Below are 111,523 nucleotides of genomic sequence, written 5' to 3' on the forward strand. Positions count from 1 at the left end.
CATAGATTTTGGTCACGTCGCATTGTCAAGCATATTTTGATCTGTCCAAGGCGTGAGCAGTCACAGAGAAAATACACTTTTTATTTTTCCAAGCAAATTTTTAATTTTTTTGCAGCTGAAAGGGGAGATAATACATTTTTGGCAATAGGTAGGACATATTGTCTACCTCAAAAAATAGCAGTTATTAATTTGCAGACATAAGCACCACATTCATGATCGTGGTTCAGACCATCATGAATCTTGTTCCCACAGCACCTGACTCCGCCTCAGTTTCTGTTTCTACTTTCACTAGCAATAAAAAAGATATATTTTTTTTTCTTACACGTGGTAATATAACATTCACGTTCCGTTGTCGTGTCTCAGGTCCTCATGAGACCTTGAGAGACATCTGCTCCGCTTCTGACAGCAAAGTCTCCAGCAGTGACTGCTATCTTTACAGCTTCATGACACCTCATTCCCTTGTTTACACGGGGAGCTGCAAAATTTCTTCCTCCTTTGACCCAGCGAGGATTTGGTTGGGAACATGGTCATCGCGATGACTATTGTGGCTGTAACTCAAACTAACAAAGAAGTGTAAAAAAACACCAAGATGCAGTTTCAGACCACGGTCCTTCTCTCTTCAGTGCTTCGCACCTGGCCCAAAAAGTGCTATTTTGGCCCATTTTTAAATACACAGACGGGTGAAGGTCTGTCCAGGTATCAGCAGACCGAGTTGACGCCACGTCTACAATGTGTTGGATCTCCTACAGGTACTTTGAAAATGAATTTTAAACTGAAAATGAATTTTAAACACGTTTGTTGCTTTCCCATGGGAGTGCAATCATGTGGCTGAAATGATTTCAAGACCTAGCTAGCAAACAAAATAAAAATTTCTTGGTGTAAGTTGTTCTAGAATGAAAACTCCTGATTTTTGAGACCGAGCTCACTGTGGGATAAGCCTTCTTCAGGTTGACTGCTGCCAGACCCATTGGCTGGGATTCTGCCAAGCCTGGTGAGCTTCCATTTACTCACGTGGCAAATGAATAAACCGAAGTAAAAACAAAGGGAGAAAGGGATCACCTGTAGTTTTCCTCTGTGTCAGCAGGATAATTTAGTAATTCAGTAATTAAGCACGTGGTAGCTTCTGCTTGCAGGTCAACATGCTCTTTGCACAAGGAGGAGGCCGGTCTCCAACCTCTGCATCAGGACTCTGTGGCACATTCTCCGCTTTTAACGTAAAAAATGCAAAAATAACCCTGAAAGCGCCTGCCCTGCCCCCCAGGTGAGCACCGTAAGGGCGGAGGTGCAGGAATAGTTTCTCTTTTCCTTCCTTTGTTTTTTGGTGGAGTTTCTGAATGAATCTTTTCAATATGAATTGGGTTTTGTAATGTGATTTTTAAATTTTTTAATTTTTTTTTTTTTCCTTTTTCCCCTTGAATGCCCGGGGTAGGTGTTTCGTCATTTTGGTGTGAAAGAGGCAGATTTTGGGGGTAGGCACCTCGTTCCTAGTGGCTGATTTTTGTTTGAGGGTGGAGCTTGATCTGGGGAGGTCCCAGGTACCTTTGCTGAGTTGGAAGCAAATTTTCTTACTTTCATGGATTTGCCAGAATTCCCTTGTCTTCAACTCACTGATTTTCAGGACGTAATTGGCTCTTAATTCCTGCAAATCTAACTGGGACACAAGAAAATACCCTTGATATGATAGCGTTTTTACTAATTTTTGCAGTCCCTGACTTTTTCATTCCTGCACTCGGATATTGCGTCGCAGCTTGCAGAAAACTTGTGATAAACCCGCCATAGCAGAAACATGAATTCGGGGAAATGCCTATTTCTCGTGACAGAGGGCTCTGCAGAATCAGCAAAATGAAGCCGTAAAGCCTTAAAAAAAAAAAAAAAAAAAAAAAAAAAAGGCCCGGCGACACTGGAGGCGTGCAGCTGCCGTTGGCGGACTTTGTTAGCAAACGATGCACCCAGCTGATAACAGGACGGAATAAAACGTGGATTTACAGCCGACCGCAACAGCTGAAAAAGGAAGGCAAAAGGGCTGTAAGGTACGTAGTTTAATTTACCGGGTCCCTGTTTTTCTAGAAATTTTTGCCCGGCTGCTGCCTATTTGCCTGGTGGTCAAATAGACATTTATAAATCAAACGTCCTTATTTTTAACATCTAAATACTCGGGAATGAAAGAACGGAAAATTGAATGTTATGGGTTTTTGGGATGGGTGCTTAGGGCAATAAAAAATTCAGTAATAACGGCAACAACAATAATAATGCTGCAGTTTTAACATTTATTATTTATTATTATTAATTATAATTATCATTATTATCATTATTATTTCAGTTTTTCCCCCAAATGAATGTTAGTTCGTAGGGCTCCTGGTCAATATTCAGTCAATACGCAAGGGAATTGCAGCGCGGCAGAGCACCGGTATTGTTTAGTGGTTAAAGTGAATGTTTTTCAGTGTAGTTTTTTGGGGCTGCTTGGGCACGAGAGGTGAAGAGGTGCAACAGGCTTAAGCTGTTCCTTTTAGGCACACACTTTCCTTCTCTTTTACAAATAACGATCTTACCCGGTTAATATTTTTTTTTTTTTAGGGCAAATTAGTATCCTCCTTTACATAACTGGAGTTTTTGTTTGTTTGAAAAAATAAAACTTGCAAAACCAAAATGTGGAGATCCGTTCAGTTTTGGTTCTGGAGTTTCAGTAAAATGGAAAAAAAAAAAATCATCTACATAATTAGAGTTGGATGAAAATTCTGCTTTGTGTATATTTGAAAGGAGTTTGCAGTTTGAAAGGAAAAGAAATCCCTCAGTGATGACTAATGACATCATCAATGTTACCTGAGTTATTCTGAATATGAGAATTACTGTACTTGGCCCTTATGGTAACGTATGCATGAGGGGATATGACTTAAGACTGGAATAGAATCGCAGAATCATAGAATCATTTAGGTTGGAAAAGACCCTTAAGATCAGCACGTAGAAACGTTAACCCAGCACTGCCAAGTCCAGCACCAAACCATGTCCCTCAGCGCCTCATCTACACGTCTTTTCAATACCTCCAGGGATGGGGACTCAACCACGTCCCCGGGCAGCCTGTTCCAATGCTTGACAAGCCTTTCGGTGAAGAAGTTTTTCCCAATATCCCATGTAAACCTCCCCTGGCACAACTTGAGGCCGTTTCCTCTCATCCTATGGCTTGTTACTTGGGAGAAGAGACCGACCCCCCCCTCGCTACAACCTCCTTGCAGGTGGTTGTAGAGAGCGACGAGGTCTCCCCTGAGCCTCCTTCTCTCCAGGCTAAACAACCCCAGTTCCCTCAGCCGCTCCTCAGCAGGCTTGTTCCCCAGACCCTTCCCCAGCTCCGTTGCCCTTCTCTGGACACGCTCCAGCACCTCGACGTCCTTCTTGTAGTGAGGGGCCCAAAACTGAACACAGTGTTCGAGGTGCGGCCTCACCAGGGCCGAGTACAGGGGCACGATCGCTTCCCTACTCCTGCTGGCCACGCTATAAGTAGTTTTCCAAAATTGTTAATTTTGGTTTCCTCATACAACAGCGTTCTTCTGAGCATAGATGGAAAAGAAGAAATTCAGCAAATTGGAAATTCTATTAATCGTCCTCTTCTGTTTGGTGGTGGCCGTGGCCTGTGTCCTCATCGGGATTTTAGCAACGAGGGAAACCGTACCCAAAAGCACCCGTAAGTGCTGATTTTATCTGGAGCAGTTGCACAGAATTTTGTAAAACGAGCGAGTTAGCCGTGGTTGAGGCTTGTTGGAAGTGACGTTCATGGTTGGAGAGTTTCGAGACGATGAGAAACGACTTGGGAAAATCGTTAAAAGGACATTTAATAATAATCATAGTAGTAGCAATAGTAGTAGCAATAGTAGGAGCAACAGTAGTAGCAATACTTTTAATTTAAATTATTGAAATTAACCCCTTCGTTTCTCTGCCTCACAGAATTTTTCCCAAACTGCCCGAGCGTGGGAACAGCCGAGCGGATCGACTGCATCCCGGACCAAGTCGCCACCAAGGTCCGAAAACATCAAAAAAAGAAGCAAAAAAATAGGTTTTATAGCTTAACACCTATGGGATAAATTACTCCCATTTAGTAACAAAAGAAATGACCTTGTTTCTACCAGAGCAGGTTTTTTTTAACCATTTTTCAACTGGCAAATGCCTGAATATTTTTTGGTGACGTGCAGCCACTGATAGTAACCAATTTAACCAATTTCAGCCCGTTACCGAGTTGGATTTTTCTCCGTGTGGGAGCACTTGGAGCAGTGACAAAGTCCATCCTGTTGATTTAAATTTAAGTCGGGAACAAAACTGGGCCAACACCAACCAATCTGGAAATTTTTCCACTTTGCTGAAACCGCCTTTTTTTTGGCGTGATATGAACGTTTCTAATGGCATATTAAAATAAAAATTAGCTCATCACGATGCATAAGATTTTTAGGCTGTAATGTTGCAATAGTTTCCGAAGCAAATCGAGTCTCCATCGCTCTCTTACGTTGGTGCCATCTCGATAACGGAACGCAGAATTTAGAAAACGGGGTGAATTATTTCAGTTTTCCAGCAAAAACCACTATCATAATGTCATAAAATAGCATTTAATACAATTTGGCTGCTAAAACCGTAATTAAAGGTCAAACTGATGGCAGAGCCCTCTTTTCCATGGGAGGTGGCATGTAGCGTCGGAGCAGCCTTGCGGATCATTTTAATCTTTAATTAATACATTGGAGCCGGCTGTGCCGTACCAAGTGACTAACGTTAAATATTAACTTATAATTTAATGTTAGTATTAAAGTTACAATTTAATATTAGTATTAAATATTGCTGAATTTGAGAATAAAAGCGGAGAAGCAACGCAGACATCGCATATTGCGGGAAATAGTCTCGCCACAGTCGTGCCACAAGTTCTATTTATGTCTTCCTTTAAGTCCCACATTTTGCATCACCCCTAAGATTTAATTGGGTTTTTTTTATAAGGTTCGGTGCGGAACGGAGCAGGGCCGCAAAGCGAACGAGCTGAAAATCCTATTTCCTTCATGAAGAGTTGATTTCACAAAATTATTTTATTTATTTCAATAATAATAATAATAATAATAATAATAATAATAATAATAATAATAATAATAATAATAATAAATTATAAAGGCAATTTGCCGCTGCCTTTTTTACCATTAAGTGGATTTCAGGCTAAAGGCCGCTGGGAAAATGACAATTAATTTAAATTACATGTAAGCTTGTTTAGCTGGTAGAAAGCCTTGCTTTCCTCATACATGCAAAATATAAATAAAAAGCCAGCAAATGGGCATGTATAACCAGAAATACTGAAAATACTTATTTATTAACCATGCATAGGACGGAGGAGAGTTGGTATTCATTAACCACTCGCTGCAAACGAGAGCAAAGTTTGACGAGGCAAGAAAAACGCCCTGAAAAATGACCCCTCACGGCTGGGACGTGCTCGTAGGGATTTTCTGATAAATTGGTTGATTTCTGTGGGTTTATGTAAAATAATGGTGCAGTTATGTGCGCGGTCACGCCATCGCCTTCGCCCCCGGGGCAGAGCTCAGGAGTTAGCGCTTACGCCGCTGTTAAACCTCTGCTGGCGTCCGCCTTATCTCTAGATAAGCCTGGATTCGGTCCCCGGTATTTCGTATCGGTCTCTCTCGGGTGGTTTTTGTGGCCCGGAGAGTGGGGTGAGCGTTAATGTTTATTTACACAAAGCAGTGGCTTTTATAATAGCGCAAATAATTTTTCAGGTGGACTCTGCTCCTTTCTCGGTGCTGGGCATGAAAGATATAGACTATAAAATATATATACTATAAAAGTTTTTAAAATGTATATATATAAATTATTTACACATATATGAGTAAATATATAAAATATATAAAAATAAATACTAGATATAATATATGATATAACATAACATAATATATATAATTTAGGTATATACATTTTATATATATATAAAAGTATATATAAATAAATAATTTTTCGGGTGGACTCTGCTTTTTTCTTGGTGCTGGTCGTTAAAGGTATAGACTATAATATATATATATAGTATAAAAGTTATATATATATAAAAAGATATATATATATATAGGCACACTTGATACTTGATGCTACCTGAAAATACAAAGTCATTAATAGTCATGAAGACTATTTAAAGTCTTATTTAAATATTCTTATTTTAAGAGTTTTATTTAAATAGTCCATGGTCTAGAAAGAAGAAAGAACAATTGGAAGATGGAAAAGCAGCCTTATAAAACTGGAGAAAGGGAATATTAGCCAACCAGGCTTTGGGGTCGCCTCTGATATTAAACAATAATTTTTTAATATTTAGCCTTAACAGTCATTAAGACAGTTCAAATGGTGGAGCTGGGTTTATAGGGCGTCCGTGCTTGGTCCTGGAGATCTGGATGTCGGGCGGAGGTCGTTTATGGACGCAGCCCTTTACTCCCCATGAAGTTCCCTCCGTATCACTGCGACACTTTGACCCCAGGAATGACTTATTTCATAAAGAACGACAACAAAAATGTTTAAAGTGATACATGACCCAAATCTTACCTTCAGAGGTAAAACCCATTTGAAAAGTGGGTGAATAACTTAATTTCTAATAGCGAAGTGAAGGTGCCCTAGTTTATTGGGCTGGGGAGGTTGGTGTCACCCCACCAAGATACATTTTAGACGATGGATTGAGTTGCTTGGGTTTGTTTTTTTTGTTGTTGCTTGTTTTAAAAAAGGTGTTTTTTTCTCCATTTGAGCCTGTGCAGAACTCGCCCGGACATTTCTGGTGTGGAGGTTGACGTGCCCGATGCTGGGTTGGTGACGCATTCGATGAGGCAAATGGAGATGGCCATAAAACGTAGAGGAAAGGCTTTGTCACTATGCTCAAATTATTGTTTTTTTCCACTATTTTAAAAGCAAAAACAACCTTCACTTTTACACAGTCTTCAGTGCATTACTTTTTTTCACCCTTTTTGTGGCTGTCGCAGCTCAAATGATTCAATGATTTCTGTAAGTCACTTGTGGCTTTAACAGATGTCCAGAATCTTCATTTTTTTTCAGAACTAATGAGCAATTTTCCACCTTGAATCCCCAAAACAACTTGTCGACGCTCTTTGCCACCAAAAGGACCTGAGAGGTCGTTCAGAGATGGAGTCAAACTGGTTGCAAATATTGTATAGGGTTTTCTGGCGGGTGCACCATGGGTGCACTTTATTATGGGATTTATTTATATTAAAATCTCCTCTTTTGGACCAGAGCCTCTGCACCCTCCGCGGCTGCTGCTGGAGCCCCCAGAGCGACACCAATGTGCCGTGGTGCTTTTTCTCTTCAAACCATGGGTACAAAGTGGATGGAGGGCTGCGAACAACTCAAGAGGGTAAGTTGGCACCAAAGCTCCCAGAATTAGGTGCATGCAGATTTCCATTTCAATATAATTATTTCATTATACTTCCCTTCCCTTCCCTTCCCTTCCCTTCCCTTCCCTTCCCTTCCCTTCCCTTCCCTTCCCTTCCCTTCCCTTCCCTTCCCTTCCCTTCCCTTCCCTTCCCTTCCCTTCCCTTCCCTTCCCTTCCCTTCCCTTCCCTTCCCTTCCCTTCCCTTCCCTTCCCTTCCCTTCCCTTCCCTTCCCTTCCCTTCCCTTCCCTTCCCTTCCCTTCCCTTCCCTTCCCTTCCCTTCCCTTCCCTTCCCTTCCCTCCCCTCCCCTCCCCTCCCCTCCCCTCCCCTCCCCTCCCCTCCCCTCCCCTCCCCTTCCCTCCCCTCCCCTCCCCTTCCCTTCCCTTCCCTTCCCTTCCCTTCCCTTCCCTTCCCTTCCCTTCCCTTCCCTTCCCTTCCCTTCCCTTCCCTTCCCTTCCCTTCCCTTCCCTTCCCTTCCCATTTTACTTACTTTTATTTATTTTTATTTTACTTACTTTTATTTATATTTTTATTTTACTTACTTTTATTTATATTTTTATTTTACTTACTTTTATTTATATTTTTTTTTACTTACTTCTATTTATATTTTTATTTTATTTTAATTTCATTTCATTTCATTTCCCCATCCAAGGGTTTCAAGCTACGTTGACACGGCTCTCCTCACCTTCACTTTTCAAGAATGATATCCACACCGTCCTCCTCACGGCGCAGTATCAGACACAAAATCGCTTTCGGTTCAAGGTGAGTTTTTCACCCTGTTAGTGGCAAGATTTTGGCCTGGCTGGCGCAGGAGGGAGATGCTGTGGGGTTATAAAGGCGGATTAATTCCCTTTCTCGCCCCATGACTCCCACCAAAATACACCCTTGTACTTCCAAAGAAAAATTTTGACCAGGAGAGGCTTTTTTGTACCCAGAGGAGCCCAGGCTGAACCCAGCAGGATTTGTGTGTGGAAAATCGCAAATACCTTTAAAAAGATCAGATTTTAACTTACGTCCATTTTTTTTACTCCCCTCGTCATTAGAAAACAGTTTTTGGCCAAATACATTCATTTACGTCTCTCTCACGATTGGTTTGGCAGAAAGCTTTAGCACTTCCAAAGCGTTTTGTGTTTTATGGAAAATTCAGCGCTCAGTGTGTAGTAAATATGCCAAAATCCATGGATTTTTGGGGCTGGACAGGACTTCTGTTCTTGTTTGTTTTGTTTTATTGGGTTTTGTTTTCTTTTTTTTCTTTTTTTTTCTTTTTTCTTTTTTTTTCTTGTTTCTTTTTTCCTTTTTTCTTTTTTTTTCCTTTTTATTCTTTTTTTTCTTTCTTTTTTTTTTCCTTTTTTTTCTTTTTTTAATTCGCTTGGGGCTGGAGGGTGCCACATGTTTTCCTGCCAAAAATCCGGGAGTCAGGCTGAGTTTGGTTCCACCCAGCCAAGGTAGGACACGTAGAAAGACTGAAAATGAGATGCTGAAGAAGGGCTGGGCCATGCCTACGAACATGGTCATGCAGAATTCTGCCTCCTGCATATTTTCCATGGGAAAAATACCCTCAGATCCAGCAATAATGGGAAATGCCCTCATATCTACCCAAATAAAGAGGCTGGGTAGGTTTGCAGTCTTAATTTTGCCGTTTATTGATGTTGACCACTTCTTGTTGTGATGCTGTTTTGACAATGGGTGGTTGGGGTTTTTTTTTGCCAAGTCAAATTTGTCTGGTCATGCTGGAAAGTGTTAAAATGAGGCATTAATTTCTAAATCACTTATTTTGTTCTTTAAATGCATTTTGTCCTTTAAACATGCATAGATCACCGATCCTAAAACACAAAGATTTGAAGTCCCCCATGAGCACGTGGGACCTTTCAGTGGACCGGCAGCCTCCAACTTGAAATATAAAGTTGATGTCCAGCAAAATCCCTTTGGCATCAAGGTGACCAGAGCAAGCAACGGAAAAGTTTTGTGAGTAAATTTTGGGCTTTTTATCCATGAAATCGTGATGCCATCTGTTTTCTCTGAAGGTCTGCGTTGCTTTAGGTGCCCTCTTGGGCACGTGAACTGCTGCTTCTCTTCTTTTGATGGATAAGCAGGAGGGAAAGGCTTTTTCCACATACAATTTGGGAGACGGGGAGGTCTGTCTCGTGGGGTTTTGGTTTTGCCATCTTGGCTCTGTGCCCTCTTCTTCCCTTAATCCACAAATTGTGCCACCCATTCATCAGTTACGATGAGAAATCCTTCCCAGCATCACCTTTTACTGCATCTTTCCTTTCTTATTTATGATGCTCCTCCCGAAGGTCTCAGCCCCCAAAATCAGGTTGCGCTCCAAGTGTGTGGTAGGAGACTATTTGGTACCAACTGGTGCTAAGCTGGACTTAGAATATTGTAAGTAAAAATATTCAAAGTGCTTCTATACTGAAGGATTTTAATATCTTTGTTTTCTTAACACTCCCCCCCCCCCCCAAACCTGACGAAAGCAAAGCTGGGCTAACAGCCCTGCACTGAGACCCGCGGAAGGCAGAAGCCTCAGGAGTAAATATTTATTAAATAAATTAAAAAGTGATTGCTTAGCTGACTGCTAGCAGGAGTCGGATTGCTATCATCTCTTCAAGTTTAATTAATTAGGATTTACTTTTTTTCCTGTTCTTAGCCTTGTTTGCTTTCTTAAAAGCCTCTCTAAAGACTGATTTACCATTAGCAAGCGCATGAAAGACGGAGTGGGTGCTCAGGACTGATTTAGTTGGCACGTGGAGGGGAGAATAATTTAATTCAGTGGGACCTGTTTGAAATGGCACTCTAGAAGATTGCTTAAATTTTCCTTAGACTTTCATGTAATTTGGAAAAAAAAATAACGTTGTGTTTTATGGTTTCAATTAAAAAAAAATTCACAATTAATAAATTATTATTAAAAACACCCAGTATTTTTACTGCGATGTGTAACATGACTGGTTTTGGCCAAATTATGAGATGCATATGAGAAAATTAGTAGTGGCACATGATGCAAATGCTTTCTTAAATAATGGCTTGGGGTTTTTTTTGGGGGGGGTTCAGCGACACTAATGGATCCAGCCTTCAGCATAAAAATTTTTTATGCACCGTTTCATCGTCTTGCCAGGTTCAATACCACCATCGGCCCGCTGCTGTATGCCGAGCAGTTTTTACAGCTCTCCATCAAACTCCCCAGCAGCAACATCTACGGGGTGGGCGAGCACGTGCATAAGCAATACCAACACGATGTCAACTGGAAAACCTGGCCCATATTCAGCAGGGACACGGCCCCTTCCGGAGTAAGCACTTATTTTATTACATTTTCCTTCTTTTCAGGTAAATTCTGGAATCCAGCCATAGTTGGCACATTAACGATATCCGCTGATTTTTTTTTTTTTTGCCTTAAAGAGTTGCCAAGTGTTGCAAAATGTGAGATACCACTGAAAAAAATTCCTGTTGGAATAGCTTTTCCTAAATATTTGGGTTGAATTGGTTGGGTTTTGCTGCAGATCAGCTGATGAACATTGATATCTGACAGACGTGGTTTTGTGCTGTTTTTTCCTGCCCGTGCACTGCTGTGTGCAAAATTTGGTAGATGGAGCACTTCTCCTTCCGTGGCGTCGTATCTTAGGAAATAATGCAAAGTTGCCCTTAGTGGCTGTTGCTTTATAAAGCAAAATAGATCTGCCAGCAATTATTTTGTTTCTACATTTTCTGCCTTTTTTTCCCCAAGGTGCTTTCTAGGGCATCTGGCTTTCAGAAAGTATAAAAGCTTATTCTTCCATCTGCAATGAGATGTTTTATCCTGAATCCGCGAGGTTTTGACACTATATTGCTCTGTCACTGCATCAACTTGCAAAATTTGTGATTTAAAATCAGTCATTGCTATTTATACTCATTTTTTGCTTATTGCTTTTTCTGACTTGGATTCCCACACACGACGTTTTTTTGGGGGGTACTTTGGGGGAAATGGCCGACCAAATGTTATTGCTGTGCTTATTCATAGATTTCAGGCTTGATGAGAAAACGGAAATATTTGGTAGTGTGTGTGTAAGCACTTGAGAAGGTAATGTTATAAAAAACCACCCAATAGAAAACATTAAATTTCTGGTGTATAATCAGTGCTAGGGAGCAAGAAAAGTAATGTAGGTCATGAAAGAAGGAATAATAAGAACATTTTTACACTTGATTTTATGTGAGTCCCTAAACCAGCTTATTTATAACTATAGAATCTCAACCTCCGTTCAACATCGTTTCTCGTTATTGGAGATAAGAAGGAGACTAAACGAGTGTTAAACTGAGGCTGTTTAATGCAGCACCGATCCTTGTGCTGCATTTGGAGTAAGTCCTGAAGCCTTTTGCTGAAATAGGAGCGATGTGAACGGGATTTGGGGAGCAGCTCGATGTTTGCAGTTAATTAACGTTCTAGAAGAAGGATCTTTCAAAGCTTTGAGACATGGTCTATGGGCTGCTACGTCTGTTTTGGTTTTTGAACCAAAACCCGGAATTTGCCTCATTATCGGCAACGCATGAAATTGTCACCTTTATTTTCTTTCCATCCCTACTAGAGATGCAACTTATAACCTTCATCGTTTAAATAATGGATATGTGGAGGTTTGAAGATAGTTCTTATCCAAACAGCTCCACTGAAGGTTGGTTTCCCTAAATTTCTGCTTTCAACAGATTTTAAGCAACTTAAAGGCATTCCATAAAAGAGAGAAATAAGAAAAATGAGGTTAGTGTTGGCGATTTTAGTTTTGCTGTTTGTTTCCTTGTGACAAGTTTAACCTCACGTGATATATTTTTGAGATACCGCAGGGTGCATATAGCTATTGGAGTTTTTTTAATCAGCTTTTCTGATTTCCTTTAAGAACATGGATAACTTATACGGTGTTCAGACTTTCTTCTTGTGTTTGGAAGACAACACTGGAGCCTCTTTTGGTGTTTTCTTGATGAATAGCAATGCCATGGGTAAGGCATTCTCCATTCTCCCTGACTTCTCCATAAGTATTGCAAAAAAATTCGGGGTATTATTTAAATGATCTGCAATGCCATGGGTAAGAATGCCTTCTTCATAGCTCTAAGTATTGCAAAATATATATATATATATATTTTAAATGATCCGCAGGGCTATTGCACTGCGATCCTGCTGAGCTGATGTAGATTTTTTAAAAAATAATCACGTGTCAAATTTTGAATGAAGTTGTCGTAAAATCTGTGACTGCAGCCATTTTTTCAGGCATTTACTCGTGTTTCCTATACAAGCAGCATTAAGGTTGTATTGCAAGACCAGTGTCATACACCTTGTGCGCATTTTTGTCACGTTTAGGGATGTTTCAGCACAAGATATTAGAATCTGAGCCTAAATTTGTACTGAGCAGCACTTGTAAATACATGCCCTTAATTTCCCTTAGATAAGCGTGTACATATTTGGGTGCTTAGTAAATATTCAAGCGTCTTGAGACTGAAAATTTTATGAGAAGAAGTTGTGCCATTGGATTTCTCTTCTCTTTCTGGACTGTAATTGAATGTAAATACGGATATTTTTAGGAAAAAAAAAAAAAGAGCTGAAAACATTCCACTTGCGTTGCAAGCTCCAATGGTTTTGGGTTTCCTTGACTATTTTTTGTTCGCTATTTTCTCCTAGACAATTTTTATACCTTTTGTATCGGCATCAAAGTTATTTGAGATTTAGGTAACATCCCAAATTGATTTGTGCATTTTTTGCTCGCAGAGTTCGCCCTGCAGCCGGCGCCGGCTGTCACTTACAGAACAATTGGGGGAATTCTTGATTTTTATGTCTTCTTGGGAGACACCCCCGAGCAAGTGGTGCAGGAGTACGTGAAGGTACGTTGGTGAACCCCAGCCCAAAGGTGGTGGATCCTCCATCCTTGGAGACACTCAAAGCATGACCACAGACAGTCCTGGGCAAATGGCTCTTGCTCATTTTTTTGACCAAGGGTGGTCTTTGAGTAGATGATCTCCAACCTCCATCGTCTTGTGGTTTATGTTGAGAAATTATGCATTCAACAGATTTTTTTTCCTAAGTTTTCTCCCCCTCTATTTCCATGTCTCTTCGCTATTTTATTAATCCAAAATTAGAACTCAAGATTTGCCCCTCACCTGTTTACTGTCATCAGGCACTGCTCTCTGGGGTTAGTTGGGCTTAAGGGTGAAACTTAAGCACTGATTTTGCTCAGATTGCTAAATCCATCCGTACACGTGAGCTAAAAGTTTGCCAGCACGGCCGTCTGCTACTGGAGCCTGCAATGGTCTGCGTGCAACAACGCACCGGCGGTCATTCTTTACTTATATGCTAAAATTATAGGGTAGATAACGTGCTTAGCAATTCGTCATGATTTTATGGTAGCAAAGTATCTACACTTCTACATATCTATTGAAGTCTCTGTGGCAACTAATTCCCATATGTACTTTTGGGGCCAAATACATGTTTCAATGTATTAAACTTCTTAAAGAACGGATACGTAAATTTAAAACAGCACTAAATTTAGTTCTTTAGTAACTTAAATCTTTAAATTTAGACTAAAACCTTTCCATTCCATTCCATTCCATTCCATTCCATTCCATTCCATTATTTTTATGCAGTTTCCCTTATTTCTATGCAGTTTCCCCGTACTTAGATCATCACAATTTTTTCAGGTTCATTCTGCAGCTTTTCTTTACCTCGCCTCTCCTTGGTAATTCCGCTCCTCAGTTCAGGGGTATTGGTGTTGTGATATTACCTAAAGTCATCATTCAAGTATAACAGCTGCTGTATAAATACATGATAAAATAATGTTATTAAAACTAAGAGCTTACGCTTTTTTGGTAAGGCAGCAAATAAATGGGTGCAATGCCAGAAAACAGAATGAGGTGGCAATTTTATATAACAATAATAATAATAATAATAAGCTTTATGGGTAGCAATGGATACATCATTCTTTGCATCATTCACATTTGGGGTTTTTTTGGGGGAAAAAATAGCATAGAAAAATATAGCAGCTGTGGGCGATTGTGTAAAACACACTTTATCATACTCGAGTTGAATCTCTGGTTTGAGAGAGAATCAGAGAATTTAGGGAATCAGACCCAAAGAGAGGAGGTCAATGATGCTCGTTATTTTTGGTTTTAATTTCCAGTTCATAGGGTTGCCGGCGTTGCCCTCCTATTGGACTCTGGGATTTCACCTCAGCCACTACGGTTACGGGTCTCTCGACGAGGTGAAGGCTGTTGTGGAGCGAAACAGAGAAATTGGACTCCCTTACGTGAGTAAAAATGTGATTTTTTTTTTTCCTCTTTAGCTACGGCCATTTTCCTTGGCTGCACAGTTTTCTATATAAAATGCTGAATGATTTTAAATGCCATTTGCTCCCTTTTTTTGTGGAAACAATTTTTTGGTTTAAAGTTTCCAGCTCAATATATTTATTTCCACGTTATGCGCGTTTCTTTGGCTTAATCTGTGAACCAATGAGATCATCCCCAGTATGCAAATTCACTTTACACTCTCAGAAACCCTGGAAAACTAAAGAGCGTCAGAAGCTAATTTTTTCCCCAATTTAGCGATGGATAGCAGTTAAAAAAATACCTCAGGTGCTCACATCCAGCTGCTTTTCTGGGAATTTTTAATCAAAATGCAGCACGTTGAGAAGATGCGCCGTGGTCGGGACCCTTCGGCATCGCATCTAACGTCCCATCTTCTCCCAGGATGTTCAGCACACGGGTATCAACTACATGGAAGCGAGGAAAGATTTTACTTACGACAAAGTGAACTTCAAAGACCTCCCCAGTTTTCAAACTTATATGCATGACTATGGGCAAAAATACATTATCATACTGGTAAGCATTTAGCTATTAATTTTTCCATTTTAAATAGTATCATTATCAGTATATATGTTTTTTATATATATATATATATATTGGTTTTTTTAATATATATGTTGTTACATGAGGCATCTTTCTGTGTAGTTGCTGGCCTCTACATAATTGGCGCAGAGAACCAATAATTGGCGGAGAGAACTGTTTTCTTTTGTCTTGTTTTCCACTTTTTTAGGATGCTGCTATTAGCACAGAGGCTCTCGCTGACGGTTCTCCCTACCAAGCCTATGAGAGGGGACAAAGCAAGAAAGTTTGGGTTAATGAGTCGGATGGAGTAACGCCGTTAGTTGGAGAGGTAATAGAACCCTTACGAAGTCGGAGCCCAAATCCCATTTAGTTTGGGCCCAGGGTAATCTTCCATGTTTCTGTTATTCTCAATATTTTGCAACATTTCTGTTTTTTTTATCAATTTTCTTTACATTTTGATTTTTCAAAAGGAAAAGTGAGCTAATTTGAAGGTTTGGGAGACATGGGCAGCCAATGTCTGATTACTTTCAATAGTTATCAGAGAGCAATTCCTGCTTTACTGCTTTGGAAATCTGTTTATAATAGATTCACAAATGCAGCTGCTTATTATAAAATTTGCATAACTTAAAAATAATTTTGACTTTAAAAGTGACTGGCATTTAGAACTCGGAAGTTAACAAAGACACTTTCTGCCTTCTTTCTGCGTGTGAATTTAAGAATAATAAAATTCGTATCAATTAATAATGATAACTCATATTATTCAATAATGATAATATTAATTCACTCTTGCAATGATAATTCACTCTTGCAATTTACAGCTCAAAAACCTTCTCCCAATCACTATATCAACGCTGTCCTGCAAAACTAATAATCATGAGGTTTTATACCCAAACGTTTCTCCAGGAGAGCAATTCACATAAACCTGAAGGAAATCTGAGGATTTTAATCTTTCTGCGAGGTCATCAACGGTTTAATTTAATTATTTCCCTTTTTTTATTGTAGGTGTGGCCAGGAAGAACCGTCTTCCCAGACTTCACCAACCCTGACTGCACCAGCTGGTGGGTGGAGGAATGCAAAATATTTTATAACCAAGTGCCCTACGATGGGATCTGGATTGTGAGTAACTCCTGAAATTTTCACATTTTGCAAAAATAGGCTAATAGCAAGTCAAGTTTTAGTCTGCACTGATTCGAAGGAAGATTTACTGAGAACAGCCTGAAATCTGTGTGGGATTTGTATCTTTTCTGTAGCGTTCAATGCGATTGGGTGAAATCCTTGTTTTTCTGGTGTCGGAGGGATTTTGTTAGAAATTGCATTTATCCAATGCGCTGGATGCTTGCTTCTTTCAGTAGAGGTGTATTTAATGTAATTTAATTTATCCAAGAACTGACTGTGACCAGGATCATAATTACCACACTAACTTTTAGTTTTAATAAACGGTATTTTTGGGGAGAAATTATTTTCCCTCTAGAGAAAAGATGAACACCCTCTGCAGGATTTTGGGTTTTAGCTCAGTAAAGTCATTTTTCTCAGGCCAGAACAAATAACCTTTATTATATAAATAATAATCTGCAGGATTGGGGAAGCGTTATAGAACTTAATTTCTCCAGTTTGAGTGGAATACCACCATCTCCACTTAAAATCATCTTTTGGACATTAAGAAAGATTTTCTTCTTTTTTTTTCTTGGATTACTTTGTAAATCAGTGTCCTTGGTTGCTGGACAAGGAATTCAGAGGCTTATGAATATTATACCTTATATGCTTTTTGTGCCCTCAAGTCATAGTCACGGCAAGTGGGTTTGTGACTGTATATTTGGCTGAAAGCCGCGGAAGTATTGCTGTTACAAATGAACGTTATAGCCGCCATTTGAAATTCAAATTTGCGATTTTTCAGGATATGAATGAAGTAGCCAACTTTGTTCAAGGCTCAAGTAATGGCTGTGAGCAGAATGACTTGAACTATCCTCCTTTCACGCCCCGTAAGTCCATCGTCTTTAGCTGTGGAGCAAAAAAAAAAAAAATTCAAAATGTTTGTGAATTACTGTCCTATCAGCTAAAAGGTTTGCATTCTTTATCAAGTCAGAAATTCGATCATTGCCAGTACAACGGTCAGATCAAATTATTCAGAAATTTGGGGTGTAGTTTCTGGGTGAGTCCTTCCTTACATGCGAAATCCATCTGGAAGCTGGATTTAAGCTTATTCAATTGAAAAATTGAAATAGCATCACGCTACTAAATCCCACCCTGTTAAAGCTGCATTTGCGCACGTTTTAGCAGCGGTCGGGGAATTATTTTGCTATTTCTAAATTGATTGCTGTGAGATATGGGAATTTTGAAGACAGAAATAGTCTTTGTTAAAGCAAAGATGAATAAACCTGGAAACCCGTAGTAATGTTGTATGACACAGGTGAGCACTTACCGCTTTGGCCTTGGAGTGCCGGGGTTAATGCAAATGCCAGACTCAGAAAAGGGCCAAAATTTCATGAATGTTCATGAAGGAAAAGAATAGAAATACGGGGTTTTTTTCCCCTTAATTAAATTGATTAAATTTAATTTTTCAAAAACTAATTTAATTAAATCAATTTAAATGCTCTTCCGAACGTTTTTCCTGTAGATATTGTTGATAGACTCTTGTATTCCAAGACGCTCTGTATGGATGCAGTGCAGAAGTGGGGACGACAATATGATGTTCACAACCTTTTTGGATACTCTATGACCCTCTCAACACAACGGTGAGGAATCCTTCTTAATATCTTTGTAAAAAAGGGCAGAGTAGGGCATGTGGCCTCTATTTAGAGAAACTGAGCAATTTCGTTCCCCAGGGGATCTGATCTGGGGATCAATATCAGTCTTCCCACAATGGGCTGAACCTGGGCGTTCAAAACTGTGGTTTTTTAAAATTGGAATTGAATCCTGAATCAAGTCGTAGTGTTGGATTTCAGCGCCGCCGCTATGGGCAGAGAGAGCTGAAGGAGGCCTGAGCTTTATTATTTGGAGTACAAATATGACGAAGGTTGGCAAGCAAACACTTAGAGAGAGATTCTTTAAGGTGAATATGTATATAATTAATTTAGTTAACAGGCATCTTGTTAAACTCAAGGGAGTCTGTGTCCTCAGCTTATTTATCATTGTGACGGAATAAACGAAAGGGAATAGAAACTTGCCTTATACAAATCTATTTCTCTCCACAATTTTTTTTTTTTAATCTTTTTGCCTAATTCCAAACTTTTTTTACTTTCAGAGCCATTGAAACTTTGTTTCCTGGAAAACGAAGCTTCCTTCTTTCGAGGTCTACTTTTGCGGGATCGGGAAAGTATGCTGGACACTGGCTGGGAGATAACGCAGCAACGTGGGACCACATAAAATGGGCGATACCTGGAATGCTGGAATTTGGCCTCTTTGGAATCCCTTATGTATGAAACCAGTCGTTATGGTACTTTTTCAAAACAAACCTGTATCCGTAATACCTGATCAAGCCTGATATGTATAAGACCATCTGGAGAAAAAAAAAAGGCATATATAAATAATTATATTAAAAATATTTCTAAATAAATGTATGAATAAATTATATCAATTACTATAATAAAAATATAATATAATAAATTAATCATATAATATAATAAATTAATAACCTATAATAAATTTTAATCCCCCTATAGATTAATCCCTTTAGGAGTTTGGTTTAAACTTTTTTCCCCCAGGAATAACTGATCTTAGCTTTAGGCCATTTCCCTTGATTGCTTATTGAATTTAGCGGGTATACGGTTATAAAATACCTTATTTTATAAGTTTCCAGCCCCCTGGTGCCTCTACTATTTGTCATTCATTAGTGATTGCCAAAGTGATCGATTTTAGTGATTGCTCTTTAAATGCGACAGGAACACCCACTTCTTAATGAAATGACCACTTCCCTTTTCAGGATTTGAATTTCTGTGACTTTTGGACTACTGCGCTAATGCATGCGTATTAGCACCGAACAGGAAGAAAAATCTCTGGGAGAAAGAGACCAATGAGCAGCGTTAGCTTGTACTCAGTTTAATTTTCTGTACTACCTGTATTTGAATTATTCTAGCTCTGTGTGGGTAGATGGTGGGCTGTAAAATTAATAGCAGAACTCTGATGTTACTGAGAAATCTGTATTTACCTGGCTACTTCTGCCGCGAAAAACATCTTAGAAACTTCAGAAATTCTGTGGTTCAACCAGAGGAAAATACAACGGGCAAATTTAGGTACGGATGAGAGCTTTGGAAGACTCTATGTAGAAATGAGTTCTATGTTGAGAGACTCTATTACCCTGGTTAGCAACTAGGGATGAATTGAAAAAAAAAAATCTCTGCAACTCAGTCCTGGGAGGTTTTTTGGTAGAGATTTGAAGTGTAATGCACCATACAACAACGCATTCTGTTTTTATTTTAAGATCGGAGCAGATATTTGTGGTTTCTTCGAAGATGTCACAGAAGAACTTTGCAGACGATGGATGCAAGTGGGAGCATTTTACCCATTTTCCAGGAATCACAATACTGAAAAACGCATGGTAAGTGGTACATCCTGCTATGAAAACTTGTTTTGTGGTACACCATCGCATTTCTATTCTGATAATTAAATAAAATTCTGATAGTTAAATTTCTGTCACTGATCATTACATAGTTGACTGGTTTGAAACTGGTACAACCTTACGCTTTGGGAAATCCTCACTCCAAAAGGTTTAGCTTTGTAGGGATTGATTGTAGGCACCGGAGAATGCATTTGGCATCATATCATTTTCTGAAATCATCATCTGACATCAAATTTGGTCCCTGTCGGTGGTGTCCACAATGAGGATCAAGCACTTGCTCTCTGACCTACTTTCCTGATTTTTGGCTGTACCCCTCAGTCGTACCCTGAATGCTCTGTGCAACAGCAATAATAATAATAATAATATTTATTTTCAGCTCCAGGATCCTGCTGCTTTTGGAGCTGATTCAGTTTTGGTGAAATCCTCAAAGCACTACTTGAATATCCGCTATACGTTGCTGCCCTACCTGTATACGCTCTTTTACAAAGCTCATACCCAAGGAGACACGGTGGCACGGCCGGTTCTCCACGAGTAAGTTGACCTTCACAATACTGGAACAAAATAATTCAGACAGGTCAAACACTGTTGGGGGTTTGCTAAAGCCATCCATAGTTTGTCAAGGATGCTGCCCGCCACCGTGTGTACAGATGTCTACATTCACGAAACACCATTTTGGACTAATGGGGAGAGTCATCAAAACCCATCTGTAATTTCCGCACGCACGCTGGTTTTATTGTTGGTTACAAAACGTCATTGGCAGCTGATGGAAATTATTCTCCATTGGGTTATATATTTTAAAATTTTTATTTTCTCACCTTTATTTTCTTTATTTTCTTGAAACTCTTGAATAGAACTATATTAGGACTAGATGCCCCCAGAAACACTTATGCATATGCATAATTAATACATGCAAAATTAATAAGCCATGAATTTACTTTCTTAACTTCAGATTACCTCCACCAAAAATAGTCTTGGGGCATCACCGTTTGACGCTTCTCAATAGTTATTCTAGACAACTGAGACCTTGAAACATTAGGATTGCTCATGATAATATTAATTAATATGTTATTAATCAGTAAGTGCAATTAATGCTGCTGCTTTCCTATTTGCTTAGGTTTTATTCTGATGAAGCAACGTGGAGTGTGGATAAGCAGTTCTTGTGGGGTCCTGGGCTTCTCATTACCCCTGTGCTTGATCCAGTAGGTCTCATTTTCTTGATGCCTTGTAATGAATTCACAGGGGCTCCTCGAGTCACCAGTGACACTTTTTCTACAGGAAATTGCAGTAAAACCCCAACAAGTTAAATTTCTCAACTCTCTATTCCCCTCATTCATTTATTCCCTCGATTTGAAACTGCTTTTGAATTTTCTCTCTTATTCAGTCTTGGGATTGTTATTCAGCTGAAAAGTAGGAGCTCCCCTATTTAGGGCATGTGTATTTCCCCTGAAATCATGCTCCTTCTCCATTTTCTAAGCTAAAAAAAGAAGAAAAACAGGGTCTTCCATTTCCCTGATGAACCTAATAAATTTGCTCTGGTCCCGTTTTAGCCTAAATTGTCTTGGTGGGAACTGGAAGGAGTGTTCCCAAAGAGGCCCTTGTTCATTACCTCTAATACATCTCCAGTGGAAACACGTGTCTTAATATATAAACTTTTATTATAACCTTCTTTCATGCATATTAAATACATTTTCTCTAATTTAATTTTCTCCTTAAATTCTTTTTTTCCCCTAAATTTAATTTTCTACTTAAATTCCTTTTTCTCTTTAAATTTACATTTTTAGCATATTAATTAGATGCTTGTCTTTGGACTCCTCATAAACCTAGTTGGTTGGTTGGGGTGTTTTTTCTTCATTTGTTGCTCTCAGTGAAAGAGCCCACAACATAATTTTATCACTAAGTAGAAAATCTTGCCCATTTGTGCCACTATTCTTATATTGCTTTATTACTTCTCTTTTCCCATCCTTTGGGAATCTGATTCTTCCGTTGCAAAATTCTGCTTCACCTCCTCCCTGCATCACCTCTGCATTTCATTCAGACTCAGCTTCTTATTTGTCACTTGATTTCACTTTACCTGTGATTCATCAAGACATGATAAAAAACCCACGGATCGTTGCTTTTCCTGTTGCAAAATCTTGTACATAATGCTCATGAATTCTTGTACCGCATACACTATTTAGAAGAACAAAGCATTTGTTAAATGTAGCAAATATCTGAAACAAGCCAATGTGGCAAAAGGAAAATTAAGAAGAGTTAATGATGCTTGTGAATACCCTCTGAGACGGTGTGTTTGCAGCATTTTAATTTTGGGTTACAAACAGTGAGTTTCTCTCTTATGGCTTTGCTGAAATGTTACCTGGATTATTATCTTCCTTTTTGGGCATTGTCATAGAAAACTGTGAAAGAAAACCAAAAACTGAGGGGAAATATTGATAGTTTTCTCATTGTCAACTTTATTATGTTGGCTTATTTTCGTCGTATTTTTCTTCCCCCCCGTCCAGTTGAGGAAGGGGAGTGATAGAGCAGCTGGGTGGGCACCTGGCCGCCACCCAAGGTCAACCCTCCACATTGGATTAATGTAGGTTCAAATGTGAAAGTAATTTCTGTGTTCCCACTCCAGGGGGTGGACATCATCCGAGTGTATATCCCTGATGCAGTCTGGTACGATTATGATTCGGTGAGTAGGATAATTGAGTGACTGTTTCTAAATGTCCAAGTGAGAAGGTCACATAGCTGTGGGTTGAGTTCAGGATTTAGGAAGACAAGGCTAAACGAAACCTTAAGCAAAGGGGGTGTGTGTGTGTGTATAAAAAAGAGAAATATAATATTACTAATAATGCACTAAGGGGTTTGCCATTAACTCTTCCTAATGTCATTTCTGGAAATAAATTTCCCACTGTGGTCGTGGCTTTAGTTGGTGGAAAAGGGACACAGTTTGCTTCAGACATCCCAGCAGGACCTGCTCTCACTGGGTTGATTATTAAATAAATAATCTGATATAATAAGCTGAAATTAAATAATGAGAGTTACTGATTTATATATAGCATTGTATAGCATTCTGGTCTATGGTGGTTTGACTTTCGTGACCATCGGCAGCAATACGGGTATTCACAGAGCTGAAACCTTTGACTAAAAGGAAGAATTGAGATAAAACTCAGGATTTAAGGCAGCGGTGAGTAATGCAACCTACTCCTCCTTTTTCATCCCTGTTAATTAGGGTGCAAAAATCTGGTTGAGAAAACAGTGGACAGATATGTACCTTCCCGCAGACAAAATGGGGCTTCACTTGAGAGGAGGCTACATCTTCCCGTTCCAACAGCCGGCCACCACAACAGTGGCGAGGTAAATCTCCAGACTGAACGTTTTCTCCACTAAATTGTTATGACACGTGGTTTCAAGAATGGACTCGAGGCCACCCGGTTGCAGGAAAAAAAAAAGTAGCATTATTATCATCATCATTGTAATTATTACTTTTTATTAGTAGTATTAGTATTACATTATTACATTACAATATTGCATTATGACTATTAGTATTTGTAGTAGTATTTGTAGTAGTAGTATTATTTAGTGATATTTAACATTTGCACCTTGAAATTTGGGAATAACTGTCAGTCACCACTCACTGCCACAACTAACGACAAAACATGTTTAATGATTAACCAGAGGTGGGTTTTTTCGTGTAGCATTTTAATCTCGCTATGGATTTTATTCTGTTGCATGAAAAATCATTGAACATGAAAACCTTGGACAGCCAGGGACTAATGCCAGACAATTCTCAAAGTTTTGAAACCCTGTTGAACGCTATAGTCTTAATATGAACATTAATGACTGCCTAGATATTTATTATACATGTAAAATTGTGTTTGTTTTTTTTTTCCCCCCAGCCGTAAGAATCCTATGGGGCTTATCGTTGCACTGGATGACAATAACGAAGCAGTTGGAGAGTTATTCTGGGATGATGGAGAATCAACAGGTGGGCCTTTATTGACTGTCGTAGTGAAGCAACAATAACAACCGAAATATTAATACTTGCAGATTTGAATTGTTGAACTGATTTCATGGAAGGAGGATAATTTTTTTAAATTTAAAACATTTTTGAAATTTAAATATTTTAATGTAAAAAACTTAAAAATTTAAATATGTAAGAAGCTATTACTACTTTTTCACCATCAAGTGGAAAAATGCAATCTTAAATTTTTTTTTTTTTTGCTTCTTCAGATTTCACAATAGTCTTACATACAGAAAATGTTCCTAACTGTTAAACCGCACTGTCACAACTCATATATTTTCTGTTATGCACCCAAACGAGTTTTAATGGGTACAAGAACACACATAATCCATGTTTCACAAGAAGATTCAGCTGAAGATGAAAAACTCGTACAGTTACTGAACGGTTTGGAATTAGTTAAATCCCTTGGGAAATCAGCAGCAATGTTGTTAACTCAAAAGGTGTGGTATTGAACCCAAAATTTGTTTAGGCATTTGGTTCCCACAGCATATCCGTGAATTTGAGTAAGTTGAACAGGCTACACGTATTGTTTCCAACCTCATTTTTTGTTAATAGCTGCCTGAAAACTTATTTTTCCGATACAATAATCAGGCCAAAGCCCCTCAACCTCTTGTGATGGACTGGGATCGATACTACTCAACTGCCAAGTGTTTTTCTATCAAACAATTTACATCCTTTTAAGAAAAAAGTTTAGTGTAATACCTTAATTCAACCCAAGTAAAAAAACTTGAATTTTAGGCTAAATGCATTTTTCTTAGTGTGAAAATACCTTCAGAATACAGGTGTGTCTAAGAAAAGCAGAGGTGATTCCAGAGCAATGGAAAACCCTTGCCAAGAAAAATACTGTGATTTTTTAATTTCAATCTTAAGGTGAAGGTATTTTTGGAAAATGAAGAACCTTGAATTTTCTAAGGTATTTCTGAGGCTTCAGTTAGGCATCTAGTTTTCATTAGATTCAAATAACTTTGGATACTTAAATCCTTCAGGTGCTTTCGAAGCCTTTGTCCTTCAATATACTTTTTCTATAAAAGACAGCAAGCAGTTTAAACATTTATTCTGAAATGATTTTTGGAAGACGTTTTATAAAACACTCAAGCTTGTATTAAAAGTAGATTATTTTTTATTATTATTAATATATTATTACTATATTGTTACTATATTATTACATGATGATGATGATCACTTTTATTTGACAGATTTTATTGCTTTATTTGCAACCAACTGTAATATTAAGAGCAAAGGGCTTTGTTTTATGGCATATTCCTGTTAATGCTACTGCCTTTCAGGTGGACCTGATCTCTAATTCATATTCTATTATTTCCATAGGCTGCTGTGAATGGGAAACTTAATGGGGTTTTCCAAAAAATGGGAAAAATATTTGAGCTTTATTTAGCTATACTGAAATTGTAGATTAGAAACTAGGAGAAGTTCCTTAACCTTAGAAAGCAGACCAAGACAAATTACTAAAATACACCAAAAGTATACAGTAAAATGGCACATATTTGGCATTAATATATATTGGAGTCTATAGTCCTTCATCTAAGAGAAAAATAATTGGAAAAAGCCCAGTGGATTACGACAGACAGCTAGGAAAGGCTATCAAAAGTAACAAGAAATAGTTTTCTGAGGCCAGGAATAATACAAAAAAAGAAATACGCACAATGAAAGGGACAAAAATGGGCAGGTTAGGTGGCTTTCTGGCACCCCCAGCAGCATATAACATCATGACTCGGTAGGTAACTTCTGAACTTGAAAAAGACTACCAAAAAAATCAGGATTTCAGGAAAATATTGACACCCTGGATCCATTTGACAAAAGATTTGAATTGGCAGGATGCTAAGTATCAACACTTATTGTTCCCTCTTCAAAAATAATTAGGATTTCATAGATTGTTGCTGTTTGTCCCGCAGCTGCTCAGTGGGTCAGCTTTTGAAGGCAACTGTAATGATGATAATTGGCATTTTTTTGGCCTTCTAGCTTTCCTTTTCTAATGCCGTCTCATTCTGCACTGCAACTGTAATTTCTTTCTCCGCATTTTAGGTACTGTTAACAGCAAATCCTACATTTCCTATGACTTTAAAGTTTCCAATGTAAGTATATATTTTTTAAAGGCTCTAATTTTAATTTCCAGTTTTAAACAATAATACTTTCTATGGTTATTCCTTTTTCCCCTCCCTATTTTCCTAAAACATTTACTAAAAAAATGAAGTATTTGACAAAGTCTAAGAGTCAAAGTATTGTCACTTGACCAAGACGGAAATCTGATACTTGTCTTTTCTTGCACTAATTATTTTTAATATCTGAAGATTCCCCAGTTCCTGCTACTTTGTAGAACACACACAAAAAAGTATGTAGAGTTTATGACAATTTATAGAGCAGAAAAACTGTAAAGCATCAGTAGCAGTTAGGATAAGAAAGGAGATGAACGGATTGTTTGTGAGTCTCAAAAATTGGAAAAGTTGACAAAAATCTGTGTATATCGGAAAAAAAATGTAGCTGAATGTCTACGGTGAGAAAATGTCAGAACCCAGAGCATCTATATCATGATTTTTTATGGTAGTAAGAAAGTTTTATATTGGTGTACGTGACAGCCATGGCACAGTTCGAGAGGCTGGACTCATCTAATATTATTAAATATAATTGAACAGAGCCTGGCTTTTCTATGTCAAGAAAAGTGAATATGCATACGTATATTGTGCATATAATACAGACACACATGTAATATACGTAACAATCATCTATATAGAACATAGAAAAAAATTGTCGCTTGTCAATTTAAATCGGGAGAAATTTTGGCAACTGAATGCAATTATTTCACTATTCCTCAGAACGTTCTACAAATGAATGTCACAAACAACAACTACGCTGATCCAAGCAACCTGACGTTTGAAGAAATCAAAATATTGGGATTGCTCCAAGAACCAGTGTCGGTTACTGTGTTGCAGAACAATGACGTGCAAAATTCTTCTCATAATATCACCTATAATCCTGTAGATAAGGTAAATAATAATAGGAAAACTGGAATGAAACATCTCTGGAGTTGTACCGCCTGTATTTTATATATTGAAAAGGAGAGTAGTCAATACTATGGTAAATGCCACAGTATATGCAATGTATTTTATTAAAAAGTATGATTACATTATTTACCTTAATAATAACAACGTTAATTATGTTAATAATGTTAATTACGCTAAAGAGGGTGGATTTTTATTTTGCCGTCAGACATCACATGCGACACAAGGTTTTTTTTTGCATTTATTTATGCAGGTGCATTCAATTTCTAAGGGGAGGAACAGCTTTAGGATTTTAATTGATATTGTAGGAGGGTAAATAATATTTACATTTTTTTTAAACACTTACATTTTAATTTAAAAAGGCTAAAGAGCCGTGCACTTATCTTCACCCCGGTGTGCTTCCACGGGACTTGCGGGATCAGATCTTTTTCAGATCTTCTTTGCAGGAATTTCAGATGCGTGAATTTGTAAAAATAAGGGTGTCTCAGGAGAGATGCTAAGTTTGGCGCAAGTTGCCGCGTAGGGCAATTTCTTGTTTTTAAGGATCTGAAAAAAACATTGATGGGAGGTAGAACTTAATAGTGCTTTATTGTTTAATATTTATAGGTTGCTCTCATAGAAGGACTCCAGCTCGAGCTGGGAAAATCGTACTCATTAAGATGGACGCTAGGAACCAGCGTCAACGAAAAATACAATTGTCATCCCGGTCTGAACGCTTCCAAGGAAAAATGTGAACAGCTCGGCTGTGTCTGGACTGTAAGCAAAAATTTGTGAAAACCAAATTGGGAAGAAGCATGTTAAGAACTGTAACTTTATTTTTTGTATTTTTTTTTTCCACAAAAGAAACACTCATTTATCATTCTCTCTGAGAGAGAAGGACTTAAAAAAATAGGTGGTTTATTGAAACTAATGTCATTTTCAACAACTTCTGGTCTTCTGAAGTATGTGAAAAATAGACAAAAAAGCTGGTATATTTTGAAAGATGGTAACAAATAATATTAGGGTTAGAAAAAGTAGAATAAACCTGAGATCACCATCTTCACGCAACTCTCTGCCCCTGCAGCTGGGACCTGCAAGGCTTTTTTTGTTTTTTGGGGGTGCTTTTCTGCTTTATCCTATTCTTATACTAATTGAAAAATAAGTAAATTTAAGTAAATAACAAAGAATAAATAAATAAATTTAAATAAACCTGATTCCTCTGGAATTGAGCATAAGAAGAAATCCTTGAACGTCAGGGAAAGTTTCATCCTTCCATGAACTTAACTGGTTGTGTCCCTGTCTATCAGATATGCCCAAATCATAATTCCTGATATTGAAGCTTTTTACCGGATAGTTTTTATTTCTGGATATCACATGGCTGTAAATAGATGTTTTGTGCCCTGATGGGAATGCTCTTTTGAGTCTTCCTTCAAATGACATTAGTCCATCATTCCCAAAATCTTCATTTTAAAACTTGGACGTGTCGTCTCAGGATGAAGTTCTGGTAGCCACTCCTAAAGGAACAACAGGCTGAAATGGTTGATAAATTTCCCTGAATTTGTCATGTTATTAGAAACACTTTTATAATTTAAGATATTTGGAAATGGCTCGTCAGCACATTCTGGTCAGGTGTGAACTGGATATATTTAAAACCCCTTCTTAAGTCAAAAGAGGCTTTGAATTTGGTGATGAAAGATGAAAGAATATTCACTAGGAATAAAGACGAGGTGAGCAGGCGTAGTTTCTTTTTTACAAATAAGCAGGAAAAATCCTAAATATTCAGAGGTCGGAAGATAATGCATTAACCAACATCAGCACATCTAACTTCAGAATAACTTGAGTGTTTATATTCAATTACAGAAGAAAAGGAAAGTTACTTTGACCTTGCTATCAGGAGATATTCAATAGATAAACCACAACTCCCACTGGGTATTTTAAAGATAATTTGTATGAGTAAAAAAATGTAAAAGCTGATGGAGAGCTCACATCTGACAGCGCTAATAAACATCCTCTTGAAGGTGTCCAACACAGCCGGAGACCATAGAGACTTAAAGGTCTTTTTTTGTGGGATTGAGGTGAAGGTCATAGACGGAGGGAATACTAGATCATTGTCACTTTATAATGATACAGACAGGACTGAACAGCCTTGAATTAATTAATTATAGCTAAAATAGTATAGAGATCAGTGGGTTCAGCACTGCTTCTTTATTGTTCAGTAACAGCATGAAGTTTGGGGCAAAATTCTACATTAACTAGTTAGCTGGTAAAAACAAGAATTTTGGAATTCCTGCTGCTAAATCAAAAAAAAGTCAGCAATCAAACAGTTCCCTCATCAGCCACATGTTTCCATCCGCAGGAAGATCCCTCCAGTTTAAGAGTTCCATGCTGCTATTACAACGGCCCTGACAACGCTTATTCTGTTGCTGATGTAAAATACACGTCATCAGGTGTGACGGCCAATCTCACCTTCAACAAGAGCAGTCTCAAAGCCTACGGGAAATCAATGTTGCCCATCAGTACCCTTCGCCTGGAGGTGAAATATCACAACAACCATATGCTGCAATTTAAGGTAATGCATAATTTCTCTGAGCCTGTATTGTTCCACTGGTCAAAATAGTGTTATTTCAGGGAATAATGTTTCTAGTCAATTTTGCGTTATATGGATAATGCTTTGTCATCAAATAAGTTTCTCCTTTTAACCAAATAGCTTCTATTGCTCTGAGTCTTGAATCAACTCATGCCAACTTCTATGATACAGAAAACCTGAAGAAAAATCTCTTAAGGCTGGCTAAAAATTCAATCAAAAAGGTGAAATTTATTTATCGTACATAAAAATACACTTGAATCAATATATTTAAATAATTAAATGAGTCATTCCTGGCCCAAAAGAAAACCTTAAGGTTCGTTATTTCCCAACCCAAATATTTTGAAGGAATTTGAGAAAGAATACATATTGAAAGAAAACACTTATCTCAGCAAATTTATGCAACCATTTCAAGTAATTCAGATTTCTTACTGTTACTGGAAAGAAACAATCGAACAATTCTCTGTGTCCGACTCAGAGTCTTCCACTCTGTAGATTAATTTCTATCACTTAATAGTAATACAAGAAGGTGCTTTCACTATTTTTATCCTGATTTCTTGAAAATGTAACTTGCTAATTTATGCATATTCCATGTACATTGAAATGAATTAATTTTCCATGGATAGATTTATGATTATGCAAATGAACGCTATGAGGTGCCGGTACCGCTAAATGTCCCCAAGTCCCCAGAGAGCACAGTCAAGAATCGACTTTATGACGTAACGGTTCAGAACAAACCATTCGGCATCCAGGTTCGACGCAGAAGCACAGGGACAGTGATGTAAGCCATGCTTATTTAATTTCTTTTTTTCATTTCATTTTGCTAATTTAATTTTTTCATGTAAATTTTTCATTTAATTTTTTTATTTCATTTTTCATTTCATTCTGTTAATTCCATTTTTTTATTTATACATTTAATTTAATTTAATTATTTTTCTTTCCTTTTTCATTTCATTATTTCTTCCCCTCCCCTTTTCTTTCTTCTCTTCTCCTTTTTCCTTTTCCTTTCTTCCTGCCAAAACATTTTATTGTCCGGTCTGTTCTAAATGCCATGAGAGAAGTTTTTGTGTCCTTCCCATAAAATCGTCGCATCTGTCAAATACTAAACTCTGCTCCAGCGGTGGTTGCTTGACCTTTGCGTAAGTATGAGAATATTAACCCAGAGGAAGGATGGAGAAGGTGACCTGAACAAGACCCTATTTTTTGCCCACGTTGGCGAAGGTGTTTTCCTGCCACCTCATACTTTGATACTGGCTAAAAGTCCTCTGCATCATCTTCAAGTACAAAGCATAGACGTTTCCAAACACTGGTTTTTGTGCCGTTCCCAAGTACCTGGGCGATACAACAATTTTCTACTTCCCTTAGTTGACCACAGCATTGTTTAAGAAGGGGTTTTGTTTGTCTGTTTGCTTGTTTTTTTGTCTTATGCTTTTTGATTAAAAATATTCTTTTTGCCATTCTGTAAAGTAATCAAAAATTAATTGCAAGTTGAGTTCCTTTTTTGCCAACCAGAGTAAATTATTCCTTCCATAATTCAGCCTCCCATGTCTATGGCAGTCATTGGAAGAACACTGTCAGATTGTGACTCAGTTTTTAACAGAAAAAAGCTGATTTACACCTAATATTTTAACATACTCTGCACAAAAAAAACCCCACCTCTAAAAAAAAATACATTAAACAGTAAAAAAAAAAAATTAAAGTCTAAAAAAAGTCTTAATGTTGCTTAAGTTTTCTTGATAACCGTAAGAGTTTTATTCCAACTCCTGTGAATAATGAGATTTTTAGAGGAAAAAGGGTTGGCCTTGTAAGGGGGACCACCAGCTACGGCCAGTGCTGAAATTGCTGTTGTCTTGTTCTATTCTCCTTTTCAGCTGGGATTCTCAGCTACCGACTTTCACCTTCAGTGACATGTTCATTCAGATTTCTACCCGTTTGGCATCCCAATATCTGTATGGGTTCGGCGAAACTGAACACACCATGTTTCGACGTGACATGAACTGGCACACTTGGGGAATGTTCAGCAGGGACCAACCTCCTGGAGTAAGTGGGGGAAAAAAAAAAAAATCCCCATTTTGCTTTCTTTTCTGGAATTTCTGCTTTTTTGCTTTGTATCAACCAGTGTTGATTGGTTATGGAGATAGCCAATCCTGCATGTGGGTCGGGGCAACCCCCGGTATCAATCCAGGCTGGGGGATGAAGGGATTGAGGGCAGCCCTGCCGAGAAGGACTTGGGGGTACTGGGGGATGAAAAGCTGGACATGAGCCAGCAATGTGCGCTCGCAGCCCAGAAGGCCAATCGTATCCTGGGCTGCATTAAAAAGCAGCGTGGCCAGCAGGTCGAGGGAGGTGACTCTGCCCCTCTGCTCTGCTCTGGTGAGACCCCACCTGGAGCACTGCCTCCAGCTCTGGAGCCCTCGGCATAAGAAAGACACGGACCTGTTGGAGGGGGTCCAGAGGAGGGCCACGAAAATGATCAGGGGGATGGAACATCTCTCCTGTGAAGAAAGGCTGAGAGAGTTGGGGTTGTTCAGCCTGGAGAAGAGAAGGCTTCGGGGAAACCTTATTGCAGCCTGTCAGTACTTCAAGGGGGCTTATAAAAAAGATGGTGGCAGACTTTTCAGCAGGGCCTGTTGCGACAGGACAAGGGGGAACGGCTTGAAACTAAAGGGGGGGAGATACAGACTAGATAGAAGGAAGACATTTTTTACGCTGAGGGTGGTGAAACACCGGCACAGGTTGCCCAGAGAGGGGGTGGATGCCCCATCCCTGGAAACATTCCAGGCCAGGTTGGACGGGGCTCTGAGCAACCTGATCTAGTTGAAGATGTCCCTGCCCGCGGCAGGGGGGGTTGGACTAGATGACCTTCAGAGGTCCCTTCCAACCCAAACCATTCTGTGATTCTGTGATCTGTCCTCCTGGGTCAGACCTGGGCAAAGTCCTACAACTTTGGGACTGAATTAGGACTTACAGAGTCAAACACAAACATTCTATGTTTCGGCATACCCATGTGTTGTTTTTTGCTTAACACAAATATTGGCAATTTGCAAGGGATTAATCATGGGATAGCGGTGCCTTATTATAGCTATAATTTGAAACATTCTGAGTAAATGAAAAATAAGAGAAAGTCACCAGCTTGTTTCGATGATAAAGGCTACCTGGAAATATTTCAAAAGAAGATAAAGTTTTCTCCTAGGGAAGTGATTTCATATTAACAATTTTTAAAGCTAGAAATAAATTTTCTTCCCTCCACACCTTGAGCACTCAGAAACAGATTGACCTCAAAATTTGAAGCTGAAAATGATTGCTCCTGGTCAACATTTCCTGTTGCATGTTCAACATGCAAGATTTTTTGTTGCACGCTCGACCATTGTGTATCTGATCATTTATTAACCTCGTTATTTATAATGGATAATTTATTGGTAGATGCAAATAACTGAATGCTTACTATGTCTTTCCAATAGAAAATACTTTATTTATTTTGCAGTACAAGATGAATTCGTATGGTTTCCAGCCATTCTACATGGGTCTTGAAGAAGACAGCAACGCCCATGGAGTTCTCTTGCTTAACAGCAATGCAATGGGTAAAAAAAAAAGAAAAAATCACTCTATTTTCTCAACGTATTTTACTTCAGTGTTCAGTTTTTGCCTTACCCAGGCATTTGTTGCCTTCTTGCACTTCCTTCATTTTCCAGATGTGACCTTCCAGCCCACACCTGCTCTGACGTATCGCACAACTGGGGGAATTCTGGACTTTTACATGGTTTTGGGCCCAACACCAGAGCTCGTCGTTCAGGAATACACTGCAGTACGATTCTCCTATTGCAAATTCAAAGTGTTTTGGGGTTTTTTTTGTTTGTTGGTTTGGTTTGCTTTTTTTTGGGGGGGGGGCAGTATTTTGGATTTTTGGTGGGGTTTTTTTTGTTTTGGTTTTGTTTTCTTCTGTTTTCACCTATTTGCAGTAAGTATTCTTTCTTTTTCATTTTTAGCTGGTTGGGCGACCAGTCATGCCACCCTACTGGGCACTGGGATTCCAGTTATGCCGCTACGGATATGAAAATGACACTGAAATCGCCAAGTTGGTGGAAGATATGAAAGCAGCCAGGATCCCCTATGTACGTTGAAAGCCATTAAAGCTTGCAATGGCACTTGAATTTCTGGCTTTGGGGTATTGTCTAATTTAAAACAGTAAAAGAAACGCTGTGATTAATGTCATAGTTCAACTTTTCCGTGCATGTTACAGGGAAACACGAGGGAAGCAAAAGCAACTTCATTTGCATTATACGTTGTCCTGTACTGGGAAAGCTACTTTTTGGCATGGGTTGTTTTTGGAAAAGTTGCGAAAGCTTTAGACCTAATGAAATAGGTATATTTAGGTATGATCTAAATTAAGCATGGCTTTCATTTTACAGGTAGTTAACATGAAATTATTTCAGTATGGCGCAACCGATTCCCTTGTTTCTGGACAGTGTGTAGTAAAACGTATTGTAGGCAATGTGTATATCGACATATATTTATACATATGCACAAACGCAGGGGTAGGGTTTTTTTGCTTGCGTGTATGAATTTCTGCCTTCACAATAAATATGGTGGTGAAAGCTGAATTTCAGACTGGATAGGTTGTGGAAGTGTGTTCATCTGATAACCTGAGCTTTAAACTGCAGCAGATTCCAGTTTTACATTAAAAAAAAAAAAGTCAGTGGTTTGCCTAATTTTGCAAATGGATGATGAATTTGCTGATGGATGATGTCATTCAGGAACTGAACAAAAAAAGCCCTTTATTTTAATTTTTTTTGTGTGAACTGCAGGATGTCCAGTATGCAGATATTGATTATATGGAACGGCAACTGGACTTCACCCTTAGCCCACGCTTCACTGGATTACCAGCTCTAATTAATAAAATACAAGAAGAAGGAATGAGGTTTATCCTAATCCTGGTGAGTGTTGAATTCTCGTTCTAAATTACAGTATGTCGTTGCAGAATACATTTAACAGCATTCCTGCGTTTGTCTTTTGAGCATAGAAGTAAAATTGTATTACCTTTAATTTTAGGATCCAGCCATATCTGGTAATGAAACCGATTACCCCGCCTTCACCAGAGGTTTGGAGAAGGATGTCTTCATAAAATGGCCCAATACCAATGACATCATCTACGCAAAGGTGCTATTCTTAAAAAGCTGATTATTTTATCCAAATAAGCATCACGCCAGGTTAGATGTTGGGGAGAAGACTTCTAATATCACGTACATTCTGAAATTTAGTTGACACATTGAGTGCTACAAATGGAAATGTCTCCAGTTTGTGTCACCATTGGACTATGTAGCAGCAAAGCTTTATTGCTGTTGATATTAATTTTTTATAAATTTGATTATTTTAACATCTCCTTCCTCCTACTAGGTCTGGCCAGATCTTCCCAACGTAGAAGTTAATAACACACTGGATTGGGAAACGCAAGTGGAGGTAAATGTTGTTATCTTTTGGTGACTGACACAAATAGAGAGGGAGCAGCAAATTCATTAAGGTTTGCAGGAGTGAACTGGCTGATAAAATTTTATCTAAGACGACAGATGCGGAAAGTGACCAGCTTTTCTACCAGAACATCAAAAAAACCTAAATAACATCAGAGTGAGTTGCAGAAACTGTCCAGCCTTTCTGCCAGAACATCTAAAAACTGTAACGAAACTATGAATTTTTTAAGAACAAATTCCAACATTTTAGTAGTGGGTTGCTTTCAGTCCTGTCTCTAAGCTTTATTTTTTTATTGCTACTATTTTTACAGCTCTACCGAGCGTATGTAGCTTTTCCAGATTTCTTCCGCAATTCCACAACTGAATGGTGGATGAGAGAAATCACTGAAGTCTACACAAACCCACACAATGCATCGAAAAGCTTGAAGTTTGATGGCCTATGGATTGTGAGTGTAAAAAATTATTCTGTTTCTGACATTTTTCTGCATCCTTTTATCCTAAGGTTGGTTCTCAACACCTCAAAACCCAGCAATGTTCTGGGCCTCCAGACGTTTAATGCTAAATATCATGAATGGTTGACTAAAGTTTAAAAATCCTTCTTCTTGTTAACAGCGTCATTATTTGTTCTTTTTTTTGCCGGTTGAAAAATTTTACTTTCTCAACTCTTCATTATTTACTTTTGACCTGCCTAATGGCTCTTTTGCAGTGCTGTTTTTCTTCTGTAAGTTCCTAAAGTTTGGAGGGTTTTTCTGGCAATGAGAGACTTATTTTTCACCGTTACTACTTCTGTGAGGCAAAATGAGATAAATAACAGGTTTAGCTTGCTTCTTAAATGAAGTGAACTTGCAATACCTGTAGAATCTATTAAATATTAGCGTATTCCTAGAGGAAATCCCCAAATGTCTAGAAATGCAGTAAAATATTTGGTATTTTCCCGTACCCCAGCTCTGGTGTACTGTTGCAACCAGAGGACCACAGGCACCGAGGACAAGAGCCATCGTTACGAAGTTCAGAGATTTTAGTAATTTACATATCTGTAGCTATATTTTCTGTATTGATTGCAATTTTACACAGAGGAAAACCTGCCTTTTTCAGGAAATATGACTGATAAATAAGTACTTAAAACTGAAGCCTCTGCCTTCAATTAATCTCTATGAATTCGATGCGTCACTCTCTGGGAGATGAGATGTTCAGAACCTGTCTGTGAAGGGAATTGCTCGTCAGAAAAATTTATCTGTTGAACCATTGTTTTATATTGATTAAAAAAGAAATGCACTGGGCGGTCCTGAAAATCTGAATTTTCCTGTTCATTTCATTTACTCAGTCAGCCCGCTGACAAAGAGAATTAAATATTAGGGGCACAAACTAAAATAGCTGAAAGGAACTAATTGCCCAAATTTCAGAGAAATTTGTTCATCTGGCATTTTGCTTTATGTTTTCAGGACATGAACGAACCTGCAAGCTTCGTTAACGGTGCCGTTGGTGGCTGTAGAAATCAACAGCTAAACTTTCCACCGTATGTACCCCGTAAGTCTGATCACTGTTGTACGCAATGTAAATGTTTTGGGTCACTCTGGTTTGTATAGAACTTCTTACATGCTAGTTTTGGCATAAATGCCTAAAATTAGGTAGCCAAATCCGTAACTGAACCCGTAACAGAAAGTTGACCAATTTTTGGGGAAGAACAACACTCTTAAATGCAGTCTTTGTTGGTGAGGATAGTGACCACATGGCAGCTCTGAAAATTAAGATTTTTTTTTTTTTTTTTTTTTTTTTTTTGCTAGACTTTGGTATCTATTTTCTATTGAGGTAATTTGCTTTGGACATGGTCAAGGCTATGGCTTTCAGGGTTTTGCATAGTTTTCCCAGATGAAAAAGGCAATTAATGACTAAAACTTTTAAAAATATCCTTGTGCCTCCTCTGATTATTAGTTACTTATATGTAAAATTATAAGGCCTAATTTGAGGCACGGTCTTGCAATCTTTGGTCTTCTTAGCAGGGTGTAGAGTAGGACTAATTGGCAATAACTCACTAATGCTTTATTAGAATACTTCTGTTGCTTTCTGATGTGTTTAAATATCATTTCTCAGAGTTTTCAGAAACAGACTTTCCCCCCCCCAAGTTTTCTGGGTATATGGCTGACACGGTCATATTTAGAAAGATTTGCAATATTTTCTGAGTTCGGATATATTCTGTTTACTCTTTGATCCTCTTCAGTAAGAGCATCTATAACTGAGCTACTATTTCTCTTGCAGACCCAGATACTTACGCAGGAGTATCAGGAACTTCAGCATTTCAAAAATTTCTGAAATTGAATTTCAGCATTTCCTAGATTTCTGAAATCCAACCTCAGAAAATCTAAAATGTTGTTTTCTAAAGAAATAAATAAAATAAATGACCACGTAAATACATAAAAGGAAGTGAACACCAATCAAGATCACAGAATCATAGAATAATAGAACAGTTTGGGTTGGAAGGGACCTCTAAAGGTCATCTAGTCCAACCGCCCTACCATGGGCAGGGACATCTTCAACTAAATCGGGTTGCTCAGATGATGCAAACTAAAAGAAAAAGTAACTTGTTAAAATTCTTACAGGATGTAAATTGTTAAAATACAAGTGTCTTCCTTCCCTTTCCAACAGAGTTAGGATCTAGATCCGAGGGATTGATTTTCAAAACGCTCTGCATGGAAGGTCAGCAGTATCTCCCAGACGGTTCCCCAGTCAGTCACTACAATGTCCACAACCTTTATGGATGGGCACAAACAAAACCCACCCTCGAGTAAGCTGCATTTTTTTTTTGTTCTTTCCAAAATATGCTGCAAATTAATATTCGTGTCTATATTCTCATGATGAAAAATTCACCAGTTTATTTACCAGAAATAATTTTTTCTCATAATTTTTCTTTTCGTCTGAACACCTTCAGTTCTTCAATTCAGTTAAAAGTGAATAATTTCACTCAAAAAACCCCACCCCCAAACCACTCTTCTGTCTCCCTGAACTGAGAACAATTCTGAACACTTTGATTCATCAATCAAAAACAATTAGTCAATGACCGTCTCAAGTGCTTCGAGCAATTCAAGTACACAAAAACTCTTGTTTCCACCTGTTTCTATGATAATGTGGTTTATTTATAGTGTTGATCTTCTTTTGGCCTTACAACAAGGGAGGGAAAATGAATATAGATTTTTAAAATACAAGCTACAATACAGCCATTAAGTGAATATCATTAAAATAAATGAAATGATACTGAAAAGGGAAAACTGATGGCTGAAATTTAAATCGTGTGCCTGGGTTTTCCTTCTAAGAAATTGTTTTCTCAGTTCCAAGACAAATTTTATGATATATTTCACACTGAATCATATTGTAGCCTGTTTTTGATAACTTCTGCTGTAACGATAATAAACCAACGTTTAATTTCCAGTTTAATGAGCAAGCAAGGAACGGTGTTTCTTTATAGATCTCCATGACCTCAACCCCCTTGGTAACATTAATACTAGCGTAAATACAGAAAAAATCAAGTCTACTTGAATTTTTTTTTGACTGAGGGGATGTTACATTTAGCAGCTGACAAGACAGGAAGAACATAACAATAGTTATTATTATTATTGTATTATCAGCCAAATCTAAAGGAATTTGGTTCTTGTTTGTAGACAGCAATTGAACATGAAAGGGAATAGTATCATTGGCTCTGACTATGAAGTCTGTGAAGAAATATTTTCTTCTGTTTTAAGAAGCACTATAATATATTATGTTAGATAATATTGTATATCATAACATTATTTATCATCATAGATTATATCATTATAATACATTATCATATAGTATCAAATAATATATTATCATATAGCATATTCTTACATTGTATTGTATTATATTATACGGTATTATACTATATTATATATTGTATTATATATATTGTATTATATATTCTATATGCTAATGTATTGCAAAGAAATAAAAGAGAGCAGAAGACTTACTGTGTACCTTGGAAGAAGTTATCACGCCACGTTAGTCTCGTCTCATTACTGAGGGAATTTAAGTGAACAGGATGTTTCTGCAGGAATTCGAGTGTCCCAAAAGCTGCAAATCCTGTGGAAAAATAGCGAGTACCTTATTTGAAGCAGTTATTTAGGCTGTTGTGGTGGAGGTACCGAGAGAACAAAGCGATTTCATCAGTGCAGGGCTTTAACTAGTATTTTTTGTGAATTTTTACAGATTGCAGAGGAATTCTCCTAAGAAATCAGACAGTTAATGCACACAACATAGATCAACAATATATGTTTTAGCAAAAAGTGCCAGAATCATCATCAGAGAAATTAAGCAGCATAAATTCTGCCTCAGTTAATTTTTTTTTTACTTTGTTTTTTTACTTTTCTTGACTTTTCTTTTTTACTTTGACTTTAAACTTTTTTTTTTTTACTTCGTTACCTTTACAAGTCTCTTGCCGTGGTGGTCCAAGACTTCTCTGAGGAACTGAAATATGTTATTTAGTTTTTGAGGAATAGGGGAGAAAAGAAAAAAAGAAAATTAAATTCCCTTCAGCACCTCCTTGAACAGTTATTAACCCCTGGCCTAAACCACGCCACTCTTGTGCTTATGGAAAAGCCAAATAAAATAAAACCAGAAGGTTGGCTCATGCCATATCCCATCAACCGGCTCTTCGCTGTGAGGCCCATTCCTACCCTGAGACAAAAACCTCAACTTCAATATGATCATTTGTAGACACATCTGTGCTGGCTATTTCAAATAATCTTATTTCCTTTGCAACAATGACAGCTCAAAGGCTTATTTTTTTTGTTCCAATACCCTTTTGGCAACAAACGCTATACTGCCAGGGCTAATATTCCCAGGACTTCTGTTGTTCTCCCTTACTATTTCCTTGGTCTGAATTTTGTTAGGATCATTTTTAATCGTTGCCGCAAATTTTCTGGTATTGCAGTAACGGACTAATGTGCCCTGCACCAGCTCATGTAACCCTTAAAAAAAAAAAAAAGTCTAAATTGGGCTACCCTTCTGTTTTTCCATAAAGTCATTAGCCTTAACTGGAAATCCTTAATTTAGCGCCTTCTCCCTTTGCCAGTAACTACGAGTTGGTTGACAATTAATTCTTAGTTTCTGCCGATATGTGGGTCATAGTGAATTCCAATAAAAACCACATCTCAGTTAGGTTTATGGCTGCTCATACTCACAAGGACAGCACAGCAGTGCTTTCCTACAGAAATATAAGCCGCCAATTTTATTTTCAGAGGCGTGCATAAGACCTTTTACAATTACCTTAGTTCTCATCCCGTCCATTTCTTCTCCCACGTCCGACCCCAGTGCCTTGCGGAATATCACAAAGGAGCGAGGCATCGTCATCACCCGTTCAACCTACCCCAGCAGCGGAAAGTGGTCAGGACATTGGCTGGGGGACAACACAGCAGCCTGGAATCAGCTCGATAAATCCATCATCGGTACGTCAACACAACCTATAAGCAATTTTATGCCATGTTTCTTCTTGGTTTCCTTCCTAATAATTGCATGTTTTTAGCCAAAAAGGGCTACTCAGTTTAGCAATCAGAATTTCTGGACAATTTCTTCTTGACTGTTTTCCTTCTTATCGCCTGTTAAGAAAGTCTTCATGGTTTCTGTAGGAATTGGGTTTGATTGCATGAATTTGAGTCCCTATTTACCCCCGTTGTCCTCAAAGTTCCTCCCCTGTCACCTTCCCGTCACACTCTCCCTGTTGCTTGAAATCTGCTGCTTTGCTTCTTAAGAACAGCTTTCCTGGGGGAATTCTGTAAATACTTTTCTTTTTTATCCTGAGTTGTATGATTTAAGCAACCCTCACCATACCAAATAAAAAAGCACAGTTGTTATTATTGAATTATTTTTTTTCCTTGCAGGTATGATGGAGTTTAGTCTCTTTGGCGTATCTTATGTAAGCTCCCAATTTATCACCTTCTATTTCAATTATCTTTATTAACAAAAACGTAGAGTATTGCCATCGGATGTGGGGTGTTTTTTTTAAATTTTCAGACAGGAGCAGATATCTGCGGCTTCTTCGGAGACTCGGAGTACGAGCTGTGTGCTCGATGGATGGAGCTGGGTGCCTTTTACCCGTACTCGAGGAATCACAACGGGAAGGGAGCCAAGGTGGGCGCCTTCCGCGTTTGCTTCGACCGAGGTTTTTTATTTCCCACCTTTTCCCCATTTCCTACACTTTTTTATTCCCCATCTATGCCATTTTTACGTAAACGCACCACATCTACAAGAAGAAAATCATTATTTTTCATGTGGTCCAATTCTACTTAAACATACCAACTCTACAAGACTAAAATAGTTAGTATTTTTTTACACGCAGGCCATTTTCATTTAAACATACCACACTTTGGAGACGACCATAATTACTTTTATGGCTAAGCCCATTTAAAGGGGCAAAACGGACCTTGCCGGTGTCATCCCTAATTATTCTTCATTTCCCAGCAAATCAGAAAAGGGACCAGGGGAATGAGATTCCCGAGTGTCTGAAATTCCTGTACTTTGCCCGCTTCCATAGAATACTGTCTTTCTTTTCAGAATAAATGAAAAGAACTGTCTAAATGCAGGAGACTGTACTATAGGGAGCTGTAAAACGAGAGAACTGGAAAAATGGCAATAAGGGACACAGCATGTTTCTCCTCGTGAGAGCTTTAGGTCGAGCGGAGCAGAGCTATTTGTCCTCCCTTAAAGAACAGAGAACTAAATAAAGGCACTCTAAATTAGAGGAGAACAAGGAACTTGCAAGGCTCCACCCAGATCTCCTCAGCTCTGCTTCGCTATGTCGATTTTGAGGCATGTTTGACAGTTACTGCCACTACATTACACGGTCTTACGGGCAATAAGATGAGAGAAAAGATGCTGAAGGTGAGGTCCGTTGTAAATATGAGCAAATTCTGTTTTATTCCCCGTCTCTTCCAAACAAAACAATCCCATCTGAATAACAAAAGACTCTTCTCTCTTGTTTAGAGGCAAGATCCTGTTGCCTGGAATTCCACATTTGAAGACATTTCCAGGAAAGTGCTAAATATAAGATACACCCTCTTACCTTATTTGTACACGTTAATGCACGAAGCCAACGCTCACGGCAGCACCGTCGTCCGCCCTCTGCTCCACGAGTAAGTGGGGTCCTTCCTTCCCCGTTCATAATGAATTCCTACTGAAGTCCCTGGGGTTTCCGTCGGCCTCCTAGAAAGGTTTTTCCCTGTTACAGCAATTTTTCTCTTAAAACCGGCGAGGGATGGAGAATACGCACACTGAGCATCGGCTCGCTGTGACACCTCAAGGGCTCTGTTCCCCACGGTGCCGACTTTTTTGTCTTATCTAGAAACATAATTCATATATCGATTTTGAAGCTCATTCTCATCATCCCTAGTGGTATTCAGCAAATACCTTCTGCCTGGTGCTGGATAAACGCAGAATCAGAGAGCACGTGCCGCAGAAACAGCTGGGCAAAACCTTTAAGCAGAGAAACAGAAAAGGGGGGAGAAAATAGGGGGTTTGACGCCCGTTTTGAGACGTTTGCAGGGCACGGTGACTTATTTTGGCCAAACAGATATAGCAGGTTTTAAAAAAAAAAAAAAAAAAGGGGGGGGGTTTATAGCAGGTTGGTTTTTTTTTTTTTTAAAAAAAGACATGTTTTTAGAGACGTGAGCCTTCATTGGTACCTGGTCAGAAGGGGCGATACGTGCCAAAGGCTGATCAATGCCTTAATGTTAAAGGTGAAGCCTAATATCTAAAAATGCTTGTCTTCCACTAAACCCCACTGACTTGTCAGCGTGTCATCCCGGCCTCATTTTGAGTAATCTGAGACTTGATCCTGACAAAGCGCCTGTCAAAAAATAAGCAGCGCAAATCAGAAAGTAATTGGGCCACTACTTAATTTTGCTGTTGCTGATAGCAAGCAAAAGTGGTTTGTTTTTTTTTTTTAAGTTTTGTGATCTAAATAGCCTAAATAAAAATTCTAGTGCGTGCGTAGGTATAGGCCAGCAAACGTGAAGCAACAGCAGACGTGAAAATTAAGTAATAGGTGGCATTGCCCTGAAGATTTTCACTTTAGGATCTTAATACACTCTTGACAAGGACTAAGTGATACATTTGTAAAAAAAAGGGATTAATTTTTGACCCTTATTATCTATTATGAATAGATAGGTAATAATGTTGCCTGTTACTAGTGGTAGCATGCTCGCGGCTGAGGAAATGGTAGTTTTACTGAGAAAAAAAGGCTTCAACAAGGAAACACTTTGGGAAAGGTTGACCCCGAGGGCTCGGCCGCTCTTTTGTTACTTTGCAGGTTTGTGAGAGACAAAACGACATGGGAAATACACAGGCAATTTCTGTGGGGACCGGCACTGCTCGTCAGCCCCGCGCTGGACCAGGTGAAATAGCAGGAATAGAAGTATCAGAAAAGTTGGGGAAGAAATGAGAAAATACTAGAAACGGATGAAAATATTGGAAGAGATTTGAACTAAACTGTACTTTCTGGCTTTAATAGACCTAAACCAAAAGTGTGTCGTTCCAGGGTGCTGTAGCGGTGAAGGCTTACCTGCCGAATGCCCGCTGGTATGATTACCACACAGTGAGTAATTTTAAAAACTCTAGTATATTTATTTTTCCTACTATGGAAATGATCAGGAAAATTTCCATAGTATCCACCGTCACAGGTGTACGGCGTGCTGGGGTGGAGTGTGACTCCACCACCTCTGTTTTACCAACACGTGTCCAGTAGGAGTTTTTAGCGATGTAAAAAATTACATCTTGGCTAATTTGTTTGCTAATCACTTTGTGGTAATGTAATCCTGTTCAACATGACCAGTAAAAAGGTGGAATAACAGCTGTAACTGAAGCGCTTCCATGTTTGCTTTTTTTGAACCCCTTCAAGGATGCATAGAACTTCTTTTCTAGGAATGATGGTGTGGAGGAAGACAAAAGTTTTAAACAATTTTTACGGCCTCAGGCTTTAAAAGTCACTCCGTTTATCAAGTGTTGTGTAATGGGTTTATATATGCAGAATTTCAGATTGTAATCTTGAAAACACGTAGTTCTGCACTAAAGAAGGATTGGCACTGACAACTTTCTTAGTATTTATGTATTCATAAACTTTCATTCTAAAAAAAAGCTTAAAATGGAAAATTCAACAGAGACCAAGTTTTATTTGGTGGTGTTTTTTTTTTTAAACATGAATAGGGTGAGTACCTTGGCTTTAGGGGACAATTCAGAAATTTACCATCTCCTTTGGAACATATCAACCTCCATATCCGAGGCGGCTACATCCTCCCTCAGCAAAGCCCTGCTAATACTACATTTTACAGGTATGACTACAATTTAATGTAACATTTTTTTGCTTTTTGGGGGCGATATTTAATTAGTGGCCTGGCAAATAAATCGCCTATTAGTGACACGGCGCCTGCATTTGTCTGGACTCCTTATTTTCACCCTGGGAAAAGCCCAATTTTCTGGTTTAATGTACACTGTGCTCGGAAGCATTTCCCATTTGGTATAAACATGAGCAGTCCTGAGAGAATCAGGAAGTATGGCAGCACGTCAACTTCATGGCAGGTTTTTCTCCTTTTTTGGTTTCCTCCTTTAACGGTAACGCTATGGATCGGGGAAGGCTGGTAACAGAGCTCAGTTAAGTTGTGTACAATGTCCGTAATAGAAGTGATATTGTATTACCTATGTTGAGAAAGATAAAATGCAATTAGCCCAGACAAATATTCTTTTCTTCCATAGCCGAAGAAACCCGTTGGCGCTCACCGTTGCTTTGAATGACAGTCAGCTTGCAGCAGGTCAGCTTTACTGGGATGACGGGGTGCGCATTGGTAAGTACAAAGTTTCTTGTTTCCACGCTAAATTAACTAATTCAGAGTCTACAATGCATAAACGTCGCCTCTCTCTAGCTCAGCGCATCGCTGACACGAACAGTTAATGTTGTATTTCAGGATTAGTCCGTAGTTGTGCAACACGGCGTAGGAAGCAGGAGCACAAACCAGAGAGAAAAAAAATTACAGTAAACCGGTTACACTTAACTAATTAAACTAAAATTACAGTAAAATGTAAAACAGTAACACCGCTAAAATGTAGAATGCTGGCACAGTAGTAACCTAATGTTGTTATTTAGAGAATATATATTTTGCATGAATTCAGCTGTGCCCTGGGCCTAGGACAAGGTATAGAATAAGGATTTGTTCTCAAACCTGTGGGGAACCTAACCACAGGTGAAGTGGGAAGCTTTAACTAATTTCCTCGATATTAATAAATTCAAATGGTCTTCAGATAAGACGTATCTAGCAGTCTCTTATCCTTTACGCCTGCAGTGTATTATCCTTGTAATAACGCTAAGCTGTCCCCTGAGATCATCGCAAGGAATGCACAAAATTGTGATTTATCTTTTTTTTAACATACCAACACATTGCAGGAAGTCCGCACGAGCTATACTACACGCAGCACAATTCTTCTATTTAACTTAAAAAAAAAATAGGTGACCAGCAAATACATTTTACTTCATTCTTTCTTCTTAACAGATGCGTATGAAGAGCGTGTATATCTGCTGACCTCATTTACTGCTAATCGGGTATGTCACGGTACCTCGCTGGTTTTGAGTACCCGGGGTGATTATTGTTGTATGTTAACTAAGGTATTTTAATTTGGCATTTTTTTTAATGTTTCGATATCCCCACACGCTACTAACCCTTTGTGATGGACCAGCTCTTAGCCAGCGTTGTGAAAACCGTTGCAGGTCTCTCCCTGTTAATTTAAAAAAAAAAAAAAAAGTAATACAGGCAACATCACACCCCAGATGGATAAACGAATTTTGCAATAAATGGGGGCAAGTAAATATATATATGAAGGAATTTAGGAGTGTTTTGTGTCCGGGCTGCGCTATAATGCCGTGAATATAGTTAAGTTGTATTGAGAACGAATTTAAGCTGGCTTCAGAGGGTATCTAGTTTAGCTTATCGCTGCGTTTCTTGTATATTCCTGCCGTTATAATTTCTCGTCGTTCTGAAAAACGCCAGTTTTTTTCAAAAAGGATTTGTAGAAAACGAAAGCGCGTATCAACGCAGAAAGGCAATAAGGCCAATATTTTGCCAGCGGTGTGTTCCGCATCATTTTTGCTCATCGTTCCCATGTAAATGAATACATTTCAGCCAAGCAGCCCGTGCGTATTTTACAGCCTTGCAGTTAAGCGTAGATATCCACGTAGGACACAAATGTACTTGGACAGACTAGAAAGAAGTGACTGTACACAAAATCTACCCCATCTGGAATACAGTCACAGTTAGAGCCAGGAAAGTGCTTTCAAATGGTTTAGAAAGGTAGGGGCAGCGATCGCCAAAGATTTTGACTACGCATCCCCAGCAGTAAGAGTTTTTGAGCGCCTCCCCCCAACATACGCATCTTTATTTATAAATTATATACATATCTAGGTATAGAAAACAATTGTGCTACCTACTGTTATGTGCATCACAAAGCATACACAGAGACAGAAATTTAAAAAGGTGGGTAAAGGTGAAATAGATGCTACGATAAAAATATTTTAACTTCTATTTATTAATAGTACAAAACCATTTTCTTCCCACACCCCAGTGGATTTGTTTTGCGCTCCACTGCACTAGAGGATGGTATTTTCCGCTGCCATTATCAAATCTCCACGTTAGGAGCCCGAGGGAAAAGCAGAGAAAATCTAGTTGGGCAAAAATGGTTTAGTTTTCGTTAAGAGCTGTTAATTGTTTAAAGGTTGCAGCAGAACCTTTGAACAGAGGCTGGTGTGGAGTTACTGACTCCGTTTGTGACTCTTTTTTATCGTTGTTCTTAATTTTTATCATTATTCTTCAACACAGAAGCTCGACCGTGGAGCAGTTGCTGTGTAAGAAAGTCAGCGATTAGTGGTGCTTGTTATAATGATTGGCATTTCCAGCGTGTCAGCTTTAAACTTTTTGTTTTAAGCCGTTGAATAGCTGGAATTAAATTAGACGGTGATTATACGGACTATGGGTTTAAAAGAAATGCTTTTTATATGGCAATAAAAAAAAAAAAGGTGTGTTGTTTCATTAGTTTTCCAGGTGGCCAAAATGTTGTTGTTTTATCCTCAGTGCTCCGATTTCTCATTTCTTTTGACTTTCTCAAGTAAACTGCTAAGGGAGAAAAGGGTTTTTCTGCTATTTGCAGTTGTAAGATTACATAGTAATCGCCCATTGTCCTGCTCTTACAGAAAGCTGGTAAGGAAAAGCGTAATTAAAGCGGTTATTTCTGGTTTTTTTTTTTTTTTAAATTGAAGAAGAGTGGAAAATTGTAAGCCTCAGGTGGGCTGATAAAAGCATATCCTGAAAAGTAACTGCCCAAGGATAAATCACTAACTTGCTTTTTCCTCTTCCTTCAGAATATTTTAGAGATAAAGGTTTTGCACCGTGGTTATGCTGATCCGAATAATTTGAAGTTTACTCGAATTAAAATTTTGGGGGTGACCTCAACCGTCCAGGAGGTGACGGTATCGCAGAACGGTGAAGCGATCCAATCTCCTCATGTTGCGTCTTACAACAGCCAAAACCAGGTAAGTCGATGGTTTACAGGCAAATCCTGTCGTTGCTATTAGTTATGTGATCTTAAATGCTTGGAGGTTCACCTCTTGGCTGTAATATAACTTCTAAAATATACTACTTTATTGCAGTAAAAACACTGACATCTAAAAAGTAAGAACTCAGGGTACTTTTGCAACATTTTTTTTTTTCCTACAGAATTAATGAAGTCTCATCACAAGTCATGGTTGCACTTGTTCAGTGACATCCCCCCAAGCTAAAAATCAGTCGATGTTTAATTTAATTTACCACCCTTTCTACAGAACTCAGTGTTCTGTTGAGTCTCATTTATTTCTGCTTTTCAGTGGGAAGGCAAAAGATAATGTATTAATATATTAAAATTTATAATTATTATATGACAGGAATATATAATATAGAAAAATATTATGTAAAATCTATAGTAACAGCATAGCAGAATATAATGTAATACAATGTAATTTAATACAATATAATTACTGTAAAATAAAATAAAATAAATATAATAATATTATCATATAATAGATATAGCCAAAAAGATGAATTAAGATAGTGAAGAGAAGTAATCTGAAATAAGAACCAGCCATCTTCTATGAGCTGCAGAAAACCAAGACATCTTCAGAGCAGAGTTACTCATTGCTGCGTTTTTGTTTGTTTTTCAAAGGTCCTGGAAATCACCCGGCTTGAACTTGAATTAGGCAAAGACTACACATTGAAATGGAGCTAAAATGCCTGCAAAGAACACTGGCCGTAGAGTTGAACTTTCTCGTCTTCGCAAGTTGTTTTTCCCTCTGCTTCTGCCTCTTTGACTTCCTAAAATACTTTGCACTATAAACATGTACAGTCAGTTTGTATTAAGTTATTATGTGCAGAAAGGAGTCGTGGTTTGGTGTTGACCCTGGCTAACTACACGCTGTCCTCATAAAACGGAATTTGGTTTTGGGCACAAGTATAAACTGGGAGAGGAGTGGCGGGAGAGCAGACCTGCAGAAAGGGATCTGGGGGTCCTGCTCAACGGGAGGCAGCAGTGTGCCCAGGCAGCCAAGAAAATTGTGTGCAGTTCTGGGTCCCACCATTTAAGAAGGATGTGAAGGTCCTCGAATGTGTCCAGAGGAGGGCAACAAAGGTGGAAGGCATGTCCTCTGAGGAGCAGCGGAGGACTCTGGGTTTGTCTTGTTTGGGGAGGAGGCTGAGGGCAACCGCATTGCGCTCTACAGCTTCCTGAGGAGGGACATGGAGAGGGAGGTGCCCCTGGGATCCAGGGGCAGGACACCTGGGAATGGGTCAAAGCTGCGCCAGGGGAGGTTCAGACTTGACATGAGGAATCATTTCTTTACCGAGAGGGTGTTCAAACCCTGGAACAGGCTTCCTGGAGAGGTGGTCGATGCCCCAAGCCTGTCAGTGTTTAAGAGGCATTTGGACAACACCCTTATTAACATGCTTTAACTTTTGGTCAGCCCTGGAGTGGTCAAGCAGTTGGTCTAGAGGATTGTTGTAGCTCAATTCCAACTGAAAAATATTCCGTTCCATTCCATTCCATTCCGTTCCCCTGCCTTGTGCATGTGCTTCTGATCTTGCATGTGGCTGATAGGGCAGGATCAGGCCCCTGGCTTGTGCACATGGTTGTGGTGTCACGTTTTTCTGTTTAGCTGATTGGTCAAGATCAGGCCCTTTGCTTTTGCAGCTGCTTGTGATGTTACAGGTGGTTGAGTAGCTGATAGGGCAGGAGCGGGTACCTGCAATGGTTTGGCGAATGGATGGATGGATGGACGGATGTTTTGATGGATGGACGGATGAATTGGAAGGTTGGAGTGATTGAGCAAAACTTGCAGCTCTTGTCACTCCAGGTCCAGTCTGCTCCTGAATTTCAAACCCTGGGAAAATGCTAAAGAGAGTGCCTTATGCCTCTTTGTCTCCTGGGCGCACCAGGAGTGCCCTGTTGGGTCCCTCCATGGCAAATGGTGACAGAGAGGCGATAAGAAAAATATTCCTGTGCCCTGAACATCTTCATCATAAAAGCAGAAGTGTCTTTTCAAGCAAGGCTTTTCTGCCACAACTTGGTATTTTATGAAAATAGCAAACGGGGACGGTGCTGGAAAAGGCAGAGGCTGAAGGTTTTAGCCATCGTTGGCGCTCCTCTGTAGAGCTCATTGGGAAAACACAGAGTTTGATCTCTATTTGCCCCATGCCCCAGCTTCTAACCGTAGAAATACACCATGTTCCCACACACAGTGGGTTGTGTCTCCTTGTACAAAGGGGAATTCAGCCCCATTGAGCATGCCTGATTTACGCCACGTGCATCCGGGAAGGAGGTGATGTGTGCTTGAGGCTTCCTGCGATGCCCGGCATTTGGGCTGATGCCCACCGCGTGGTGTAAGCCAGCACTGAGAGAGGAAGTCAGATTGGATCTTCCTTGTGCGGGCAGTGGGCAGGCTCCAGAGTCTTGGAAATCACCCATTTCCCAGGGCTGATTTGCACCCTCTGGCCCAAGGGCGTGGTGGTTAGCTTCTGCAATGCTCCTGTGCTGGGGTGGGCTGTCTACTCTTCTTTGGAAGCAGATGCCCGACGAAGGGGGTCTGATCCCCAGGGTGGTTTGCCGTGTAAACGTGACCCCCTCATCACACCCCTCCTGCCCATGTTTCTCTCCCCAAGACATCAGCCCTCTACAGATGCAAGCCAGAAGGTAGAAGGTATCAACCGTACAGACACTAGATGTATTTATTGGACCTGGACAGCCAACACAAGGCAAGCCAGAGGGGCAAGGAATGGATCTGGGCATGTGTCCTCCTCCCCGACCCTTTCTCCTTCAGTTGGACCACACAGCCCAGAGATTAAAGCCCAAGATGCAGGGGTCCCCCAAAGGAGGCTGAATTTCAGCTGCAAATAAGAACCAGGTATAACGGGAACATTATGGGATTATCGGTGAGATAGAGCAGAGGCGCACACACAAAAACACAAGCACAGGCTTTGGGAAGGAGCATGGAGCCCAGCTCTGAAAATGAAAACCCACAGTGACTGCTCCCACACGAAAGGTGCCAGGACTGCAAGCTGTTGCTGGCCCTCACCTTCCCTTGGCAGCTCTTCCACTGCCCCACAAACACTGGGGCTCTGAGCTTGCCTAGATACCTCACTGTGATGACGTTCTCTCTGAGCTTCGCCAGAATCCAGCTTTCCAGAGTGAACAGCCATCTGGGCTGCGGTGGCCAGCTACGTCCAACAACAGTTCCTGCTGTGCCAGGTGGGGCAGCACCCACATCCTCCTTGTCCCCCCCAGAGAAGTGGGCAGTCCCCATGGCCCTGGGGCATGGCCTGCAGTTACACTTCCCCTCCTCAGTAAGCCCACCCCATAAGTCCCCGCTGGGGGACAAGCAGGGCTCGTGCAAGGGTGGTATCACCTCCGGCAGGTGGTATTGTACCGCAGGGCTGATCCCGGTTGCTGGAGACCCCTGGATGCCCTTGGGCTGCTTCTGCCCTGACTCCAGCACTGCTTTTTCGGGGCAGGGGAAAAGGAAGGAGAGGGCTCGGCAGCTCCTCCTTAAAGCTCTCCCCACTGCCCTGGCTCGTGTCTCTGAACAGCAGGAGCGGGCAGGGTCTGGTCCAAAGCACCGTCCCTGGACAGGGCCGCTCCCAGCTCTTCCCTCCAGCCAGTCCCTCACTCTGCAGCCCTTGCCTTCTCTCCTGCTCCAGGGAGTCCCAATTCCAACCCTCGGCTCCTTCGACGCTGTCCCCCAGTGGATCCAGGCTGGGAACGAGGCTGTGATTATCCAGAGGCCCGTCTTTCGCCTGGCCAGGAACCTGGTGGTTGTCCACAACCTGATGGACGACAAGGACTACCTGCCCGGTAAGACGTCGGATTAAACCCTGGCTGGTTGCAGGGTCGTTTCATCCCTACCCTGGGTCTGAGATGCTCTGCTAAAGCAACTCCCTCTCTGCAGAGCAGGCCCAAAAATGTTTTTTTTTTCCTGGGCGGGGCGATGCGATGACTGCAGTAAGCAGCCCTTGGGAAATGCCTGCGGAAAGGCCAGTGGGCGAGCGCCTCCATCCCCTTCCTGTGCTTTTCCAGGCAATAAGGAGCTGGAGCCTCTGAAATACGCCAAGGTGGCCACGGACGCCTCTGTGTCCCGGCGAAAAGTGGAGGGCTGCATCCTAGGCGTCACGTCCCTCCTCTCTCACTGCCTGGGGAAGGGGGCGAACGTTGCCCTCGTCCTGAGGAACGTTGGGGTGCTCCTCATCGAAGGCAGGAGAGTGGAAATGAAATTCTACTATGACTTCCTGAAGACCTTGTCCGGGAAGGAGAACCTGGCAAAAGCTGTTTTCAAGGTGAGCGTTTCGGTTTCGCTGTGGCGCGGGCACTCCCGCGGCAGTGTTGTGGCGATGCTCACGCGTGGCCCAGCCGGGATGCGGTCATCCCACTTGAGTGAGGCGAGAGCTACGGTCCTAACAACTCCCCCTGCCTCGGGCTCCTCCGATTCAGAGCGCCTCGGCCGTGCAGAGGGCATCCTGCCATCTTTGCGGTCCTCCCTTGCAGGTCCCCTGGCTGCTGGACATGCTGGTGTCCCGGGTGGCACCCGTGGCCTCGCTGAGTGTTTCCGGCCGCGTCATCCTCTTTCCCGAGTGAGTACGTTGGCGGCCGCAGCCGCTGGTTGGTGCAGACGCTCAAGGTAGCACCATGGGGACAACCAGGCAGCGGCTCTTGTTGGCATCCCCAGGTTGTAGTCGGTCCGATGGGAAAGACAGAGGAATTTAGGCAACATTTTCTTCCCGTGGCGGCCAGGGCTTCTTTGCCAGGGGACTCCATTTCCCAGGGCTGTCCTTGGGGATGGGGCACAGCAGACATTGGAAAAACACGGTAGACTTGGGGAAAAGAACGGCCTTTATGGCCCTTCCAAAGTCTGCCCGTCAGCAGGTGATTGCGGCGAGCGAGTGCTGGTGGTGCTCTGGGTCACGTCGGCGTCTTCTTCTTGTTGCCAGGTTTGAAACGGAGCTTGTGGCCGAGCCGCTGCCCAGGCCTCTTCTCAAGACCTCGAGGCGAGTCCCCGGCGGGGACAAGCAGATGAGAAGGGAGGGTTTGCCACATCTCGGGCAAGGCACGAAAGGTAAAGCAGCTCCCGGCTCCTTTCCACGGCACGGGCAACCAAGTTCTGTCGTCGGGTGGGGAAAAGCACCGGCGTTGCGGGTCAAAAGGCTCCGACTTGGGCCAAAGCTTCATGCCAGCTCGGCCCAGCCTTTTCTCCCGACGACTCGTCGGCTTCACCGAAACGGAGCCCTGGGGTGGGACGTGCCCAAGGGTACGGTGGGAGGATGGTGATCCAAGGCCCTCTCCTCCCCCCTCAGAAGTGACCCCACCAAAAGTGTCCCTGTCACCTCCCCGGCATCACCCAGCCCCCTCAGTCCCAACCCGGGCGCTAATGAGGCGATTGCAAAAGCACGTTGGAAGTGGGGAACCGGGGCAAGCGCCGGTGCTGGGGAGGGTGCCGGGCCTCTGGAGACAGCGGATGGGAGGGGGAGCAGAACGGCCCTCTCGGATGCTTTGGAAAGAGGCCTGAGCAGCGCTGCCTGTCACCGGGGCCGGCAGTGTCCCGGCGACGCTCTTCTGACGAGGTCTCTCCTTCCTGTTTCCAGTGGGATTCCCTGGTTTTCCCTTTCCAGCTAGTCCAAGCTTGACAAATGATGAGATACCACCGTTCTGGGAAATCAGGGGGAAGAGGAGGAGGAGAAGCTCTCGGGTCAGGTGAGGCTCAGGGCTGGCGTCTGCACGGGCTCCTTTTGCCCAGAGAGGCGGTCACTGCCCCATCCCGGGAAATGTTCAAGGTCAGGTTGGAGGGGGCCTCTGAGCGACCTGATCTAGTCGAAGACGGCCCTGCTCCTCGCAGGGAGGCTTGGACAGATGACCTTCAGAAGCCCCTTCCAACCCAAAGTCTTCTGTGATTCTGTGATTTCCTGACCCGGCAAGAGCCCATTGCCCAGCCCCAAACACTCTCTGCCCATCGCCGCTCAACAGTGGTGACGGCAGCGCCCGGAGGGGCGGGATGGGGCTGCCGGGAGCCCCCTGTTTCACAGGGCTGCTTCCTCTCGGGCCCTTCAGGAGAGCCCCAGCGTGGCCTCCTGAGCTGTGCACGGGGACAGCCGTGCGGCAGCCGAGGGTCCTGGCTCAGGGGGTTTCCTCAGCCGAGCCGCCGGCGGCTGCACAAAGAGGCGCGTGGCTCGCGAGGGCGGGATGTGGCGACAAACCCATCGACCTCCTCAGGTTAGACCTCTCCCATTGTGTCCTTCCAGGCAGCGGCGGGTCATCCCAGGTGGTTCCCCTGGAAAAAAGCAGCCTGCGACCGGCCAACCCAAGGGCAAACCCGCGCCCACCGGCCGAGCACCAAGGCAGAGCTGAGCGCAGGCAGCAGAACTTCAGAGCTATGGAGGAGGAGGAGGAGGAGGACTAGTGGAGAAAATCCTCGCTGAAATCGCCACGACGCAGACGGCGAAAGCCAAGCCCTCCCACGCTTGGGAAGCGGCGACCTTCGTAACACCTGTAATAGCTGTCTTATCGGTAACGAGCTCTGAGGCCAGCCTGCGCGAGGAGCCCGCCTACGAGGTTCTCAGGCAGCCGCTGCCGAGACCAAGATGGAGAAAACTGTGAACTTCAGTCCTGAGAGATTCTGGCCGGTGCTGGAATAACCTCAGAAGTCTGTATTCTGGACGCGGAGCGCTGAGGCCCGCACGCTCGAGGCACCCCTCGACAAACACCTCTGTTTTGGTGCAAGCGGCTCGAGGCGATGCCTTGCGCTGAAGACGAGCTCAGCGCTCCCTCGGCTGGAGAGGCCCCACCTGGAGGGATCGGGGAAAAAGAGATGAATAAAAACACAGAGAAGTTGCAAAAGGGCGTTGACTTTTTTTGAATTGTTTGCAACCGGAACGGGGGAGAAGGGTTTTTTACGGTTGGCTCTGAGATCAGCCAAGCAGGGCCATCTGAGGGACCTTCCCTCGTGACCTCTTCCATCCAAAGGACCTTCTCCATGGCCGCTATGGAAAGGAAGGTGGTTTTGGGGGCAAGAGAGGGCAACCAGGCACTTGGAGCAATGTTGTGAAGAACTGAAGATCCCTGGAGGGGAAAGGAGAGGATGCAAGTGCAGCTGGGGAGGCATGGAGGGCACGTACGTGCAGGGGCAGCGGAGGCCACCTAAGCTTACGCCCAGGGCCATAAGGGACCGGGGAAGGAAAGAGAGCAAGGCTGAGCCCAGCTCCGCTGGCCTGGACTTTCTATTTCCACCTGGGGTAGAGCCAGGGCTCTCTACTATCCTATTTATCTCCCAGATGACCCAATTTATATCCAGTTTCTACCTCTACTTATGAAATCCTCCAGGTAGGTGCCCTGTTTGGCCATCCCGTGGGCCACCCACGCTGACAGAAGGTCCACCTCCAGTCCCAGCACGGTGGCACTCGCGTCCCCTGCTGTTTCCTGGCATTTTCCTCCTTGCCCAAATCCATCCTATGCAACCCAGGAACCAAACCGTCCTTACGGGAAGCTTCTGCTTAGGACCCCCTCCAGCATCGGGGGGGAAGGGGCCACCCTGATGCCGCCCTAAAGATGCAGTCCCTGACCTTGAGCAAAGGTTGTTCCTGAGGACACTGGCGCGAGCGAGTGATGAGGGTCTGCAAAGCTGAATTTCACTTTGCAGGGGCAGATCTTTCTGCACCGGTTTGCAAGAGGGTGCCAGGCTGGGAATTGGAAGACCTTGTTGAAGGGCCAAAATGGAGAGACCTACCCAGAACCAGGAGCTCAGTGTGGGGGTGAGATGTGTCTCTAGGGTGTATATACATATATACACCCTACATGTAGGGTTCAAATCCTTACTACAGGACACAAAACCTAATTTCCCGGTCCAAAGCCTCATTTTTAGGCTACAAAGCCACAACTGGCTGTGCAAAGCCTCATTTATACAATCCCAACTCTTATTTTCAAAGTCCAAGTCCTCGGTTTTAGATCCAGACTCTCATATTAAGTTACCAAAGTCTCATTTATGTGGTCCAAAGCCCCATCTTGAAGGCCCAAACCCTCATTTTGAGGGGCCAAATACTGATTTGTAGGGTCTAAACCCTCTTTCTGGGGAACAAAGGCTCGGGTTTAGGGTCCAAAGCTTTAGTTGGAGGCTCCAACGCCTCATTTGTAAGACCCAGGTCTTTGTCTTTTAGAGTCCAAAATCTCATTTGATTGTCCAAATCCTTGTTTTTTGTTTCTGACGCCAAATTCTGAGGGTCCAAAGTCTCATTTTTAGGGCCCAAGGCCTCCTTTTTAGGGTTCTGCGCCACTTTTCTTTTAGAGTCCAATTCTCAATTTTTAGGGCCCAAAGCCTCATATTTCATTTGAAGCCACAATTTCTGCTTACAAGTCTCACTTTTAGCACCCAAAGCCTCATTTTCAGGATCCCTCCCCTCATTTTAAGGGTCTCAGTGTCACTGGTGGCATCATCCAGGGCTGCCCTTTATCCTTCTCGGACAGCTCTAAGCTTCCACAAAGCACAGCCCTTCTTTCCAGGGCCGGGCTGTCCTTTCGTTCGTTTTACTTCAGCACAAACACTACCAGAGCCTGCGGCCACGCTCCAGTACCTCATCGCACCTCAGCCCCTGCTGTGAACTAACATGGACAGTCACACCGTTGACGCGCTCTCCTGCCGTAAAGACCAGCTGATAGGATAGTTTGGGAAGGGAATTTCCCTCACGCTTCCCGGAGCAAACTCGCAGTGCTGTGCGTGAGAATCATAGAATCATTAAGGTTGGAAAAGACCTCTAAGATCATCGAGTCAAACCGTCAACCCACCACCACCGTGCCCGCTAAACCATGTCCCTCAGCGCCGCATCTACACGTCTTTTAAATACCTCCAGGGATGGGGACTCAACCACTTCCCTGGGCAGCCTGTTCTAGTGCTTGACAACGCTTTCAGTGAAGGAATTTTTCCCCATGTCCAATCTAAACCTCCCCTGGCGCAGCTCGAGGCCGTTTCCTCTCATCCTGTCGCTTGTTACCTGGGAGAAGAGACCGACCCCCCCCCCCTCGCTACAACCTCCTTGCAGGTGGTTGTAGAGAGCAACGAGGTCTCCCCTCAGCCTCCTTCTCTCCAGGCTAAAGAAGCCCAGTTCCCTCAGCCGCTCCTCATCAGGCTTGTTCCCCAGACCCTTCCCCAGCTCCGTTGCCCTTCTCTGGACGCGCTCCAGCACCTCGACGTCCTTCTTGTAGCGAGGGGCCCAAAACTGAAGACAGCCTCGGAGGGCGGGCCCTCAGCGCCTGACAGCGCAGGCTGCGGCAGGGGCTGGGCCGGGCCGCCGCCATGACAACCGCCCCCTCCCCCTGGAACGCTCCCCCACTTCAGCCCAGAGCCTTCCCCGGCCGGCACGGCGACAGCCAATCGGCTGCCGCCGCGGGAAGCGCCGCCAATCGGAGCCGGGCGTGCCCTGCCCAATCCCAGCGCCGCTCTCGGGAGGCCGGCAGAGAGGCGGGAAAGCCCTGAGGGGAGGGACCCGCCCCCGGCTGCGGCCCGTCCGGCCCGGGCCCGCCCGGCCCCCGCGGCTTCTGCCGGGCCCCTCCGCGTCCCCGGGGCAGCCGGGGGGAGGAAGGCCCTGGCGCTTCCCGGCCGGTGTCACCCCAAGGAGCGCGGGACCTCCCGCCACGCGGAGCAGCGAGGGAGGCGCCCGGTGCCCTCACGATGTCTGCGGCGGGGGGAGGTGAGGAAGCAAAGCGCGTCCGGGCTCGGCGCCCTCGGCTCAGCCTCAGGCCGCGACGGGAGCCGAGGGGCTCTTCCGCTGCTGGGAGCCGCCCGAGGCAGCTGCCAGGTACCTGCCTGAGCTAGTTCGCCCGTTTGGGGCGGGAGGTGTCTGCTCTGGGACCCGCCTGGGACTCCCCCCAGGTACGGGGCGGCTTTGGCGGCCCTCATCTGAAAGGCGCACGTGTCCGGGGTGGCAGCCCGGGAGCCCTGCCCTGTCGAGACCCCAGGTAGCGTGCCTCCTCCAGGAGGAAGCTCCAACTGCATGCAGCCACCTGGGACTCCGGCTGGGCGGAAAGCGAAGGTGGTTTGCATCTGGTGGAAGGACCCCCCCGGGCCAGGCGGCTGTCTGGGACCGCTGCGAGGTAGCAGCAGCGCAGGTCGGTTTGCCTCATCCGGGAAGGAGCTGACATCCCGCCTGTGCACCGGGAGGGAGCTCGTCCGTGGTGGTTCCTCCGGTGGTTTTGTGTCCTCGTGGGCGAAGCGCTCAGCCTCCGCGGCCGCAAAGTATTTCTAGTGGTGCCCGGCCTGGTTTCTCTGCGCAGAGACCTACCCCCGGTGCAGAGTCGCTGCCCAGTTGTCGTTGCCTCCACTGGCAGGCTGTGATTGTGGGAGCTCTGATGGCAGGTCGCTGACTGGGGGGCTGCAGGGCCCGCTGCCCAAGTTGGTTTTCGGTGGCGTATAGTTAGCTCCGTTTCAGAGGGACTCTGCGCAAAGGGGGACCCAAGTAGATTTGCGTCTGCGTGCGAGTCGCCTCGCTCCTGGGAAGCAGCTGAGGATTTCTCCCTGGTAGATCCCCAGTGCGGCTGTCCCCCCGGAGTGAAAATCTCATCCCAGGTGACAGCCCACTTGACTTGCCAGGCAGTTGCTGGAGCTATTTTAAAATTTACACAGAAACTGCGTTCCCAGGTAGCAGCCTGGGACTCCTAGAAGGTACCTACCTGAAAAGTTTCTCTCCTGTTGCAAGAAGGACCATGGTTAGTAGTGGCTCAGGCTTCCTGCCAGGCTTCCTGGCCTGTCTTTTTGGCCACCTCAGGAGGGAGTAGAACTCTTGGGTTCTAGATTCCTCCAAGGTAGCTACCGGTGGAGTTTTGTGTATGCTGCAGTCAGGCCCATAGAATCATTGAATGGTTTGGGTTGGAAGGGACCTCTAAAGGTCGTCTAGTCCAACCCCCCTGCCGCGGGCAGGGACATCTTCAACTAGATCAGGTCGCTCAGAGCCCCGTCCAACCTGGCCTGGAATGTTTCCAGGGATGGGGCATCCACCCCCTCTCTGGGCAACCTGTGCCGGTGTTTCACCACCCTCAGCGTAAAAAATGTCTTCCTTCTCTCTAGTCTGTATCTCCCCCCCTCTAGTTTCAAGCCGTTCCCCCTTGTCCTGTCGCAACAGGCCCTGCTGAAAAGTTTGCCGCCATCTTTTTTATAAGCCCCCTTGAAGTACTGACAGGCTGCAATAAGGTTTCCCCGAAGCCTTCTCTTCTCTAGGCTGAACAATGCTGGCTGTCTCGAATCACCTCCCTGCCCTCCATGTGCCTTAGCATAGCTTCCAGGAGGATCTGTTCCATGATCTTCCCAGGCACAGAGGTGAGGCTGACTGGCCTGTAGTTCCCCGGGCCTTCCTTTTTCCCCTTTTTAAAAATGGGGGTGATGTTTCCCGTTATCCAGTCAGTGGGAACTTCCCCGGACTGCCCCGGCTTCTCAAATACGATGGATAGTGGCTTAGCAACTTCATCCGCCAGTTCCTTCAGGACCTGCTGATGGATCTCATCGGGTCCCATGGACTTGTGCACCTTCAGGTCCTTAGATGGTCTCGAACCTGATGTTCTCCCACAGTGGGCAGCTCTTCATTCTCCCAGTCCCTGCCTTTGCCTTCTGTGGCTTGGGCGGTGAGGCTCGAGCACTTGCCGGTGGAGACCGAGGCAAAAAAGTCATTGAGTACCTCCGCCTTCTCCGTATCCTGGGTAACCAGGTCTCCCGTTTCCTTCCGGAGAGGGCCCACATTTTCCCTCGTCTTCCTTCTGTCCCTGACATATCTATAGAACCTTTTCTTGTGGCCCTTGCCGTCCCCGGCCAGATTTAATTCTCTCAGGGCTTTAGCTTTCCTAACCTGGTCCCTGGCTGCTCGGACAATTTCTCTCTATTCCTCCCAGGCTCCCTGTCCTTGCTTCCACCCTCTGCAGGCTTCCTTTTTGTGTTTGAGTTTGTCCAGGAGCTCCTTGTTCATCCACGCAGGCCTCCTGGCGTTTTTGCCTGGCTTCCTCTTTGCTGGGATGCATCGCTCCTGAGCTTGAAGGAGGCGATCCTTGAATATCGCCCAGCTTTCTTGGGCCCCTCTTCCCTCCAGGGCTTTGTCCCATGGCACTCTACCAAGCAGATCCCTGAAGAGGCCAAAGTCTGCTCTGCTGAAGTCCCGGGTAGTGAGCTTGCTGTGCGCCCTCTATGCCATTTTTACGTAAACGCACCACATCTGCAAGAAGAAAATCATTATTTTTCATGTGGTCCAATTCTACTTAAACATACCAACTCTACAAGACTAAAATAGTTAGTATTTTTTTACACGCAGGCCATTTTCATTTAAACATACCACTCTTTGGAGACGACCATAATTACTTTTATGGCTAAGCCCATTTAAAGGGGCAAAACGGACCTTGCCGGTGTCATCCCTAAGTATTCTTCATTTCCCAGCAAATCAGAAAAGGGACCAGTGGAATGAGATTCCCGAGTGTCTGAAATTCCTGTACTTTGCCCGCTTCCATAGAATACTGTCTTTCTTTTCAGAATAAATGAAAAGAACTGTCTAAATGTAGGAGACTGTACTATAGGGAGCTGTAAAACGAGAGAACTGGAAAAATGGCAATAAGGGAAACAGCATGTTTCTCCTCGTGAGAGCTTTAGGTCGAGCGGAGCAGAGCTATTTGTCCTCCCTTAAAGAACAGAGAACTAAATAAAGGTACTCTAAATTAGAGGAGAGCAAGGAACTTGCAAGGCTCCACCCAGATCTCCTCAGCTATGCTTCGCTATGTCGATTTTGAGGCATGTTTGACAGTTACTGCCACTACATTACACGGTCTTAGGGGCAATAAGATGAAAGAAAAGATGCTGAAGGTGAGGTCCGTTGTAAATATGAGCAGATTCTGTTTTATTCCCCGTCTCTTCCAAACAAAACAATCCCATCTGAATAACAAAAGACTCTTCTCTCTTGTTTAGAGGCAAGATCCTGTTGCCTGGAATTCCACATTTGAAGACATTTCCAGGAAAGTGCTAAATATAAGATACACCCTCTTACCTTATTTGTACACGTTAATGCACGAAGCCAACGCTCACGGCAGCACCGTCGTCCACCCTCTGCTCCACGAGTAAGTGGGGTCCTTCCTTCCCCGTTCATAATGAATTCCTACTGAAGTCCCTGGGGTTTCCGTCGGCCTCCTAGAAAGGTTTTTCCCTGTTACAGCAATTTTTCTCTTAAAACCGGCGAGGGATGGAGAATACGCACACTGAGCATCGGCTCGCTGTGACGCCTCAAGGGCTCCGTTCCCCACGGTGCCGACTTTTTTGTCTTATCTAGAAACATAATTCATATATCGATTTTGAAGCTCATTCTCATCATCCCTAGTGGTATTCAGCAAATACCTTCTGCCTGGTGCTGGATATACGCAGAATCAGAGAGCACGTGCCGCAGAAACAGCTGGGCAAAACCTTTAAGCAGAGAAACAGAAAAGGGGGGAGAAAATAGGGGGTTTGACGCCCGTTTTGAGACGTTTGCAGGGCACGGTGACTTATTTTGGCCAAACAGATATAGCAGGTTTTAAAAAAAAAAAAAAAGGGGGGGGGTTTATAGCAGGTTGGTTTTTTTTTTTTTAAAAAAAAGACATGTTTTTAGAGACGTGAGCCTTCATTGGTACCTGGTCAGAAGGGGCGATACGTGCCAAAGGCTGATCAATGCCTTAATGTTAAAGGTGAAGCCTAATATCTAAAAATGCTTGTCTTCCACTAAACCCCACTGACTTGTCAGCGTGTCATCCTGGCCTCATTTTGAGTAATCTGAGACTTGATCCTGACAAAGCGCTTGTCAAAAAATAAGCAGCGCAAATCAGAAAGTAATTGGGCCACTACTTAATTTTGCTGTTGCTAATAGCAAGCAAAAGTGTGTGGTTTTTTTTTTTTTTTTTAAGTTTTGTGATCTAAATATCCTAAATAAAAATTCTAGTGCGTGCGTAGGTATAGGCCAGCAAACGTGAAGCAACAGCAGACGTGAAAATTAAGTAATAGGTGGCATTGCCCTGAAGATTTTCACTTCAGGATCTTAATACACTCTTGACAAGGACTAAGTGATACATTAGTAAAAAAAAAGGGATTAATTTTTGACCCTTATTATCTATTATGAATAGATAGGTAATAATGTTGCCTGTTACTAGTGGTAGCATGCTCGCGGCTGAGGAAATGGTAGTTTTACTGAGAAAAAAAGGCTTCAACAAGGAAACACTTTGGGAAAGGTTGACCCCGAGGGCTCGGCCGCTCTTTTGTTACTTTGCAGGTTTGTGAGAGACAAAACGACATGGGAAATACACAGGCAATTTCTGTGGGGACCGGCACTGCTCGTCAGCCCCGCGCTGGACCAGGTGAAATAGCAGGAATAGAAGTATCAGAAAAGTTGGGGGAAGAAATGAGAAAATACTAGAAACGGATGAAAATATTGGAAGAGATTTGAACTAAACTGTACTTTCTGGCTTTAATAGACCTAAACCAAAAGTGTGTCGTTCCAGGGTGCTGTAGCGGTGAAGGCTTACCTGCCGAATGCCCGCTGGTATGATTACCACACAGTGAGTAATTTTAAAAACTCTAGTATATTTATTTTTCCTACTATGGAAATGATCAGGAAAATTTCCATAGTATCCACCGTCACAGGTGTACGGCGTGCTGGGGTGGAGTGTGACTCCACCGCCTCTGTTTTACCAACACGTGTCCAGTAGGAGTTTTTAGCGATGTAAAAAATTACATCTTGGCTAATTTGTTTGCTAATCACTTTGTGGTAATGTAATCCTGTTCAACATGACCAGTAAAAAGGTGGAATAACAGCTGTAACTGAAGCGCTTCCATGTTTGCTTTTTTTGAACCCCTTCAAGGATGCATAGAACTTCTTTTCTAGGAATGATGGTGTGGAGGAAGACAAAAGTTTTAAACAATTTTTACGGCCTCAGGCTTTAAAAGTCACTCCGTTTATCAAGTGTTGTGTAATGGGTTTATATATGCAGAATTTCAGATTGTAATCTTGAAAACACGTAGTTCTGCATTAAAGAAGGATTGGCACTGACAACTTTCTTAGTATTTATGTATTCATAAACTTTCATTCTAAAAAAAAGCTTAAAATGGAAAATTCAACAAAGAGACCAAGTTTTATTTGGTGGTGTTTTTTTTTTTAATCATGAATAGGGTGAGTACCTTGGCTTTAGGGGACAATTCAGAAATTTACCATCTCCTTTGGAACATATCAACCTCCATATCCGAGGCGGCTACATCCTCCCTCAGCAAAGCCCTGCTAATACTACATTTTACAGGTATGACTACAATTTAATGTAACATTTTTTTGCTTTTTAGGGGCGATATTTAATTAGTGGCCTGGCAAATAAATCGCGTATTAGTGACACGGCGCCTGCATTTGCCTGGACTCCTTATTTTCAACCTGGGAAAAGCCCAATTTTCTGGTTTAATGTACACTGTGCTCGGAAGCATTTCCCATTTGGTATAAACATGAGCAGTCCTGAGAGAATCAGGAAGTATGGCAGCACGTCAACTTCATGGCAGGTTTTTCTCCTTTTTTGGTTTCCTCCTTTAACGGTAACGCTATGGATCGGGGAAGGCTGGTAACAGAGCTCAGTTAAGTTGTGTACAATGTCCGTAATAGAAGTGATATTGTATTACCTATGTTGAGAAAGATAAAATGCAATTAGCCCAGACAAATATTCTTTTCTTCCATAGCCGAAGAAACCCGTTGGCGCTCACCGTTGCTTTGAATGACAGTCAGCTTGCAGCAGGTCAGCTTTACTGGGATGACGGGGTGCGCATTGGTAAGTACAAAGTTTCTTGTTTCCACGCTAAATTAACTAATTCAGAGTCTACAATGCATAAACGTCGCCTCTCTCTAGCTCAGCGCATCGCTGACACGAACAGTTAATGTTGTATTTCAGGATTAGTCCGTAGTTGTGCAACACGGCGTAGGAAGCAGGAGCACAAACCAGAGAGAAAAAAAATTACAGTAAACCGGTTACACTTAAGTAATTAAACTAAAATTACAGTAAAATGTAAAACAGTAACACCGCTAAAATGTAGAATGCTGGCACAGTAGTAACCTAATGTTGTTATTTAGAGAATATATATTTTGCATGAATTCAGCTGTGCCCTGGGCCTAGGACAAGGTATAGAATAAGGATTTGTTCTCAAACCTGTGGGGAACCTAACCACAGGTGAAGTGGGAAGCTTTAACTAATTTCCTCGATATTAATAAATTCAAATGGTCTTCAGATAAGACGTATCTAGCAGTCTCTTATCCTTTACGCCTGCAGTGTATTATCCTTGTAATAACGCTAAGCTGTCCCCTGAGATCATCGCAAGGAATGCACAAAATTGTGATTTATCTTTTTTTTAACATACCAACACATTGCAGGAAGTCCGCACGAGCTATACTACACGCAGCACAATTCTTCTATTTAACTTAAAAAAAGAAAAGGTGACCAGCAAATACATTTTACTTCATTCTTTCTTTTTAACAGATGCGTATGAAGAGCGTGTATATCTGCTGACCTCATTTACTGCTAATCGGGTATGTCACGGTACCTCGCTGGTTTTGAGTACCCGGGGTGATTATTGTTGTATGTTAACTAAGGTATTTTAATTTGGCATTTTTTTTAATGTTTCGATATCCCCACATGCTACTAACCCTTTGTGATGGACCAGCTCTTAGCCAGCGTTGTGAAAACCGTTGCAGGTCTCTCCCTGTTAATTTAAAAAAAAAAAAAGTAATACAGGCAACATCACACCCCAGATGGAAAAACGAATTTTGGAATAAATGGGGGCAAGTAAATATATATATGAAGGAATTTAGGAGTGTTTTGTGTCCGGGCTGCGCTATAATGCCGTGAATATAGTTAAGTTGTATTGAGAACGAATTTAAGCTGGCTTCAGAGGGTATCTAGTTTAGCTTATCGCTGCGTTTCTTGTATATTCCTGCCGTTATAATTTCTCGTCGTTCTGAAAAACGCCAGTTTTTTTCAAAAAGGATTTGTAGAAAACGAAAGCGCGTATCAACGCAGAAAGGCAATAAGGCCAATATTTTGCCAGCGGTGTGTTCCGCATCATTTTTGCTCATCGTTCCCATGTAAATGAATACATTTCAGCCAAGCAGCCCGTGCGTATTTTACAGCCTTGCAGTTAAGCGTAGATATCCACGTAGGACACGAATGTACTTGGACAGACTAGAAAGAAGTGACTGTACACAAAATCTACCCCATCTGGAATACAGTCACAGTTAGAGCCAGGAAAGTGCTTTCAAATGGTTTAGAAAGGTAGGGGCAGCGATCGCCAAAGATTTTGACTACGCATCCCCAGCAGTAAGAGTTTTTGAGCGCCTCCCCCCAACATACGCATCTTTATTTATAAATTATATACATATCTAGGTATAGAAAACAATTGTGCTACCTACTGTTATGTGCATCACAAAGCATACACAGAGACAGAAATTTAAAAAGGTGGGTAAAGGTGAAATAGATGCTACGATAAAAATATTTTAACTTTTATTTATTAATAGTACAAAACCATTTTCTTCCCACACCCCAGTGGATTTGTTTTGCGCTCCACTGCACTAGAGGATGGTATTTTCCGCTGCCATTATCAAATCTCCACGTTAGGAGCCCGAGGGAAAAGCAGAGAAAATCTAGTTGGGCAAAAATGGTTTAGTTTTCGTTAAGAGCTGTTAATTGTTTAAAGGTTGCAGCAGAACCTTTGAACAGAGGCTGGTGTGGAGTTATTGACTCCGTTTGTGACTCTTTTTTATCGTTGTTCTTAATTTTTATCATTATTCTTCAACACAGAAGCTCGACCGTGGAGCAGTTGCTGTGTAAGAAAGTCAGCGATTAGTGGTGCTTGTTATAATGATTGGCATTTCCAGCGTGTCAGCTTTAAATTTTTTGTTTTAAGCCGTTGAATAGCTGGAATTAAATTAGACGGTGATTATACGGACTATGGGTTTAAAAGAAATGCTTTTTATATGGCAATAAAAAAAAAAAGGTGTGTTGTTTCATTAGTTTTCCAGGTGGCCAAAATGTTGTTGTTTTATCCTCAGTGCTCCGATTTCTCATTTCTTTTGACTTTCTCAAGGAATTGGATGTAAACTGCTAAGGGAGAAAAGGGTTTTTCTGCTATTTGCAGTTGTAAGATTACATAGTAATCGCCCATTGTCCTGCTCTTACAGAAAGCTGGTAAGGAAAAGCGTAATTAAAGCGGTTATTTCTGTTTTTTTTTTTTTTAAATTGAAGAAGAGTGGAAAATTGTAAGCCTCAGGTGGGCTGATAAAAGCATATCCTGAAAAGTAACTGCCCAAGGATAAATCACTAACTTGCTTTTTCCTCTTCCTTCAGAATATTTTAGAGATAAAGGTTTTGCACCGTGGTTATGCCGATCCGAATAATTTGAAGTTTACTCGAATTAAAATTTTGGGGGTGACCTCAACCGTCCAGGAGGTGACGGTATCGCAGAACGGTGAAGCGATCCAATCTCCTCATGTTGCATCTTACAACAGCCAAAACCAGGTAAGTCGATGGTTTACAGGCAAATCCTGTCGTTGCTATTAGTTATGTGATCTTAAATGCTTGGAGGTTCACCTCTTGGCTGTAATATAACTTCTAAAATATACTACTTTATTGCAGTAAAAACACTGACATCTAAAAAGTAAGAACTCAGGGTACTTTTGCAACATTTTTTTTTTTTCCTACAGAATTAATGAAGTCTCGTCACAAGTCATGGTTGCACTTGTTCAGTGACATCCCCCCAAGCTAAAAATCAGTCGATGTTTAATTTAATTTACCACCCTTTCTACAGAACTCAGTGTTCTGTTGAGTCTCATTTATTTCTGCTTTTCAGTGGGAAGGCAAAAGATAATGTATTAATATATTAAAATTTATAATTATTATATGACAGGAATATATAATATAGAAAAATATTATGTAAAATCTATAGTAACAGCATAGCAGAATATAATGTAATACAATGTAATTTAATACAATATAATTACTGTAAAATAAAATAAAATAAATATAATAATATTATCATATAATAGATATAGCCAAAAAGATGAATTAAGATAGTGAAGAGAAGTAATCTGAAATAAGAACCAGCCATCTTCTATGAGCTGCAGAAAACCAAGACATCTTCAGAGCAGAGTTACTCATTGCTGGGTTTTTGTTTGTTTTTCAAAGGTCCTGGAAATCACCCGGCTTGAACTTGAATTAGGCAAAGACTACACATTGAAATGGAGCTAAAATGCCTGCAAAGAACACTGGCCGTAGAGTTGAACTTTCTCATCTTCGCAAGTTGTTTTTCCCTCTGCTTCTGCCTCTTTGACTTCCTAAAATACTTTGCACTATAAACATGTACAGTCAGTTTGTATTAAGTTATTATGTGCAGAAAGGAGTCGTGGTTTGGTGTTGACCCTGGCTAACTACACGCTGTCCTCATAAAACGGAATTTGGTTTTGGGCACAAGTATAAACTGGGAGAGGAGTGGCGGGAGAGCAGACCTGCAGAAAGGGATCTGGGGGTCCTGCTCAACGGGAGGCAGCAGTGTGCCCAGGCAGCCAAGAAAATTGTGTGCAGTTCTGGGTCCCACCATTTAAGAAGGATGTGAAGGTCCTCGAATGTGTCCAGAGGAGGGCAACAAAGGTGGAAGGCATGTCCTCTGAGGAGCAGCGGAGGACTCTGGGTTTGTCTTGTTTGGGGAGGAGGCTGAGGGCAACCGCATTGCGCTCTACAGCTTCCTGAGGAGGGACATGGAGAGGGAGGTGCCCCTGGGATCCAGGGGCAGGACACCTGGGAATGGGTCAAAGCTGCGCCAGGGGAGGTTCAGACTTGACATGAGGAATCATTTCTTTACCGAGAGGGTGTTCAAACCCTGGAACAGGCTTCCTGGAGAGGTGGTCGATGCCCCAAGCCTGTCAGTGTTTAAGAGGCATTTGGACAACACCCTTATTAACATGCTTTAACTTTTGGTCAGCCCTGGAGTGGTCAAGCAGTTGGTCTAGAGGATTGTTGTAGCTCAATTCCAACTGAAAAATATTCCGTTCCGTTCCATTCCATTCCATTCCGTTCCCCTGCCTTGTGCATGTGCTTCTGATCTTGCATGTGGCTGATAGGGCAGGATCAGGCCCCTGGCTTGTGCACATGGTTGTGGTGTCACGTTTTTCTGTTTAGCTGATTGGTCAAGATCAGGCCCTTTGCTTTTGCAGCTGCTTGTGATGTTACAGGTGGTTGAGTAGCTGATAGGGCAGGAGCGGGTACCTGCAATGGTTTGGCGAATGGATGGATGGATGGACGGATGTTTTGATGGATGGACGGATGAATTGGAAGGTTGGAGTGATTGAGCAAAACTTGCAGCTCTTGTCACTCCAGGTCCAGCCTGCTCCTGAATTTCAAACCCTGGGAAAATGCTAAAGAGAGTGCCTTATGCCTCTTTGTCTCCTGGGCGCACCAGGAGTGCCCTGTTGGGTCCCTCCATGGCAAATGGTGACAGAGAGGCGATAAGAAAAATATTCCTGCGCCCTGAACATCTTCATCATAAAAGCAGAAGTGTCTTTTCAAGCAAGGCTTTTCTGCCACAACTTGGTATTTTATGAAAATAGCAAACGGGGACGGTGCTGGAAAAGGCAGAGGCTGAAGGTTTTAGCCATCGTTGGCGCTCCTCTGTAGAGCTCATTGGGAAAACACAGAGTTTGATCTCTATTTGCCCCATGCCCCAGCTTCTAACCGTAGAAATACACCATGTTCCCACACACAGTGGGTTGTGTCTCCTTGTACAAAGGGGAATTCAGCCCCATTGAGCATGCCTGATTTACGCCACGTGCATCCGGGAAGGAGGTGATGTGTGCTTGAGGCTTCCTGCGATGCCCGGCATTTGGGCTGATGCCCACCGCGTGGTGTAAGCCAGCACTGAGAGAGGAAGTCAGATTGGATCTTCCTTGTGCGGGCAGTGGGCAGGCTCCAGAGTCTTGGAAATCACCCACTTCCCAGGGCTGATTTGCACCCTCTGGCCCAAGGGTGTGGTGGTAAGCTTCTGCAATGCTCCTGTGCTGGGGTGGGCTGTCTACTCTTCTTTGGAAGCAGATGCCCGACGAAGGGGGTCTGATCCCCAGGGTGGTTTGCCGTGTAAACGTGACCCCCTCATCACACCCCTCCTGCCCATGTTTCTCTCCCCAAGACATCAGCCCTCTACAGATGCAAGCCAGAAGGTAGAAGGTATCAACCGTACAGACACTAGATGTATTTATTGGACCTGGACAGCCAACACAAGGCAAGCCAGAGGGGCAAGGAATGGATCTGGGCATGTGTCCTCCTCCCCGACCCTTTCTCCTTCAGTTGGACCACACAGCCCAGAGATTAAAGCCCAAGATGCAGGGGTCCCCCAAAGGAGGCTGAATTTCAGCTGCAAATAAGAACCAGGTATAACGGGAACATTATGGGATTATCGGTGAGATAGAGCAGAGGCGCACACACAAAAACACAAGCACACGCTTTGGGAAGGAGCATGGAGCCCGGCTCCGAAAATGAAAACCCACAGTGACTGCTCCCACACGAAAGGTGCCAGGACTGCAAGCTGTTGCTGGCCCTCACCTTCCCTTGGCAGCTCTTCCACTGCCCCACAAACACTGGGGCTCTGAGCTTGCCTAGATACCTCACTGTGATGACGTTCTCTCTGAGCTTCGCCAGAATCCAGCTTTCCAGAGTGAACAGCCGTCTGGGCTGCGGTGGCCAGCTACGTCCAACAACAGTTCCTGCTGTGCCAGGTGGGGCAGCACCCACATCCTCCTTGTCCCCCCCAGAGAAGTGGGCAGTCCCCATGGCCCTGGGGCATGGCCTGCAGTTACACTTCCCCTCCTCAGAAAGCCCACCCCATAAGTCCCCGCTGGGGGACAAGCAGGGCTCGTGCAAGGGTGGTATCACCTCCGGCAGGTGGTATTGTACCGCAGGGCTGATCCCGGTTGCTGGAGACCCCTGGATGCCCTCGGGCTGCTTCTGCCCTGACTCCAGCACTGCTTTTTCGGGGCAGGGGAAAAGGAAGGAGAGGGCTCGGCAGCTCCTCCTTAAAGCTCTCCCCACTGCCCTGGCTCGTGTCTCTGAACAGCAGGAGCGGGCAGGGTCTGGTCCAAAGCACCGTCCCTGGACAGGGCCGCTCCCAGCTCTTCCCTCCAGCCAGTCCTCACTCTGCAGCCCTTGCCTTCTCTCCTGCTCCAGGGAGTCCGAATTCCAACCCTCGGCTCCTTCGACGCTGTCCCCCAGTGGATCCAGGCTGGGAACGAGGCCGTGATTACCCAGAGGCCCGTCTTTCGCCTGGCCAGGAATCTGGTGGTTGTCCACAACCTGATGGACGACAAGGACTACCTGCCCGGTAAGACGTCGGATTAAACCCTGGCTGGCTGCAGGGTCGTTTCATCCCTGCCCTGGGTCTGAGATGCTCCGCTAAAGCAACTCCCTCTCTGCAGAGCAGGCCCAAAAATGTTTTTTTTTTTTCCTGGGGGGGGCGATGCGATGACTGCAGTAAGCAGCCCTTGGGAAATGCCTGCGGAAGGGCCAGTGGGCGAGCGCCTCCATCCCCTTCCTGTGCTTTTCCAGGCAATAAGGAGCTGGAGCCTCTGAAATACGCCAAGGTGGCCACGGACGCCTCTGTGTCCCGGCGAAAAGTGGAGGGCTGCATCCTAGGCGTCACGTCCCTCCTCTCTCACTGCCTGGGGAAGGGGGCGAACGTCGCCCTCGTCCTGAGGAACGTTGGGGTGCTCCTCATCGAAGGCAGGAGAGTGGAAATGAAATTCTACTATGACTTCCTGGAGACCTTGTCCGGGAAGGAGAACCTGGCAAAAGCTGTTTTCAAGGTGAGCGTTTCGGTTTCGCTGTGGCGCGGGCACTCCCGCGGCAGTGTTGTGGCGATGCTCACGCGTGGCCCGGCCGGGATGCGGTCATCCCACTTGAGTGAGGCGAGAGCTACGGTCCTAACAACTCCCCCTGCCTCAGGCTCCTCCGATTCGGAGCGCCTCGGCCGTGCGGAGGGCATCCTGCCATCTTTGCGGTCCTCCCTTGCAGGTCCCCTGGCTGCTGGACATGCTGGTGTCCCGGGTGGCACCCGTGGCCTCGCTGAGTGTTTCCGGCCGCGTCATCCTCTTTCCCGAGTGAGTACGTTGGCGGCCGCAGCCGCTGGTTGGTGCAGACGCTCAAGGTAGCATTTGCTCCTTGTGACCACGGATGTCCTCCCATGGGGACAACCAGGCAGCGGCTCTTGTTGGCATCCCCAGGTTGTAGTCGGTCCCACGAGGCAGATCTGATGGGAAAGACAGAGGAATTTAGGCAACATTTTCTTCCCGTGGCGGCCAGGGCTTCTTTGCCAGGGGACTCCATTTCCCAGGGCTGTCCTTGGGGATGGGGCACAGCAGACATTGGAAAAACACGGTAGACTTGGGGAAAAGAACGGCCTTTATGGCCCTTCCAAAGTCTGCCCGTCAGCAGGTGATTGCGGCGAGCGAGTGCTGGTGGTGCTCTGGGTCACGTCGGCGTCTTCTCCTTGTTGCCAGGTTTGAAACGGAGCTTGTGGCCGAGCCGCTGCCCAGGCCTCTTCTCAAGACCTCGAGGCAAGTCCCCGGCGGGGACAAGCAGATGAGAAGGGAGGGTTTGCCACATCTCGGGCAAGGCACGAAAGGTAAAGCAGCTCCCGGCTCCTTTCCACGGCACGGGCAACCAAGTTCTGTCATCGGGTGGGGAAAAGCACCGGCGTTGCGGGTCAAAAGGCTCCGACTTAGGCCAAAGCTTCATGCCAGCTCGGCCCAGCCTTTTCTCCCGACGACTCGTCGGCTTCACCGAAACGGAGCCCTGGGGTGGGACGTGCCCAAGGGTACGGTGGGAGGATGGTGATCCAAGGCCCTCTCCTCCCCCCTCAGAAGTGACCCCACCAAAAGTGTCCCTGTCACCTCCCCGGCATCACCCAGCCCCCTCAGTCCCAACCCGGGCGCTGATGAGGCGATTGCAAAAGCACGTTGGAAGTGGGGAACCGGGGCAAGCGCCGGTGCTGGGGAGGGTGCCGGGCCTCTGGAGACAGCGGATGGGAGGGGGAGCAGAACGGCCCTCTCGGATGCTTTGGAAAGAGGCCTGAGCAGCGCTGCCTGTCACCGGGGCCGGCAGCGTCCCGGCGACGCTCTTCTGACGAGGTCTCTCCTTCCTGTTTCCAGTGGGATTCCCTGGTTTTCCCTTTCCAGCTAGTCCAAGCTCGACAAATGATGAGATACCACCGTTCTGGGAAATCAGGGGGAAGAGGAGGAGGAGGAGAAGCTCTCGGGTCAGGTGAGGCTCAGGGCTGGCGTCTGCACGGGCTCCTTTTGCCCAGAGAGGCGGTCACTGCCCCATCCCGGGAAATGTTCAAGGTCAGGTTGGAGGGGGGCTCTGAGCGACCTGATCTAGTCGAAGACGGCCCTGCTCCTCACAGGGAGGCTTGGACTAGATGACCTTCAGAAGCCCCTTCCAACCCAAAGCCTTCTGTGATTCTGTGATTTCCTGACCCGGCAAGAGCCCATTGCCCAGCCCCAAACACTCGCTGCCCATCGCCGCTCAACAGTGGTGACGGCAGCGCCCGGAGGGGCGGGATGGGGCTGCCGGGAGCCCCCTGTTTCACAGGGCTGCTTCCTCTCGGGCCCTTCAGGAGAGCCCCAGCGTGGCCTCCTGAGCTGTGCACGGGGACAGCCGAGTGGCAGCCGAGGGTCCTGGCTCAGGGGGTTTCCTCAGCCGAGCCGCCGGCGGCTGCACAAAGAGGCGCGTGGCTCGCGAGGGCGGGATGTGGCGACAAACCCATCGACCTCCTCAGGTTAGACCTCTCCCATTGTGTCCTTCCAGGCAGCGGCGGGTCATCCTATGTGGTTCCCCTGGAAAAAAGCAGCCTGCGACCGGCCAACCCAAGGGCAAACCCGCGCCCACCGCCCGAGCACCAAGGCAGAGCCGAGCGCAGGCAGCAGAACTTCAGAGCTACGGAGGAGGAGGAGGAGGAGGACTAGTGGAGAAAATCCTCGCTGAAATCGCCACGACGCAGACGGCGAAAGCCAAGCCCTCCCACGCTCGGGAAGCGGCGACCTTCGTAACACCCGTAATCGCCGTCTTATCGGTAACAAGCTCTGAGGCCAGCCTGCGCGAGGAGCCCGCCTACGAGGTTCTCGGGCAGCCGCTGCCGAGACCAAGATGGAGAAAACTGTGAACTTCAGTCCTGAGAGATTCTGGCCAGTGCCGGAATAACCTCAGAAGTCTGTATTCTGGACGCGGAGCGCTGAGGCCCGCGCGCTCGAGGCACCCCTCGACGAACACCTCTGTTTTGGTGCAAGTGGCTCGAGGCGATGCCTTGCGCTGAAGACGAGCTCAGCGCTCCCTCGGCTGGAGAGGCCCCACCTGGAGGGATCGGGGAAAAAGAGATGAATAAAAACACAGAGAAGTTGCAAAAGGGCGTTGACTTTTTTTGAATTGTTTGCAACCGGAACGGGGGAGAAGGGGTTTTTACGGTTGGCTCTGAGATCAGCCGAGCACGGCCCTGGAAGCGGGGCCATCTGAGGGACCTTCCCTCGTGACCTCTTCCATCCAAAGGACCTTTTCCATGGCCGCTATGGAAAGGAAGGTGGTTTTGGGGGCAAGAGAGGGCAACCAGGCACTTGGAGCAATGTTGTGAAGAACTGAAGATCCCTGGAGGGGAAGGGAGAGAATGCAAGTGCAGCTGGGGAGGCATGGAGGGCACGTACGTGCAGGGGCAGCGGAGGCCACCTAAGCTTACGCCCAGGGCCATAAGGGACCGGGGAAGGAAAGAGAGCAAGGCTGAGCCCAGCTCCGCTGGCCTGGACTTTCTATTTCCACCTGGGGTAGAGCCAGGGCTCTCTACTATCCTATTTATCTCCCAGATGACCCAATTTATATCCACTTTCTACCTCTACTTATGAAATCCTCCAGGTAGGTGCCCTGTTTGGCCATCCCGTGGGCCACCCACGCTGACAGAAGGTCCACCTCCAGTCCCAGCACGGTGGCACTCGCGTCCCCTGCTGTTTCCTGGCATTTTCCTCCTTGCCCAAATCCATCCTATGCAACCCAGGAACCAAACCGTCCTTACGGGAAGCTTCTGCTTAGGACCCCCTCCAGCATCGGGGGGGAAGGGGCCACCCTGATGCCGCCCTAAAGATGCAGTCCCTGACCTTGAGCAAAGGTTGTTCCTGAGGACACTGGCGCGAGCGAGTGATGAGGGTCTGCAAAGCTGAATTTCACTTTGCAGGGGCAGATCTTTCTGCACCGGTTTGCAAGCGATCCGAGGGTGCCGGGCTGGGAATTGGAAGACCTTGTTGAAGGGCCAAAATGGAGAGACCTACCCAGAACCAGGAGCTCAGTGTGGGGGTGAGATGTGTCTCTAGGGTGTGTGTATATATATATATATACACACACCCTACATGTAGGGTTCAAATCCTTACTACAGGACACAAAACCTAATTTCCCGGTCCAAAGCCTCATTTTTAGGCTACAAAGCCACAACTGGCTGTGCAAAGCCTCATTTATACAATCCCAACTCTTATTTTCAAAGTCCAAGTCCTCGGTTTTAGATCCAGACTCTCATATTAAGTTACCAAAGTCTCATTTATGTGGTCCAAAGCCCCATCTTGAAGGCCCAAACCCTCATTTTGAGGGGCCAAATACTGATTTGTAGGGTCTAAACCCTCTTTCTGGGGAACAAAGGCTCGGGTTTAGGGACCAAAGCTTTAGTTGGAGGCTCCAACGCCTCATTTGTAAGACCCAGGTCTTTGTTTTTAGAGTCCAAAATCTCATTTGATTGTCCAAATCCTTGTTTTTTGTTTCTGACGCCAAATTCTGAGGGTCCAAAGTCTCATTTTTAGGGCCCAAGGCCTCCTTTTTAGGGTTCTGCGCCTCTTTTCTTTTAGAGTCCAATTCTCAATTTTTAGGGCCCAAAGCCTCATATTTCATTTGAAGCCACAATTTTCACTTTTAGCGCCCAAAGCCTCATTTTCAGGATCCCTCCCCTCATTTTCAGGGTCTCAGTGTCACTGGTGGCATCATCCAGGGCTGCCCTTTATCCTTCTCGGACAGCTCTAAGCTTCCACAAAGCACAGCCCTTCTTTCCAGGGCCGGGCTGTCCTTTCGTTCGTTTTACTTCAGCACAAACACTACCAGAGCCTGCGGCCACGCTCCAGTACCTCATCGCACCTCAGCCCCTGCTGTGAACTAACATGGACAGTCACACCGTTGACGCGCTCTCCTGCCGTAAAGACCGGCTGATAGGATAGTTTGGGAAGGGAATTTCCCTCACGCTTCCTGGAGCAAACTCGCAGTGCTGTGCGTGAGAATCATAGAATCATTAAGGTTGGAAAAGACCTCTAAGATCATCGAGTCGAACCGTCAACCCACCACCACCGTGCCCGCTAAACCATGTCCCTCAGCGCCGCATCTACACGTCTTTTAAATACCTCCAGGGATGGGGACTCGACCACTTCCCTGGGCAGCCTGTTCTAGTGCTTGACAACGCTTTCAGTGAAGGAATTTTTCCCCATGTCCAATCTAAACCTCCCCTGGCGCAGCTCGAGGCCGTTTCCTCTCATCCTGTCGCTTGTTACCTGGGAGAAGAGACCGACCCCCCCCTCGCTACAACCTCCTTGCAGGTGGTTGTAGAGAGCGACGAGGTCTCCCCTCAGCCTCCTTCTCTCCAGGCTAAAGAAGCCCAGTTCCCTCAGCCGCTCCTCAGCAGGCTTGTTCCCCAGACCCTTCCCCAGCTCCGTTGCCCTTCTCTGGACACGCTCCAGCACCTCGACGTCCTTCTTGTAGCGAGGGGCCCAAAACTGAAGACAGCCTCGGAGGGCGGGCCCTCAGCGCCTGACAGCGCAGGCTGCGGCAGGGGCTGGGCCGGGCCGCCGCCATGACAACCGCCCCCTCCCCCTGGAACGCTCCCCCACTTCAGCCCAGAGCCTTCCCCGGCCGGCACGGCGACAGCCAATCGGCTGCCGCCGCGGGAAGCGCCGCCAATCGGAGCCGGGCGTGCCCTGCCCAATCCCAGCGCCGCTCTCGGGAGGCCGGCAGAGAGGCGGGAAAGCCCTGAGGGGAGGGACCCGCCCCCGGCTGCGGCCCGTCCGGCCCGGGCCCGCCCGGCCCCCGCGGCTTCTGCCGGGCCCCTCCGCGTCCCCGGGGCAGCCGGGGGGAGGAAGGCCCTGGCGCTTCCCGGCCGGTGTCACCCCAAGGAGCGCGGGACCTCCCGCCACGCGGAGCAGCGAGGGAGGCGCCCGGTGCCCTCACGATGTCTGCGGCGGGGGGAGGTGAGGAAGCAAAGCGCGTCCGGGCTCGGCGCCCTCGGCTCAGCCTCAGGCCGCGACGGGAGCCGAGGGGCTCTTCCGCTGCTGGGAGCCGCCCGAGGCAGCTGCCAGGTACCTGCCTGAGCTAGTTCGCCCGTTTGGGGCGGGAGGTGTCTGCTCTGGGACCCGCCTGGGACTCCCCCCAGGTACGGGGCGGCTTTGGCGGCCCTCATCTGAAAGGCGCACGTGTCCGGGGTGGCAGCCCGGGAGCCCTGCCCTGTCGAGACCCCAGGTAGCGTGCCTCCTCCAGGAGGAAGCTCCAACTGCATGCAGCCACCTGGGACTCCGGCTGGGCGGAAAGCGAAGGTGGTTTGCATCTGGTGGAAGGACCCCCCCAGGCCAGGCGGCTGTCTGGGACCGCTGCGAGGTAGCAGCAGCGCAGGTCGGTTTGCCTCATCCGGGAAGGAGCTGACCTCCCGCCTGTGCACCGGGAGGGAGCTCGTCCGTGGTGGTTCCTCCGGTGGTTTTGTGTCCTCGTGGGCGAAGCGCTCAGCCTCCGCGGCCGCAAAGTATTTCTAGTGGTGCCCGGCCTGGTTTCTCTGCGCAGAGACCTACCCCCGGTGCAGAGTCGCTGCCCAGTTGTCGTTGCCTCCACTGGCAGGCTGTGATTGTGGGAGCTCTGATGGCAGGTCGCTGACTGGGGGGCTGCAGGGCCCGCTGCCCAAGTTGGTTTTCGGTGGCGTATAGTTAGCTCCGTTTCAGAGGGACTCTGCGCAAAGGGGGACCCAAGTAGATTTGCGTCTGCGTGCGAGTCGCCTCGCTCCTGGGAAGCAGCTGAGGATTTCTCCCTGGTAGATCCCCGGTGCGGCTGTCCCCCCGGAGTGAAAATCTCATCCCAGGTGACAGCCCACTTGACTTGCCAGGCAGTTGCTGGAGCTATTTTAAAATTTACACAGAAACTGCGTTCCCAGGTAGCAGCCTGGGACTCCTAGAAGGTACCTACCTGAAAAGTTTCTCTCCTGTTGCAAGAAGGACCATGGTTAGTAGTGGCTCAGGCTTCCTGCCAGGCTTCCTGGCCTGTCTTTTTGGCCACCTCAGGAGGGAGTAGAACTCTTGGGTTCTAGATTCCTCCAAGGTAGCTACCGGTGGAGTTTTGTGTATGCTGCAGTCAGGCCCATAGAATCATTGAATGGTTTGGGTTGGAAGGGACCTCTAAAGGTCGTCTAGTCCAACCCCCCTGCCGCGGGCAGGGACATCTTCAACTAGATCAGGTCGCTCAGAGCCCCGTCCAACCTGGCCTGGAATGTTTCCAGGGATGGGGCATCCACCCCCTCTCTGGGCAACCTGTGCCGGTGTTTCACCACCCTCAGCATAAAAAATTTCTTCCTTCTCTCTAGTCTGTATCTCCCCCCCTTTAGTTTCAAGCCGTTCCCCCTTGTCCTGTCGCAACAGGCCCTGCTGAAAAGTTTGCCGCCATCTTTTTCATAAGCCCCCTTGAAGTACTGACAGGCTGCAATAAGGTTTCCCCGAAGCCTTCTCTTCTCTAGGCTGAACAATGCTGGCTGTCTCGAATCACCTCCCTGCCCTCCATGTGCCTTAGCATAGCTTCCAGGAGGATCTGTTCCGTGATCTTCCCAGGCACAGAGGTGAGGCTGACTGGCCTGTAGTTCCCCGGGCCTTCCTTTTTTCCCTTCTTAAAAATGGGGGTGATGTTTCCCGTTATCCAGTCAGTGGGAACTTCCCCGGACTGCCCCGGCTTCTCAAATACGATGGATAGTGGCTTAGCAACTTCATCCGCCAGTTCCTTCAGGACCCGCAGATGGATCTCATCGGGTCCCATGGACTTGTGCACCTTCAGGTCCTTAGATGGTCTCAAACCTGATGTTCTCCCACAGTGGGCAGCTCTTCATTCTCCCAGTCCCTGCCTTTGCCTTCTGTGGCTTGGGCGGTGAGGCTCGAGCACTTGCCGGTGGAGACCGAGGCAAAAAAGTCATTGAGTACCTCTGCCTTCTCCGTATCCTGGGTAACCAGGTCTCCCGTTTCCTTCCGGAGAGGGCCCACATTTTCCCTCGTCTTCCTTCTGTCCCTGACATATCTATAGAACCTTTTCTTGTTGCCCTTGCCGTCCCCGGCCAGATTTAATTCTCTCAGGGCTTTAGCTTTCCTAACCTGGTCCCTGGCTGCTCGGACAATTTTGCCGTATTCCTCCCAGGCTCCCTGTCCTTGCTTCCACCCTCTGCAGGCTTCCTTTTTGTGTTTGAGTTTGTCCAGGAGCTCCTTGTTCATCCACGCAGGCCTCCTGGCGTTATTGCCTGGCTTCCTCTTTGCTGGGATGCATCGCTCCTGAGCTTGAAGGAGGCGATCCTTGGATATCGCCCAGCTTTCTTGGGCCCCTCTTCCCTCCAGGGCTTTGTCCCATGGCACTCTACCAAGCAGATCCCTGAAGAGGCCAAAGTCTGCTCTGCTGAAGTCCCGGGTAGTGAGCTTGCTGTGCGCCCTCTTCGGTGCCCTGAGGCTCTTGAACTCCGCCATTTCATGGTCACTGCAGCCCAGGCTGCCCTTGAGCTTCACGTTCCCCACCAGCCCCTCCTTGTTGGTGAGAACAAGGTCCAGCAGAGCACCTCTCCTCCTTGGCTCCTCTACCACTTGGAGAAGGAAGTTGTCATGGACGCGCTCCAGGAACTCCCGGATTGCTTATGCCCTGCCGTGTTGTCCCTGCAACAGATGTCGGGGTGGTTGAAGTCCCGCATGAGGACCAGGGCTTGTGAGCGTAAGGCAGCTCCTATCTGTCTGTAGAGGGCCTCATCCACTCGGTCTTCCTGGTCGGGTGGCCTGTAGCAGACCCCCACCGTAATGTCACCTGTCCCTGCCTTCCCTTTAATTCTGACCCACGAGCTCTCGGTCGGCTCCTCGTCCATCCCCAGGCAGAGCTCCATGCACTCCAGCTGGTCATTGACATAGAGGGCGACACCCCCTCCTCATCTCCCCTGCCTGTCCTTCCTAAAGAGCCTGTATCCCTCCATGCCAACACTCCAGGCACAGGATCCATCTCACCACGTCTCCGTGATGCCAACAAGGTCGTAGCCCTGCCGGCGTGCACGCGTCTCTAACTGCCCTTGTTTATTCCCTGTGCTACGTTTGCACAGAGGCATTGAAGCCGGGCCCCTGATGACGCTGTCTCACTGGCTGCAGTTCCTTTGTGCTGCTCTTCAGGCGCTCCCCTGCTGAGCTGTGTCCCTTCTCCAGGCCCTGGGTGTCCCTTGCTAGCCCTGGCATCCAACTGGTAGGAGTGGGATGGATTGAGGTTCCCCTCCCCTGGCACCTCTAGTTTAAAGCCCTCTTCTGTCTGCTCCCGACTTATCGCCGTCTATTTCAATTATCTTTATTAACAAAAACGCAGAGTATCGCCATCGGATGTGGGTTGTTTGGGTTGGTTTTTTTTTTTTTAAATTTTCAGACAGGAGCAGATATCTGCGGCTTCTTCGGAGACTCGGAGTTTGAGCTGTGTGCTCGATGGATGGAGCTGGGTGCCTTTTACCCGTACTTGAGGAATCACAACGGGAAGGGAGCCAAGGTGGGCGCCTTCCACGTTTGCTTCGACCGAGGTTTTTTATTTCCCACCTTTTCCCCATTTCCTACACTTTTTTATTCCCCATCTATGCCATTTTTACGTAAACGCACCACATCTGCAAGAAGAAAATCGTTATTTTTCATGTGGTCCAATTCTACTTAAACATACCAACTCTACAAGACTAAAATAGTTATTTTTTTACACGCAGGCCATTTTCATTTAAACATACCACACCTTGGAGACGACCATAATTACTTTTATGGCTAAGCCCATTTAAAGGGGCAAAACGGACCTTGCCGGTGTCATCCCTAATTATTCTTCATTTCCCAGCAAATCGGAAAAGGGACCAGTGGAATGAGATTCCCGAGTGTCTGAAATTCCTGTACTTTGCCCGCTTCCATAGAATACTGTCTTTCTTTTCAGAATAAATGAAAAGAACTGTCTAAATGCAGGAGACTGTACTATAGGGAGCTGTAAAACGAGAGAACTGGAAAAATGGCAATAAGGGAAACAGCATGTTTCTCCTCGTGAGAGCTTTAGGTCGAGCGGAGCAGAGCTACTTGTCCTCCCTTAAAGAACAGAGAACTAAATAAAGGTACTCTAAATTAGAGGAGAGCAAGGAACTTGCAAGGCTCCACCCAGATCTCCTCAGCTATGCTTCGCTATGTCGATTTTGAGGCATGTTTGACAGTTACTGCCACTACATTACACGGTCTTAGGGGCAATAAGATGAAAGAAAAGATGCTGAAGGTGAGGTCCGTTGTAAATATGAGCAGATTCTGTTTTATTCCCCGTCTCTTCCAAACAAAACAATCCCATCTGAATAACAAAAGACTCTTCTCTCTTGTTTAGAGGCAAGATCCTGTTGCCTGGAATTCCACATTTGAAGACATTTCCAGGAAAGTGCTAAATATAAGATACACCCTCTTACCTTATTTGTACACGTTAATGCACGAAGCCAACGCTCACGGCAGCACCGTCGTCCGCCCTCTGCTCCACGAGTAAGTGGGGTCCTTCCTTCCCCGTTCATAATGAATTCCTACTGAAGTCCCTGGGGTTTCCGTCGGCCTCCTAGAAAGGTTTTTCCCTGTTACAGCAATTTTTCTCTTAAAACCGGCGAGGGATGGAGAATACGCACACTGAGCATCGGCTCGCTGTGACGCCTCAAGGGCTCCGTTCCCCACGGTGCCGACTTTTTTGTCTTATCTAGAAACATAATTCATATATCGATTTTGAAGCTCATTCTCATCATCCCTAGTGGTATTCAGCAAATACCTTCTGCCTGGTGCTGGATATACGCAGAATCAGAGAGCACGTGCCGCAGAAACAGCTGGGCAAAACCTTTAAGCAGAGAAACAGAAAAGGGGGGAGAAAATAGGGGGTTTGACGCCCGTTTTGAGACGTTTGCAGGACACGGTGACTTATTTTGGCCAAACAGATATGGCAGTTTTTAAAAAAAAAAAAAAAAAAGGGGGGGGGGGGGTTATAGCAGGTTGGTTTTTTTTTAAAAAAAAGACATGTTTTTAGAGACGTGAGCCTTCATTGGTACGTGGTCAGAAGGGGCGATACGTGCCAAAGGCTGATCAATGCCTTAATGTTAAAGGTGAAGCCTAATATCTAAAAATGCTTGTCTTCCACTAAACCCCACTGACTTGTCAGCGTGTCATCCTGGCCTCTTTTTGAGTAATCTGAGACTTGATCCTGACAAAGCGCCTGTCAAAAAATAAGCAGCGCAAATCAGAAAGTAATTGGGCCACTACTTAATTTTGCTGTTGCTGATAGCAAGCAAAAGTGTGTGGTTTTTTTTTTTTTTTTTAAGTTTTGTGATCTAAATAGCCTAAATAAAAATTCTAGTGCGTGCGTAGGTATAGGCCAGCAAACGTGAAGCAACAGCAGACGTGAAAATTAAGTAATAGGTGGCATTGCCCTGAAGATTTTCACTTTAGGATCTTAATACACTCTTGACAAGGACTAAGTGATACATTTGTAAAAAAAAGGGATTAATTTTTGACCCTTATTATCTATTATGAATAGATAGGTAATAATGTTGCCTGTTACTAGTGGTAGCATGCTCGCGGCTGAGGAAATGGTAGTTTTACTGAGAAAAAAAGGCTTCAACAAGGAAACACTTTGGGAAAGGTTGACCCCGAGGGCTCGGCCGCTCTTTTGTTACTTTGCAGGTTTGTGAGAGACAAAACGACATGGGAAATACACAGGCAATTTCTGTGGGGACCGGCACTGCTCGTCAGCCCCGCGCTGGACCAGGTGAAATAGCAGGAATAGAAGTATCAGAAAAGTTGGGGGAAGAAATGAGAAAATACTAGAAACGGATGAAAATATTGGAAGAGATTTGAACTAAACTGTACTTTCTGGCTTTAATAGACCTAAACCAAAAGTGTGTCGTTCCAGGGTGCTGTAGCGGTGAAGGCTTACCTGCCGAATGCCCGCTGGTATGATTACCACACAGTGAGTAATTTTAAAAACTCTAGTATATTTATTTTTCCTACTATGGAAATGATTAGGAAAATTTCCATAGTATCCACCGTCACAGGTGTACGGCGTGCTGGGGTGGAGTGTGACTCCACCACCTCTGTTTTACCAACACGTGTCCAGTAGGAGTTTTTAGCGATGTAAAAAATTACATCTTGGCTAATTTGTTTGCTAATCACTTTGTGGTAATGTAATCCTGTTCAACATGACCAGTAAAAAGGTGGAATAACAGCTGTAACTGAAGCGCTTCCATGTTTGCTTTTTTTGAACCCCTTCAAGGATGCATAGAACTTCTTTTCTAGGAATGATGGTGTGGAGGAAGACAAAAGTTTTAAACAATTCTTACGGCCTCAGGCTTTAAAAGTCACTCCGTTTATCAAGTGTTGTGTAATGGGTTTATATATGCAGAATTTCAGATTGTAATCTTGAAAACACATAGTTCTGCATTAAAGAAGGATTGGCACTGACAACTTTCTTAGTATTTATGTATTCATAAACTTTCATTCTAAAAAAAAGCTTAAAATGGAAAATTCAACAAAGAGACCAAGTTTTATTTGGGTTTGGTTTGTTTTTTTTTTAATCATGAATAGGGTGAGTACCTTGGCTTTAGGGGACAATTCAGAAATTTACCATCTCCTTTGGAACATATCAACCTCCATATCCGAGGCGGCTACATCCTCCCTCAGCAAAGCCCTGCTAATACTACATTTTACAGGTATGACTACAATTTAATGTAACATTTTTTTGCTTTTTGGGGGCGATATTTAATTAGTGGCCTGGCAAATAAATCGCCTATTAGTGACACGGCGCCTGCATTTGCCTGGACTCCTTATTTTCAACCTGGGAAAAGCCCAGTTTTCTGGTTTAATGTACACTGTGCTCGGAAGCATTTCCCATTTGGTATAAACATGAGCAGTCCTGAGAGAATCAGGAAGTATGGCAGCACGTCAACTTCATGGCAGGTTTTTCTCCTTTTTTGGTTTCCTCCTTTAACGGTAACGCTATGGATCGGGGAAGGCTGGTAACAGAGCTCAGTTAAGTTGTGTACAATGTCCGTAATAGAAGTGATATTGTATTACCTATGTTGAGAAAGATAAAATGCAATTACCCCAGACAAATATTCTTTTCTTCCATAGCCGAAGAAACCCGTTGGCGCTCACCGTTGCTTTGAATGACAGTCAGCTTGCAGCAGGTCAGCTTTACTGGGATGACGGGGTGCGCATTGGTAAGTACAAAGTTTCTTGTTTCCACGCTAAATTAACTAATTCAGAGTCTACAATGCATAAACGTCGCCTCTCTCTAGCTCAGCGCATCGCTGACACGAACAGTTAATGTTGTATTTCAGGATTAGTCCGTAGTTGTGCAACACGGCGTAGGAAGCAGGAGCACAAACCAGAGAGAAAAAAAATTACAGTAAACCGGTTACACTTAAGTAATTAAACTAAAATTACAGTAAAATGTAAAACAGTAACACCGCTAAAATGTAGAATGCTGGCACAGTAGTAACCTAATGTTGTTATTTAGAGAATATATATTTTGCATGAATTCAGCTGTGCCCTGGGCCTAGGACAAGGTATAGAATAAGGATTTGTTCTCAAACCTGTGGGGAACCTAACCACAGGTGAAGTGGGAAGCTTTAACTAATTTCCTCGATATTAATAAATTCAAATGGTCTTCAGATAAGACGTATCTAGCAGTCTCTTATCCTTTACGCCTGCAGTGTATTATCCTTGTAATAACGCTAAGCTGTCCCCTGAGATCATCGCAAGGAATGCACAAAATTGTGATTTATCTTTTTTTAACATACCAACACATTGCAGGAAGTCCGCACGAGCTATACTACACGCAGCACAATTCTTCTATTTAACTTAAAAAAAGAAAAGGTGACCAGCAAATACATTTTACTTCATTCTTTCTTTTTAACAGATGCGTATGAAGAGCGTGTATATCTGCTGACCTCATTTACTGCTAATCGGGTATGTCACGGTACCTCGCTGGTTTTGAGTACCCGGGGTGATTATTGTTGTATGTTAACTAAGGTATTTTAATTTGGCTTTTTTTTTTTTAATGTTTCGATATCCCCACACGCTACTAACCCTTTGTGATGGACCAGCTCTTAGCCAGCGTTGTGAAAACCGTTGCAGGTCTCTCCGTGTTACTTTTTTTTTTTTTTTTTTTTTAATTAATACAGGCAACATCACACCCCAGATGGATAAACGAATTTTGCAATAAATGGGGGCAAGTAAATTTACTTCAGCAGGGCACCTCCCCGCACGTGTATTTATATTCAGTGGCTGGCCCAGCCTGAGACCTTCAAGACAGGCGTTGGTTCAGATTTGGTCCCTGCACGTCGGTTTTCAGTAAGTGAGGAGGAGGTTTTAACATTAACTTCAAAAATTAACGTTAAGCAAAAAATCCCAGACATACCCGTTCACAACTTCTCCTTCTATATATGAAGGAATTTAGGAGTGTTTTGTGTCCGGGCTGCGCTATAATGCCGTGAATATAGTTAAGTTGTATTGAGAACGAATTTAAGCTGGCTTCAGAGGGTATCTAGTTTAGCTTATCGCTGCGTTTCTTGTATATTCCTGCCGTTATAATTTCTCGTCATTCTGAAAAACGCCAGTTTTTTTCAAAAAGGATTTGTAGAAAACGAAAGCGCGTATCAACGCAGAAAGGCAATAAGGCCAATATTTTGCCAGCGGTGTGTTCCGCATCATTTTTGCTCATCGTTCCCATGTAAATGAATACATTTCAGGCAAGCAGCCCGTGCGTATTTTACAGCCTTGCAGTTAAGCGTAGATATCCACGTAGGACACAAATGTACTTGGACAGACTAGAAAGAAGTGACTGTACACAAAATCTACCCCATCTGGAATACAGTCACAGTTAGAGCCAGGAAAGTGCTTTCAAATGGTTTAGAAAGGTAGGGGCAGCGATCGCCAAAGATTTTGACTACGCATCCCCAGCAGTAAGAGTTTTTGAGCGCCTCCCCCCAACATACGCATCTTTATTTATAAATTATATACATATCTAGGTATAGAAAACAATTGTGCTACCTACTGTTATGTGCATCACAAAGCATACACAGAGACAGAAATTTAAAAAGGTGGGTAAAGGTGAAATAGATGCTACGATAAAAATATTTTAACTTTTATTTATTAATAGTACAAAACCATTTTCTTCCCACACCCCAGTGGATTTGTTTTGCGCTCCACTGCACTAGAGGATGGTATTTTCCGCTGCCATTATCAAATCTCCACGTTAGGAGCCCGAGGGAAAAGCAGAGAAAATCTAGTTGGGCAAAAATGGTTTAGTTTTCGTTAAGAGCTGTTAATTGTTTAAAGGTTGCAGCAGAACCTTTGAACAGAGGCTGGTGTGGAGTTATTGACTCCGTTTGTGACTCTTTTTTATCGTTGTTCTTAATTTTTATCATTATTCTTCAACACAGAAGCTCGACCGTGGAGCAGTTGCTGTGTAAGAAAGTCAGCGATTAGTGGTGCTTGTTATAATGATTGGCATTGCCAGCGTGTCAGCTTTAAACTTTTTGTTTTAAGCCGTTGAATAGCTGGAATTAAATTAGACGGTGATTATACGGACTATGGGTTTAAAAGAAATGCTTTTTATATGGCAATAAAAAAAAAAAAAGGTGTGTTGTTTCATTAGTTTTCCAGGTGGCCAAAATGTTGTTGTTTTATCCTCAGTGCTCCGATTTCTCATTTCTTTTGACTTTCTCAAGGAATTGGACGTAAACTGCTAAGGGAGAAAAGGGTTTTTCTGCTATTTGCAGTTGTAAGATTACATAGTAATCGCCCATTGTCCTGCTCTTACAGAAAGCTGGTAAGGAAAAGCGTAATTAGAGCGGTCTTAAATCGACCGATAATGAAGAACGCAATAAAATAACTGTATAATTACATTATATCTGTATAATTCTATCACAGCGGAGCTGCGTGGGAGCGGCGCTGGGATCTGACCCAGCAAGTGCCATCTCTGGGCAACTTAAAGGATATTCTCTGCCCGGAGACCTGGTGGAATTGGGCACAACCTAAAGAAATTGTGAATCCGCTATCTGCCTAAACTCAAGTCAGCTGGTCCAAGAAATGCGCCCCGATTCACACTCCTATTTTGCTAGGTCTGGAACGACGAGTTTCGCAATCCATCGGAAGCATTTTTGCCGCTGTAAAAGGCGATTTAAAAAAGAAAAAAAAGGAGCAAAAGGAGCAAAACGCCTGCAGGACCGGAGCGATAACCAGGGGACGCACAGAGATCTTGCCACTGAATTCAGTAGTTTGGGAAACTTCAGGGGATTACAGGAAAACGAGGGAAAAAAGGTCTGAATTATGAAAACCATTGTTTTAATCCTTTCTTATGCTGCAGAATTCACATCAGGACAAATTTCTTTAATGTTCAGCACCTCATTGGTAGCGGAGGAGTCTGCAAGAGATCTGCGAAGGCGGAGGAACGAGGAAGATCAAAGCCTCCAACGTTTGGAAAATGAAGAACGATAGAGAGATTCGTTTATTTATTTTTAAATTGAAGAGGAGGGAAAAATGGTAAGCCTCAAGTGGGCTGAAAAAAGCGTATTCGGACAAGAAACCGCCCAAGGATAAATCGCTAACTTTCTTTTTCCTCTTCCTTCAGAATATTTGAGAGAGAAAGGTTTTGCGCCGTGGTTAGGCTGAGCCGAATAACGTGAAGTTTACCTGAATTAAAATTTTGGGGGTGACCTCAACCGTCCGGGCGGTGCCAGTATCGCAGAATGGTGAAGCGATCCGATCCCCTCGCGCTGCGTCCCACGAGGGCCAAAACCGGGTAAGTCGACGGTTTACGGGCAAATCCTGTCGTTGCCGTTAGTTCCGTGCTCTTAACCGCTTGGGGGTTCACCTCTTGGCTGTAATATAACTTGTATCTACGATTCTTTGGTTCTGTGAAGGGTCTGTTTGTGGCAGCTGGGGTAAAATAAGGATTTTTGCCCAACATGGGACGGCCGAGCGTATCCCGCCGGAGCTGATCAACAAGAGCACGCAGTTTCCATCTGCGCTCTCTGCCGGTTCGAGGAGAATGCGCAGGATTACGGGGCTGGGCCAGCGCGGCCGTACGTCGGCTGGACGGTGTGCACGGAGGAAGGAGCCGGCGGCAGCCCTGGTCACGGCGAGCGGCAGGTCACCGGCGTGTCACAGTGGGCGGCAGAGCCAGCGGCGGCCACGTCACCGTGGTGTCACACTGGTTCTGTGACACGGCCGTGCAGGGCTACAAAAGGGGCCGCCGGGACGGTGGGTCCTGCACCCTGGAGGAGCGTCCGTAGGACGAAGGCAGGGATGAGCTCCCACATGGCTGTCGCTGCTGAGGAGCAACCCTTGAGCGTGAGGCGGATCAAGATGGACTTCTGGGACGGGATGGAGCACGCCTTCATGATGCCCAGCATCACCGCCAAAGGTACAGGCATCCACAGCCACCGCGGGAGTGCTTACAGGACCAACGGTTGTAGCGCTGTGTGGGTGAGACTCGGCAGTGCAGCCATCGCAGGGGTGTTTCCATCTGGGGCCGGGGACATCAATGTCACTTTACATCTGGCAATGTGCCACAGCTCAGGGGGTGTTGGAGGGTTGAGAGCTGGCAGACGCAGAGCGCAACCTGGTTTTCCTTTGCCTTCCAGAGCGAACCGCCGTCTGGGACGCAGTGGCTGGCTACGTTCAAGAACAGCTCCTGCTGCACAAGGTGGGGCGACACCCGCATCCTCTTAGTCCACCCAGGGGAGTGGGGAGTCCCCACGGGCCTGGGGCATGGCCTGCAGTTACTTTTCCCTCCTCAGAAAGCAGGAAACTCACCCCAAAAGTCCCCGCTGGGGGACAAGCAGGGCTCGTGCAAGGGTGGTATCACCTCCGGCAGGTGGTATTGTACCGCAGGGCTGATCCCGGTCGCTGGAGACCCCTGGATGCCCTCGGGCTGCTTCTGCCCTGACTCCAGCACTGCTTTTTCGGGGCAGGGGAAAGGGAAGGAGAGGGCTCGGCAGCTCCTCCTTAAAGCTCTCCCCACTGCCCTGGCTCGCGTCTCTGAACAGCAGGAGCGGGCAGGGTCTGGTCCAAAGCACCGTCCCTGGACAGGGCCACTCCCAGCTCTTCCCTCCAGCCAGTCCTCACCCTGCAGCCCTTGCCTTCTCTCCTGCTCCAGGGAGTCCGAATTCCAACCCTCGGCTCCTTCGACGCTGTCCCCCAGTGGATCCAGGCTGGGAATGAGATTGTAATTATCCAGAGGCCCGTCTTTCGCCTGGCCAGGAATCTGGCGGTTGTCCACAACCTGATGGATGACAAGGACTACCTGCCCGGTAAGACGTTGGATTAAACCCTGGCTGGCTGCAGGGTCGTTTCATCCCTGCCCTGGGTCTGAGATGCTCTGCTAAAGCAACTCTTTCTCTGCAGAGCAGGCCCAAAAATGTTTTTTTTTTTTCCTGGGGGGGGCGATGCGATGACTGCAGTAAGCAGCCCTTGGGAAACGCCTGCGGAAAGGCCAGTGGGCGAGCGCCTCCATCCCCTTCCTGTGCTTTTCCAGGCAATAAGGAGCTGGAGCCTCTGAAATACGCCAAGGTGGCCACGGACGCCTCTGTGTCCCGGCGAAAAGTGGAGGGCTGCATCCTAGGCATCACGTCCCTCCTCTCTCACTGCCTGGGGAAGGGGGCGAACGTTGCCCTCATCCTGAGGAACGTTGGGGTGCTCCTCATCGAAGGCAGGAGAGTGGAAATGAAATTCTACTATGACTTCCTGGAGACCTTGTCCGGGAAGAAGAATCTGGCAAAAGCTGTTTTCAAGGTGAGCGTTTTGGTTTCGCTGTGGCGTGGGCACTCCCACGGTGGTGTCGTGGCGTTGCCCACGCGTGGCCCGGCCGGGATGCGGTCATCCCACTTGAGCGAGGCGAGACCTACGGTCCTAACAACTCCCCCTGCCTCGGGCTCCTCCGATTCGGAGCGCCTCGGCCGTGCGGAGGGCATCCTGCCATCTTTGTGGTCCTCCCTTGCAGGTCCCCTGGCTGCTGGACATGCTGGTGTCCCGGGTGGCACCCGTGGCCTCGCTGAGTGTTTCCGGCCGCGTCATCCTCTTTCCCGAGTGAGTACGTTGGCGGCCGCAGCCGCTGGTTGGTGCAGACGCTCAAGGTAGCATTTGCTCCTTGTGACCACGGATGTCCTCCCATGGGGACAACCAGGCAGCGGCTCTTGTTGGCGTCCCCAGGTCGTAGTCGGTCCCACGAGGCAGATCTGATGGGAAAGACAGAGGAATTTAGGCAACATTTTCTTCCCGTGGCGGCCAGGGCTTCTTTGCCAGGGGACTCCATTTCCCAGGGCTGTCCTTGCGGGTGGGGCACAGCAGACACTGGAAAAACACGGTAGACTTGGGGAAAAGAACGGCCTTTACGGCCCTTCCAAAGTCTGCCCGTCAGCAGGTGATTGCGGCGAGCGAGTGCTGGTGGTGCTCTGGGTCACGTCGGCGTCTTCTCCTTGTTGCCAGGTTTGAAACGGAGCTTGTGGCCGAGCCGCTGCCCAGGCCTCTTCTCAAGACCTCGAGGCGAGTCCCCGGCGGGGACAAGCAGATGAGAAGGGAGGGTTTGCCACATCTCGGGCAAGGCACGAAAGGTAAAGCAGCTCCCGGCTCCTTTCCACGGCACGGGCAACCAAGTTCTGTCGTCGGGTGGGGAAAAGCACCGGCGTTGCGGGTCAAAAGGCTCCGACTTGGGCCAAAGCTTCATGCCAGCTCGGCCCAGCCTTTTCTCCCGATGACTCGTCGGCTTCACCGAAACGGAGCCCTGGGGTGGGACGTGCCCAAGGGTACGGTGGGAGGATGGTGATCCAAGGCCCTCTCCTCCCCCCTCAGAAGTGACCCCACCAAAAGTGTCCCTGTCACCTCCCCGGCATCACCCAGCCCCCTCAGTCCCAACCCGGGCGCTGATGAGGCGATTGCAAAAGCACGTTGGAAGTGGGGAACCGGGGCAAGCGCCGGTGCTGGGGAGGGTGCCGGGCCTCTGGAGACAGCGGATGGGAGGGGGAGCAGAACGGCCCTCTCGGATGCTTTGGAAAGAGGCCTGAGCAGCGCTGCCTGTCACCGGGGCCGGCAGCGTCCCGGCGACGCTCTTCTGACGAGGTCTCTCCTTCCTGTTTCCAGTGGGATTCCCTGGTTTTCCCTTTCCAGCTAGTCCAAGCTCGAGAAATGATGAGATACCACCGTTCTGGGAAATCAGGGGGAAGAGGAGGAGGAGAAGCTCTCGGGTCAGGTGAGGCTCAGGGCTGGCGTCTGCACGGGCTCCTTTTGCCCAGAGAGGCGGTCACTGCCCCATCCCGGGAAACGTTCAAGGTCAGGTTGGAGGGGGCCTCTGAGCGACCTGATCTAGTCGAAGACGGCCCTGCTCCTCGCAGGGAGGCTTGGACTAGACGACCTTCAGAAGCCCCTTCCAACCCAAAGCCTTCTGTGATTCTGTGATTTCCTGACCCGGCAAGAGCCCGTTGCCCAGCCCCAAACACTCGCTGCCCGTTGCCGCCCAACAGTGGTGACGGCAGCGCCCGGAGGGGCGGGATGGGGCTGCCGGGAGCCCCCCGTTTCACAGGGCTGCTTCCTCTCGGGCCCTTCAGGAGAGCCCCAGCGTGGCCTCCTGAGCTGTGCACGGGGACAGCCGTGCGGCAGCCGAGGGTCCTGGCTCAGGGGGTTTCCTCAGCCGAGCCGCCGGCGGCTGCACAAAGAGGCGCGTGGCTCGCGAGGGCAGGATGTGGCGACAAACCCATCGACCTCCTCAGGTTATACCTCTCCCATTGTGTCCTTCCAGGCAGCGGCGGGTCATCCCAGGCGGTTCCTCTGGAAAAAAGCAGCCTGCGACCGGCCAACCCAAGGGCAAACCCGCGCCCACCGGCCAAGCACCAAGGCAGAGCCGAGCGCAGGCAGCAGAACTTCAGAGCTACGGAGGAGGAGGAGGAGGACTAGTGGAGAAAATCCTCGCTGAAATCGCCACGACGCAGACGGCGAAAGCCAAGCCCTCCCACGCTCGGGAAGCGGCGACCTTCGTAACACCCGTAATCGCCGTCTTATCGGTAACGAGCTCTGAGGCCAGCCTGCGCGAGGAGCCTGCCTACGAGGTTCTCGGGCAGCCGCTGCTGAGACCAAGATGGAGAAAACTGTGAACTTCAGTCCTGAGAGCTTCTGGCCGGTGCTGGAATAACCTCAGAAGTCTGCATTCTGGACGCGGAGCGCTGAGGCCCGCGCGCTCGAGGCACCCCTCGACGAACACCTCTGTTTTGGTGCAAGCGGCTCGAGGCGATGCCTTGCGCTGAAGACGAGCTCAGCGCTCCCTCGGCTGGAGAGGCCCCACCTGGAGGGATCGGGGAAAAAGAGATGAATAAAAACACAGAGAAGTTGCAAAAGGGCCTTGACTTTTTTTGAATTGTTTGCAACCGGAACGGGGGAGAAGGGTTTTTTACGGTTGGCTCTGAGATCAGCCAAGCATGGTCCTGGAAGCGGGGCCATCTGAGGGACCTTCCCTCGGGACCTCTTCCATCCAAAGGACCTTCTCCATGGCCGCTATGGAAAGGAACGTGGTTTTGGAGGCAAGAGAGGGCAGCCAGGCACTTGGAGCAATGTTGTGAAGAACTGAAGATCCCTGGAGGGGAAAGGAGAGGATGCAAGTGCAGCTGGGGAGGCATGGAGGGCACGTACGTGCAGGGGCAGCGGAGGCCACCTAAGCTTACGCCCAGGGCCATAAGGGACCGGGGAAGGAAAGAGAGCAAGGCTGAGCCCAGCTCCGCTGGCCTGGACTTTCTATTTCCACCTGGGGTAGAGCCAGGGCTCTCTACTATCCTATTTATCTCCCAGATGACCCAATTTATATCCACTTTCTACCTCTACTTATGAAATCCTCCAGGTAGGTGCCCTGTTTGGCCATCCCGTGGGCCACCCACGCTGACAGAAGGTCCACCTCCAGTCCCAGCACGGTGGCACTCGCGTCCCCTGCTGTTTCCTGGCATTTTCCTCCTTGCCCAAATCCATCCTATGCAACCCAGGAACCAAACCGTCCTTACGGGAAGCTTCTGCTTAGGACCCCCTCCAGCATCGGGGGGGAAGGGGCCACCCTGATGCCGCCCTAAAGATGCAGTCCCTGACCTTGAGCAAAGGTTGTTCCTGAGGACACTGGCGCGAGCGAGTGATGAGGGTCTGCAAAGCTGAATTTCACTTTGCAGGGGCAGATCTTTCTGCACCGGTTTGCAAGAGGGTGCCGGGCTGGGAATTGGAAGACCTTGTTGAAGGGCCAAAATGGAGAGACCTACCCAGAACCAGGAGCTCAGTGTGGGGGTGAGATGTGTCTCTAGGATGTGTTTTTATATATATATATATATATATATATATATATATATATATATATATATATATATATACACCCTACATGTAGGGTTCAAATCCTTACTACAGGACACAAAACCTAACTTCCCGGTCCAAAGCCTCATTTTTAGGCTACAAAGCCACAACTGGCTGTGCAAAGCCTCATTTATACAATCCCAACTCTTATTTTCAAAGTCCAAGTCCTCGGTTTTAGATCTAGACTCTCATATTAAGTTACCAAAGTCTGATTTATGTGGTCCAAAGCCCCATCTTGAAGGCCCAAACCCTCATTTTGAGGGGCCAAATACTGATTTGTAGGGTCTAAACCTTCTTTCTGGGGAACAAAGGCTCGGGTTTAGGGTCCAAAGCTTTAGTTGGAGGCTCCAACGCCTCATTTGTAAGACCCAGGTCTTTGTTTTTAGAGTCCAAAATCTCATTTGATTGTCCAAATCCTTGTTTTTTGTTTCTGACGCCAAATTCTGAGGGTCCAAAGTCTCATTTTTAGGGCCCAAGGCCTCCTTTTTAGGGTTCTGCGCCTCTTTTCTTTTAGAGTCCAATTCTCAATTTTTAGGGCCCAAAGCCTCATATTTCATTTGAAGCCACAATTTTCACTTTTAGCGCCCAAAGCCTCATTTTCAGGATCCCTCCCCTCATTTTAAGGGTCTCAGTGTCACTGGTGGCATCATCCAGGGCTGCCCTTTATCCTTCTCGGACAGCTCTAAGCTTCCACAAAGCACAGCCCTTCTTTCCAGGGCCGGGCTGCCCTTTCGTTCGTTTTACTTCAGCACAAACACTACCAGAGCCTGCGGCCACGCTCCAGTACCTCATCGCACCTCAGCCCCTGCTGTGAACTAACATGGACAGTCACACCGTTGACGCGCTCTCCTGCCCTTCTCTGGACGCGCTCCAGCACCTCGACGTCCTTCTTGTAGCGAGGGGCCCAAAACTGAAGACAGCCTCGGAGGGCGGGCCCTCAGCGCCTGACAGCGCAGGCTGCGGCAGGGGCTGGGCCGGGCCGCCGCCATGACAACCGCCCCCTCCCCCTGGAACGCTCCCCCACTTCAGCCCAGAGCCTTCCCCGGCCGGCACGGCGACAGCCAATCGGCTGCCGCCGCGGGAAGCGCCGCCAATCGGAGCCGGGCGTGCCCTGCCCAATCCCAGCGCCGCTCTCGGGAGGCCGGCAGAGAGGCGGGAAAGCCCTGAGGGGAGGGACCCGCCCCCGGCTGCGGCCCGTCCGGCCCGGGCCCGTGCGGCCCCCGCGGCTTCTGCCGGGCCCCTCCGCGTCCCCGGGGCAGCCGGGGGGAGGAAGGCCCTGGCGCTTCCCGGCCGGTGTCACCCCAAGGAGCGCGGGACCTCCCGCCACGCGGAGCAGCGAGGGAGGCGCCCGGTGCCCTCACGATGTCTGCGGCGGGGGGAGGTGAGGAAGCAAAGCGCGTCCGGGCTCGGCGCCCTCGGCTCAGCCTCAGGCCGCGACGGGAGCCGAGGGGCTCTTCCGCTGCTGGGAGCCGCCCGAGGCAGCTGCCAGGTACCTGCCTGAGCTAGTTCGCCCGTTTGGGGCGGGAGGTGTCTGCTCTGGGACCCGCCTGGGACTCCCCCCAGGTACGGGGCGGCTTTGGCGGCCCTCATCTGAAAGGCGCACGTGTCCGGGGTGGCAGCCCGGGAGCCCTGCCCTGTCGAGACCCCAGGTAGCGTGCCTCCTCCAGGAGGAAGCTCCAACTGCATGCAGCCACCTGGGACTCCGGCTGGGCGGAAAGCGAAGGTGGTTTGCATCTGGTGGAAGGACCCCCCCAGGCCAGGCGGCTGTCTGGGACCGCTGCGAGGTAGCAGCAGCGCAGGTCGGTTTGCCTCATCCGGGAAGGAGCTGACATCCCGCCTGTGCACCGGGAGGGAGCTCGTCCGTGGTGGTTCCTCCGGTGGTTTTGTGTCCTCGTGGGCGAAGCGCTCAGCCTCCGCGGCCGCAAAGTATTTCTAGTGGTGCCCGGCCTGGTTTCTCTGCGCAGAGACCTACCCCCGGTGCAGAGTCGCTGCCCAGTTGTCGTTGCCTCCACTGGCAGGCTGTGATTGTGGGAGCTCTGATGGCAGGTCGCTGACTGGGGGGCTGCAGGGCCCGCTGCCCAAGTTGGTTTTCGGTGGCGTATAGTTAGCTCCGTTTCAGAGGGACTCTGCGCAAAGGGGGACCCAAGTAGATTTGCGTCTGCGTGCGAGTCGCCTCGCTCCTGGGAAGCAGCTGAGGATTTCTCCCTGGTAGATCCCCGGTGCGGCTGTCCCCCCGGAGTGAAAATCTCATCCCAGGTGACAGCCCACTTGACTTGCCAGGCAGTTGCTGGAGCTATTTTAAAATTTACACAGAAACTGCGTTCCCAGGTAGCAGCCTGGGACTCCTAGAAGGTACCTACCTGAAAAGTTTCTCTCCTGTTGCAAGAAGGACCATGGTTAGTAGTGGCTCAGGCTTCCTGCCAGGCTTCCTGGCCTGTCTTTTTGGCCACCTCAGGAGGGAGTAGAACTCTTGGGTTCTAGATTCCTCCAAGGTAGCTACCGGTGGAGTTTTGTGTATGCTGCAGTCAGGCCCATAGAATCACCGAATGGTTTGGGTTGGAAGGGACCTCTAAAGGTCGTCTAGTCCAACCCCCCTGCCGCGGGCAGGGACATCTTCAACTAGATCAGGTCGCTCAGAGCCCCGCCCAACCTGACCTGGAATGTTTCCAGGGATGGGGCATCCACCCCCTCTCTGGGCAACCTGTGCCGGTGTTTCACCACCCTCAGCGTAAAAAATGTCTTCCTTCTATCTAGTCTGTATCTTTACAGACTAGTTTCAAGCCGTTCCCCCTTGTCCTGTCGCAACAGGCCCTGCTGAAAAGTTTGCCGCCATCTTTTTTATAAGCCCCCTTGAAGTACTGACAGGCTGCAATAAGGTTTCCCCGAAGCCTTCTCTTCTCTAGGCTGAACAATGCTGGCTGTCTCGAATCACCTCCCTGCCCTCCATGTGCCTTAGCATAGCTTCCAGGAGGATCTGTTCCATGATCTTCCCAGGCACAGAGGTGAGGCTGACTGGCCTGTAGTTCCCCGGGCCTTCCTTTTTCCCCTTTTTAAAAATGGGGGTGATGTTTCCCGTTATCCAGTCAGCGGGAACTTCCCCGGACTGCCCCGGCTTCTCAAATACGATGGATAGTGGCTTAGCAACTTCATCCGCCAGTTCCTTCAGGACCCGCAGATGGATCTCATCGGGTCCCATGGACTTGTGCACCTTCAGGTCCTTAGATGGTCTCGAACCTGATGTTCTCCCACAGTGGGCAGCTCTTCATTCTCCCAGTCCCTGCCTTTGCCTTCTGTGGCTTGGGCGGTGAGGCTCGAGCACTTGCTGGTGGAGACCGAGGCAAAAAAGTCATTGAGTACCTCCGCCTTCTCCGTATCCTGGGTAACCAGGTCTCCCGTTTCCTTCCGGAGAGGGCCCACATTTTCCCTCGTCTTCCTTCTGTCCCTGACATATCTATAGAACCTTTTCTTGTTGCCCTTGCCGTCCCTGGCCAGATTTAATTCTCTCAGGGCTTTAGCTTTCCTAACCTGGTCCCTGGCTGCTCGGACAATTTCTCTCTATTCCTCCCAGGCTCCCTGTCCTTGCTTCCACCCTCTGCAGGCTTCCTTCTTGTGTTTGAGTTTGTCCAGGAGCTCCTTGTTCATCCACGCAGGCCTCCTGGCGTTATTGCCTGGCTTCCTCTTTGCTGGGATGCATCGCTCCTGAGCTTGAAGGAGGCGATCCTTGAATATCGCCCAGCTTTCTTGGGCCCCTCTTCCCTCCAGGGCTTTGTCCCATGGCACTCTACCAAGCAGATCCCTGAAGAGGCCAAAGTCTGCTCTGCTGAAGTCCCGGGTAGTGAGCTTGCTGTGTGCCCTCTTCGGTGCCCTGAGGCTCTTGAACTCCACCATTTCATAGAATCATAGAATCATTGAGGTTGGAAAAGACCTCTAAGATCATCGAGTCCAACCGTCAACCCAACACCACCATGCCCACTAAACCATGTCCCTAAGCGCCTCATCTACACGTCTTTTAAATACCTCCAGGGATGGGGACTCCACCACTTCCCTGGGCAGCCTGTTCCAATGTTTCGCCACTCTTTCAGTAAAGAAATTTTTCCTTACATCCAATCTAAACCTCCCCTGGCGCAACTTGAGGCCATTTCCTCTCGTCCTATCACTTGTTACTTCGGAGAAAAGACCAACACCCACCTCGCTACAACCTCCTTTCAGGTAGTTGTAGAGAGCGATGAGGTCTCCCCTCAGCCTCCTTTTTTCCAGGCTGAACAACCCCAGTTCCCTCAGCCGCTCCTCATAAGACTTGTTCTCCAGACCCCTCACCAGCCTCGTTGCCCTTCTCTGGACACGCTCCAGCACCTCAACGTCCTTCTTGTAGTGAGGGGCCCAAAACTGAACACAGTAGTCGAGGTGCGGCCTCACCAGTGCCGAGTACAGGGGCACGATCACTTCCCTACTCCTACTGGCCACACTATTTCTGATACAGGCCAGGATGCCATTGGCCTTCTTGGCCGCCTGGGCACACTGCCGGCTCATTTCATGGTCACTGCAGCCCAGGCTGCCCTTGAGCTTCACGTTCCCCACCAGCCCCTCCTTGTTGGTGAGAACAAGGTCCAGCAGAGCACCTCTCCTCCTTGGCTCCTCTACCACTTGGAGAAGGAAGTTGTCATGGACGCACTCCAGGAACTCCCGGATTGCTTATGCCCTGCCGTGTTGTCCCTGCAACAGATGTCGGGGTGGTTGAAGTCCCGCACGAGGACCAGGGCTTGTGAGCGTAAGGCAGCTCCTATCTGTCTGTAGAGGGCCTCATCCACTCGGTCTTCCTGGTCGGGTGGCCTGTAGCAGACCCCCACCGTAATGTCACCTGTCCCTGCCTTCCCTTTAATTCTGACCCACGAGCTCTCGGTCGGCTCCTCATCCATCCCCAGGCAGAGCTCCATGCACTCCAGCTGGTCATTGACATAGAGGGCGACACCCCCTCCTCATCTCCCCTGCCTGTCCTTCCTAAAGAGCCTGTATCCCTCCATGCCAACACTCCAGGCACAGGATCCATCCCAGCACGTCTCCGTGATGCCAGCAAGGTCGTAGCCCTGCCGGCGTGCACACGTCTCTAACTGCCCTTGTTTATTCCCCGTGCTACGTTTGCACAGAGGCATTGAAGCCGGGCCCCTGATGACGCTGTCTCACTGGCTGCAGTTCCTTTGTGCTGCTCTTCAGGCGCTCCCCTGCTGAGCTGTGTCCCTTCTCCAGGCCCTGGGCGTCCCTTGCTGGCCCTGGCATCCAACTGGTAGGAGTGGGATGGATTGAGGTTCCCCTCCCCTGGCACCTCTAGTTTAAAGCCCTCTTCTGTCTGCTCCCGACTTATCGCCATCTATTTCAATTATCTTTATTAACAAAAACGCAGAGTATCGCCATCGGATGTGGGTTGTTTGGGTTGGTTTTTTTTTTTTTTAAATTTTCAGACAGGAGCAGATATCTGCGGCTTCTTCGAGGACTGGGAGTACGAGCTGTGTGCTCGATGGATGGAGCTGGGTGCCTTTTACCCGTACTCGAGGAATCACAACGGGAAGGGAGCCAAGGTGGGCACCTTCCGCGTTTGCTTTGACCGAGGTTTTTTATTTCCCACCTTTTCCCCATTTCCTACATTTTTTTTATTCCCCATCTATGCCATTTTTACATAAACGCACCACATCTGCAAGAAGAAAATCATTATTTTTCATGTGGTCCAATTCTACTTAAACATACCAACTCTACAAGACTAAAATAGTTATTTTTTTACACGCAGGCCATTTTCATTTAAACATACCACACTTTGGAGACGACCATAATTACTTTTATGGCTAAGCCCATTTAAAGGGGCAAAACGGACCTTGCCGGTGTCATCCCTAATTATTCTTCATTTCCCAGCAAATCAGAAAAGGGACCAGGGGAATGAGATTCCCGAGTGCCTGAAATTCCTGTACTTTGCCCGCTTCCATAGAATACTGTCTTTCTTTTCAGAATAAATGAAAAGAACTGTCTAAATGCAGGAGACTGTACTATAGGGAGCTGTAAAACGAGAGAACTGGAAAAATGGCAATAAGGGAAACAGCATGTTTCTCCTCGTGAGAGCTTTAGGTCGAGCGGAGCAGAGCTATTTGTCCTCCCTTAAAGAACAGAGAACTAAATAAAGGTACTCTAATTTAGAGGAGAGCAAGGAACTTGCAAGGCTCCACCCAGATCTCCTCAGCTATGCTTCGCTATGTCGATTTTGAGGCATGTTTGACAGTTACTGCCACTACATTACACGGTCTTAGGGGCAATAAGATGAAAGAAAAGATGCTGAAGGTGAGGTCCGTTGTAAATATGAGCAAATTCTGTTTTATTCCCCGTCTCTTCCAAACAAAACAATCCCATCTGAATAACAAAAGACTCTTCTCTCTTGTTTAGAGGCAAGATCCTGTTGCCTGGAATTCCACATTTGAAGACATTTCCAGGAAAGTGCTAAATATAAGATACACCCTCTTACCTTATTTGTACACGTTAATGCACAAAGCCAACGCTCACGGCAGCACCGTCGTCCGCCCTCTGCTCCACGAGTAAGTGGGGTCCTTCCTTCCCCGTTCATAATGAATTCCTACTGAAGTCCCTGGGGTTTCCGTCGGCCTCCTAGAAAGGTTTTTCCCTGTTACAGCAATTTTTCTCTTAAAACCGGCGAGGGATGGAGAATACGCACACTGAGCATCGGCTCGCTGTGACGCCTCAAGGGCTCCGTTCCCCACGGTGCCGACTTTTTTGTCTTATCTAGAAACATAATTCATATATCGATTTTGAAGCTCATTCTCATCATCCCTAGTGGTATTCAGCAAATACCTTCTGCCTGGTGCTGGATATACGCAGAATCAGAGAGCACGTGCCGCAGAAACAGCTGGGCAAAACCTTTAAGCAGAGAAACAGAAAAGGGGGGAGAAAATAGGGGGTTTGACGCCCGTTTTGAGACATTTGCAGGGCACGGTGACTTATTTTGGCCAAACAGATATGGCAGTTTTTAAAAAAAAAAAAAAAAAAAAAGGGGGGGGTTGTAGCAGGTTCTTTTTTTTTTTTAAAAAAAGACATGTTTTTAGAGACGTGAGCCTTCATTGGTACCTGGTCAGAAGGGGCGATACGTGCCAAAGGCTGATCAATGCCTTAATGTTAAAGGTGAAGCCTAATATCTAAAAATGCTTGTCTTCCACTAAACCCCACTGACTTGTCAGCGTGTCATCCCGGCCTCATTTTGAGTAATCTGAGACTTGATCCTGACAAAGCGCCTGTCAAAAAATAAGCAGCGCAAATCAGAAAGTAATTGGGCCACTACTTAATTTTGCTGTTGCTGATAGCAAGCAAAAGTGGTTTGTTTTTTTTTTTTAAGTTTTGTGATCTAAATAGCCTAAATAAAAATTCTAGTGCGTGCGTAGGTATAGGCCAGCAAACGTGAAGCAACAGCAGACGTGAAAATTAAGTAATAGGTGGCATTGCCCTGAAGATTTTCACTTTAGGATCTTAATACACTCTTGACAAGGACTAAGTGATACATTTGTAAAAAAAAGGGATTAATTTTTGACCCTTATTATCTATTATGAATAGATAGGTAATAATGTTGCCTGTTACTAGTGGTAGCATGCTCGCGGCTGAGGAAATGGTAGTTTTACTGAGAAAAAAAGGCTTCAACAAGGAAACACTTTGGGAAAGGTTGACCCCGAGGGCTCGGCCGCTCTTTTGTTACTTTGCAGGTTTGTGAGAGACAAAACGACATGGGAAATACACAGGCAATTTCTGTGGGGACCGGCACTGCTCGTCAGCCCCGCGCTGGACCAGGTGAAATAGCAGGAATAGAAGTATCAGAAAAGTTGGGGGAAGAAATGAGAAAATACTAGAAACGGATGAAAACATTGGAAGAGATTTGAACTAAACTGTACTTTCTGGCTTTAACAGACCTAAACCAAAAGTGTGTCGTTCCAGGGTGCTGTAGCGGTGAAGGCTTACCTGCCGAATGCCCGCTGGTATGATTACCACACAGTGAGTAATTTTAAAAACTCTAGTATATTTATTTTTCCTACTATGGAAATGATCAGGAAAATTTCCATAGTATCCACCGTAACAGGTGTACGGCGTGCTGGGGTGGAGTGTGACTCCACCACCTCTGTTTTACCAACACGTGTCCAGTAGGCGTTTTTAGCGATGTAAAAAATTACATCTTGGCTAATTTGTTTGCTAATCACTTTGTGGTAATGTAATCCTGTTCAACATGACCAGTAAAAAGGTGGAATAACAGCTGTAACTGAAGCGCTTCCATGTTTGCTTTTTTTGAACCCCTTCAAGGATGCATAGAACTTCTTTTCTAGGAATGATGGTGTGGAGGAAGACAAAAGTTTTAAACAATTTTTACGGCCTCAGGCTTTAAAAGTCACTCCGTTTATCAAGTGTTGTGTAATGGGTTTATATATGCAGAATTTCAGATTGTAATCTTGAAAACACATAGTTCTGCACTAAAGAAGGATTGGCACTGACAACTTTCTTAGTATTTATGTATTCATAAACTTTCATTCTAAAAAAAAGCTTAAAATGGAAAATTCAACAAAGAGACCAAGTTTTATTTGGGTGTTTTTTTTTTTTTTTTTAATCATGAATAGGGTGAGTACCTTGGCTTTAGGGGACAATTCAGAAATTTACCATCTCCTTTGGAACATATCAACCTCCATATCCGAGGCGGCTACATCCTCCCTCAGCAAAGCCCTGCTAATACTACATTTTACAGGTATGACTACAATTTAATGGAACATTTTTTTGCTTTTTGGGGGCGATATTTAATTAGTGGCCTGGCAAATAAATCGCGTATTAGTGACACGGCGCCTGCATTTGCCTGGACTCCTTATTTTCAACCTGGGAAAAGCCCAATTTTCTGGTTTAATGTACACTGTGCTCGGAAGCATTTCCCATTTGGTATAAACATGAGCAGTCCTGAGAGAATCAGGAAGTATGGCAGCACGTCAACTTCATGGCAGGTTTTTCTCCTTTTTTGGTTTCCTCCTTTAACGGTAACGCTATGGATCGGGGAAGGCTGGTAACAGAGCTCAGTTAAGTTGTGTACAATGTCCGTAATGGAAGTGATATTGTATTACCTATGTTGAGAAAGATAAAATGCAATTACCCCAGACAAATATTCTTTTCTTCCATAGCCGAAGAAACCCGTTGGCGCTCACCGTTGCTTTGAATGACAGTCAGCTTGCAGCAGGTCAGCTTTACTGGGATGACGGGGTGCGCATTGGTAAGTACAAAGTTTCTTGTTTCCACGCTAAATTAACTAATTCAGAGTCTACAATGCATAAACGTCGCCTCTCTCTAGCTCAGCGCATCGCTGACACGAACAGTTAATGTTGTATTTCAGGATTAGTCCGTAATTGTGCAACACGGCGTAGGAAGCAGGAGCACAAACCAGAGAGAAAAAAAATTACAGTAAACCGGTTACACTTAAGTAATTAAACTAAAATTACAGTAAAATGTAAAACAGTAACACCGCTAAAATGTAGAATGCTGGCACAGTAGTAACCTAATGTTGTTATTTAGAGAATATATATTTTGCATGAATTCAGCTGTGCCCTGGGCCTAGGACAAGGTATAGAATAAGGATTTGTTCTCAAACCTGTGGGGAACCTAACCACAGGTGAAGTGGGAAGCTTTAACTAATTTCCTCGATATTAATAAATTCAAATGGTCTTCAGATAAGACGTATCTAGCAGTCTCTTATCCTTTACGCCTGCAGTGTATTATCCTTGTAATAACGCTAAGCTGTCCCCTGAGATCATCGCAAGGAATGCACAAAATTGTGATTTATCTTTTTTTAACATACCAACACATTGCAGGAAGTCCGCACGAGCTATACTACACGCAGCACAATTCTTCTATTTAACTTAAAAAAAGAAAAGGTGACCAGCAAATACATTTTACTTCATTCTTTCTTTTTAACAGATGCGTATGAAGAGCGTGTATATCTGCTGACCTCATTTACTGCTAATCGGGTACGTCACGGTACCTCGCTGGTTTTGAGTACCCGGGGTGATTATTGTTGTATGTTAACTAAGGTATTTTAATTTGGCATTTTTTTTTTAATGTTTCGATATCCCCACACGCTACTAACCCTTTGTGATGGACCAGCTCTTAGCCAGCGTTGTGAAAACCGTTGCAGGTCTCTCCGTGTTACTTTTTTTTTTTTTTTTTTTTTAATTAATACAGGCAACATCACACCCCAGATGGATAAACGAATTTTGCAATAAATGGGGGCAAGTAAATTTACTTCAGCAGGGCACCTCCCCGCACGTGTATTTATATTCAGTGGCTGGCGCAGCCTGAGACCTTCAAGACAGGCGTTGGTTCAGATTTGGTCCCTGCACGTCGGTTTTCAGTAAGTGAGGAGGAGGTTTTAACATTAACTTCAAAAATTAACGTTAAGCAAAAAATCCCAGACATACCCGTTCACAACTTCTCCTTCTATATATGAAGGAATTTAGGAGTGTTTTGTGTCCGGGCTGCGCTATAATGCCGTGAATATAGTTAAGTTGTATTGAGAACGAATTTAAGCTGGCTTCAGAGGGTATCTAGTTTAGCTTATCGCTGCGTTTCTTGTATATTCCTGCCGTTATAATTTCTCGTCGTTCTGAAAAACGCCAGTTTTTTTCAAAAAGGATTTGTAGAAAACGAAAGCGCGTATCAACGCAGAAAGGCAATAAGGCCAATATTTTGCCAGCGGTGTGTTCCGCATCATTTTTGCTCATCGTTCCCATGTAAATGAATACATTTCAGGCAAGCAGCCCGTGCGTATTTTACAGCCTTGCAGTTAAGCGTAGATATCCACGTAGGACACAAATGTACTTGGACAGACTAGAAAGAAGTGACTGTACACAAAATCTACCCCATCTGGAATACAGTCACAGTTAGAGCCAGGAAAGTGCTTTCAAATGGTTTAGAAAGGTAGGGGCAGCGATCGCCAAAGATTTTGACTACGCATCCCCAGCAGTAAGAGTTTTTGAGCGCCTCCCCCCAACATACGCATCTTTATTTATAAATTATATACATATCTAGGTATAGAAAACAATTGTGCTACCTACTGTTATGTGCATCACAAAGCATACACAGAGACAGAAATTTAAAAAGGTGGGTAAAGGTGAAATAGATGCTACGATAAAAATATTTTAACTTTTATTTATTAATAGTACAAAACCATTTTCTTCCCACACCCCAGTGGATTTGTTTTGCGCTCCACTGCACTAGAGGATGGTATTTTCCGCTGCCATTATCAAATCTCCACGTTAGGAGCCCGAGGGAAAAGCAGAGAAAATCTAGTTGGGCAAAAATGGTTTAGTTTTCGTTAAGAGCTGTTAATTGTTTAAAGGTTGCAGCAGAACCTTTGAACAGAGGCTGGTGTGGAGTTACTGACTCCGTTTGTGACTCTTTTTTATCGTTGTTCTTAATTTTTATCATTATTCTTCAACACAGAAGCTCGACCGTGGAGCAGTTGCTGTGTAAGAAAGTCAGCGATTAGTGGTGCTTGTTATAATGATTGGCATTTCCAGCGTGTCAGCTTTAAACTTTTTGTTTTAAGCCGTTGAATAGCTGGAATTAAATTAGACGGTGATTATACGGACTATGGGTTTAAAAGAAATGCTTTTTATATGGTAATAAAAAAAAAAAGGTGTGTTGTTTCATTAGTTTTCCAGGTGGCCAAAATGTTGTTGTTTTATCCTCAGTGCTCCGATTTCTCATTTCTTTTGACTTTCTCAAGGAATTGGACGTAAACTGCTAAGGGAGAAAAGGGTTTTTCTGCTATTTGCAGTTGTAAGATTACATAGTAATCGCCCATTGTCCTGCTCTTACAGAAAGCTGGTAAGGAAAAGCGTAATTAGAGCGGTCTTAAATCGACCGATAATGAAGAACGCAATAAAATAACTGTATAATTACATTATATCTGTATAATTCTATCACAGCGGAGCTGCGTGGGAGCGGCGCTGGGATCTGACCCAGCAAGTGCCATCTCTGGGCAACTTAAAGGATATTCTCTGCCCGGAGACCTGGTGGAATTGGGCACAACCTAAAGAAATTGTGAATCCGCTATCTGCCTAAACTCAAGTCAGCTGGTCCAAGAAATGCGCCCCGATTCACACTCCTATTTTGCTAGGTCTGGAACGACGAGTTTCGCAATCCATCGGAAGCATTTTTGCCGCTGTAAAAGGCGATTTAAAAAAGAAAAAAAAGGAGCAAAAGGAGCAAAACGCCTGCAGGACCGGAGCGATAACCAGGGGACGCACAGAGATCTTGCCACTGAATTCAGTAGTTTGGGAAACTTCAGGGGATTACAGGAAAACGAGGGAAAAAAGGTCTGAATTATGAAAACCATTGTTTTAATCCTTTCTTATGCTGCAGAATTCACATCAGGACAAATTTCTTTAATATTCAGCACCTCATTGGTAGCGGAGGAGTCTGCAAGAGATCTGCGAAGGCGGAGGAACGAGGAAGATCAAAGCCTCCAACGTTTGGAAAATGAAGAACGATAGAGAGATTCGTTTATTTATTTTTAAATTGAAGAGGAGGGAAAAATGGTAAGCCTCAAGTGGGCTGAAAAAAGCGTATTCGGACAAGAAACCGCCCAAGGATAAATCGCTAACTTTCTTTTTCCTCTTCCTTCAGAATATTTGAGAGAGAAAGGTTTTGCGCCGTGGTTAGGCTGAGCCGAATAACGTGAAGTTTACCTGAATTAAAATTTTGGGGGTGACCTCAACCGTCCGGGCGGTGTCAGTATCGCAGAATGGTGAAGCGATCCGATCCCCTCGCGCTGCGTCCCACGAGGGCCAAAACCGGGTAAGTCGACGGTTTACGGGCAAATCCTGTCGTTGCCGTTAGTTCCGTGCTCTTAACCGCTTGGGGGTTCACCTCTTGGCTGTAATATAACTTGTATCTACGATTCTTTGGTTCTGTGAAGGGTCTGTTTGTGGCAGCTGGGGTAAAATAAGGATTTTTGCCCAACATGGGACGGCCGAGCGTATCCCGCCGGGGCTGATCGACAAGAGCACGCAGTTTCCATCTGCGCTCTCTGCCGGTTCGAGGAGAATGCGCAGGATTACGGGGCTGGGCCAGCGCGGCCGTACGTCGGCTGGACGGTGTGCACGGAGGAAGGAGCTGGCGGCAGCCCTGGTCACGGCGAGCGGCAGGTCACTGGCGTGTCACAGTGGGCGGCAGAGCCAGCGGCGGCCACGTCACCGTGGTGTCACACTGGTTCTGTGACACGGCCGCGCAGGGCTACAAAAGGGGCCGCCGGGACGGTGGGTCCTGCACCCTGGAGGAGCGTCCATAGGACGAAGGCAGGGATGAGCTCCCACAGGGCTGTCGCTGCTGAGGAGCAACCCTTGAGCGTGAGGCGGATCAAGATGGACTTCTGGGACGGGATGGAGCACGCCTTCATGATGCCCAGCATCACCACCAAAGGTACAGGCATCCACAGCCACCGCGGGAGTGCTTACAGGACCAACGGTTGTAGCGCTGTGTGGGTGAGACTCGGCACTGCAGCCATCTCAGGGGTGTTTCCATCTGGGGCCGGGGACATCAATGTCACTTTACATCTGGCAATGTGCCAGAGCTCAGGGGGTGTTGGAGGGTTGAGAGCTGGCAGACGCAGAGCGCAACCTGGTTTTCCTTTGCCTTCTAGAGCGAACCGCCGTCTGGGACGCAGTGGCTGGCTACGTTCAAGAACAGCTCCTGCTGCACAAGGTGGGGCGACACCCGCATCCTCTTAGTCCACCCAGGGGAGTGGGGAGTCCCCACGGGCCTGGGGCATGGCCTGCAGTTACTTTTCCCTCCTCAGAAAGCAGGAAACTCACCCCAAAAGTCCCCGCTGGGGGACAAGCAGGGCTCGTGCAAGGGTGGTATCACCTCCGGCAGGTGGTATTGTACCGCGGGGCTGATCCCGGTCGCTGGAGACCCCTGGATGCCCTCGGGCTGCTTCTGCCCTGACTCCAGCACTGCTTTTTCGGGGCAGGGGAAAGGGAAGGAGAGGGCTCGGCAGCTCCTCCTTAAAGCTCTCCCCACTGCCCTGGCTCGCGTCTCTGAACAGCAGGAGCGGGCAGGGTCTGGTCCAAAGCACCGTCCCTGGACAGGGCCACTCCCAGCTCTTCCCTCCAGCCAGTCCCTCACTCTGCAGCCCTTGCCTTCTCTCCTGCTCCAGGGAGTCCGAATTCCAACCCTCGGCTCCTTCGACGCCGTCCCCCAGTGGATCCAGGCTGGGAACGAGGCGGTGATTATCCAGAGGCCCGTCTTTCGCCTGGCCAGGAACCTGGCGGTTGTCCACAACCTGATGGATGACAAGGACTACCTGCCCGGTAAGACGTCGGATTAAACCCTGGCTGGCTGCAGGGTCGTTTCATCCCTGCCCTGGGTCTGAGATGCTCTGAAAAAGCAACTCTCTCTCTGCAGAGCAGGCCCAAAAATGTTTTTTTTTTTTCCTGGGGGGGGCGATGCGATGACTGCAGTAAGCAGCCCTTGGGAAACGCCTGTGGAAAGGCCAGTGGGCGAGCGCCTCCATCCCCTTCCTGTGCCTTTCCAGGCGATAAGGAGCTGGAGCCTCTGAAATACGCCAAGGTGGCCACGGACGCCTCTGTGTCCCGGCGAAAAGTGGAGGGCTGCATCCTAGGCGTCACGTCCCTCCTCTCTCACTGCCTGGGGAAGGGGGCGAACGTTGCCCTCGTCCTGAGGAACGTTGGGGTGCTCCTCATCGAAGGCAGGAGAGTGGAAATGAAATTCTACTACGACTTCCTGGAGACCTTGTCCGGGAAGAAGAACCTGGCAAAAGCTGTTTTCAAGGTGAGCGTTTCAGTTTTGCTGTGGCGCGGGCACTCCCACGGCGGTGTCGTGGCGCTGCCCACGCGTGGCCCGGCTGGGATGCGGTCATCCCACTTGAGCGAGGCGAGACCTACGGTCCTAACAACTCCCCCTGCCTCGGGCTCCTCCGATTCGGAGCGCCTCGGCCGTGCGGAGGGCATCCTGCCATCTTTGTGGTCCTCCCTTGCAGGTCCCCTGGCTGCTGGACATGCTGGTGTCCCGGGTGGCACCCGTGGCCTCGCTGAGTGTTTCCGGCCGCGTCATCCTCTTTCCCGAGTGAGTACGTTGGCGGCTGCAGCCGCTGGTTGGTGCAGACGCTCAAGGTAGCATTTGCTCCTTGTGACCACGGATGTCCTCCCATGGGGACAACCAGGCAGTGGCTCTTGTTGGCGTCCCCAGGCTGTAGTCGGTCCCACGAGGCAGATCTGATGGGAAAGACAGAGGAATTTAGGCAACATTTTCTTCCCGTGGCGGCCAGGGCTTCTTTGCCAGGGGACTCCATTTCCCAGGGCTGTCCTTGCGGGTGGGGCACGGTAGACGTTGGAAAAACACGGTAGACTTGGGGAAAAGAACGGCCTTTACGGCCCTTCCAAAGTCTGCCCGTCAGGAGGTGATTGCGGCGAGCGAGTGCTGGTGGTGCTCTGGGTCACGTCGGCGTCTTCTCCTTGTTGCCAGGTTTGAAACGGAGCTTGTGGCCGAGCCGCTGCCCAGGCCTCTTCTCAAGACCTCGAGGCGAGTCCCCGGCGGGGACAAGCAGATGAGAAGGGAGGGTTTGCCACATCTCGGGCAAGGCACGAAAGGTAAAGCAGCTCCCGGCTCCTTTCCACGGCACGGGCAACCAAGTTCTGTCGTCGGGTGGGGAAAAGCACCGGCGTTGCGGGTCAAAAGGCTCCGACTTGGGCCAAAGCTTCATGCCAGCTCAGCCCAGCCTTTTCTCCCGACGACTCGTCGGCTTCACCGAAACGGAGCCCTGGGGTGGGACGTGCCCAAGGGTACGGTGGGAGGATGGTGATCCAAGGCCCTCTCCTCCCCCCTCAGAAGTGACCCCACCAAAAGTGTCCCTGTCACCTCCCCGGCATCACCCAGCCCCCTCAGTCCCAACCCGGGCGCTGATGAGGCGATTGCAAAAGCACGTTGGAAGTGGGGAACCGGGGCAAGCGCCGGTGCTGGGGAGGGTGCCGGGCCTCTGGAGACAGCGGATGGGAGGGGGAGCAGAACGGCCCTCTCGGATGCTTTGGAAAGAGGCCTGAGCAGCGCTGCCTGTCACCGGGGCCGGCAGCGTCCCGGCGACGCTCTTCTGACGAGGTCTCTCCTTCCTGTTTCCAGTGGGATTCCCTGGTTTTCCCTTTCCAGCTAGTCCAAGCTCGAGAAATGATGAGATACCACCGTTCTGGGAAATCAGGGGGAAGAGGAGGAGGAGAAGCTCTCGGGTCAGGTGAGGCTCAGGGCTGGCGTCTGCACGGGCTCCTTTTGCCCAGAGAGGCGGTCACTGCCCCATCCCGGGAAACGTTCAAGGTCAGGTTGGAGGGGGCCTCTGAGCGACCTGATCTAGTCGAAGACGGCCCTGCTCCTCGCAGGGAGGCTTGGACTAGACGACCTTCAGAAGCCCCTTCCAACCCAAAGCCTTCTGTGATTCTGTGATTTCCTGACCCGGCAAGAGCCCGTTGCCCAGCCCCAAACACTCGCCGCCCATCGCTGCCCAACAGTGGTGACGGCAGCGCCCGGAGGGGCGGGATGGTGCTGCCGGGAGCCCCCCGTTTCACAGGGCTGCTTCCTCTCGGGCCCTTCAGGAGAGCCCCAGCATGGCCTCCTGAGCTGTGCACGGGGACAGCCGTGCGACAGCCGAGGGTCCTGGCTCAGGGGGTTTCCTCAGCCGAGCCGCCGGCGGCTGCACAAAGAGGCGCGTGGCTCGCGAGGGCGGGATATGGCGACAAACCCATCGACCTCCTCAGGTTAGACCTCTCCCATTGTGTCCTTCCAGGCAGCGGCGGGTCATCCCAGGCGGTTCCCCTGGAAAAAAGCAGCCTGCGACCAGCCAACCCAAGGGCAAACCCGCGCCCACCGGCCAAGCACCAAGGCAGAGCCGAGCGCAGGCAGCAGAACTTCAGAGCTACGGAGGAGGAGGAGGAGGACTAGTGGAGAAAATCCTCGCTGAAATCGCCACGACGCAGACGGCGAAAGCCAAGCCCTCCCACGCTCGGGAAGCGGCGACCTTCGTAACACCCGTAATCGCCGTCTTATCGGTAACGAGCTCTGAGGCCAGCCTGCGCGAGGAGCCCGCCTACGAGGTTCTCAGGCAGCCGCTGCCGAGACCAAGATGGAGAAAACTGTGAACTTCAGTCCTGAGAGCTTCTGGCCGGTGCTGGAATAATCTCAGAAGTCTGCATTCTGGACGCGGAGTGCTGAGGCCCGCGCGCTCGAGGCACCCCTCGACGAACACCTCTGTTTTGGTGCAAGCGGCTCGAGGCGATGCCTTGTGCTGAAGACGAGCTCAGCGCTCCCTCGGCTGGAGAGGCCCCACCTGGAGGGATCGGGGAAAAAGAGATGAATAAAAACACAGAGAAGTTGCAAAAGGGCCTTGACTTTTTTTGAATTGTTTGCAACCGGAACGGGGGAGAAGGGTTTTTTACGGTTGGCTCTGAGATCAGCCGAGCACGGCCCTGGAAGCGGGGCCATCTGAGGGACCTTCCCTCGTGACCTCTTCCATCCAAAGGACCTTCTCCATGGCCGCTATGGAAAGGAAGGTGGTTTTGGGGGCAAGAGAGGGCAACCAGGCACTTGGAGCAATGTTGTGAAGAACTGAAGATCCCTGGAGGGGAAAGGAGAGAATGCAAGTGCAGCTGGGGAGGCATGGAGGGCACGTACGTGCAGGGGCAGCGGAGGCCACCTAAGCTTACGCCCAGGGCCATAAGGGACCGGGGAAGGAAAGAGAGCAAGGCTGAGCCCAGCTCCGCTGGCCTGGACTTTCTATTTCCACCTGGGGTAGAGCCAGGGCTCTCTACTATCCTATTTATCTCCCAGATGACCCAATTTATATCCACTTTCTACCTCTACTTATGAAATCCTCCAGGTAGGTGCCCTGTTTGGCCATCCCGTGGGCCACCCACGCTGACAGAAGGTCCACCTCCAGTCCCAGCACGGTGGCACTCGCGTCCCCTGCTGTTTCCTGGCATTTTCCTCCTTGCCCAAATCCATCCTATGCAACCCAGGAACCAAACCGTCCTTACGGGAAGCTTCTGCTTAGGACCCCCTCCAGCATCGGGGGGGAAGGGGCCACCCTGATGCCGCCCTAAAGATGCAGTCCCTGACCTTGAGCAAAGGTTGTTCCTGAGGACACTGGCGCGAGCGAGTGATGAGGGTCTGCAAAGCTGAATTTCACTTTGCAGGGGCAGATCTTTCTGCACCGGTTTGCAAGCGATCCGAGGGTGCCGGGCTGGGAATTGGAAGACCTTCCTGAAGGGCCAAAATGGAGAGACCTACCCAGAACCAGGAGCTCAGTGTGGGGGTGAGATGTGTCTCTAGGATGTGTTTTTATATATATATATATATATATATATATATATACACCCTACATGTAGGGTTCAAATCCTTACTACAGGACACAAAACCTAACTTCCCGGTCCAAAGCCTCATTTTTAGGCTACAAAGCCACAACTGGCTGTGCAAAGCCTCATTTATACAATCCCAACTCTTATTTTCAAAGTCCAAGTCCTCGGTTTTAGATCCAGACTCTCATATTAAGTTACCAAAGTCTCATTTATGTGGTCCAAAGCCCCATCTTGAAGGCCCAAACCCTCATTTTGAGGGGCCAAATACTGATTTGTAGGGTCTAAACCCTCTTTCTGGGGAACAAAGGCTCGGGTTTAGGGACCAAAGCTTTAGTTGGAGGCTCCAACGCCTCATTTGTAAGACCCAGGTCTTTGTTTTTAGAGTCCAAAATCTCATTTGATTGTCCAAATCCTTGTTTTTTGTTTCTGACGCCAAATTCTGAGGGTCCAAAGTCTCATTTTTAGGGCCCAAGGCCTCCTTTTTAGGGTTCTGCGCCTCTTTTCTTTTAGAGTCCAATTCTCAATTTTTAGGGCCCAAAGCCTCATATTTCATTTGAAGCCACAATTTTCACTTTTAGCGCCCAAAGCCTCATTTTCAGGATCCCTCCCCTCATTTTAAGGGTCTCAGTGTCACTGGTGGCATCATCCAGGGCTGCCCTTTATCCTTCTCGGACAGCTCTAAGCTTCCACAAAGCACAGCCCTTCTTTCCAGGGCCGGGCTGCCCTTTCGTTCGTTTTACTTCAGCACAAACACTACCAGAGCCTGCGGCCACGCTCCAGTACCTCATCGCACCTCAGCCCCTGCTGTGAACTAACATGGACAGTCACACCGTTAACGCGCTCTCCTGCCCTTCTCTGGACACGCTCCAGCACCTCGACGTCCTTCTTGTAGCGAGGGGCCCAAAACTGAAGACAGCCTCGGAGGGCGGGCCCTCAGCGCCTGACAGCG

At 46.2% G+C, this 111,523-nt stretch overlaps 7 protein-coding genes and 2 long non-coding RNA genes across 15 annotated transcripts; all 9 read left to right on the plus strand.

Moving 5' to 3' along the window:
• Positions 1 to 1,153: 1,153 nt before the first annotated feature.
• On the plus strand, positions 1,154 to 48,256 carry LOC143173365 (maltase-glucoamylase-like). 2 transcript variants are annotated; one of them, XM_076363590.1, is made up of 49 exons: positions 1,154 to 1,261; positions 1,706 to 2,030; positions 3,536 to 3,676; positions 3,937 to 4,010; positions 7,252 to 7,372; positions 8,043 to 8,152; positions 9,204 to 9,355; positions 10,506 to 10,677; positions 12,250 to 12,349; positions 13,113 to 13,225; positions 14,518 to 14,643; positions 15,083 to 15,214; positions 15,429 to 15,548; positions 16,223 to 16,336; positions 17,115 to 17,199; positions 17,835 to 17,952; positions 18,462 to 18,633; positions 19,638 to 19,754; positions 20,152 to 20,306; positions 20,890 to 20,974; positions 22,393 to 22,449; positions 22,990 to 23,114; positions 23,657 to 23,745; positions 25,822 to 25,871; positions 26,610 to 26,780; positions 27,402 to 27,551; positions 29,131 to 29,343; positions 29,985 to 30,139; positions 31,230 to 31,398; positions 32,843 to 32,939; positions 33,051 to 33,163; positions 33,345 to 33,470; positions 34,164 to 34,292; positions 34,408 to 34,515; positions 34,753 to 34,815; positions 35,135 to 35,269; positions 36,266 to 36,350; positions 37,467 to 37,605; positions 40,146 to 40,279; positions 40,712 to 40,746; positions 40,845 to 40,961; positions 41,814 to 41,962; positions 43,138 to 43,222; positions 43,366 to 43,422; positions 44,031 to 44,155; positions 44,577 to 44,665; positions 45,368 to 45,417; positions 47,227 to 47,397; positions 48,063 to 48,256. In XM_076363590.1, exons 3-49 carry the CDS (start codon positions 3,553 to 3,555, stop codon positions 48,123 to 48,125), a joined length of 5,439 nt encoding a protein of 1,812 aa, XP_076219705.1. In that variant the 5' UTR covers positions 1,154 to 1,261; positions 1,706 to 2,030; positions 3,536 to 3,552; the 3' UTR covers positions 48,126 to 48,256. The 2 variants fall into 2 exon arrangements, with proteins under 2 accessions (XP_076219705.1, XP_076219706.1); XM_076363591.1 differs by lacking the exons at positions 1,154 to 1,261; positions 43,138 to 43,222; positions 44,577 to 44,665; ... (1 more) ...; positions 47,227 to 47,397; positions 48,063 to 48,256 and having other exon boundaries at positions 1,466 to 2,030; positions 44,031 to 44,046.
• Positions 48,257 to 50,689: 2,433 nt separating this feature from the next.
• LOC143173401 (coiled-coil domain-containing protein 81-like) lies at positions 50,690 to 53,786 on the plus strand. Its single transcript, XM_076363621.1, has 8 exons — positions 50,690 to 50,731; positions 51,086 to 51,239; positions 51,462 to 51,529; positions 51,584 to 51,718; positions 51,927 to 52,012; positions 52,370 to 52,494; positions 53,021 to 53,129; positions 53,675 to 53,786. Exons 1-8 carry the CDS (start codon positions 50,690 to 50,692, stop codon positions 53,778 to 53,780), a joined length of 825 nt encoding a protein of 274 aa, XP_076219736.1. The 3' UTR covers positions 53,781 to 53,786.
• A 7,308-nt stretch (positions 53,787 to 61,094) lies between these two features.
• Positions 61,095 to 66,808, plus strand: LOC143173374 (sucrase-isomaltase, intestinal-like). Its single transcript, XM_076363598.1, has 9 exons — positions 61,095 to 61,103; positions 61,536 to 61,539; positions 61,585 to 61,766; positions 61,911 to 61,967; positions 62,578 to 62,702; positions 63,124 to 63,212; positions 63,915 to 63,964; positions 65,778 to 65,948; positions 66,615 to 66,808. Exons 1-9 carry the CDS (start codon positions 61,095 to 61,097, stop codon positions 66,675 to 66,677), a joined length of 750 nt encoding a protein of 249 aa, XP_076219713.1. The 3' UTR covers positions 66,678 to 66,808.
• Positions 66,809 to 68,592: 1,784 nt separating this feature from the next.
• LOC143173376 (uncharacterized) lies at positions 68,593 to 72,633 on the plus strand. Its single transcript, XM_076363599.1, has 6 exons — positions 68,593 to 69,795; positions 70,020 to 70,276; positions 70,485 to 70,570; positions 70,970 to 71,094; positions 71,621 to 71,732; positions 72,279 to 72,633. Exons 1-6 carry the CDS (start codon positions 69,771 to 69,773, stop codon positions 72,631 to 72,633), a joined length of 960 nt encoding a protein of 319 aa, XP_076219714.1. The 5' UTR covers positions 68,593 to 69,770.
• A 2,939-nt stretch (positions 72,634 to 75,572) lies between these two features.
• On the plus strand, positions 75,573 to 85,870 carry LOC143173367 (sucrase-isomaltase, intestinal-like). Its single transcript, XM_076363593.1, has 9 exons — positions 75,573 to 75,727; positions 79,161 to 79,277; positions 80,127 to 80,275; positions 81,455 to 81,539; positions 81,684 to 81,740; positions 82,355 to 82,479; positions 82,901 to 82,989; positions 83,691 to 83,740; positions 85,504 to 85,870. The coding sequence occupies exons 2-9, from the start codon at positions 79,221 to 79,223 to the stop codon at positions 85,522 to 85,524; spliced, it is 633 nt and encodes a 210-aa protein (XP_076219708.1). The 5' UTR covers positions 75,573 to 75,727; positions 79,161 to 79,220; the 3' UTR covers positions 85,525 to 85,870.
• A 2,596-nt stretch (positions 85,871 to 88,466) lies between these two features.
• Positions 88,467 to 91,155, plus strand: LOC143173366 (uncharacterized). The gene is made up of 5 exons (XM_076363592.1): positions 88,467 to 88,570; positions 88,779 to 88,864; positions 89,264 to 89,388; positions 89,915 to 90,023; positions 90,570 to 91,155. The coding sequence occupies exons 1-5, from the start codon at positions 88,502 to 88,504 to the stop codon at positions 90,919 to 90,921; spliced, it is 741 nt and encodes a 246-aa protein (XP_076219707.1). The 5' UTR covers positions 88,467 to 88,501; the 3' UTR covers positions 90,922 to 91,155.
• A 2,188-nt stretch (positions 91,156 to 93,343) lies between these two features.
• Positions 93,344 to 98,667, plus strand: LOC143173369 (uncharacterized). Its single transcript, XR_012997542.1, has 3 exons — positions 93,344 to 93,530; positions 97,606 to 97,722; positions 98,573 to 98,667. It is a non-coding gene; the product is annotated as an uncharacterized LOC143173369 (long non-coding RNA).
• Positions 98,668 to 98,676: 9 nt separating this feature from the next.
• LOC143173368 (uncharacterized) lies at positions 98,677 to 105,615 on the plus strand. Of its 6 annotated transcripts, XR_012997540.1 has the most exons (9): positions 99,283 to 99,979; positions 100,124 to 100,180; positions 100,795 to 100,919; positions 101,341 to 101,429; positions 102,131 to 102,180; positions 104,334 to 104,532; positions 104,613 to 104,754; positions 104,843 to 105,013; positions 105,135 to 105,615. It is a non-coding gene; the product is annotated as an uncharacterized LOC143173368 (long non-coding RNA). The 6 variants fall into 6 exon arrangements; XR_012997539.1 differs by lacking the exon at positions 104,334 to 104,532 and having other exon boundaries at positions 104,579 to 104,754; XR_012997537.1 differs by lacking the exons at positions 104,334 to 104,532; positions 104,613 to 104,754; positions 104,843 to 105,013; positions 105,135 to 105,615 and adding an exon at positions 98,677 to 98,721 and having other exon boundaries at positions 99,895 to 99,979; positions 102,131 to 102,374.
• On the plus strand, positions 105,613 to 109,403 carry LOC143173377 (coiled-coil domain-containing protein 81-like). Its single transcript, XM_076363600.1, has 8 exons — positions 105,613 to 105,637; positions 105,858 to 105,919; positions 106,374 to 106,527; positions 106,752 to 107,008; positions 107,217 to 107,302; positions 107,702 to 107,826; positions 108,353 to 108,461; positions 109,008 to 109,403. Exons 1-8 carry the CDS (start codon positions 105,613 to 105,615, stop codon positions 109,357 to 109,359), a joined length of 1,170 nt encoding a protein of 389 aa, XP_076219715.1. The 3' UTR covers positions 109,360 to 109,403.
• Positions 109,404 to 111,523: the final 2,120 nt, after the last annotated feature.

The sequence above is a fragment of the Aptenodytes patagonicus genome, unplaced genomic scaffold (genome assembly GCF_965638725.1).
Source record: "Aptenodytes patagonicus unplaced genomic scaffold, bAptPat1.pri.cur scaffold_71, whole genome shotgun sequence".
Classification (NCBI taxonomy): domain Eukaryota; kingdom Metazoa; phylum Chordata; class Aves; order Sphenisciformes; family Spheniscidae; genus Aptenodytes; species Aptenodytes patagonicus.

What these genes read in the sequence shown, in the direction of transcription:
- LOC143173365 (XM_076363590.1), top strand. Translation starts at nt 3,553, where the DNA reads ATGGAAAAGAAGAAATTCAGCAAATTGGAAATTCTATTAATCGTCCTC. An exon ending in GCTGCGAACAACTCAAGAGG is followed by an intron (nt 7,373 to 8,042) that starts GTAAGTTGGCAC and finishes TCCCCATCCAAG; the next exon opens with GGTTTCAAGCTACGTTGACA. An exon ending in CTTTCCACCGTATGTACCCC is followed by an intron (nt 36,351 to 37,466) that starts GTAAGTCTGATC and finishes CCTTTCCAACAG; the next exon opens with AGTTAGGATCTAGATCCGAG.
- LOC143173401 (XM_076363621.1), top strand. Translation starts at nt 50,690, where the DNA reads ATGGCCCTGGGGCATGGCCTGCAGTTACACTTCCCCTCCTCA. An exon ending in CCTCTGTGTCCCGGCGAAAA is followed by an intron (nt 51,530 to 51,583) that starts GTGGAGGGCTGC and finishes TGCCTGGGGAAG; the next exon opens with GGGGCGAACGTTGCCCTCGT. An exon ending in AGGAGAAGCTCTCGGGTCAG is followed by an intron (nt 53,130 to 53,674) that starts GTGAGGCTCAGG and finishes GTGTCCTTCCAG; the next exon opens with GCAGCGGCGGGTCATCCCAG.
- LOC143173374 (XM_076363598.1), top strand. An exon ending in TCAGCCCCGCGCTGGACCAG is followed by an intron (nt 61,767 to 61,910) that starts GTGAAATAGCAG and finishes GTGTCGTTCCAG; the next exon opens with GGTGCTGTAGCGGTGAAGGC. An exon ending in GGATGACGGGGTGCGCATTG is followed by an intron (nt 63,213 to 63,914) that starts GTAAGTACAAAG and finishes TCTTTTTAACAG; the next exon opens with ATGCGTATGAAGAGCGTGTA.
- LOC143173376 (XM_076363599.1), top strand. Translation starts at nt 69,771, where the DNA reads ATGGACGACAAGGACTACCTGCCCG. An exon ending in CGACAAGGACTACCTGCCCG is followed by an intron (nt 69,796 to 70,019) that starts GTAAGACGTCGG and finishes GTGCTTTTCCAG; the next exon opens with GCAATAAGGAGCTGGAGCCT. An exon ending in AGGAGAAGCTCTCGGGTCAG is followed by an intron (nt 71,733 to 72,278) that starts GTGAGGCTCAGG and finishes GTGTCCTTCCAG; the next exon opens with GCAGCGGCGGGTCATCCTAT.
- LOC143173367 (XM_076363593.1), top strand. Translation starts at nt 79,221, where the DNA reads ATGGAGCTGGGTGCCTTTTACCCGTACTTGAGGAATCACAACGGGAAG. An exon ending in ACAACGGGAAGGGAGCCAAG is followed by an intron (nt 79,278 to 80,126) that starts GTGGGCGCCTTC and finishes TCTCTTGTTTAG; the next exon opens with AGGCAAGATCCTGTTGCCTG. An exon ending in GCTGGTATGATTACCACACA is followed by an intron (nt 81,741 to 82,354) that starts GTGAGTAATTTT and finishes AATCATGAATAG; the next exon opens with GGTGAGTACCTTGGCTTTAG.
- LOC143173366 (XM_076363592.1), top strand. Translation starts at nt 88,502, where the DNA reads ATGAAATTCTACTATGACTTCCTGGAGACCTTGTCCGGGAAGAAGAAT. An exon ending in TGGCAAAAGCTGTTTTCAAG is followed by an intron (nt 88,571 to 88,778) that starts GTGAGCGTTTTG and finishes CCTCCCTTGCAG; the next exon opens with GTCCCCTGGCTGCTGGACAT. An exon ending in AGGAGAAGCTCTCGGGTCAG is followed by an intron (nt 90,024 to 90,569) that starts GTGAGGCTCAGG and finishes GTGTCCTTCCAG; the next exon opens with GCAGCGGCGGGTCATCCCAG.
- LOC143173377 (XM_076363600.1), top strand. Translation starts at nt 105,613, where the DNA reads ATGATGCCCAGCATCACCACCAAAG. An exon ending in AACAGCTCCTGCTGCACAAG is followed by an intron (nt 105,920 to 106,373) that starts GTGGGGCGACAC and finishes CTCCTGCTCCAG; the next exon opens with GGAGTCCGAATTCCAACCCT. An exon ending in TGGCAAAAGCTGTTTTCAAG is followed by an intron (nt 107,009 to 107,216) that starts GTGAGCGTTTCA and finishes CCTCCCTTGCAG; the next exon opens with GTCCCCTGGCTGCTGGACAT.